The sequence below is a fragment of the Crinia signifera genome, chromosome 6 (assembly GCF_055691185.1).
Source record: "Crinia signifera chromosome 6, ASM5569118v1, whole genome shotgun sequence".
NCBI lineage: Eukaryota > Metazoa > Chordata > Amphibia > Anura > Myobatrachidae > Crinia > Crinia signifera.
The window spans coordinates 136,774,096-136,917,183 of record NC_139222.1 but is presented as its reverse complement, the minus strand read 5'-3'; the positions used below and the strand labels follow the sequence as shown (position 1 = coordinate 136,917,183).

General features: G+C 44.1%; 2 protein-coding genes across 2 annotated transcripts; one reads left to right on the top strand and one right to left on the bottom strand.

Moving 5' to 3' along the window:
- Positions 1-29,295: 29,295 nt before the first annotated feature.
- ABI3 (ABI family member 3) lies at positions 29,296-77,789 on the bottom strand. Its single transcript, XM_083147323.1, has 9 exons — positions 77,509-77,789; positions 68,607-68,774; positions 65,337-65,513; positions 49,112-49,197; positions 47,959-48,027; positions 46,018-46,151; positions 39,896-40,003; positions 32,496-32,603; positions 29,296-29,565 (listed from the first exon to the last, which is right to left on the bottom strand). The coding sequence occupies exons 1-9, from the start codon at positions 77,653-77,655 to the stop codon at positions 29,504-29,506; spliced, it is 1,059 nt and encodes a 352-aa protein (XP_083003449.1). The 5' UTR covers positions 77,656-77,789; the 3' UTR covers positions 29,296-29,503.
- Positions 77,790-84,112: 6,323 nt separating this feature from the next.
- Positions 84,113-95,799, top strand: GNGT2 (G protein subunit gamma transducin 2). The gene is made up of 2 exons (XM_083147326.1): positions 84,113-84,511; positions 93,973-95,799. The coding sequence occupies exons 1-2, from the start codon at positions 84,428-84,430 to the stop codon at positions 94,096-94,098; spliced, it is 210 nt and encodes a 69-aa protein (XP_083003452.1). The 5' UTR covers positions 84,113-84,427; the 3' UTR covers positions 94,099-95,799.
- Positions 95,800-143,088: the final 47,289 nt, after the last annotated feature.

Here is a 143,088-nt window from a genome sequence, read left to right as displayed (position 1 = left end):
AGTGGGGCAGTGAAGGCCGGAGCCAGGACGGGTTTCACGGGCGAAAGCCAGGGGAGAGGAGATTGCTGAGAGGCAGGTCTGCTGGTTCACGCAGCGCTGCCGCTGGTTACAACACGGGAGGTGGGGAAGACTTACAGAGGATGGCGGCGCTGGCGTGTCAGGTGCGGCTGCATCATGACATCATGACGCTGCGGTGTCGTATGCAAATGATGTGCGGCACACAGTGAAGCCCAGGAGGCAGCGGGCTCATCGCTACTAGTACTGCAGAAAGTTCTAAGAACTTTCTGACAATATCGGCCAACAAGGCCTTCGGCCCTTCTGGCATTTGCCAGAAGTGCCAGATGGCCAGTCCGGCGCTGCGCTTTGTCATCGCTATGGGGCATATACATGGAGCAATTTGTGCTTCCTTTCTAAGGGATCTAGACAGATCGCTTAGAAAACAGGCAAAAATTGCAATGTGTGTATGCCTCTTCAGAATGTGACTACAAACATATAAATGTGACTGAGGGGGTGGATGTCTGCATCGGGGGTGTGCTGGTGTCAGGGACATCTTCCCCTGCAGAATCAGACCTTGAGTTGTTTATTTGAAGTTGTTTTCAACCTTTGACAGACACCTCACAATCAGCTTGAATTGTTGTTGTGCAACAATATATAGAAAACAAGCTTGTTCTAAATTGGTTGTTTTTTTTTTTAATCCCTGCAGTCAACTACAATTAAAAACAGTATAATATGATTTCCTTGGCATATGAAAACTAGATATTGATCATGCAGCTACAGTAAATTATTTATGAACATGACAGGTACATGGGAGCATCTGTGCACAATGACAAGCTCTGCACAGCATTTTGGTAATAACCTTTTTTTAATGCTCATGTTGATTCGTTTATGGAGATAACTATCTGGGAAATCGGATGCAGACTTTTGGTATATAAATATAGAGTCAAGAAAAGACTGGATACTAAATGTGCAGTCAGAGGATGACTCAGGTCCAATGTGTCCATTAGGCTGACTAGTCTGAAGTCTAGGGGCCCCACAGAGACTAGGGGCCCATCATTTTTTTTAGCTGTGGAACTGTTATTTGCATCCTAGGGTTCCAAACGATAAATGCACTTTGTAAACTCATTGTCAGCAGAGGTTTGTTTATTTACAATGTTGACCTTTTGACTGTCGACCTTGCCTATGTCGTCCATAAGTTGTGTCGACCCTTCTTCTGTGTCGTCCTAGTCCCTGTCAACCATTAGTGGTCGTCCTAGACATTATCATCTATACCGTAACTATCTGAATCAGGCTCATAGTTACATTGCTACGATTATAACAAAAACACACAAACATGACCTGTAATAAAGACAGTCATGTCCCTGACTCTAGAAGTTTCATTTTAGCCATAAATTACACCTAACTCGGGACTGTGGGGTAAATTTACTAAGATTCAAGTTCTATTGAAGATGGGATGTTTCCCATAGCAACCAATCAGATTCTACTTATTCAATTAGCGCTTTGTAGAAGATAATAGATAGAATCTAAATGGTTGCTATCGGCAACATCCCATCAATATAACTCCCATCTTAGTAAATTTCCACTATGAATCAAAGAAATGAAACATTTAAATGAATAAGGGATGGGTCCGGGATTGGGTTAAAACAGAAATGTTCTGGAACGTCGGACTAAGCCAAATTCCTGGTGCAATCGTAGTCACTGTGGAGATAGAGTGATTTCCATCCTGTTCAGGGGTGTTTATGTGACTGCAGTCACTGAGGAGAGAGGGATTACAGCCTCACTGTATGGTCCGATTGTTCTTTTTTTTTTCTGGATCCTTGTGATTACAGGCTGTAATCTCTCCTCTCAGAGGGGGGGATGCTCTAACATCCGCGCCCCCTTGCCGCCCCCTATCGCCGTCTACTGCATTCATAATTATCGCATATGCACTAACATATGCGATAATTATGGCAAAGGACAGCTCTTGCGTTAAGAACTGTCCTTAACGGTGAGAGTCAGCGGGTCCCATGGGGACCCGGCGGCTCTCCCCTCCCTCCCTTACCCAGCGCTACTGCTGCTGCGCCGGGCTCTCCTCCTCTGCACCCAGAAGAGGATCATAGTGCAGGGAGGAGGAGGTCACAGGTCCGGGCAGCACTGTGCTGCCCGGACACAGGTGAGAGGGGGGGCGCATTTTTAGTTTAGAGAATCTCCCCCAGAGACTGCTGTCGGTACTTCTTTACTTTCACGGCGCCACTAGATTAGGACAGATAGGATATCGCGGTCATCGCGGGCATTGAATGCACTAAAAAATCGGGTGCGATGCGATGCCCGCGATGCCCGCGATTTCCCATAGGGACCAATGTTAAATTTCTCAATTGACACGATTTTTCTGTTCAATGCCTCAATTGACACGATTTTTCCATAGGAATCAATGTTAAATGTCCCACAGAGGCCAAATAGACACCCTGAAGTGTGAAATGGCCCCCACAATTGTTAACGCCACCCCACGATCAACGTGAACCCGAAGCGTGGCGAGCGCAGCGGTACGCGTCCTACGACCTTTTCATACCCCCACTATCCACGTCGGCGTGGAGTTGAGAATAGAATAGTGTGGCGAGCGCAGCGAGGGGACGAGGATACCTGTGAAGCATGCGAAGGGACGCGTTTACCTGTGAAGGTATCCGCGTGCGCTCGCCACGCTTCGGGCTCGGTGGCACGCTGCGCTCGCCACACTATTCTATTCTCAACTCCATGCCGACGTGGATAGTGGGGGTATGAAAAGGTCGGAGGACGCGTACCGCCGCCCCTCGCGGGCTCGCTGCGCTCGCCACGCTTCGGGTTCACGTTGATCGTGGGGTGGCGTTAACAATTGTGGGGGCCATTTCACACTTCAGGGTGGCTATTTGGCCTCTGTGGGCCATTTAACATTGTTTCCTATGGAAAAATCGTGTCAATTGAGGCATTGAACAGTAAAATCGGGTCAATTGAGAAATTTAACATTGGTCCCTATGGGAAATCACGGCATCGCGGGCATCGCGTCGCACCCGATTTTTAGTGCATTCAATGGCCGCGATTTCTAGTGGCGCCGTGAAAGTACAGAAGTACCCTGCTGTCATTAGATCTCCTTGGATGGGGCACTCTACTCAGTGGCAAACGCAGGAGTTTTAAAGGGGGGTTTCCAAATGTAATCCAAAATCTCCCACTCTGCAGCACATTGGAGTTATTATGGGAGTCTGGAGAGTGGTAACAGCCCTGAAAATTGGTCTTTCTATACACTAGATACTGTATATTTAACAGTACAGATGGTCTATAGCTGGGGTAGCCAACTCCAGTCCTCCAGAGCTACCAACAGTTAAGGTTTTCCACATCTCTTCACAGAATCACAAGTGAAGTAATTAGCTCCACCTGTGGATCTTTGAAAATGTTTCAGCTAGTAATGAGTGCACCTTTGCAGCAGCTAGGTTGTCTGGAAAATGCCCTATGGGCGCTCTTTACACTGTCGTAAGGTGCTCCGCCCCCTTAACCTGTAAATGTCTTTATTGTGCCTTTATGTTAGTTGCTTGGGGGAATTACTTGCTGGGTGCAGTGAACAGTGTTACCCCTTTTATGACCGGGGAGAGCAGTGCAACCCAGCACTTTGGAAATTGCAGTTTTGAGTAGCATGGGGGGGTGAGTTGGAGGCAGGCAATATGCAGTGGGGGATTAGCGGCTGTGACTTGGGGGCCAAGCAGCTGTGTTTTGTGTGCGGTGGGTGGCGATGGGGGGGCAGTCAGGGACCTGCGGCTATGACATGGGGGGCGGCGGTGGGCAGTGTGTGATTAGTGGCATTGATTTGGGGGGTGGGGAGATGGGCAGCAGGGGATACGGCTGTGTCATGTGTGAGGTGGGCCCGTGGTGGATAAATGGCAGTGACTTGGAGGTGAGAGCGATGTCCCGGGCCCCCTTCCTGGCCATTGTGTGAGCAGTAGACGGGGTGAAGCATATGAGGGTGCGAGTGAAACACAAATGGGACCCCCACAAGCAGGGGCCTTTTGCAGCCTCCTCTGCCGGGCCCCCTCCTCTCTGCCGGGAGCAGCACCAGGAGCAGTAGCGTCTGAGCTCTCTAGTGCTCAGACCCTACTGCAGGGCTGGCAACAGAAATTTTGGGGCCCGGAACACTGATATCTCGGGGGGCCCCCAACACCGAACGCGGATTCTTATTACATTGCATATTGAATGTGTTTTTTTTTTTATTATTAGAAGTAAATAGATAATTAATATTTACAATGCAATATAATACGGGAGGGCAGAAATGGGAGGGCACAGCATTGTGCGTTGTGTGGTTTAATGTGTTGCGTGATGTCACTAAACTCATTAGTACAGGAAGCCAGACAAGTGATTAGGCAGCCATGCTTTCAGACCCCGAGTCCCTCAAAGTCTTGGGGCCCCTCACCTGGTTGGGGTCCGGTACGAGTGTCCCCTTTGACCCACCCTGTCGCCTGCCCTGCCCTACTGTGCATGCACGAACCTCCACTGCGCTGTGGAGTCTAAACACTAGAGTGCTCAGACTCCACTTCGCATGTGCAGATCGCTGGAATAATAGCCACCGTGCCTTTTTCCCGGAATTTCTGCAGCGCCACCGCCATAGGTGCAATGTGCACGGTGTGGGCCCCCATGGCATACGCCACTGCCCACAAGTGCTATGTGTAGGAGGATTCAGTATTGAATCCTGGCGGTCGGGATCCCGGCGTTCAGAATCCCGACGCCGGAATCCCGACAGCCAAAATCCCGACAAGGGGGGGACGTGGATCGCCCCCCCTTGCGGGCTCGCTGCGTTCGCCACGCAGCGGGCCCGGTGCCTCGCTACGCTCGGCACACTAATTTATTCTCCCTCAAGGGGTGTCGTGGACACCCCAGGAGGGAGAATGTTTCGGGATTTCGGCGGTCGGGATTTCGGCGGTCGGGATTCCGGCGTCGGGATTCTGAACGCCGGGATCCCGACCGCCGGGATTTTAACTGCATCCCGTGTAGGAGAGTTTGGCACTTACATATTTGTAAATAGCTTTATAGTGTCACTCGTGCACATTGCAGTGTAAAAGTATATCATTGCTAGTTTATGATGCCACCCACAGCAATATTTTGTTTCTAATGAGAACCCATTTCTGACATCACTGTAGAATATATTGTATTTTGTATGTTGACTTTATTTCTCCTTTCACATAAAGTCTAGCTTTAATGTCAGTGCTTGTTGTGAGGAGTGCAGGACAGATGCATGATATGTTTCTTAAATCATTTCCAGATATAATCAAATTCATAATGACAGTAAAATATTTGACTTTAATTGACAATTCCTACCAGAGGGCTTTGTGCATGGAACAGATGGATACATTTAGGACAAGGCAGTAAGTCTGTGAAATGAAGTTGTCAGCGATTATCCTTAGCAATGAATACAGACTTCTCTCTCTGGGCTCTGTGTACATTGAAAATGCAAACATTGCTTCTCAGTGACGTCTTCAGGGTCCCTCCCAGCAGCGTGATGTCTGGGCGTGCAGTGCACTTGGTGAACTCTCTGTATAAAGGCACGCAACTGTATTTTTGTACGAACCTGCTGACCCTGAGCTGAAACTGAAACATTCAATTTATATGAGAATGCCATTGCCTGAATTTTCTTATAAAGAGGCCCTGTGTGAGTCAGGTTTCTAAATATACTATTTCACTGGTTTCCAAAGTTTCTTGAATTATGACACCCTAGATTATCAGCATTTTTTTCACGACACCCCTTGGAAAAGTTTTTTTAGCAATTAAAAAAAAAACTAAATTAAATAAATTGTGCTACCCGTCTTCCATAAGGTGCCCACACCCGATGCTATTTTACCTTGCGATGCAATGCGCTTTCCTGCGTACATCATACACGCATGCTGCTTTAGCATATCGCATGGATTTTGAAATAGAAGCGATGTGATCTATTCATAAATGCACAGTGTGCATCTGTGGGAATCAGGGAGTTGGTACCCTTGGGACCCCCTCTATCTAGGGCCCCCTGTGGTCGGCATGTATTTAAAAAAAATTTTTTAGCTAAAGGTTTTGTGCATGGGAGTGGGTTAGTGCTGCAGCTTCACCTATCTGCCAATGTGACAATGATTAATGGTGCTAAGCATCGGAAGCCAAGGCACACTGACAAGTGTTCAGTGCATTACAGGGGGTTGACTAAGTCCCATGAGACTTTGCTCAAGAGGTCAGAGGCTGAAAGACTTGTGCTGAGCTCTGATTGGTGGAGCTCATCACATGCTTCTCAGGCCCGTTGAGGACAGCAGCAGCCTCATCATGGGAGGGTTTTTATCAGTCATAACAACAACCAGGGCCGGCGGAATCCGCTCAGCAAGGGATGCAAAGCAGGTAGGCGCCGACCAGTAGAGGCTCTCCCTGCTATGCATCCTGCCAGCTGACGCTGCCTGTCACACGTCGGCATGTCAGACAGAATCGCTGGTAACTTGATGTACTCACCTGCGCCTCTGATGTCCTGCACGAGTGTCGGGCAGAGGAATGTGATCTGCAGAGGATGGCTCCTGAGTACTGCTTAACTGCAGTACTGCCAGGAGCCACTAGATGCCCCCATGGGATCCCACTGTGGTGAGAGAGATTGCCCGGGAGTCGGGACCCCACAGAGGAGGAGCTGTCTGCATGGCTGAGTGAGTTTGTTCTTATGTCTGTCTGTCTGTCTCTGTCTATATCTCTCGCTCTCTCATCTATATCTGCCTTTCTCTCTCTCTATAATCTATCTCTGCCTGCCTCTCTCTCTCTATTTATATATCTGCCTGCCTCTCTCTCTGCCTACATCTATCTCTGTCTATCTATCTATCTGTAATAGGATGCTGCTAAGATATGTAATCTTGAAGAGCCACCTGTGCCAGGTATGGATCATGGCACCAAGTGCAGTCAGTGTGGCTAAGGTACCATGTGCATGGGTTCTAAGCAATCATGGTAGTCATGGCACCATGTGCACTGGGGCTAATCAGTCAGTGCTGGGGACATGGGTCACTCTGGACTTAAAAAGTTGGAGTAACGTAGCGCTAGTGGGCGGTGGGGGTCAGCGGCGGGAGAAAAGCTTGAAAAAAAACATTTAAAACACTGAGTGGCCTCTGATTGGTTGAGCTCTCTCTGTCAATCAGAGGGCCGGCCAGTGTTATTTAATACAAAATTCAAATTCTGCTGTCGTGCTGACCCCTGCCGCTACTTCACAGTGCTACGCTCCCCCTTTTCCAGCAAACGGGGGAAGAGGTACCTTTTTTTGTAGCACAAGCTGTCCCTTTATGGGCTATGGAAGGGAAGGCGCAAAGTTTTAGTTTGCAGGGGGCGCCAGATACCATAGCACCGGCCCTGACAACAACAAAAGTATTCCCACCACCTAGTCACAGGCCAACATACTTGGTGTCAGTTGCTCCCCCCCCCCCCCCCCCCCATGACCAGCTATTTATGCCTGCTCCCAAGCACTGCCTAGCTGAACAATCACACACACGTCTGATCCACCTTTGAAACTGTGTTGTGTGTGATGAAAAAGTGATAGTGCAGCATAGAGGCGCATACACTACTTTTTTTTACCAATATCATACATTTTGTCCCTTGTGAACAATACTGGTCAAACTATCTTTCAATGTGTATGCTATGAAAGCCGAACGATGATGCACGTACCCACTGGTCATTCATCAAGGTTGTTCGCCGACTGTGCACGCAGGTCAATTTTGATATCTTTTTTTTTTAAAAGCCTAAATATTGTAGCTGGATCTTTGTCTTTCATCAAATTGTTCAGTGTGCATGCCTTCCTAGGTACTCCAAGCCAGGAGCCTAACACACAAGTAAGGGAAGGCGGCACACAGGAATTCAAATCAGACACAAGCAGGCACTATAGCATCAATTTTACGAAGTTTAAACACTTTGGGTGACATTCTATGGGATGAGATAAATGCACATTTTTTTATCTTGCTCCACATCGCCGCTATTCGCACTTTTTTAAACCGCATTTTTTGGTAATAATTCGCATATTTAATGGGATGCGATTTGGAGGCTGAAAAGTGCGATGTTGTGCGATTTGCGGCGAAGTGGTGCGATTTTATGACACAAAAAATTGCGATTTCTTCCGCCGGTCATGTGCGAGTTTTGGACCAACCGGAGTGCGATTTACAAGACTGTCTCCGCATGACTAAGAACCCCCTAGCCTATTAGCCCACCTATGTCCCCTCCATTATACATCACACCCCCTATATAAAGGGGCACTGGCGCCATTTCACTCTTTGATAGGAAGTAAGGAGCATGGAGAGGAGCAGTGGCAGTGTGAGCAGAGGAAGAGGTGTTGGTGGCAGAGTGAGGAGTGGCAGAGTGAGGAGTGGCAGAGGGAGCAGTGGCAGAGGGAGCAGTGGCAGAGGGAGCAGTGGCAGAGGGAGCAGTGACAGCAGCCAGCCAAGTGGGAGAGGCAGCAGAGGACTGCTGAGGGTACCACCTGAACGTTCAAAGAGTGCCGCCCACGCCGATTGACATAGACGTATCCCCGCACGTGCGGTGCCCTAATCCCATTGTGTGTGCAGTCTATAGCTCCCAGCACATGAGGGAATGCTGAGAGTCTATAGAAAGCCACCTTGTGGTCCTGCCACTCCAACTCAGAACGTGGGAATCTGATGTATGTCCGCCACAACTTTTTTAAAGCAAGTAACACTTGAGTAAAATGCTTAGAGAAAGTGGAGGTCACAGACTGAGTGGAGCCTGTGGCCAAATAGTAGAGGGTACACATTAATTTCTGCAGCCCAGACACTGCATAGTTGCCACCCCTGAAAGGGTCCAAATCATCTCTCACCTGCTCATATGGACTTATATGAGCAGGTGAGAGACAACAGGGTGACAACAGGTTATTGCGGTTCAGCCTAAACATCCCCACAACCTGTTGATCCGAGAGGGAGTCCAGGTACAGCCGAGCACGATACATACGTGGGGTACGCAGTAGTCGGGGAGGCTACCTGGATCTGGTGTGCAGCTTCCTCCCTCCTGCGCAGCTCCTCCAAATGGGCCACATCACAAATCAGCAACTCCAAACCACTCTGCAAAATCTCCATGTCTCAAACCCTCACAGGTGTCCTTAATGATGTTGGGGTATATGTAGGGGTGTTTCTGAGTGAAATTGAGTGCACCTGTGTTGAAATTAACCATTTGTGCACTTGACCAAAGTGAGTTCAGGGCCAAATCGCCCAACAGAACCTGGTCTGAAAAAAGTGCGAATATTAGACACCTTAAAAGTGCGATTTGCGAAAACGCATCCCATTAAATAAGCGATTTGTATACTTTTCTGTACGAAAACATCTAGATGCGATAAAAATGTGATTTTTTCTCGCACTTTCGGTCCGCATAAGTTATCGCACATAATATGCGATATCCGTCCCTTAGCGCATCCTACTAAATATGCGATTTCAAGGAAAAATGCAATGTCGCCATTTTTTTTACTTATTCGCCAAAAAACACACATCTCATCCCATAGAATGTCACCGTTTGGGCCTTATTCTAGTTCACTCTTAGAGACAAATTCCTTCTTAGATGGACAAAACCATGTGCACTGCAGGGGGGCAGATGTAACTTGTGCAGAGAGAATTAGATTTGGGTGAGTTATTTTGTTTCTGTGTAGGGAAATTACTGACTGCTTTATTTCTACACTGCAATATAGATCTCACTTTGAAGTAAAACCACACCCAAATCTAATTCTCTCTGCACATGTTACATCTGCCCCACCTGCAGTGCATATGGCTTTGTCCATCTAAGAAGGAATTTGCCTCTAAGAGTGAACTAGAATAAGGCCCTTTGTCATCAGTATATACTAATTCCCACAGCCTGGCCAGCAGCCACTGTATAAAGTACTGTGGAATGAAACTGCTACACATGCACAATGGCCACAGATTTTCCTATGAAGTCTACTGTGTGTGTGTGTGTGTGTGTGTGTGTGTGTGTGTGTGTGTGTGTGTGTTTCATATGCCAAGCCTGCACCTTTTCCTAAAGATATTACCTTGTTATTTGCTCAATGAATCGTCTTCTATTCTTTCTTACCAGCCTGAGAGATTTTTCCATTTGGACTTCCAATCTCAAATTCATTTCTGGGTGACATAAGGGCATGCAGTGTAGAAAATGGAGATTAAGAAAGGACAAAGCAAGCATTATACAAGAAAGACAGAAGTCATTGTGTAAATTTGAAGCCTTACAGTACTTCTACATAATCCTATAATAAAGCAAACAGAGCTATACTTGCATGTTACATGTATATGGAGGCATAAAATAGAGGGGTTGGGTGATCGTTTTGGTCTACAGTACGTTGGTCGACAAGCATAAGGTCGACACCATTAGGTCGACATGGTTCTAGGTCGACGTAGGACAAGGTCGACATGGGTCTAGGTCGACATGTGTTTAGGTTGACAAGACATTAGGTCAACACAAGCATTAGGTCGACATTGTGTAGGTTGACAGTCAAATGGTCGACATGGGGTTTTTCACTGTTTTTTTTACCGAATGTCAACACAGTCGACATAGACACAGTTTGAAGTGCCATACATCCCCAATTTATGGGATTTGTGAGATTTTACACATACCAGGTGGTTTTATGAGAACTAAACTTTTTACACCCACATGTTCCAGATGGATTGTGATGGCTAATACAATGAGGTGAAGAATAATAAGGTACAGTTGAATAGGAATGACAGCCATGATAGAGAAAGCTGTGGTAGGCGTAAGATAACAAATTCACAAAAGGAAGCCAGAGTTTGCGCATCAAGCTGTGCAGCTCAGCACTTTTACTGACAACAAGGAGATTCTGTCAGTTACACAATAGCCTAGCTCTCAGTGCCGCTGGCAGTTCACCTTAAGTGTTGTGTAAATGTCTACATTCCACATTAGCATATGGATTGTTACTTCGATTACTCAACAGATATGCAGCATTCTGTGCACACACTATGCTGAGCCCTAGAATCTCAGAATACCATTGTCTTTTACAGCAAATCTACAATGACTGAACCCATGATAATCTCACACAACTAAAGCTGTTGACCTTTAGGGAAGAAATATTGGTACTTGTGTAATAGCACAGATCCCAGCTACGCTATGTTTTCAGCGTAGGCTAAGCTACGCTGTCAGCGTAGCCCAACGGCTGCCTAGCGTACTTAGCGTAGTGACTACGCGGCAGCCCGGCTCTGTCGCCGGCATCCATGGCAAGCCTAGGGAGCGCCTCTCACACAGCGCCGGTAACCGCCAGGTCCCCTGCGCTGGCGGACGCTGGCGGGGAGGGGATCATGTGTGTGCCGGCGGAGAGGCACTCCATCTGTCTGAGACGCAGGTGCGTCTCAGATGCTCCTGGGGACGAGTAAAGCTTCCCCTGACCTGTTCATACCCCACTATCCACATCAGCGTGGGGTTGATTTTATAAAGTGTGGCGAGCGGACACGGATTACTTTACATGTATTCCATGTCACCTCGCCACGCTTATACAAGTTGGCTTTTTTGTACCCAGGGCCTGATCAACCAATAGGCTGGTTAGGCTGCAGCCTGGAGCGCTGGCGAGGGTGTGTGTGTGTGTGTGTGGGGGTGTGTGTGGTGATAGCGTCTTTAGGGGAGACAGGTTTCGGAGATTCCATGTGGATGGCATGGAATCTTCAAAAAGGCCTCCAAAAATGGCAGCCGCCTTCTAGGAGACAGACGCTAGAGGTTCTACTTCAAGCATGTAACCCCCTGACAATGAACAAGACACCCCCGAAAAAGAGCATATGTAATTCCAGGCAATGAGCATGTAACCCCTAGCAACGAGCACGTATCCCCTGGCAATGAACACATAACCCGCCGGCAACAAGCACCTAAACCCTGGCAATGAGCACATGACCCCCGGCAGCAAGCACAATTAATGTATGGGGGGCACTTCTGCCTAGGGCGAATCAAAAATATGTGATTGGGCTATCATCCGGATCCCTGGATGAAGACGGTGAAACTTCATTATGCTTTGGTTCCCTAAAGTTTGGCAGAAGGACTACACATTAGTGCTGTGTATTAAGCAAGATTTTTGTAACAGCAAAGTGGGGAAACGTGCTCAGGAAACACAGTATCACAAGATGTTTCCAAACAACAGCTTTATCTGTGCGAATATTGCTTCAGACAAAACAATTCTGTGTACAGTTATCCTCATGAGGTGAATATAGCAGAAAAAAATGGACAAACATGCGTATTAAATATTTTGAAACATGTATCAACTTTTAAAGAGGACAGCTGAAGAAGTGGCCAATAGAAGCCAATTAGATTCTAGCTATCATTTCACAGAATGCCCTAGATAAATGATAACTACAGTCTGGTTGTTAGGGGCAAGTTTGCCATGTGTCCTCCTTATGATGCATCCCTCCCACTGTGACATAGCTAAATGGTTGCTAAGTATGGATCAGATGTTTTATACAGTCTCTTGTCCCAAGGGAAGGGAAAGGGAACAGTTATGTGATATTAGTGGTAGAGCAAATATCCCAGTAATGATTACCAGTATACAGTAACATTCAGGCAAAATACCAATTACCCAAAAGGGTGGAGATACTGCACTAATAAAAAATATTCGAATACACCATGAATGATTGCACATACACAATAATAAAATGGAGACTAGGCGGCCACCTATAAAATTATTATAATAGATGAATCATGTTATTATTACACACAATACACATGTATACTGAAATAATTTTCTAAAACTGGAAAAACATATATAACTCTTTTTATCAGAAAACTGCACTTTGTCCAGCTTCCAAATAAGACCAAAGGGTTTCAAACAGGGTAGTGATAAATATAAGCACTTGCCATATAAAATAATGTTCTGTAGAAGGAGTATAATAGCCGGGCTATACCCGTAGTGATGCCTGGCCACGGCACTCACAACGGGGAGTCTTTTATGAATGAAATAGCTCACCGATGTACAGTTTGATTGTTTAAGGATAAGTAGGTAGGTGCACGGAAAGCACGTCTCTCACCTGTGCTGCCATGAGTTATTGTCCTGGGTACTGTATAATGTATAATAAGTATAATGGAGTGTCCCGCTAGTAGGAGACTGACAGGTGGACCAAGCTAATAGATGCGGTCAGCGTACCTCTCACTTACGCTGCCGATAGCTGGAGGTCAAACACTGCAACAGCGTGTCTCTCACCCATGTTTGTCGTCGCTCTATCTCCTACTGGCGTTCTCCGGAAAAGATTGAAAGCTGTGGCTGGGGCGGCTGGACGTACCAGAGCCGTATAAATGAATGTAGATGGTAGATATGGCAATTAGTGGTGGTCATCAAATGAACTTAAACTGATAAAAAGATGGTACAGATGGCTGGGTGGTAGCTCCTAACATATTTTGCCCTCCAAAAAGGCCTTTTCAAAGAAGCTTTTCTTTGAAAAATTCCTTTTGGAGGGCGAAACGCGTTAGTGCTACCACCCAGCCAAAAGTGCAGTTTTCTTATAAAAATAATTATATATGTTTTTCCAATTTTAGAACGGTAAACGGTATACATGCAAACAGCCTACGTTCTCCTCTTGGTCTCCTAGTCCTCTTTCCCTCTGCACACCTCCCCAGCGTACATGTATTACGTCACACGCATGGAGGAGTCAGAGGAGAGACTAGAGCCAGAGGAGCTGTTAGTGCTGCTGCCTGAGCCTGTAGAAAATAAAGGCTGGCACGCAAAACAATTAATAGACATTGGGCAATAATGTAATAATTGATCATAGGAAAGTGGGGAGGCCTGCTAAAAATCAGGTGGTGGTGTGGGGGGGACGGGATGGGACGGGGGGGGACATACCCTTGCTCCAGGCACCATGTCACCTAGCTACACTGCTGCACACAGGGCGATTTAGGTAAACCTACTAAGCTATTTTGACATTGTAGTCAAAATCGCCTAGAAGAATTGCCCCGTGTGTATGTGTACACCCCATTAGATTATTTCTTGGTGTTCTCTTGAATTGGCTTCTGACTAGGTTATCATGTAGATTGGTGGCTCTCTGTCAGCTAAAGGATGCTAGTGGATCTAATGGCCCCTATACATTGCACCTTCTCCCTTCTGAGAAGTCGCACGCAATGCTCCCTTGAGCTGCCTGGGACCTTCCGCATGCAATCCCTTTGGATGCAATATATGACATGCAAGCCAAGCCTGTCCAGAACCGGAAGCAATCCTGAAGATTGCTTCTCCAGCTGGGGCAATTTAGGACAGCGCATTGCATTGGACCCACTGTCATCACCTGTAATTTGGGCTCTTCCTGTGATTGCTGCAATCATAGGAAAAGAGCCCAAATTGCAGATACATCATCCATGTACGGGGGCCTTAATTAAAGACCTCACATCTGTATTTAGCATCAAGATTTGGCAATATCCATTCAATGTTTTGTAATTCCTACCATTCACAGCTGAAATCCCAGACAAAGAGGATTTACTGTACTCCTTTCACTGGATGAGATTGTCTCTGTTGATCCTCGATATTTGGCATTTGGCTTGTTTGATGAACCTATACTGTATTATATATTTACAGAGAGGCATTCCGGAGGGAGTGACCACCTACCAATGGGACTGCCTTGAGTGAATGGCAGGTGAATAGGAAGTCACTGCCAGTCACATTGAAGCCAGAGCAGTCTCACAGACTGCATCTGGCTTCACTTTAGGCAGAGACAGTGGTGGATTTTACCTGGGGGGGGGGGCTGCAGCCCAGTCCATAGGTAAAAACTGCCACTGACTACAACACCCCCCAAAACAGTACAACAAACACACAGAACACACACACACACACACACACACACACTTAAACATTGCACAGATACGGAAACACACAGAACACACATTTAAACATTGGCAGGATACACTACACACACATATATACCTAGTGCACCTCACTCACTTACACATTGGACAGATACGCACAACACATAACACACCACTCACAGTACAACACACATTCACTACAATACACACCCAAAACAGTACAACACACAGAACACACACTTAAACATTGCACAGATACACACAGCACACTACACACACACATATATACGTAGCACACCTTACGCACTTACACATTGGACAGATACACACAACACGCACACACAACATACCTCTAACAGTAAAACACGCACCCACATTCACCACACACACCCAAAAACAACAACACACACAAAACAAACACACTTAAACATTGCACAGATACACAAAGACACAACACATACACATACTGTATATATGTAGTGTACCTCACACACTTACACATTGGACAGATACACACACCCGCATACACCACAACACACTCACAAAAACAGTGCAAAACACACAGAACACATCCATATAATAAGTTGAAGAGTGTGTGTGTGTGCTTGTGTGCATGTCTGTCGCATTGCAGACACACCGTGGCACTCAGAGCCACCAAATTCAGCAACAAGGTACCTTTGGACCCGGTGGTGTGCACCTCAAAGACGTTTTTTGGAAATTTCACTTCAAAATTTAAGAAACACCAAGGTTTATTTTGCCTTGATTGATGATCTGGAAAAAAAGATTGCCGATCTGGGAAACAGATGATGAAGGAACAACTCCACACCTGATTTCATTGCTGTCATTGAGTATGAATGACACATTCTAACATTATGGTGGAGGCTTTAAACAATTAGGAATAATTGAGGATATACATATACCACACATCACAAAACACACACACACAGTACACCAAATGCGCACACATAGCACACAACACACACATATACGTAGCGCACCTCACACACTTACACATTGGACAGATACACAAAATAGAACACACACACACACATAACACACCACATGCAGTACAACACAAACCCACATACACTTCAACCAATGGCGGCTCTTACCCTTTTGGAGCAGGGCCCCCCCTCCACTGCCACTGCTGACGCTGTGCTCCCTCGTACCTGCTGGTCCCGGCCGCTGGTCCCCTTCACAGGGCCAGCGCATGTGTAGTAACTTCATACATACTGTGCATGCACTGGCCCAAGCCTCCATGGCTAGCCATTGCAGCAGCCCCCAGAGGCTTAATCAGGTTCCCGGGTCTGGCGCATGCGCAGCATCGTCCACGGTACTGCGCATGCGCAGGACCCATTTTGGGGGCTGCCCCGCATTTGCGCATGGGACTGCCTTGAGTGAATGGCAGGTCGGACTTCCAATAGGAAGTCACTGCCAGTCACATTGAAGCCAGAGCAGTCTCACAGACTGCATCTGGCTTCACTTAGGCAGAGACAGTGGCGGATTTTACCTGGGGGGCTGCAGCCCATAGGTAAAAACCGCCACTGACTCATATCTACGGACAGCGTGGCCAACTGTACTTGGAGACTGATGGCCAAATCAAATGTAACTTGGCAGGTATGAAGTAGAGGCCATATATCAGTTTAAAGTGCATCTCCACATGGTTGCAGCATTTAGACATTAAGTGAGACGACAAACAAATCGATTCCCACTGCTTTTGTGTAAGTGAAAGGTTCAAGTCCGACTCCCATTTCAACTGGGAAGTTGACTTAGTGTCCAACTCGTCGCCATGTGCTAAAGTGTACCAAAACTTAATAGATCTAGAGTTACTAGATTAGATCTTGGTCATGATGTGAGGGGGTGGGAGGAGCAGTGGCCCCGAGGAGCGAAGGGAGCTTGTCATCCAGTGGTTAATGCATTTATAAGATAATAATTCTGTGGGGGGGTAGGTTGAATTGAGATTGTATTATATTGAAAGGGGTAATTTTGTACCATACACTAAATCAGTGATGTTGGTGATACCCCGGTAAATCCAGCTGGTTAGTGTCAAGTCTGGGATTATAGTCGAGAGGGCCCAAAGAGATGGGGATCTAGTGGGAAAGGAGATGCTTTAGGTGAATTTTTGATTGCACAAGGAATGTCATGTGCTAGAGGTCTCTGCTGGGCTGGAATCCACAGCAAGTCAATTAAGGGGAGTCAGGGGTACATCTGTTTCTCTAGGTCTACCCAGGGTTTTGTATCTGATGGTATCGACCAATCGCAAGCCTGGGCCACTAAGCTCGCTAGCTGATATTTCTTCAGATCTGGCACCGCCAAGACAAGTCTCCTACACCTAGTCAATCTCGTATATGCTAGTCTAGGAGGCTTTTTCTTCCAAATATATTTGAGGATGATTGAGTGTATTTGGCTGATAACTTTCTAGGGAATTAGATATGGTATGGAACGAAAAAGTTACATCAGCTTTGGGAGAATAGACATTTTGAAAGCGGCAAGTCTACCCATCCAAACTCATTCATCTCTTTATTACTATTTACTACTATTTGAGAGATGAGTGGTTTAAAATTGATATCGACCATCGAGGAAAGGTCATTAGGGATGCGAATGCCAAGATATACAAACAGAGTCTGTCCTCCAATTGTATCTATAGAGCTGCTTGAACTGGCAGAGTTTACGGGTATCTATATTAAAAGGCAACACTTCTGTTTTAGTGGTATTGAGTTTAGAAAATGATGCTGCGCTATAGTCCTCAATAATCTTATGGATGACAGGTAGAGACATCGCTGGTTTTGTAATAAACAATAAAACATCTGCAAACAGACTCAATTTATGGGTGGAGGACCCCACTTGTTAAACCCAACGAATGGCGTATTGTGATTGCTAGGGGCTCTATAGCCAGGACTTACATAAGGGGGGACAGGGGGCATCCCTGTCTAGTACCATTCCAGATCTTAAAAGGGGAGGAATTTCTTATATATTTCATAATATAAGTAAGAAACTCTCATTTAAGAATGTTTTGATAGTTGTTGGAAGACTTTATTAGTAGCAGTTTACTTTCTATACATCTTTTTTCAAATTCCCTACTTCATCCACATAGATCTTGAGGGCCAGAAAGTTGACTGATATATGTGGCTAATCGTGTGTGAAAGTTTGAGATTAAGGTTATTAGAGCTCATTTTCTTCATTGCATTCCCTGTCAATACAATTCATTGATATAGTTCCACCGCATGACAGTTTGACAAATACCTTCTCCCACAACCCAAAGACCATATTGGCATAAGTTGGTGCACTTGCTGCTACTCTAGCTGTTTATTTGGTCTGGAGGTAAAACTTGTCATTAAAAGTAAAGTATTTTATATAGGATGCATGTTAAAAATTCCAACAAAAATTGACAGAAGTCATTCAAGCCTTCTACATCAAATAAATATCTGACAGACAGTACTCTTTCATTATACCCAATGCTCATGTACAAGTCTTTTGCATCAAGGTAGACCAGAAGCTGAATATCGTGTTTTTAGTGCAGGATATCAGATGTTCTGGATATAGGATGTAGACTAAGCACATGATGTTGCATATTTCTGTCAAGCAAAATACTCCCCTGTTTAAATAAGCTACTGATGGCTGACACAATTGGTCTACCTGATGGTCATGAGAGGTTTTTAAGGACCTTTGGCAACACAAGAGGCAGGTGTTTTGACATGTCCTAACTGCAAAAAGTGTATTTTTTTTGAATAGTCCCCTCTTTTGTGTGCTTCATTCAGAATCCTAATATCTGTCTCTCACTGGAGAACACTGGCCCTGACAGATTGCTCATCTGTGTGCTGAGTGATTTACAGTGCTCAGATCGCTCAGCAACATCTGTATTGTTGTCCTTATCCAATCGCTTAGTAAAAATCTCCAGTGCATCTAGTCAAAAATCTCCAGTGCATCTAGTCAAAAATCTCCAGTGCATCTAGTCAAAAATCTCTTGTGCATCTAGTCAAAAATGCTGAGTCAAAATTGCCCATTAGCCAATATCTTACCATATGTACAGCCCTTAAGATTACCTCACCTCATTATTTTAGTTCCCTCAGGGCAGTTCTTTCCTCCTGGTTGAGTTTATTGTCAATAAAGTGGTGTTTACTGTTGTCACTAAGCAATGAGTCCATGTCCTTGGCTACCATGTCCATAATTATGTAACCTCTCAGAATATTGTCTCATGGGGTATGAATGTGATTTTTTACTTGCATAATTGTCTCCTGTGTATTGTTACACAATATTTCAGTTGGGTTGCCTGTCAATTCCTCAAGAATATGCAGAGCTTCTAGTAACTCATGCTTCTCGAAAATAGCTTCTGATTCCTCACATTGTACAGTCTAGATAGCTGTAGTATTCTGGACAAAATGGTATGGTTGAGAAATGGCTGAGGTGACTGTATACAAAGTTCTTGCCATTATTTAAAATATTTAGCAATTATTAGCCTACACATGATAACAAAAGAAAAAAACACCCCATATTTATAAACTCAACCCATATAATTGTCTTGTTGGCTGTAATTTTTTGTTATGTTTTGTAGTAGGCTGCTGGTGCCTCCTTCCACATATTTCACAGACCAGTTTATGGTGTCTATAGGTCGATTTGTTGCAAAACAAATAAATATTTATAAATAAGTACATAAATACAGTACCAATGTAGCATTCACATCCAGACTGTGCAAAATAATAACCATATTAACAATGCTGAAATTGTCTCAGAGGAACCCATTGCAAATGACAATTAACAGTTTGTCATCCCCTTTGAAATTGATGGGTGCACTGTGATTGGTCAGAAAAGAATAACAGCCACCAGAGTATGCCCATTCATTGGTAAAGGAATGAGCCTGTTTATCAGCTGTCTAGCTGGGAACTTGTTTTTTTTGTTATGGAGTGGAGCGCTTCAATTGTGGATGAAAGTCCAGGGATATGCAATGTGCAGTAATACTTTCGCTATCATGCCCTACCTGGGGAGGCAGAAAAGCCTCTGTTTGACCGGAAAATTGTGCGGTGGTCTTCGGGGCCGTCACCCGCCAGTGACTTGTGGTTGCCTTGGTTGCTGAGTCTTGATTATCCAATGTCCTCTTCTGGGGCTCTCAACATACATATACTTTTTTGTGCATCTTTGTAATTCAGTGCTTTTTCTTCTAATTTCCTCCTGATAATTTGTATTTGCTCCTCTGTTCTTCCCTCGCCCACTGACCAACAAGCGCTTGGTTCAGGTTGCTTGTTTGTTTAACCGTACCGATACCAAACTGAGCATCTCCAACTAGCACAATCCTATTTTAGGATTGATTTCATAATTTTCACCAACATTGGCTCTGTTATGCAGACATTACCACAGCTACATGTGACACTAGGAAGAAGGCAGTTCAAAGGGTGCCAGCAAGACAATGTCACCATGTACAGGGTTAGCTGGCGCACCCCCCTGCAGGTATTGGGAGTGGCCAAGGGCAAAAGAAGCACATAGAGCTAATTCCTCTTACCTCTTAAACTGTACAACATGTATTTGCCTTCATAGACCTCCTTTTATCACTTTGAAATTTGTGAAGCCAATATTAACTAGGCAATGGGCTCTTTCCTGAAGAAGATACCACTCTCTTTGTCAGGGGACACAGTAAAAGAGGAGCTTAGAAGTAATTATCCATGGAGTGAAAAACTACTGGTTCCATCCCTGTTAAGACACACCTTTTAATTAGTCATAGGTAAGCCCCATACACATTAGAGGACTAGGGGCACTGTTGATATAATTAACTATATCGCTACTCCAGAGATATTGAATGTACACACTCAATGATATCAGTAAACTATATTGTTCAGTGAAGTCACAAGACCCTCTGAGCATGCGGGTTATTGGCTATTTATCCAAAATTTACCTGGATGTTAAGTAGATGGAGGGTGTAGGTAATGGATTTAATGGATTTAAGTCAAGCGCTCCCAGGTTGCTGCTCTCTTATGTCACAAAAAATCTCACCCGTGAGATTTTGGAATTGCTACAATGTGGGTATGGATGTGTGACAAAAAAGGGGCGCTACCTTTGTAACAGACACCTTTTTTGTTGAAAAGGATAAACTACACAGATCATATATGACAGCAACACGCCTGGTTAAATTTAAGGGGCGAGCATCGGCAGCATGCCCAAAATGTAGTATCAATATTGGCACGTTTTTTCATCTACTATGGCAATGCCAATGTGTTGCCGATTTTTTTGGGGGAAATGATCCAAATATTAGTGGACTCTGGCATTCCTAGAGAAATTCTTAATGCAAGAGGTTGTCTTCTGAATATTGTAGAAACCAGGAAGTTAAAAACCGGAGATCGGCAATTCATTAATAACCTGTGCTCCTTAGCAAAAGTTATCATTGCGAGAAGTTGGATGGCAAAGAACGGTCCTAGTTTAGCATGCTGGAAAGGGTTGGTAAACTACACATATAAGCACAAGAAATATATATGTCACTAGAAATGCCCTATCCAAACACCAAAAAATTTGGCACCGTTGGACAGAGCAACACCCTAATTTAGAAAATTAAAATGTATCTATGTAAGATAACACTGGTCGCAATCACGATTTGTTTGTATACACCAAATTCGTTGGAATATTAAGTAACAAATCCTAATTTAGAGAGGAATTAGTTGTAAAATAAGGTAAATAAATAAATACTTACCTGCACCTGCACTTTGCACTTTCTTGCACATAAGAAAATGACAGCTCTTTATGCCTAACAATAATTTAAGTACTTTACTTTATAAGATAATTTAGCATAAGAAAGAGCACTTTATAAATAGATAGCCACCCTACAGTATCCAATAAGACGTAAATAGCCTATAAAATCTAAAATAAACAATAAAGACCTGAAGTTTGCCATAAAACCATAAAACCATGAAAAGGATAAAAAAAATGGCGAAGAAGGAAAATAAAAAAAAATCGTAACAACATTAAAAGATGGAGGGTGGTTAACAATGTGCAGAAGCGCACATCGCTAATGATATTGAGTGCACACACTAGACTCTAAAAAAAAAAGATATATATTTAAATTTCTCATCTATTCATCAAAGCATACCCTTCGGCTGCATAACTTAGTCCTGAGGCTTGTCTTCCAAACCCTGTCACACACCTTGACCGTCTCTGACTGCTTACATCCTGCTATCAAGCCACCTCCCACTTGCTTGCACTTCATGTAATCTGCCTGTCTCCCCTTCCTACTAGTTTGTACAGAGCAGGGCCCTTTTCCTTCCCATTCTCAAAGCTCTTCTCTTCACATTTCACTCAAAGCTCTCCCTTAAGCTGTGTACACACGCAGCAATATATTACTCAGTGTCTCCTGTTCATCTGGTCGCTGATGAACAGGAGACTCTGCCGGGGGAAAAGGCAAGGACCAGCGACCATCAGGGGCTGCACACGAGAGCACGCATCTGGCGATTTATCGCAGACAGCACAAACAAATCTCTGGCAATATGGTCGCTCAGTGACCATATTGCCAGCGATATGTGCTGAAATCGCCCCCGTGTGTACACAGCTATACTCTAACACTCAGTGACCATCTCTGTCTACATACTCCTCTCCATCTTTGGCTACCAGCCCCTAGTAGCCCATTGATCAAGTCCTCACATTTAAGCTGTAAAGTGTTTTGAATTGTGGCATTTTTTTTACCTGTACTCTATTTTTGTTATTTATTTAGTGTAATGTTAAGTTTTGTCTCCCTGTACTGTTCCTTTGCACGGCGCTGCAAAACACTTGTGGCACCTTATAAATAAAATAATAATAATAATCTAGTGTGTGTGAGGCTTAATGCCTCCCTGCTGCCCCAGACTTAATATAAGGTGACAGCACTCACAGGATAGACAATCTTTCTCCTAATTGGTACTTCCCATTACCTCAGGAATGCTGAGGGTGTTCCCCAAAATCTGAACCAGTTCACTCATGTAAGACTTGATGATCATAGCAGTCTTAGAATACACAGGCTGGTGCAATAAGGTTTACCTTCCTAATAGGATCATTGATACACACCCCAATTATCACTCAAAAATGAGTCATAAACTAGGTGTGTTACTTATTCCACTTAATGTTTTATGAACTCTGTGAAGTATAAACACAAAACGGGAAATGTAAAATTCTAATAAATTCTACTCCAACAATGGAGACACAAGTGTCATCAGGGAAAAAGATATCTGCCCCGAAACCAAACATCCCTCATTTCTTATAATTGCAGCAATCTGGGGATACATTTTATTGTTATACACTACTATTCAAAGTTTGGGGTCACCCAGACAATTTTGTGTTTTACATGAAAACTGACTTTTATTTATCAAATGAGTTGCAAAATTAATAGAATGTATAATCAAGGTTAGAAATAATGATTTTTATATGAAATAATAATTTTGTCCTTCAAACTTTGTTTTTGTCATATAATGCTCCTTTTGCAGCAATTACAGCATTGCAGGCCTTTGGCATTTTAGCTGTTAATTTGTTGAGGTAATCTGAACAAATTTCACCCCACGCTTCCTGAAGCACCTCCCACAAGTTGGATTGGCTTGATGGGCACTTCTTGCGTACCATACGGTCAAGCTGCTCCCACAACTGCTCAATGGGGTTGAGATCTGGCGATTGCGCTGGCCACTCCATTACAGATAGAACACCAGCAGCCTACTTTTTCCCTAAATTGTTCTTGCATAATTTGGAGGTGTGCTTTGGGTCATTGTTCTGTTGGAGGAAGAAATTGGCTCCAATCAAGCACTTCTCACAGGGTATGGCATGGCATGGCAAAATGGAGGGATAGCCCTCCTTATTCAAAATCCCTTTTAACTTGTACAAATCTCACACTGTACCAGCACCAAAGCAGCCCCAGACCATCACATTACCTCCACCATGATTGACAGCATCTTTTTGTTTGTTCTGCATCTTACAAATGTTCTTCTGTGGGATCCAAACACCTCAAACTTTGATTTGTCTGTGCATAACACTTTTTTCCAATCTTTATCTTTCCATTGTGTTCTTTTGCCCATATTAATATTTCCCTTTTTATAGGCCAGTCTAAGATATGGCTTTCTTTGCCACTTTGCCTAGAAGTCCAGCATCCCAGAGTCAACTCTTCACTGTAGACATTGACACTGGTGTTTTGCGGGTACCATTTAATGAAGCTGCCAGTTGAAGATCTGTGAGGTGTTTATTTCTCAAACTAGAGACTCTAATGTACTTGTCTTCTTGCTCAGTTGCGCACCGGGGCCTCCCACTTCTCTTTCTATTCTGGTTAGAGCCTGTTTGTGCTGTGCTCTAAAGGGAGTAGTACTTACCATTGTAGAAAATGTTAAATTTTTTGCCACTTTCTCGCAAGGAATAGCCTTAATTTTGAAGAACAAGAATAGACTGTAGAGTTTCACATGAAAGTTCTCTTTTTATGGCCATTTTGAGAGTATAATCAAACCCACAAATGTAATTTCCAGATACTCAACTAGCTGAAAGGAATGCCAGTTTTACAGCTTGTCTAACGAGCAAACCCATTTTAAGCTGTTCTAACATAAGGGTTTTCAAGGGTTTTCTAATCATCCATTAGTCTTCTAACACGTTTAGCAAACACAATGTACAGTACCATTAGAACACTGGAGTGATGGTTGCTGGAAATGGGCCTCTACACACCTATGTAGATACAGTATTCCTTTACTAACCATAAATTTGCAGCTAGTATAGTCAATTATCACATTAACAATGTATAGTATAGTGTATTTCTAATTTGTCCCTGAATATTGGTATTTCATAGTGTGCTTTGTATGCCCTGTACTACCAGCTTCATAAAATATTACCAGTGGATTGACATGTGACTGGGCATTTATGGTGAAAGTTCTAGATTACCACAGAACTGCTATACAGTGAGTCAGGGAACTGGAGGTGGTTGCAGGCTTGTGGAAGAGGAGGTAGTTTAGGCGGTGTGCACTTATCATTAAGGTCGTGGACGGGGAGTAATGGGACTGAGTGGAGCTGCAGGGCTGAGATCATGCTACTTTTGGTTGTTTGTTTTCCAGTGTACATTAGTAGCTGTTGGGTGGTGCGCACAGTGGTTCATTTCCCACCTTTATCCGATTCCAATGGGTTGGGTTGAGAAATCGGATAAAAAATGACAAATCGTATGTGTTTTGTCTTCAATTCCAATCCAATGCATGGTCATGTGCGCATTGGCTCATAGTTGGATATCGGACATGCTGCACATAAGATCTTTTGGACAAATGGCCTTTGGCAGTGGTGAATGTGATCTCATATGATATATCGTATGCAAAAGGAATGCATACGATATATCATATGTGATCCACCTGCCAGGTCACTTGCTAGCATGAGATATCTCAGCCTAGTGTATGGGGGCATTACCCCAGAGAGGTCTGTAGTAAAAACACACTGCACATACCTAAACCATCATTTACTCTTTAGCAGCACTGACAAATCCCTAGCTCACAGGATTTAAGCTACACAGTGCTATGCTGGAATTCCTTTTCCTGCCTTCCCAGGCATGGCAAGGAAAACATCTACTCAAATACAGCTGCAGCCTCACTCATTTGCTGTATGGAAAATTATAGGAATGGGCAGGGCCGGATTTCCCACTAGGCCCGTGAGGCACAAGCCTATGGGTGGCACCTGCTGGGGGTGGCAAGCAGTGGCCTGATTTTGGAAAGATTGGCGGATTAATGTCTACAGTGAAGAGGTGACTCTCTTGGATGCCGTCTCCATCTTTGCCAGCGAAGTGCCATTCACCCATTGTGGACCATTCAAGACGGACTGTACATTGGCCAGACCAGGGCAGCCAACATCCCAAGGTGGGTAATATTCCGAAACTATTTTCTTTTCCGATTCCAAGTTCTAAGATGAACCCTATACACCAATAGAGATTGGAGATCCTAAAAGCCTCATTGGAGACCAGATCCCCAGTTGAGTAATTCTCCTCCCCCTCACAAGCATGCAGGATTGATTTGTTGCAACATTGACCAGATTTACCATCTATTTTAACGACCTTGTTCATTTTATCTTCCTTTTTTTAACATGTTTGTCATTTGTGTACACATTAAATTGTTCAATTAATTTGGTATTAGTGATTCTTTCAGTGAAGCCCAGCGCTACTGAAAAACTCCCCTTCTTTCCATTTTTTTTATATTCTCAGAGGGCTCCCACAATTCCCTCTTGAGCAGCAACTAAAGACAGCGCCTGTAGATACGTATTGTATCCTTTTTCGAGTGGCCTGATTTTGTTTTTCTTTTAAAAATATAATTACCTTGTGGGAAGTGCCCCCTCCAGCTGTACCTGTCGTATCTCTGAACTGGCGCCAGGGATCGAATGCTGAACAGAAATGAGGTCACCGTGAAGCTGGTTGGTGAGCAAATATTTCTTGGCCAAAGAATATACCAAGAACCTCTATTATTGATTTATTTGATTAATAATATGGAGTGTGCATCTGCACCACATGTTTTTCTTTGCAGAACTACAAGTCCCAGCATGATAGCACCTCATGTAAATCGGGTGTGCATTCTAAGATCCCCCCCCCCCCCACAATAAGCTAATATTGTGTACACCTGCACACCTGAAGGTTGGGACTCTTTCAACTTAGAGTAGTACCTCTCCCACCTGATTTGAACATTAGTTTGGTCCCTGGTAGCTACAGACTGCAAACTGAGGGCCCAATGAAGGTAAGACCTAAAAATTCACACTAATTGCTAGTCTTGGAGATGGATTTGGGGCGCGGCTCCCCTTGGGTTGGTGTAACCGAGTTGCTTTCGGGGTGGCACACCCTAACATTTATTTAGCACTATTGATTTTCACTAATATTATACTTGCTAGCACTACACTTTTTAACCTCTAGCTCCTGCTTCTTTCTTATTAACACACTTTTATAGCTTAGTTTTTCACTTGTGTGCTGCCCTGGGGTGACTGGCTTATGCTGGCCTTTTTGGGGTTCCACGCCCCAGATTCGAACTTAGTATTAGGGACCCACCCACCAGAAATGAGGTCACCGTGAAGCTGGTTGGTGGGCAAATATTTCTTGGCCAATGAATATACCAAGAACCTCTATTATTGATTTATTTGAGAAAAGTGTTGCCTAGGGGCAATCTGACACTTAAATACGGCCCTGGGAATGGGTTAATTATTAGAGTAGCTGGAAGCATAAACTGGAGTGAAAGGGCTAGTACCAGGAAACAATCCTTAAATGCATATTTACAAAAAAATATATAGTTTGGATAGTTTAAGCAGATACAAGAGAAGAGTAACAAAGTGTCATTGAAAAGTCTGTTCAACTGAGTCTAAAGACTAGAGACAGAGAATATGGATCTGGAGCTTTAATTATCCCTGAAACTCAGTAATTAGTCAACAGGGAAGAGCTGTTAGGCTTACTAGAGCAGACTAGTTTCAGAAGGAGCAAGGTGCAGCACTAATTTAAGGGCTACATTGTATTGCCGAGGGATGCCATTGAGGAACAGGTCGTTTCTTTCTATCTATTTAACCCGTGCAATGAAAAGTAAGAGATCTCTCATAAATTTTTAAGCAAATGTGCAACGGATTCTAAAGGACTCATGGAATTAATTACTTATGTGACTTGCATATCATTAAAGAGGTATAAAGGGGGAAGTCACCTCCATTGGTAAATATTTTTACAGTTAACTGCTTGTTTAATATTGTATTTATTATTGCTTTAAGTTTAAGCTTGAATGCCCATTTAAACATCCTGGCAGATCGGATGCTGGCAGTCACAATAGCGACACCGGCATCCCAACTGATGCCAGGAGACCAGCACCAGAATTTCAGCTTTCCTGAATGTAAGGATGGGAGGAGCTGTAGCGTTAGGCGGGGGTTGGAGGATTACGTTTAAGCAGTAGAGGGGGACTCAGGGTTACGTGCAGCACATACTTTTTATACTAGATCTCATCTCATCGCAAAACCGATATGTGATGAGATGCGATATTGTATACAATATTGTATACAATAATTGTAACGTGTATGGGCACCTTTAGCGTTTGGGAAGGGAGGGTTGGGCACTTAGAAGGAGGGGCTAGGGTAACCCTCCAGGGCAGGGGGATATGTTTAGGTGGTGAGGTATGAGGGTTAGAGCTAGGCACTAGTGGGAATTGTTAGGGTTTGGTTGCAGGGGGGAGGTTTAGGTTTAGGCTGTAGGGAGGGAGGGTTAGGGGCACAGGGGGAGGTAAGTATACTTACGTGGCCCCTGTAGGGATTCTCTCCATTGTGATACTGGCATCGGTATTCTGACCGCCAGTATCCCCACCACTAGTTAGTTACGGTAATATTGGGGAAAAAAAATCTTGGATAAATTTGCATAGTTAGGAAAGTTTGCAACAAAAATGAACTCTTTTGTCAGAACTTGATAGAGACCGGGAGACAACAGCCTTCAGTTTCCAGAACAATAAATAAACATCCTCTGTTTAGTGTATTGATTGTCTATTGATTGCTGCTACTGTAGATTATATTTGATCTTTTTCTTCTTAGGACATTCAGGGGCAGATTTATTAAGCTCGGTGAAGTGATAAAGTGTCTGGTTTTAATCACCGGCCAATCAGCTCCCAACTGTGAAGTTAAGGCTTGATTTGAAAAATGACAGGTAGGAGCTGATTGTCCGGTGATAAAAACCAGATACTTTATCACTTCACCAAGCTTAATAAATCTACCCCTCAAAGAGTTATAACATTATTTTCCACCAATAGCGACCTCGTCCAAACCCTTGTGTGAGTTCTGTGAACTTGATCTCCTCTACCTATCTTTCCAATCTTCACAGAAGAATTTGAGTTGCAGTAGAGAAATTAACAGTAGAGATACGATGCAGTAGAGAAATTAATCAGTCATCGTAAGAAAAAAGGTAGCTCATTACATTTCTGGGTTGCATAGAAGATGAACATGTATGGGGATAATCCACAATGATTTTGATAGATTCCATACTGTGGCATTATTAAGGTACCCATACATAGGTCCGATATGGTCTGTTTTCATCTAATTCTGATGGATCGACACAATATATCGGATGAAAAATGGCCAAAGCGTAGCTGTTCGACATCAGGTAGGAACCAATTAGCATTCCCGTGCGCATCGGTTTGGAGCCTGGAGATCGTATGTGCAGCACAAAACATAAGTAGGAATCGGATTATCGGCAGAAGATTAATTGGTCCATCAGCAGCCTTGCACAGGTGCTCTCCACGCTCTGCATCCTCTGCTACAAATGTTACTGCCTGTCAGTCTGGCAGGCAGCAGCGTCTGCAGCGCTATGCACCTCTGAGACCCTTTCTACTTCACCTCGTTAATAAGGTGAAGCAGGATTTGTTATAGCAGCACAATCAGCGCCGCTATAATACATCTGTGCCCTCTGGCACATCGAGTGCCAAATCACATATAACCCTCTCGGGAAGCTGCCAGGAAAGTTGAAGGGAGATCAGCTCCGACTTGTTCCTCCGACAAGTCCAACCTGTGTATGAGCACCTTAAGTGTTGCTCTAAGATGATTATTAAAAATGTCAGGAATGGTTATTAAAACCATCAAAATATTTTATCCAAAGAGTATTTTGCGACGATGCTCATGCCAGTGCCAGACAATATTTATATACTAGAATGCAATTGAACAATATGGGTGTAAATCAGCTGGATATTCAGCATTTTACTATAATTATTTATCTGTCAGAAAAATATTTTCCAAAATCCCTTTACACTAAATATCGAATGTGTATAAAAAGAGAACAAAGATTTCTGCTGCTCCGCTGTCACACTGGACTTCATCCATATCACTTTGTCTAACAGTCCGGAGGAGGTGGAAGGTCATCCATGGAAGTGGGGCCCACAAATAAATCAGCAACTATGGGAGCAAATAAAAATAGAAACAGCCTCGTTAATTAATCAAATCAGCGGTAGAGCTTATTGGCTGATCTGTCAGATAGGTATAATGTAATATTTATAAAAAACAACAACATATTTGTTCCTGTATTAATTATTATATATTGTTTCTGTAGACACATGGATATATTTTCTTATTCTTTATAGTATTATATTTAATAATATAATTGGATCTGCTGTTTTGCCTGCATGTGACATACAATTAAATAAAATTATGTGATCAAATATATTTTAAAACTCTTGACATTGTAATTGTTTAATTTAATTTTCATCTATGCTGATGACTGAAGTGGGGCAGCTATATCATAGATCAGAACGTTAGATACATATTTATATATATATATATATATATATATATATATATATATATATATACAGTGGTCGAAGTGGAAATTTTGAAGTGGGGGTATGGAAATTTTGAAGTGGGGGTATGGAAAAGTAAAGAGTGAATATAGTGCGCACCTTCGGACACCCCCCTGTCCATCAACGTCCCCTGCCAGACTGCCCCGTTGTACAGGGGTATTACAAAAGCACAATATGCGCTGCTGAGTGATCAGAGAGCATCCTGAGGGGGAAAAAAAAGTTTTTTTTGTTATCTTCAGATTAAAGTGGCGGTAAACCCCCGTATACCGCCCCACTTCCGACCACTGTATATATATATATATATATATATATATATATATATATAATGAAACACCTTTTGTTTAAAGTTTACTAGTTTTATAGAAAGGATACAAAAATGTATGCTGAGTACCAGGCTTGCCTACCCTCCTGGAATTGCCGGGATGCTCCCAAAAATCAGCCCCCCCCTTCCGGTCCCCCGGGAAGGTGGGTAATCCTCCCGCATTAGCCACGCAGCCCCCCGCACCCCCTTTCCGTGCTGCACTAAATATAGTTATTTGCTGGTCTGCGGAAATGGCCAAATGGTCTAAATTATGCGAATCGCTGCATTTTGCATCATTTTAGCCCATCCCTCAATCCGCGGACCAGTGAATTTCTTTGTTTGACTGCAATGGAGGCGGAGCTTGAAGACATCCGCCTCGCCTGCCCCGCCTCCCTGACAAACTACTATCAGGTCTCCTCTCCGGGCTCCTCCCAGAGAGGAGAAAAGAAAAGTCAGCAAGTATGCTGAATACCATTTTAATAGACTGAGAGCTTAATTGACCTCTTTTCAATTTACTGAAACTTCTAAATATGAAAAGAGGTGAAGTTGCCCATAGCAACAAAGCAGGTGCCCGCTATCATTTCTATTGCATCCTAGAAAAAAGTAAACAGAATCTGATTGGTTACTATGGACAACATCACACATTTGAATTGTTAGAAGTTATAGTAAATTTACCCATAAGGCCAGTATCAATATCCTGAGGCGAGTGCGTTTCTGAGGACTATCCAGTTAGCACTGTAATCTCTCGCCTAACAGGGATTCTTCTTTGTGTGGTTCATGCAGGCAAAGCAGAATGCCCAATAAGCAGCACCTGGAGACCCATTTTCTTCTGATAATACATGACTCTGGGATCCCAGATCCCATGTGTTATCACCTGATAATGAATGGAATATGATTCTATAACCCATTAGTATCATCGGTCTAAAAAGACCATTTTTACCATGCAGCAAATTACCACATGTAATTGGATGTGCCCCATAGTACTATCATATGACTTAGGACCCATAATTCCCATTAGTCACATAGTACAGGAAATCAGTAAATAATGGTTACCCATAAGGAAACAGGATCTTATGAAACTGTTCTTCAAACATCACCCACCATTACTGAGGAGGCCACACATTGCACAGTGCAATGCTGCTATATTCTGTGTTTAACTTTAACGTTTGGTCAGGAAAAGTCAACAATAAAAAATAAATAAAAATGAATTGTTTGAACAATTCTACCAGCATTACAAAGGTATGGGCAAAGACAGGACTGCCATCAGAATTGGTGGGTCCCAGGACAGACAAAATAGGCAGGGCCCTTGCATGTGCGCCCGCACACACTATTAAAGAGCTGTTTCAGCTCCACCCTCACAACTAGTGCTGTGCCAGCCACCCCTTATGTTTACAGTGTCCCCCCCCCCCCAAACCTTTTGCTATCTTGGACATTATCTATGCCACTGCACTTGCTGAAACAGAGCACCTTGGCACTTTTATTGGATGCACTTTATTTGGACGTACTTGCACTTTGATCCTGGGATTAGAGCAGTACAAGCCTACTGCAGTGGTTCTGCAGACTTGCTCCATTAAGTATAGGCCACCGCAGTACTTACATATGGTGAGATACTTTATCACATGTAAACTGATTGTATGCACCCAAAATAAGAAGAATGGTATCATATAAGTATTGCACCATTTCTTCTGTTTTCACTTTTTTTTTATGTAAAAATAAATCTTGTCAATTACAATTGTTGTTGTTGTGAACATCATTTAGGAAGGGTGCTCCACACCAAACATTGGGGGTTATTCTGGTTCACTCCTTCTGGCAAATTCCTTCTTAAATGGACAAAACCATGTGCACTGCAGGGGGCAGATGTAAAATGTGTAGATAGAATTAGATTTGGGTGAGATATTTTGTTTCTGTGCAGGGAAAATACTGACTGATTTATTTTTGCACTGCAATATTGATCTCACTTTGAAGTAAAACCCCACCCAAATCTAACTCTCTCTGCACAAGTTACATCTACCCCACCTGCAGTGCACATGGTTTTGTCCATTTGAGAAGGAATTTGCCAGAAGGAGTGAACCAGAATAAATCCCATTATTTGTTGTTCTTAACTTCGGCAACCCAAGTGCCAGGATTCCGATACCATCCCATATACTTATATATATATATATATATATATATATATATATATATATATATATACACATGCAGGACACAAATTCAGTAATTTGACGTACCACTTTCTGTTGCCCACAATGTATCTGTTAGGTCATAGTCAGGGACAGGGGGCGGAGGGAGAAAATCATCGATATGTTGTGCATATGTACACATGGGGAACTGAGAACCTGCACAAGAAAGGAGATGCAATTACAAATGAATTAATAACCACAACTAATGTCACAATGATATATTTTGCCAAATATATTTTAAATATATAGATTCTTATTAAGACTTCTAAAATGCAAGCTGGAAAATTGGCATATAGAATGTATTATTGGTCAGCATACCATTATTGTTAAGGTGCATGAGATTACACACTAAACATTTCATGATGCAATGGCAGACACAGGATGCAATTCATCATTATTAACGTGATGAATACAATTTTAGTGAAAAAACCCTACATAGTCAGACTCAGCAGTTTGAAACCATTGAGAGCTATCACAGTAAATAAGATGGCAAAAATGTAAGTCAAAAGCAGAGGTCTAGGACAGGAAGAGTTCATACAAAGTCATTGGTCAGGAAGTATCGCTACACAGATATTTGGAGGAGCCCTTTTTATACGAATGCCGGATGACACGGGCTATTTTCCCTCGTTGGGGTCCACAACCCTGCATAGAGGGAAAAAAGAATAGGTCGCAAGCTTAGCAATGGGATTGAATGCGCTCACCCCCATGTCTGTATTCCGATATCTGAGAAGTTCCAACTTTGTGGGTTATACTATACCCGTTTTTACAACATGTGGTGCAGGTTGCAGTAGTATAATAGTGTCGTGTGGCTGTAGACTGGCCATTGTGTCTCACTATTTCCCCCCTTCCACTTGACGTGTCTGTCTGCAAGAAAAATGGAGGAGTTCCACAAAGCTAGGCCACCCATACTTTTGGCACACCCCCATTAAGCAGTGGCCCAGCCCTCTGTGACTTGCCCTCACTCTTTGGCCAAAATCGGCTACGGTACATTTTTGGCTGTGGGCAGTTAATTTATTTATCCTCACTATTATAATGAATAACTGGACCGAAGTTTTCTTTTTTGCCTGACTAAGGGTAAACAGCTCTCCAGCTCTATAACCAGTCAAGCATGGGAATGTGACTGGGCAGACCAGACCAGTATTTTCCTATTGGTCCACAGAGTCACACCCTCTCAGGCTGCTCTAGTAACTGTCTTTTTGGACTGTGGTGAGGCTGGGGTCAAACAGCCTAGAGTGGTGCAACAGGAAGAAGCCATGATGGGATATCGTCCATGAATGATATGGTTTATGATTTTCCCTTGAAATGCATGGAACTCCTTGGCAAATGTTACAGTGCATACACATCCAGGAGCATGCTGTCTTGACAAGATAGTCAGGATTTGACTGCAGGTACAAAACACAGAGGGAGGCGATAATGACCCGCTGTAGTGTGCATTATTAAGGATATAGGGCCTAATTCAGCTTGGATCACATATAATAAACTGATTGCGGGGGTGACACGTCCTCAGTTTGAAGAATCTCGGCTCGCCCTTCCCTGCGAAGGCCTCTGCATGTCACTCAGGCAGAGGCGTTCGCTGATCTGCACTGTGATCACAGGACCCATCCTGCTCATTTGAGTATAGGCAGAACACCACCATCGGGCATAATACAGAATTGAATTGCTTCTGCAATCCAGCCTAAATTAGCACCACATACCTCCCAACTGTCCCGTTTTTCACGGGACTGTCCCGGTTTTTTGGGACGGTCCCGCCCACGGTCGGCAGTGGCACCATAGGGAGTAAATGCAAAACAATATGCACAAAAATATTGCTAATGATATCATTATCAGGCATATCATTTTGAAAAATGACCTAATGTGTACCCAGCTTTATTGGCTGCATATTGGACTACAACATACATAAATACATTACCATATAGACATATTATCCTACTGGATTTGACAAAATGATGGCAAGTTTTAAGAACTTGTCTGACACAAGAGTTTTAAAAAAGAATGATCTGATTTAGAGATGGGTCGTTCGCGAACGAAGCGGGTCTTTTGAACGGATCCCATAAAAGACTGAGGGAGCCGCCGATCCCAAAAAGGTGAAGCGTCGTTCTTTTACTTTCAGTTTCGTTTTTTATTACAATGCATTTGCCTGATCTCAGACTGAGTTGAGTGCTGCTACTGCAAGTAAAAGAAAGAATAACAAGGCTGCTGCTGCTAGGGATGGCCATTGGTGCAGACGCCATCGATGGCGTTCTGCACCCAGCCATCGATCAGAGTTTTACTCAGTCATGTATGTTCTTATTTGTTCAGGTCACTGTTTTAAAAAATAAATAAATAAAAAAAAATGGCAATAAATGATTGTAAAACAAATTATGCTTCGCTATTCTCAAATTACCCCTTCTTTCAAAGTGAACCATAGAGCCGCCTAAAAGATACAGATCTTTTCACTGACTGATCTGCATGATCCCAGCTCTCGTTAGTGACCCCTTTTTCCCATCTCTAATCTGATTGCATAGGTGCAGAACATACATACTCAACATTTCAATGCACAGTGTGCCTTTACAACATTTATATCACACAAATTGATTATTACTGTAAATACAAATGTGTCTATCAAAAACTTTTTGCATATTGAGTTACAAGGAATTATTTATGTTTTTAAGGTTTAATAATGCACTTGCAGCCCTGTAATTATTTAGTTTTTTTTTTTGCAATATATTGTTTTGAATTCTGAGCCCTTGTGGTTCTGTTTGTGACTGTAAATTTGTAACTGTAACATTACACTGCCATCTTGTGTCTTTATAGCATATAGCAAGAGATTGTGTTAAAAGGATTTATTTGTTTATTTACAAAATGAATCAGGGTGTGGAGGGAAAGAATCATGAAACTAAATGTTAATGAATAACAGCAGAAGCTTCTGATTGCTATCCTTTTTAGTGACTAATTTACTTATAGCCATGTTTAATTCATTTTCGATGGTGGCTCAATAAATAAGCTAACACAACCCTACATTGCATAAATGTATTTGTCTCTTACATACACCTATAATCAGTAGTATGGCATTGATACATATATTTTTTCCATAGTCCCCATACTTGTCTAAGTATTTATTCCAACAGTACACCTAGGCAGTGGCGTAACAAGGGCGGTGTGGTCCAAAGCTGGTCCAAGTGGACTTGGGACTGACCAGGGACTGACAAAATAGGCATGGCCTCCAATCCCATTCTCAAACACCTGGCTTGCCTTGTAGGAACTCTGGTGTCCACAACACTGGCCACGCCACTGTACTACTACATTGCTTCAGGGAAATGTGAACTTGGATTATGACAAATTATACTTGATAAACTCCAGTCCTGGGCCCCCATTCTGTCTGGGCCAAGGACTGGAGTCCCAGCAGTCCCCCCGATGGCGGCCCTGCACCTGGGTGTCAAGCTCAGAGGGGGTAACACCAAAAATGATGGCTCATCTGCAGTAAGAGGGGCCAGTGTGATATTCTTCTGCAGCAAATGGCTCCTATCACATAAAAAGAGCTGGCATAACAGGCAGCTTATGCTGGCCACACATCAGACCAACTTTCCTCTAACCATCCAACTAGTTGCTTGGATGAAATAAAAAATAGGATACTGTATGGGAGCAAAAGACAATCAGAAATGTGCTCACAAACCCAGGAAAATGGACAAAACTTTCAGTCAAATTGTTTAGATCAAACAGGTTCAACTACAGTACCATGTCTGAGCGACAGTTTTTTTCCTTTTCCAGATTTTGGGAGCAAGTGATGCCCAATACTGAGCACTGCCGCCCCCCCCCCTGCTCTGTGTTCCATTCCCCACCACAATGCGGCTAGAGACTTCAACTCCCGGCATTTGAGCCTTTGATTGACTGGATTGCAGCATGCCTATGGACTGTGCGTGTGAGAGAGGAAGCTAAGCATTTATTGCGTGGGGGAGTGTTGGGTGCAAAGGGGCTATGGGTGGGGGAAGGTGGCTAGGGGTTCGTGTGGGTGGGGTAGCAGATGTGGGGATACTGTTGGTGGTGTAGGTGGGGTATGAAGCACTATTATGTATTGTACGCAACTGTGCTCTGCTTCCCCTCCAAGCACTTATGGCCGAGCGGGGAGCGGCGTCGCCTGTCACTTGCTTCTGGCCACTCATGATAGGTGCCGGCTCTAGGCCCTCTCACGGACGGATAGCTGTTGATAGATGGAGCCGAGAGATGGCGGGGGATGGTCCTGGGGGGAGCGCGGTGGAAAGTGGGGATACAGATGGGGGATCAAGGGGGGGAGCTGGGGATACACCCTCTCTCGCTCATCAAAGCTACTTGATAGTCTACCCAATCTGTCTCTATGACTCAGTAGTGCTAGAATATATATTTATATAAATCAGTAGTGCTAATGTGTATATATCAGTAGTGCTAGGGTACATTACAGGCAGCAGAAGAGGAGGCACAGAGCAGGGGAGGCTGCAGTACTCCATATTAGGCATCACTTGGGATAATGCTCACCCCTCTTCATAGCTGCTGCTGCAAATCAGGGAACAGTGCTGCTGCTGAGTTTCCTCTCTCACATGCACAGTCCATAGGCAAGCTGCAATCCGGCCAATCAGAGGCCGCCCTTTACCGCAGAGCATGCCGGGAGTTGTAGTCTCTAGCAGCATGGTTGTGGGGAATGGAACACAGAGCAGGGGAAGGCTGCAGTGCTCAGGATTGGGCATTACTAGTGATAATGCTCACCCCTCTTCATAGCTGCTGCATAGCAGGGGACAGTGCTGCTGCTGAGCTTCCTCTCTCACCTGCACAGTCCATAGGCAAGCTGCATCCGGCCAATCAGAGGCCGCCCTTTACCACACAGCATGCCGGGAGTTGTAGTCACTAGCAGCATGGTGGTGGGGAATGGAATGATTTGTACGTAACTACACACTGATCCCAGCATCCGGCTGTCCCTCACCTGTAAAAGAGCTCACACAAGGTGGGTGTAGCAGCGCTTAAATCAATGAAGAATACCAGTAGTAAAAAGGTATAACAATTTTACTGATAATATTAAAATTGCATCAATAAAACAATGACATCAATAATAAATAACAATAATGGTATAAGGTGGTACGGGGGGGAATAAAAGTAAACTGGAATGAATGTCAAAATGTAAATAATAAAAATAGGCCCCGCCTCAAGGACAGTCACAGTGAGCTGTGTCAACACTGATATGGATAAAAACAGGTAAGTGCACTTTACCAATGATGAATAATGGATCCTTGTGGGTATGGGATGTGCTGGGAGTCCTCACGATGTTTGCGGCTAGATAGGGTTGCCGCTGGAGGTGGTAAATATCGCTTGATGTGAATCAGACCATATATAGGAGCGAGACTGATGAATAAAGACTCGAGACACCAGAATTTGTCTGTAGCGATCCCAGATGATAGGTCCCAACAATGGAATGGAGATGTGGCTTCCGTGCCTGATAGCAATCCACACTGGTATGGATGGTGATGACCAGTAGTGGTATGCACGGTGTCCGCCAAAAGAACCAAATGTCCAATTTGGAAATTGAATGGAGATGGTATCCAAATTAAACTGTGTGAAATAAGGTCACCATTATTATATGGTGGTTTTAGGTTGTTTTTCTAGGGATAAACGCCCACCTCTACATCTCTTGCCTTACCCCGATCACGTGACCTATCCCAGTCACGTGACCGGAGCTAATGGAAATAACAGAGTTTAAGGTAATTAATATACTTCTGATGTGTGTATTTGTTCCAAATTCATTGCCTACACTCTACACTATGATATATGTCTGCCTCCTTACCCGTATTCTATTGTTTTATATGGTATGCGAATTAGAATTACTAAATTGAACCCACAGGTGTATTGATCCCCTCATTAGGAAATGGTATATATACCTGATCTAGGCTCACAGTCCCCCACACCTTTGATAAAGCTGCAGGACGCAGTGAAACGCGTTAGGTGACTGCCCCTCACCTCTGGACACAGCTGTGACACTTCCAGTTTCATTTGGATACCATCTCCATTCAATTTCCAAATTGGACATTTGGTTCTTTTGGCGGACCTATCATCTGGGATCGCTACAGACAAATTCTGGTTTCTCGAGTCTTTATTCATCAGTCTCCTATATATGGTCTGATTCACATCAAGCGATATTTACCACCTACAGCGGCAACCCAATCTAGCCGCAAACATCGTGAGGACTCCCAGCACATCCCATACCCACAAGGATCCATTATTCATCATTGGTAAAGTGCACTTACCTGTTTTTCTCCATATCAGTGTCGACACAGCTCACTGTGACTGTCCTTGAGGCGGGGCCTATTTTTATTATTTACATTTTGACATTCATTCCAGTTTACTTTTATTCCCCCCCCGTACCACCTTATACCATTATTGTTATTTATTATTGATGTCATTGTTTTATTGATGCAATTTTAATATTATCAGTAAAATTGTTATACCTTTTTACTACTGGTATTCTTCATTGATTTAAGCGCTGCTACACCCACCTTGTGTGAGTTCTTTTTCTGTGTTTTGTTTCCAGTGGGGAGTGACTACCCCCACAGCCAAGCAGCTGCTTTCACTAGAGATCCAGCTCATTGCAAGGCGCCTGATTATTCCCAGTGAATATTTTTTGTCCCTCACCTGTGTCAGCTCCTCTCCTCCAGCATGTTCCCTGTCATCTATTCTCTGTTTGATTATCACATTGGCAGTGACATGTAGCATGTATGTAGTTACTGTAGATACAGCAGTGTGTGTGTTATCATCACATGAGTAACTCCTTCTTCTCTTGCTATTTGTTAGGCTATTCGATCTGTCACTCTATAACTCCACCCATGTCTCCACCCAGCGTTATACACACAGTCACAGAGTAACAGATCTGGGCAAATATATAAGATATAGCCTATATAAGATATAGCCAAATTCAGCAGTACGTAAATGAGCCGGCCACCATAGAACTCATTGCCATATACGGCCAAGTTCTACCATTGGTGTACTCATTCGTACACCAAATTCTGATGAATTTGCCATTTGGCTGATCCTGGCTGTAGTTAAGATCGATTGAGCCCAAATGGGTGCATTCGGTCTTAGTAAATTTATCCTACTCTCTCCCGAGTGCCTGCCTCTCTCATTGGTGCCAAGTGCCTGTTGCTCCCAAAGTTTCCCATAGCCATCTGCTGTGCTTTGCAAGGCGCAGATAGTTCTGATGAGCCACAAACACAGCTCAGATCCTGGCTGCAGCAATCATGATCTCTGTACATCGAAGGGCTGCTCTGTACATCGAAGGGCTGCTCTACTGCCTTTATCCACACAAAAAAAGAGAGAAAATCTCAGCCCACCAGGGAGTGTTTCTGGGTTCTCTGAACCACCCCCCACCCCATTTATGCGCCAATAACAAGTAAAATGAAGGTGTAACAAAATAGCTGAATTGTGCCATACGCAGCAGGAATGACATACAGTACCGTTTTCTGTGAGCTGCGGCATATTCATCATATTACAGTCCTGTACAGGAGGCGGTGCTGGGAAATCATTAATATTTTGATGAGATTTGCAGATGAGGAATTGAGAATCTAAAATGGAATGGAGAATGTTTTTAATAAGTGCTAGACCTCAGACAGAGAAATGTCCATGCAAAATGTTTCTCTGGAGTTTAGGCTTGTAATTTACAGCCCTTTTGAAAGACATTGTCCCCTGTGTCTCGACATAAGATAAGTTTGTTTACAGTATGTGCTGTGCACTGGGCTGGTGTAAGGCTTCACAGCACCCTAGGCAAAACTTTATTACTGCACCCCCCCCCCCCCCCTCTAACCCATACTGCCACCAATACCCACTTTCCAACCCCTTAAGTCATACTTGCCAAACATTCTGGAAAGGCTTTTTAGGCTCCCAATAAATTGGGTGGTCCTCCCAGCCCCACCTTGGGAAGGTGGGCAAGTTTCCTGCTTTCCCTGGAGGCAACCCTTTGCCACCCACAACAGAGTACAAAGGGGAGGGGGCAGCAAAGGCGGGAAAGTATGCCTCATGCGAAAGTATGGAGGTGAGGTCTTAGAAGTTTTGCAGCAGTCACCTGAATTAAGTACAACAAGAATCCTCATAGACATCCTTAATTTTTGATAGGCAGACTTGGTGGCGCCCCCCCCCCCCCCCCCCCCCCAGAGCCTGGCGCCCTAGGCAGCTGCCTAAAGCTGCCTAATGATAGAGCCGGCCCTGGCTGTGCATAAAAAAATAAATGACCTACATGCGCTGTGGGCTCAGACACATTCACAATTACATTTGCGGATTTAACTCTCCATCACCCAGAGCCTGATTAACCAATAGGCTGATTAGTCTGCAGCCTAGGGCGTCAGGACTGAGGGGGCACCTTGGTGACAGCCGAGTAACAAAATTAAGACCTAATTTATTCCATGCTTGTTAGCTATCACCTGTCCCGATGTACTGTGGGGGTAAAGTTACCATGGTGATTGCCAGATGGCTGTGCCAATGTAATTAATTGATGGAACCATGACTTTATGTACATTGCGCTACAAAGCCTCCTGCACACGCTACAAACATTAGATCACAGATGACAGTTGTATTTCCTTCATTACCTGCACATGAGCAGTATGACTGGCGAGTCCCTGAGTGCCCATACAGTGTGTTAGCAGCATTACAAGGGGAGCTACATGTGTATTAGCCTAGGGCCCGGGAACCTTTAATCAGGCCCTGCCATCACCCCTTCTAAATGGGAACAGTTCTGCAATTACTGTAGTAGGACAGGCCATATGCATTTAAATAAATCATGGCACATGCTATACATTTAATCTTTGCCAGGGGTGGATCTACTGGGAAACTAATAAAGCTAAAGCTGTAGGGCTCGTAGGGGCTCTGAAGCAACTTTTGAGAACCTTTGTAACACAAAAATATCTGATTTTCACTTCTTGTTTTTATGTACTGTATGGTTGTAGGGGTTACGGTCATTGGGTCTACAGCAAGTTGGCCGACAAGCATTGGGTCGACACCATTAGGTTGACATGGGTCAAGATCGACATGGGTCTAGGTCGACAAGTGTTTAGGTTGACAGGTCATTAGGTCGACACAAGCATTAGGTTGACAGGGTCTAGGTTGACAGTCAAAAGGTGACATAGGGTTTTTCACTGTTTTTTGAGCCCACATGTGCCGGCAGATGGTATTTCATGCCCTACCCTCCACTAGGGCGTGGTGGGAGAATAAAATAGGGTGCCTAGCACAGCGAGGCATCGTGCCTGCGTACAGTGCATTGTAAACTGTGTCCGTATCGACATTTGGTTAAAAAAAAGGAGAAAAACCCTTTTGACTGTCGACCTAGACCTAGACCCTGTCGACCTATTGCTTGTGTTGACCTATTGACCTGTCGACCTAAACCCATATCAACCTAGACCCATGTCGACCATGACCCATGTAGACCTAGAACCATGTAGACCTTTCCCCATGTTGGCCTAACGCTTGTCGACCAACTTGTTGTAGACCAATCGATCCCAACCCAGTTGTAGCTAGTAACTAATAACATCATGGCTGTTAAGGTTTTTTGTGTGAACCCAGCAGCTGTGACCACTGTTTTGGACGGCCACAGCGAGTCCTACACTATCTCTTTTGAACCACCCCAAAGAATGACCAGTGCCTGTGGATGCTATGGCTTCATCTATAATCACCACATTTAGAGGGGTGAATTAAGTCCACCCAACTCCGGTTCAACCAGGTCTTACTGTGGACAAGGTACTTGCGATACTTCAGGGGAGATCAAAAGGTAAAACTGGCTAACGGGGCCTCACTGGGGATGACACTAGCTAAGGGCTTCTGAGTCAATTCTGGGAGAAACAAGAACAAGTAGGCAACCTCATTGCAAACCAAACGCAACCTCATTGCAGGCAAAAGAAAAATAGACACTACACCGTACTTACGGTTTACCAGAACCAACACAGGAGGGCAGCAGGAGTCCCTGGAGCATATGAACAGAAACAGCCAGGAACAGCAAAAAGGAGAAGGGAAGATGGCAGGTGACCTGCAGGAAGCAAAAACTATCACCGACCTCAGGGTCTGGATTTGCAGAGAATATAACAGGGACAAGCACCAGCCTCCTGAAGCATAAATTACCTCCATGTGAGCTAAATCATGTTACATGCATCTAAAAAACATATCCAAAATACGACCCTATCTCACACAACACACTACCAAATCTCTTATCCATGCACTCATTATATCCTGCATTGATTAGTGCAATAGTCTCCTAACTGGTCTTCCCAAGAACAGACTCTCACCAGTGCAATCCATTTTAAATGCTGCTGCTAGGCTGATTTTTCTTGCAAGACGTTTGCTGATCCGCTCTGCCAGTCCCACCATTGGTTGCCTGTATCTTACCATATTAAATATAAAACACTTCTACTCACATATAAAGCTATTAACCATACTGCACCAGCATATATCTCTTAACTATCACAAAATATCTACTATCTCGACCACTCCGCTCTGCACAAGATCTGCATCTGTCTTCTGCACGGATCACTAGCTCCCATTCACTATTACAGGACTTTCATTGGGCTGCTCCCATCCTATGGAATGCCCTTCCACACACAATAAGCCTCTATCCTCCAAACTTTCAAGTGTTACTTGAAAACTCATCTCTTCAGGAAAGCCTATCATATTTAGGTTCTACACTCATAATCCTTTGAGGCACTTATGTTTTTTATAGCTTCCCTTCTGGACTTGGTGGGACTGCTATTCTATTACTGGTGCCTGTCCTTGTGTTTCCCTCCTATATCCCTATAGATTGTAAGCTTGCAGCAGGGCCCTCCTACCTCCAAGTCTGTCTGTTGTTACCCAGTTTGTTTTATCTCTGTCTACAATTGTAAAGTGCAACGGAATCTGCTGCACTATATAAGAAACTGTAAATAAAATATAAATAAATCAGGTATCAGCCTTGTAAGCAGAACAATCACAAGAATTTAGCTGCAATAGCACAGACTAACCACAGGAGGCCACTAGAGAGTCCATTACCAGAAGATGAGAATCTAGGAAAACAGAAAAAGACTGACACAGAAATATCAAGGATGGTCAATGAATTGAAGTTTAGTTAAATATTTCCCCCAAAGCAAAACCAGTTGCTGTGAGCAAGGCTGGCATATTTTAGCCGATACATTGTCCACATCTCTTACAGCAATGCTGGCATTCAAAGGGCTCATTTAGGGAGAGAGAGGCAGTAAGGGAAAGGGGGGGGGGGGTGTCAAACTGCAGTAAATTGTCATGGCTAATTGAGCCCTAAGTGTTGATTCAATTGATCCTGCAGCCATGTTTTATTTTTAAGCAAAAAGAAGCTAGCCCCTGTGAGAAAAAAATGGCCCACAATTGAATTTCTCAATACCACCATTGGCCAAAACATTGTTGTGTTGTAAAGTCCTGTTTTTTTGTGTAGAAGACTTTAGCACTAGTAATTCAATCTCCCCTTAGGCTGGATAACCATTTGCAAAAGGATAATATAAGTGGAAGTTTTTTCTTTTTTTAAACAAATGTGTATTGTTTATTTAAAGAAAGCCCTAATAGGCAATGCATTATAGGCAATCAAAATGTGCAAGGTTGGGGGTGAAGACATAATTAAGTAATTAAAGGAGAGAGTCAATTGAAAGGAGCAGGGGAGATAATCATAAAAATATTAAAAGGGAAACTATTCGATTTAGACCAATTAATTAGGAGTTACGAGAACACTTCAAAGTCCTTACACATAAGACACTCCAACAAGCTGAACATTAGCCAGAGACACAACAATGTAATCTGCACATGAAGCTATTGTGCCCACAGGCCCTGGATATAAGAATTTGTATGGATCAGACTGAGACTTGCCAAAGCTCAATGGTTAAAGCAAACAGTGCAGGATTGGGCAGCAGCCCTGTCAAATGCCACAACTTAGCTTTACATACCCTCCAACATCTGAAGGGCAGAAACCGGTACACATTTTAAAAGGGGCATGGTCACATGCAAACGGGGCGTGGTCACACCCCCTTTCTGAATGTGTACTGGGCAATGGACTCTGACATATTGACAAGTTCATTTTTTCCCATATTTCCAGTTATGTTATATAGATGTGGGATCAAGCACCTGGGGCAACATAATTACATAGCTTATTGTGACCCTAGGTAAGAGACTGTGGACAATCATTAATTTTAAATGTTTAAATAACTTAAGTGTACCCCAGTTTGAGCTTAGTTGAGTGTGACACTTTGTCTTCATTCTAGCACCGTGCTCCTTGCAGTTCCTCCGTGTGCTGTGGGCGGCCGCTCTGAATCCCAGCACTGCATTGCACAGCCTCTAGCCGTGTCTGGATATATCAACAGCACATGCGCCGGGTGTCCTTTACCGTGTCGTGGACAGTGGAAGCCCTGCGGGAGCAGGTCTGCGGCAGAGGCCGCGTGCTGATGTTATGACGCAGCTGCCGTGACCAAGGCACCACTGGGAACGGGTGCTGCACTGTTGAAGCGGCTGCCACCTGCACCCTGAACTCGTCAGGAATCGGTACAAACGGTACATTTATTTTTAGCCGGTACAGACCGTTAAAAAAAATGAGCTCACTATCTGAAGAAGCCGCCAAATCCCTACGGAGGCGGGGAAACGCGTCATCGCCAAATCTGTATATTGAGCAACCCTCATCTCCGGAGTACTGGAGGAACCATTGCCCTAATACCTGCATAAAGTTAATTTGGTTTGAAAATTCAGCCGCTTCTAATTCAACAAGGAGCCCGGGCTTCCAGGAATTCACTAGCACTGGACTATCGCTGAAATACAGCTACAAACACAAGCTCCTGTATTTAAACTGGAGGTACAGGGAGGTCTCTCCCTTCTCCCCCTCCCTATTTTTCTTTTAAAAAAAGGGGGTGTAAGAAATATATATTTTTTCCTGTGTCTGGCCAGACAAGTTTCAGAGAGCATTTAACTCTAGACCCCACCCAGGTGGTTATTAACCCTCCTGCCCTTAAATGGGACAATTAAGTACTCAAATCCACCCTACGTGGATTTTATTGTATTAGGAATTGTCTGTTTATATTGATTTCATATTTTAATATATTGTGTATTGTGTTATTTATCGCTGGCCAGTGAATTTTAGTTTAATAAATAATTGTATATATATATATATATATATATATATATATATATATATATATATATATATATATATATTGTTTCCAGTGTTTTTTTGTTTTTTTTTCTGTGTTTTTTGCATCCTTGGGAAATAGGCATTTTCCTATATTGACGCTGCTAGAACCTTCTGTGAGTACTACATAATTTTTTTTATAAGTATTCAGAGGCAGCAGTATATATGGTCTACACCTAAACATACTCAATGTTAGACACTGTGCTTTTTGGGTATAGCACCAATATTTTCTTTATTCTAGATAGTTGTTAAGACTTTGAAACAACAATTTAGACATGCATAAATCTGTTACTTTAAGCTATAATATATGTTATAATGTTGCAAATGTTATATGTTGTTAATGTATTTATGCATGATTTAAGCATTCTGTGCCTTATTATAGACAACGTGCATGAAAACACATCTCAGCAGTCACACCTGGTCACTTACCTCTTTCTAATAATAATTGTGTTTCCTGTGCAAGAGGGCCACAGTATTCAGCTAATGCTGGGGGTGGGGGCAAGGCATGGTCACCATTTACATCAGGCTTAGCCGAGAGATTGGGAGAAGATCCTTGAAACATCCTCAAATAAAAGCCGAAAATTCAGATATCAGTTTACATGTAGGGCTGTTATAGTGGGAGGCATATATATATATATATATATATATATATATATATATATATATATATATATATATATATATCGAGAAAGAAGGGGGGGGGGGATTGGGGTGCGCTACCTAATACAAATAATGTACCTCCCAATATATCATAATAAAATCACAAAAACATTTCTGAAATTCGTTTCCTTGTATTTGATGATGTTCACAATGATTAAGCACAGTCCATTTCAGGATTAATAGTCCTTTTATTATTGATGGAAAAATCCGACGCGTTTCGTCAATAAGACTTCATCAGGGGTGTAAATACCAATAGGAGTATTAAATTTGTGCAGCTGGTCCTAGTGGGAATTTCTGCTGATCATTGTAGTTTTTATTCAATATCAGAATAGGAATCCTATTCCTATTCTGAATGCAGAGCAAGGAGGTTACCACTGAAAGAGTGACCTGAAATTCTCTCTTGCACGGATCTACATAATTTTCAAAGAAGTCCACTTTCAATATAATCCAGGATTACCCCAAATAGGATCATATCGAAAATTACATTTTGATGTTTTTTTAATATTGAATAAAAACTACAAAACTACAGGTTCTTCTGGCATCTTGATAAAGTGGCGACACAAGCCACGAAATGTTGATGATCCACGCCTGACTGTGTATTCTTTTCTGCGAGTGCTGCCATCCCCTCTACACGCTGCATTAACCTCACTCCCCCTGTGGAGTGTGAGTTTGGAGGGCAACGCATGGAATTTAACCCCTCTTCTCCCATCCCGGGATTGTTGCATTTAGGAGTGCCGCACCAACTACATTATATATATATATATATATATATATTTATTAACGTTGCTACTGAGAAACAGCTAGTTATACCCCTGAGAGTGAGATTAAATGGAGTATTGGTAGGAGATACAAGGAGAGGTTATATGGAGTATAGATGTTATATTGAGTAATAGGCAGTGGCTGTTCCACAGGTGGGGCTGCACTGCAGTCCAAAATTCAAATACGGGATACACACCAACTGCCAGTGAGTCCTGGCCTTTTTATATTTGGCAGTATTTGGGGTGTAAGTTGGTGTGTAACCCTTATTGGAATTTTGGACTATACTGCAGCCCTACTTCTGGAGCCTCCACTGATAATATTATTATTATTATCTTTTATTTATATGGCGCCACAAGGGTTCCACAGCGCCCAGTTACAGAGTACACATAATCAATCAGGAAAAACAAACAAACAAAAAAACCCCCAGTAACTTACAGTTGAAGACAATAAGAGGAGATATAGTAAGACGTTTTGTGAAGTAATGGGAGAAGTTATGGGAGAGGTTATATGAAATAATAGGAAGTTATATGAAGAGATTAAGGGGTAGTCTTATTAAGCTTAGAGAAGTGATAAAGTGTCTGGTTTGTATCACCGGCCAATCAGCACCTACCTGTTATTTTTCAAACCAAGCCTATAACTTCACAGTTAGGAGCTGATTGGCCGGTGATAAAAACCAGACACTTTATCACTTCACCGAACTTAATAAATCTACCCCTAAAGGAGTAATGGGAGGAGTTATAGGGATAGGTATGGAAAATAATAGGAGTTATAGGGAGAGGTTATATTAAATAATGGGAGGAGTTATCAGGGGGGCTTGTAATAGAATGAGTTATTGGGGTGTTGTGTGTGTGTGTGTGTGTGTGTGTGTGTGGGGGGGGGGGTATATGTCAACGCAAACTGCTATTACAAAATGTATTTACTTTTAATTATAATAATTTTTTGGGAACTCACAATGAATTTGGAAAGTTTTGTTCAGGTATCACAGGAGGAGAAACAGGTTCTTTTACCCGAAAGCTTCTTCTGCACAATAACATAGAGTAAATAGTCAGTTTTATTTCATTTATTAACTATTACTTATATGCAAATAGAATGTATACTATGACACTTGGCTGCATCTAGTAATAATAAATAATAATAAAAAAAATACTTTGGTTATTTATAGGTTTATTTTTTCATAACTGACCATTAAACTTCTAAAACTATTTAGCCAATTCTAGTCATCTATTTTTATACTGAATGATTATGAACCATCTATATATTTTCTGCTGTCAAAGTATAGTTGGAGGGAGAGGGAGTGCTAGAAAGGTTTGGCTTGGTCACATATTAGATGGATTGGTCAATTCTTGGAGAATTGCGGCACTGTGCCCTCGGTTCCACTCACTTATTTTAGGTGTGGAACCAAAGTCGCACACACACTACAGGAATCCCCCACATACAGTACTACAGGGTAGTAGGCAAGTATTTGTCAGATACAAGATATAGGGCCTTATTCTAGTTCACTCTTAGAGGCAAATTCCTTCTCAAATGGACAAAACCATGTGCACTGCAGGTGGGGCAGATATAACATGTGCAGATAGAATTAGAGTTGGGTGGGGTTTTTCTTCTTTGAAGTAATACCCCACCCAAATCTAATTCTCTCTGCACAAGTTACATCTGACCCACCTGCAGTGCACATGGTTTTGTCCATTTGAGAAGGAATTTGCCTTCATGAGTGAACCAGAATAAAGGCCTAAATCTATTATATTTAGGGTTACCACCTCATCCTTTTAATTCCGGACACGTATTATTTACACATGTTCTGTGGCAGTTTAAAACCAGGTGAAATGGAGTTTTGAAGTCAGCCAGCCACAGAACCTGTGTAATTAATATGTGTCCGGAATTAAAGGGATGAGGTGGTAACCCTAATTATATTCTAGAAGGTGCTAAATAAATAAGTACACTCTGATTGGTTGCTATGGGCAACACCCCATCTTCAATGGATCTCCCATCTTAGTAATTAAGGTGTTGGCATTATAAATGTCAAAACAGTGACTGAGACCTTCCCTCCTGGATACCCATTATAATACTGCTAGTGTTATATTGTATAATTGTATTCCACACTTACCTGAAAGAACTGTTTGTCTGGCTCATGGATTTCATGCTTATCTTGCGAGACATAGTTCCAGTTTTAGATAACTGCGTGTCAGTGTCCTATGATATAAAAAAATATATTTAATGCAGTGGCGGATTTAGGGGGGGGGGGCACCCGGGCACGTGCCCCCCCTGTCATTTCATTTTGTAGCTGAGGACCAGGGCTTTCCAACGAGCCCAGCCCCGTGTCTCTAGCCCCCCCGGGAACCGGAGATATCGCCTGGTAAAGCTGTTTTTTCCCCATAGGATAATATGGGACCCATCAATTCCGACCCCCACCAGGTTCCGCCGGCTGCCAGTTCCCCCCTGGCATTACAGAAGCTTGTGGTTGAGCTTATTCAATTCAAAATCGCTGGGCCTTCAATATGATACCTGGCTGATCCATATCGGTCAATCGGTTCCAGAGATATTGTGTGTAAACTGATTTTTTTATTTTTGAAATGTAATGTAATGGCTGTTCATGTTCTTTGAGGGCAGATTACTCTGGACCCAAACGTTCCAGTTTCACTGGACAAAAATCATTCAAAGCCCACTCAAAAGTTCTTCAATATGATACCTGTCTCATGTAAACGGGTCAGTTGGTTCCGAAGATATAACCGGTTAAATGAGATAACTGGTTAAATGGGGGAGGGGTGGTTTTCTCTCCCACTTACACCAGAAAATGCAGGGACTAGGCTGGTGTAAAAGGGGCCAACCTGGGAATGCATTTTCTGGTGTGAAAGGGGTATTATTTCAAATAGCCGGGACCTGCAGTGCTCTGAATACAGCCAGGCTCTGCCACTGTCAGTGGCTATCACTTCTGCCTGGCGGCGGCTGTCCCCCATTTACCGCGAGCATGTATTCCCCCTTGGCAATGAGCATGTAATCCCACATTGCAACGAGCATGTAACCTCTGGCAATGAGCATGGAACCCTTGGCAATGAGCATGTAGATAAGAAGCACTTATGTAGCATAATTTTTAATAGGCATTATGGTGTTTGGCATAATACATAATGGACATATTGGCGTGTGACTTAACGTGTAATGGACATTATGGTGTAAATGTTTAATGCGCGCCTTTGGTGGACAATGTCCCTGTTTATGAAGCGTATTGTGAATTTTGGCTTAATCTGTGTGGCATTATGTGAATTCTGGCTCAATCCGTGTGGCATTATGTGAATTTTGGCTCAATTCATGTGGCATTATGTGAATTTTGTCTCAATCCGTGTGGCATTATGTGAATTTTGGCTCAATCCATTTGGCATTATGTGAATTTTGGCTCAATCCATGTGTTATTATGTCAATTTTGGCTCAATCCGTGTGGCATTATGTGAATTTTGACACAATCCATGTGGCATTATGTGAATTTTGACACAATCCATGTGGCATTATGTGAATTTTGGCTCAATCCATTTGGCATTATGTGAATTTTGGCTCAATCCATGTGTTATTATGTCAATTTTGGCTCAATCCGTGTGGCATTATATGAATTTTGACACAATCCATGTGGCATTATGTGAATTTTGGCTCATTCCATTTGGCATCATGTGTAAGGGTCTAGTATTTTGTTGCATAATGTGTAGAAGTTGTATATGGTGTTGTACACTACACTCAAGGACACGCCCCCTGTTGAGTGGCCACACACCCTTTTCCAGAGTGCGCCAAAAGTGAGGCTAGATGGATCCTCCAATTGGGGACTGTATCCCCCAACGGTTTGAATGACCACTCGGTCATCAGTGTACTGTCCCTTTAAATTTGGTTGGCTAGTATATGGTTTTTCCATTCTTCTTTTATTTTTTTCTTCTTTTTTATTGCTCCAATGTTTCAGCATTTAACAGGTGGATCTTGCTCGGGGTTATACTGCTTCATGATGTTTAATGTTGCATTGACCATTAGAGGTCGCATCTAATATACCAGTTTAACCATTTGGGCGTATCTTTATTTACCTTAATTATGTAAATCACATTATGAGGTGCCGATACCCCCGTTTGATGTTGGGGCGGCTTGCTGATGACCTTGCTATGTGTTGCCGTGTATTAAGCTTTAAGTGTTTTTAAATGTTGTTTTCTTTTTTTCTTTTTTGTTTACAGGGTTGCTAGGTGACGACCTCCGCCGATGCTAGGAGAGGCGTCAGCAGAATGACGTCATTCCTCCTGTGCCGCCGCTCGGGTGCGTGGTCCCGGTCGCAGCAAAGCGGAGTTCTTAGATGCATATAAGGTAGGACATTGTCTATATTATTTGTTAGCCTTGATGAAAATGCCCTAGTCGGCATTGAAACATTGGTGATTTTGCTACATTAAACATATTAATTATCTTCAAGTCTTGGAGTGCCACTTTGCTTTCCTTGTATATATATAGATATATCTATATCTATCCTGGAACAGGTTGGCACTCACTTGTACATAAACTAATGCCTGGGGTAGCCTTCTAATGGTCCCACGACGGAGCCATACAATACATCCATAGAAAAAATATAGCACTCACCAGGGCTTGTCAGCTCAAATTCAATTTGCTGTTTTAATTCATCATCAAGATACACATAATCTTGGGCCTGGTACGACGTTTCAGCCATGGAACGTGGCCTTACTCATGACCACATCAAAGACAGACAAACAGATCCCTACCCATAAGGCCACCTCTTAACCCCGATACCGGCAACACCCACAAAGGACTAGCAAATTGGCAATCGTTCATGCGGGCTAACAGCCAATAGCAAACAGCAGTCTAATGTACCAGTAAAATACAAAACCAAACTCACATATACAAGTGTCCAAAACGGCAGGTAACACCACCATCTGGTCCTGCGTGCGGTGCACAGCCGCCGGAAGTGCATCACTGTGCGTTCCAATACAGTCACTTCCACTTCGTCGGCCTCTGCGTTCCACCCCGCGACTATCGTGGAACGCACGGCCATATTGGGGACATGATCATAGCTACCGGACGCGCATCATTGTGCAATCCATACAATGCTAAGTCAACTCATCTAGCACGTGTGTTCCACCCCACGGCTCACGTGGAACGCACGCCCATATTGAGGGACACATTTTTATTAATACAAAAAATCCTAGCAAGTGGGTGCTGCCGGACGGGGACAACAGGGGTACCTATAAGTTTAAAAACACACATACAAAATATCAAAATAAAGATAAATACAAATAACCACAACATATATCATGATGTGCGTGCCCCCACCGATAGCGACGGTACAGGCACAACCATCATGCAATGACACAATATAGAAAATTACAATACACAAATATAATAATAATAATAATGATGTGCCTCCGATATTTTAGGTGTATCTACCAAAATCCAAAAATCTTATACACATAAAGAACCTCTCATATAAATGTGTATAGGGTGTTATTGTCACTCAAAATTGATCACAAAAATATACTCAGATGGTTGTATTCATTAAGCCCTTTAGGGGCCACAGTATCAAGGGTGTCAACCCAGCTGGATTCTTTTTTTAGTAACTGTAGATCCCTATCGCCTCCTCTTCGCAGTGGAGGGACCCAATCTATAATCATGTATTTAAGCAAGGCAACCTGGTGACTGTTAGCCACAAAATGTGCCGCCACGGGTTTGTCAGTGGAGCCTCTCTCATAGGCCAGTCATATATCAGAACGGTGCTGGGCACTTCTTTCATGAAACAATCTCTTTATCTTCCCCACATATATTAAACTGCGGGGACACTGTAAGATGTATATCACAAAGTCCAACTGACAATGCCATTTAAACTGTACTTGTATCCTCTTGCCTGTTTGTGGATGCGGAAACGAACTTCCCACCATCATCGACCTACAGGTGGTACAGCCGAGACACCTGTAACACATGGGCAGTACGGATGGTGTAATGGTTAGCATTACTGCCTCAGAGCACTGAGGTCATGGGTTCAATACCCACCATGGCCCTAACTGTGTGGAATTTGTATATTCTCCCCGTACTTGCGTGGGTTTCCTCCGGGTACTCTGGTTTCCTCCCACAATCCAAAAATATACTGGTAAGTTAAGTGGCTCCCAAAAAATTAACCCTAGAATGTCTGTGTGTGCATGTACATTTGGTAGGGAATATAGATTGTAAGCTCCACTGGGGCAGGGACTGATGTGAATGGTCAAATATTCTCTGTAAAGCGCTGTGGAATCTGTGTGTGCTAATAAATAAATAACACCCGTTTTTACGGGTTAGCCACTCTCTTGGTGTGTTCCTTAGCGTCATCCGAGTTGGCATTGGTGCGATAAAGGAGGTCCTTAAGATTGGAACCCCTCCTGATACCAAGGAGCGGTGGACCTTTCTTAGCCCTGGTAAGCTCAGGTTTGGTCTTTAAAATGTCCCGTTTTCTCTTAATCGACCTCTGCAACGTGCAGTCTCGTATCGCACTTAACTATAAAGAGCATCCTCTCAGGATCAACTTCTTTTATTCTCTTAGTTTCACAATGGAAGAGAGTTTGCACCCTGGTGAGGCATTTCTCAATGGTACGCTCATCATAACCTCTGTCACAGAACCTCAACTTGACTTCATCGATTTGAATTGCCGCAAGTTCAGTCTCTGAGTTATTCCTTAGGACTCTCATGAATTGCGACACCGGCAAACAGTTTTTAAGGGCTTCAGGATAATGGCTCGTGGCCGACAGCAACGTGTTTCTATCAGTCGGCTTCCGATAGAGTGTATGTGCCAACCTGTTGTCTTATTTGAAAATCAGTACATCCAAAAAGTTTGTTTCATGAAAATCAATGGACGCCGTGAATCTCACTGCAGTCTCGAGACTATTTAAAGCCTCAACCATCGACAGAAATTACTCTTTGCTGTTTTGCCAAATGATAAAAACGTCATCGATGAATCTTCGATAGTACGAATGTTGGTCCCATAGACGGGCAAAATATGGTTCTGCTAGTAATCGTCCATAAAAATATTGGCATAGCCAGGTGCCAAATTAGAGCCCATGGCCGTGCCTGAGCGTTGAAAGAAGAATTCTTTATCATAAAGAAAGTGATTACGTTCTAGTACGATCCTCAGTAAAGAAAATACAAATTCAATTGGCGTCCCTGAATAGGGGCCTTTACAAAGACATTTATTTTACCGCCTCTACACCGCCATCATGAGGGATGATGGTCTAGAGGGAACTAACATCCATAGTAGCCAGGAAACAATTATCTGGAATTTCACCAAGGCTCTTTAGGCCCTCCAGGAAGTGATCAGTATCACGCAAGTAACTTTCAATGCTGCTGACACACTCTTGCAGGTAAAAGTCGACCAGTAGCGTAAGCGGCTGTAAAACCGACCCTTGCGCCGAAATGATTGGCCTCCCGGGCGGCTCCACAAGGCTCTTATGGGCCTTTGGGCAATGTATATAAGATCGGACAGGCAGCTCAATGGTCAGAAAACCAGCCAACACCCTGTCTATCCAACCTGCAGCCAAGGCCATCGATAACAAAATATCCACCTTTTTTTTAACTCCCAACATTGGGTTAGAAGGCATTCTCTCGTAGGTGGTGATATCGCTTAGCTGTCTCCTAATTTCTTGGTCAAACTTAGTCACATCCTGGAGGACCCACCTTTATCTGCTTTTCTAACAACTATCGTATAGTCAGATCTTAATGACTTCAAAGCAGCTCTTTCGTCTTTAGTTAAGTTATCATATGGCACCACGTCAGTACAACTTGAGGTTACCTCTTCATCAACTAATCTCAGGAAGGTCTTAATACATGCATTATTCAAGATGGGGTCAAAGGTGCTCAGAGTTCTGAACTGCCATTGCCCCACCTCAGTTGACAGACTCTCTTTTTTAGAAAAGTATTCATTTAGCCTAAGTTTCCTGCCCATCTTGTAGTGGTCAATAGCCCAATTGAACTTATTGAACCCACAAGTGGGCACAAAGCTCAGCCCTTTAGAAAGTAAGGACGACTCAGCTGGGGTTAATTGATGACTTGACAAGTTAAAAATTAACTCTTGTTCCCCCATCTCCGGCCTCTTTGAGTGGCCCTTTTTGCCGCCCCTCTTTGGGTGCTGCCTGTTTTTTCTGGGTCTGGCTCTGGTCTCTACCCCTAAAAAAACCCTCAGCTTCATCATGTCTCAGAGACAACTGTACATTTTCAGCGTCACTGAGCAATGTATTGCTGAGGAACCCTTGGTTGACTGACATGGCACCACCGACAACAGGGAAAAAATCAAAATGACAGACAACAACAGCCAACAAGTAGATCACTTATTAATCAATATATTCCCAACAGGGAAACAAAGTCCCAGCAAGGAAATATAATGGAACCGGAGGCCCAGTACACAAAAAACACTATTAAAAATGCTCTAATATCTATCTATCTATCTATCTATCTATCTATCTATCTATCTATATATATATATATATATATATATATATATATATATATATATATATATATATATATATATACATACATACACAGACAGGTGAATGGGGCCTAGCACACAGAGCATAAAAAACCAGCAATAGTGGGCAATGGTTTTATATATATACATATATATAGCAGGGTGTGGATGGCGGCACTCACGGCGAATGAAATAATTCAAGCAACACCGAATAGGGAGCTTAACGTTTCAATTCTCAACAGGAATTTTCATCAGAATATATATATATACACACACACAGACAGGTGAATGGACCAGCACACAGTGCATAAAAAGCAGCAATGTTGGGCAATGGTTATATATATATATATATATATATATATATATATATACACACACACACACACAGGTGAATGGGGCCCACCCTAGCACACAGTGACATGGTCAGGTGCCCGGGTGATGGAACAAACTAGTGCTCTAATAACTGACTATTTACATTGGTGGCATCAGTGGGCATGCATAGGAGAGCATTGGGAGAGCAAACATACCAGATTGTTGTTCAGGGAGATGATCCAAGAAGGAGAGTCCAACTGCTGCACCAGCGCTGTTTGCAATGTGGAAAAACATGGCGCCGGGGGGAGTGTTTAGAAAATAGGCTGAGTTGCACGATGGACGGCAGGGAAAAACACTCACGACCGGCACGTGATGGACGGTCGGTCGGCATGGTATTGACAGATCCTACCTGCAGCACGTAGGACCCCCGACGCGACCAAATGAGCAGCGGGTACACACATCGGATCGGAATCGGATCAAAGAAATGACAAAAAAGCCCAAAAGTACATACAATGTACTTACAATCGGTCGGTATTATATCAGGATTGACGGGATTGAGGGAAAATCGTCCTGGTGTGTACCCAGCATAAGGCACACAGCCATCTATGTCGAAATTGCAGTGTCAAAATAAAAAAATTCTACAATATGTGGGCTACATGCAAAATTAACCAGTATTTACCCTGCTCAGAAAAAATATATATTTGTTCCCGTTGCATTGCACAATGGTTTATTCCAGATACAAAATTACTTTTTAATATTAATGTTTTAGGATTTCTGCTGACCTGAGGGCTAACCACTGTTGTCTAGGCAACACCATTTCTGTAGGTTTATTTTTGTGTAGTTGATTTTGGCCGATTAGCCTAACCCAGTGGTGGCTCCAGAGGTGGGGCTGCAGCACAGTCCAAACTACAGATAGGGGAGCAACACCAATTGCCAGTGAGTGAGGTTGGAATGGCAGTTCTTGGCAGTTGCTGTTCCTCTACTATTTTAATTTTGAACTGTGCTGCAGCCCTACTCCCCTGGCCTCACCTGTTTTATAGCTATTTAAGGCCTTTTGTTGAGACAGAAAGTTGCTCCTGTACAGGATCATGTTTCAACTACTATGAAAAGTTCTGAGGTCCTACTTCTGGATCATCTGCTTAGCATTGGGTCTACAGTGTTCTGATATGGTAAATCTGTATCTTCCTTTGTATTTGCAGTTGCTGTTTTGTGAATTCTGTAGTAATAGTTCATTTATTACTGGATTTTGCTGCCAACTCTACATTTTGCAAAAACTTTCTTTGTGCATTTTTGCATTAAGGTACTCACCAACATGCAAGACCCATATTCACATATGTCGATCTGTATATTGTGAATAGTCTCCAAGATATACCTCCCGACTTTGAGAATCTGCTAGTCGGGAAAGCCCTGCATGGCCAAAATTTGGGTGTGGGGCTTTGTGGTCAGGGGGCGTGGTCTATAAATTGCTTTATTCCCATGAGGCCACACCCTCATTTTTGCCACTGTGGGGGCATGGCCAGTGCACTGTTGTCACAAGTTTACATCGTACATATGACAGTATTTTGAAATGTGCTTTAAATAAAGGAGGATTTGACTGAAAGACCTGGGTGTGACTGTGTGTGACTGTGTGAGAAATGTGTGATTTAAAATAAAGGAACTAAATTACAAATTACAGTAACTGCATAAATTATGGTATAAGAGAATTGGTATCCAAATCCATTTTCTCTGAAGTGTTTTGTAAGTATAGGTGTTCTATAAATATATTTATATTTTAAAATATATATTATATGGGAAGGTACATCATAGGCTTGCCTAATGTCCACGTTGGAATGTTAGGGGGCAGGCACTAATGCTTTCTTTGGCCTTGGACACCAAAATGTCTAGTTACAGCTCTGCTTTTTTGTCATGCAAATTGTATATAACAATAAATGGGAGTATTTTAGTTTCTGATCTATGATGGAGGGAAGTAGGAGGTGATGGATTACCCTGTTACTCCTGCATTGCAAACACAAACGATTGGGTAAAAAGTACACCTGATCTAGAACAAGATTCAGGAAGGACATTGAGATCAATTTATCTATATTAATACAATGGGGGAAATTTACTAAAGGAAATTTGTAAAAAATAGTTGTATTTATATCCAGAAATACACTTATTTTTGACATTTACTATCCCGAAAATACGGCAATTCGTATTGATAGCACATCATTACGAATACGAATTGCCGTATTTTCGGGATAGTAAATGTCAAAAATAAGTGTATTTCTGGATACAAATACACCTATTTTTTTTTACAAATTTCCTTTAGTAAATTTCCCCCAAATTGTTTCCAATCAAAGGTTAAAAAGTTGTATTAAATCCTGACAACTGTATGTCGACCTAATTCTTGTGTCGACCTTCCGACCATGTGGACCTTAGGCATGTCAACCTATTTTAGGAGTCGACCTAAGCCATGTCGATCTTCAGTGGTTAACCCAATGATGTATCCCGACTTATTATTGGTTGACCCAATGACCTATACCCATAGAATTACCCCAAAAAACCTATTTGGCGAAACATCAGGAACAGTGGGATGAATTGCAGTTTTTCTCACCCTATGAGCTTTTGCTGATAATTAGATACCTGCTATAACTGGTGCTGATGGAGAGTGATGTTGAACATACAGATGGAGCCGGGCTCCCTCTTGCTGGCAAATCGCCAGAACGTCACCGCTGGCAATCCGCCAGCATCCCGGCGTCCATTTGACAGAGACGCGCGTGCGTCTCATGCGCACGCGCGTCTCAGTTTCCGGGCGGCGGGGCGATGGGAACCCTGTCCATCTCCGCTTCAGGGAGACGGACAGGGTTAGGGGGGGTGCGGGGAGGCGGTGGGGACCCCGGGTGACCGGCGACAAGCCGGCTGGGACCCGGGGGAAGCCGTCGGAAGGGGACGCGCGCGCATCTCATGCGCGCGCATCCCCTTCCGCAGATACAGATGGCGGGGGATGGCGGCTGGCGTCGCCATCCCCTGCAAAGAAGAGACCCGCTCCATCTGTAGGAGGTAATTCAGACCTGATCACACGGCCAGCAATGTAGAGCGGCCAGCAATCAGGTAGACGCTGTCCTGCTATCGTGAAATCCCGCCTAGCTAATTAATGTGTACAACGTCCGGATGGATGTGTTTGGCTTGCAAAGACTTCGCATCTGTGCAAAAATGTCTAAATCCATTTGTAAGACACTCGCATATAATGATTTTTTTTCAATGGTCACCACTCTTCACAGGCTTAGAGTAGCCAGAGACTTATTTGGCGGCTGCAATAAAAAAAATTAGCCTGATCATGGCTGGAGCTGATGTCATACACCCCCTCCCCCATAACAAGCTTATGCACGCCTGCATTGTCGCTGACACTCCCAGCATTTTTTCCATCACTGAGCAGTTTCCCTGGCATTCGCACTAAACTGACGATTAGCGAGCTAAGAAAAAAGTAACAGGCGTTCATTGCAGCACATTGGCGCACACACGCATTGCTGCCCATACGCATGTGCAGTGTATCGATAATTGTCTGCTGTGCAGAATCGCAGCTGTGCGATCAGCTCCGAATCGCCTGATAAACCAGATATTTATCTGATAAGATTAGATATGATTAATAACCCAAACCAAATATATTTAAAGGTAATAAAGTAAATATATTTGGTTTGGGTTATTAATCATGAGCTGATAGAAAGAACAATAAGGTAAACTGATTGTTGGTTATATTGTCATCTACGGTATCACTCTGGTAATGTTGGGTTAATGGCTACTTATATTTGCAGTCAAATCAAACAACACTTCATTTTCTATGTAGGATTTACACAAGTGAATCTTATAAAGTTACTGACTCTCCCTAGGTTTAAAATTGGTAATAGTAACCAAGGGACCGATTTTGAGTTCTGAACAAGACAAATTACAGGTTTTTGTCGCTAACACTATATATATTTTTTTTATTATAGTTTCACCAATTTTCATCATAGTTTCCCAATGTTGCTTTAACCTATAGTTTTTCATAGCGCCTGTAAGTCTTGCATATTAGCCATAATGCTGGGAATTTAGTTTTGTGTTTCTCTTGTCTGATTCTATTTCTGTTTTTTTTAAGCATACTTCTCTTTTCGTTATGTCTCAATCTGATTGTGGTTTATATTTGACGCCTTTCTCTATAGCTGACACTCACATAATATCTGTAAAACTAGCAGTGTAAGTCTTGTTCACAGAACTAATACAGGTTGAGTATACCTTATCCAAAAAGCTCGGGACCAGAAGAATTTTGGATAACTGATTATTCTGTATTTCAGAATATTTTTATATTTTTATATTTCAATGATGTATCTTGCATTTATGTTGAATAAACCTATCAAACACATGAAATACATACACATATATTATATTTGTGCATAAAACAAGGTTTCAAAACATGAAACAAAGTTTGTGTACAATCTCAGATACTGAATTTGAATGCCAGGCAATCATTGTCTTGCATATATTAGTGCCAGGTATACATGCCATGTCCCCAGTAGTGCTGTTACAGATATCCCAAGTAGGTTTTTAGTAAAAAAAATTCACTTTCTGGAATATATGGTTTTAGGAATAATTTGGATAACTGATATTTGGATAAGGGATAGTCAACCTGTATTATACTATTTGTTACTGCTTTTTTGTGGGATAGTGGAGAGTGCCGGGAGTGCATGGTGACATGCTCTGGAGGTTGTATTAAGGTCATCCTCGGCACCCGCAAGCTGTTTTTCAGTCAGCTGGAGTACCTGATCGCAAAGGAGATTGTGTATATATATATATATATATATATATATATATATATATAGTACACCAGGCGGCACTTGGGCAACTTAGAAGAAATGGAGACCACATACAGGTTCTTCAAGAATGAATCAGGAATGATGATGAGGTTAAATCTCGAAAGATCTTGAAGAACCTGTGTGTGGTCTCCATTTCTTCTAAGTCGCCCAAGTGCCGCCTGGTGTACTCTACATATGTGCCAGCCTGGTTAACAGTCTGCAGCAGAGGAAGGCACGGGATGCAAATATCGTTTACAAGCAGGAGAGTGCCGGCTTTTTTCCTTATATATATATGGTAATTGTTTCCTAGCACGGCACCCAGATTTCCTACGTACGGCACTGTAGGGAAATCGCAAAAATAGGTTTAATGCACCCCCCCACTATCCACGCCACCCCAAAGCGTGGCGAGCATAGCGAGCCCTGCTCGGGGCGGTGGAATGCACCCTCCGACTTTTTCATTACCCCACTATCCACGTCGGCGTGGAGTTGATTATATATAGAGTGGCGAGCGCAGCAAGATACCGAGCCCGAAGAGTGGCGAGCGGACGCGGATTACTTTACATGTATTCCGCGGCCGCTCGCCACGCTTCGGCTCGGTGGCTTGCTGCACTCGCCACACTATATAAAATCAACTGCATACCGATGTGGATATTGGGGTAATGAATACATAGGGGGTGGCGTGGATAGTGGGGGGGGGGGTGCATTGCGCTCGCCACGCTTCGGGGTGGCGTGGATAGTGTGGGGGGGTGCATTAAACCTATTTTTGGGACATACAATCATATTATTGTATACCTAATGTCATGGCATCGCACACCCTATAAAATCGCATGCGATTTTGCGGCAGAAGCGATGCGATTCGATGCGTTGGCCCGGGGCTGAGAGAGCAGTGAATAAATTACATAGGAAAATCGCATTGCACATCGCATGGCCCTAAAATGGCCCATGCGATGTGATGCGATTTCCCTACGCAGAATAGCCCACTAAGCAAATTGCTTAGTGGGCGCAATTCTAGGAAACAAGCACCGTATATATAAATACATATATACACAGACATATGTATATATATATATATGGATACAGATATTTATATATAACATTTGCTAGCTGTTTAAAGTTACCTAAGGCCTGGCAGGCTTACAGAGAGGCTGGCTGGGCAGCTGGCAGCGGCAGCAGGAGAACTGTACTAGAGCTGGTGGGACAGTCACAGGAGGATGCAGGCTCATGATGATGCAGGCAACACCAGCAGTGGCGGATGGGCGGACGGTGACACCAGCGGTGAGTGGGGGGCGGATGGTGGGCGGCGGTCCTGCAGACAGGCTTGCTTGATAATTACATCATCATCTCGCTCGCATCTGTCTCTACGCGGCAGGGGCGGCAGTGGCACTGCCGCACTGGGGGGAGAGAGGGTTTATGGAGGGTTGGACTGGAGACTTTTTCAGACACCCAAATTCCGTGAGAATCCTGGAATCCGGGAAACTGAAAAAGCCTCATTGAGGGTTGCCACCAAAAACATGAGAATCTCGGAAATTCGGGAGAGGTGGCAACCCTGTCTACAGGTAGGACAGATCCTACCTCTATGTCGGTTTGTTTCTACCCAGTTTGTTTAATCACTGTTGTTTCCAGTTGTAAAGCGCAACGGAATATGCTGTGCTATATAAGAAACTGTAAATAAATAAATACAGTACAATGATATATAATGATCAAGATGAACAGAGCTATGGCCAGTCAAGCACAACCACCACAGATGACAATTTGTACCAGTGATTTGTGAAGATCTGATCAGGAGGACAGTTATGTAGTGATCTGCACATCATCATTAGCCACTGGAGTACAGGCCTGATTTGTCCTATGCTAGGAGTAATGCCTCAGTGTACCGTTGGGACAAATATGTGGAAAAATAATCTCTACCAGGCCCATACTATTGTATATACGTACAATGTTGAAAACATTTTGGTACTTGTGTTTTATCACGGCGCCCATCGCATTGCATCCATGCCACTAATTAAGGTATGCGATGGCATGCGATGTCATGCAATCTCATGCGATGGGACCCGATTTGAGCTTTTCTCCGGGCGTGAGTATCCAATTTTAATATCGCGAGCCCAAAGCGTTGCGAGCGCAGTGAGCCCCGCGAGGGGCAGAGGAATATATGTGAAGTCATACGCGCCCCCACGTGGGGCTTGCTGCGCTCACCATGCTTCGGGCTCGGTGGCCCACACTATATAAAATCAACTCCTCGCCGACGTGGATAGTGGGGGTATGAAAAGGTTGGAGGACGCAAACCGCCGCCGCTCGCCACACTTCGGGTTGGCGTTGATAGTGGGGTATCGTTAACAATGGGGGGGCATTTAACATTGTCATTACCCATCAGGGTGGGTGTACAATCAAAAATCGGGTCTGGGGGGGCATGTAACATAGGAATAAGGCATCTGGGTGCCTGTACGATTAAAAATCGGGTCCAAACGCGTTGCATTGCATCGCATGCGATGACATCACATGCATGCGATGCGACGCGATTTTTTGGTTGTACAATGCCCTGCGATGGAAAATGTGGGCGCCATGATAATACACAAGTACCAACATTTTCACAGTGAGAGGTCTTGTTACCTTTTTTTTTTTTTACTAAACCTCTTGTATAATAAACATTATATCCCATGATCTTATTCTGTAATTATGAATACTAAAACCATACTTTTTTGTTGTCTCCTCTCCAGACAGGAGATGTTGCTGCACACTTCAGGGTAAAGGGCCAGGCTACCATGTCATTAGACCCTGCTCTTAGCATCGGTAAATGCAGTGTTTCGCTTGGTCTGTGGGGAGGGGCTAAAATTATGCAATTTGTGTAATTTATCTCCACTTCCCATATGGTACCACGATTCCCTTGACAATCTCCCCATCCTGCCCAGTTCACTAGGTTGTGATAAGGATGCGGCGATCAATCTGCTGTCAGTTGACTACCCAGAAAATCATGATTCTCCCATATGTTTCAGGAGAGTATGTAAAAAAACATACATGTGTAGTGCGACTTGCGAGGCACATTTCTTGGTAATATGACTACCATGTACAGTATTTAAGAGTTAATTATTCTATGGTCAGTGATGTGTGCAAACAATTAGATTTTTGCTTGCCATATTGCTGTGCCTAATGTTAAATAAACATTTAACACTTATAGTATATGTTGAGCAAGACTCCATTTAGGGTTACGTGGGAAAATAAATGTTTCTCACAATATTTAAACAACTACAAAGTGCTTGTGTTCTGGATACGGGTGTGGATCAGATGGTCACCAGCAAGTTGTTAGACAGTCATTAGGTCGACATGTGTCTATGTCGACATGGGTTAGGTCGACAGGGTCATAAGGTCAACAGGGTCATTAGGCCGACATGGGTTAGGTCGACAGTCGGGGTTTTTCACAGTTTTTTTACCCGAATGTCGACACAGTCGGCATGGACACAGGTTAAAATGCACCGCGTCCCCTCGCATGGCTCGCTGTGCTCACCATGCTTTGGGCTCGGTGCCTCGCTGCACTCGGCACACTATTTTATTCTCCAACCACACCCTAGTGGAAGTTAGGGCATGAAATACCGCCTGTCGGCATATGTCGGCTAAAAAAACTGTGACAAAACCCCATGTCGACCTTTTGACTGTTGACCTAACCCATGTCGACCTAATGACCCTGTCAGCCTAACCCATGTTGACCTAGACTCATCTTGACCTTCCTGCATGTCTACCTAGACACATGTCGACCTAAATGCATGTCGACCTAATGACTATCTAACAACTTGCTGGTGACCCAATGACCGTGTCCCCTGGATACCAGGTGGGATGTGGTAAGCAGGAATGTTTGAAGTAAAACTACAAACTGCATCATATTCTGCAACCTGAAATGCACACTGCTCAGGACATAATGTTTTGTATTCCTTCATACATCAGAAACTACCCAACTATAGCATTTTGAACATTACTTTATTATTTACATTTAACTGCATGCAAAACTAAATGAGTCCAGTCTAAATCTCATCTAGTGCCAATTTTATATCGGCACTGCCGCAGGGCCCAGCAGGGTGCTGGCATTTGCTGATTTGCTGGCAGGGAGGGACGGTGCTGGGGAGGGGGGGGGGGGGGGGGTGGAGGGGAGCAGGGGCTATGCTGCATTGAGCAGCATTGCCATCATTCCAAAATAGTAGAAACAAACTGTGCAGCACAGTCTATTTCTACATTCAATTCCGATGCTGTGGGGCGCTGCATTGGGATCGAATCGGGATGGGGTGCTGCATAGCAAGGCACGATTTGCACTATGTGCGATGCGATTATGACTATATAGCCAAAATCGACAGTGCAAATCGCACCGTGTGGACATAGCATAATTGTGCTAGAAAATGCAGTTGATTGATGATTAATTACTCATTATGAAAAGTATCAAGCAAGTAGTAAGCAATGAAAAATGGCACAAGAATAAATATACTTATTAAACATGACTAAGGATTACCACTGTAAATGAGTAAATGATTAAGATTTTCCATTATAACTTGGTAATTTAATATTAAACTTTTCATAAAGCTTATGTTGTCAGTAAGCAGGGCATTGTAAAGAAAAAAAGAATTATTGATAAAAAATATTAATAATAATTGAACTATTGATCAAACGTTTGTTTGTAGATCTAAGGTATTTGAGGGCAGGCAATCCAAATCTTTTTAGGTAGATCCTTGTGGGATTTATTACCCACCCAAATGGTTGAAGAATGGCAGACTTCTCACCTTGATTCCATGACCAGTATCATCGAGGGAAGTGAAATTGATGGGAACTCTGGTATATGATTTCAAAGGTCCCTTTGTCTCACAATACAGGATTTTCTCAGTGTGTTGAAACTTTTTTGCTGTTGTCATCCCTCCAATTTTTTGACGTGAAACCTTTTCCCCATGGATATCTAGTAACTAAAGAGACAACATACCAGTGATCACTCTTATTTGTGGTGCTATTATTATTGGATTCCAATAGAATATATTTGTCACAGTCCTGCTTTTATTTACTCTGTTTATAGGCTTCTATCGCTAGTGACTGCTTTGGAGTTCTACATGGGAGCTGCATTCTGTATTTCTACCACTAGAGGGTACTTTTGAGTAGAGACTTTCTTACTCTGCTGCAACTCATGGATTTAAATCTCAATTTAAATTAGTCCTGGGCATCTGTGGGTTATCTATCAGTGATTACATCAATGGAGTAAAACCATCAATGTGAACCATCAAATGCTTTCATCAACAGAGGGAAATCTAGCTGTAGAGAATCGCAGGTGGCACATAAATCACTGAAAATGTGCATGGCCAAGCACAGAGGTTCCCCAAATGTGGTCCGTGAAACACCCCAATGGGCCAGGCTTTATATATGTATATATATATATATATATATATATATATATATATATACATTCTTGGCCATTGGAGACTTAATACATCAGTCAATTTGATTTAATCATCTGTGCTGAGCAATGTTTATATGTATCCATTTGGGTGCCTTGAGGTCCAGGTTTGGAAACTGCTGGCTTAGCAGCATGCCTGGGACAAGGCTAAATTCTGTGCTACTCTGCCAAGGCAAAAATGTAACCACCTACCAGCAATCAATGGTTGAGAACCATCAGATCTCCATGGCACATCATTGTTGGTTGGTCACTCTGATTCTGAGTATCATCTACTTCCAGAAAGTAGGGGCCTAATTCAGACCTGATTGCAGGGCAAGTTTGTCCTCAAAATGGGCAATACCATGGGCCGGTTTCAGACCTGCTCTCTAGGCAGCATATATTCGCTGCCTAGTGAGCAGGTAAACATGCATGTCCCCCGCTGAGCCAATTCCTGCACTAGCACGTGACTGGATGTGTGCGCTTACACATCCGCTTACATGCAGCCACAAGGAGGAGAAATCATCAGATGGTCGCTCACCATCAATTGATTTCTCTAGCCTTCGCTCTGAAATGTAAGTCTATACTTACTTTTCAGATGCTCACTATCTGGAAAATTGGGGGGTGGGTGCTGACGTCATGTGATGTCAGCGGCCCACCCCAAGCAGGTATGGACACGTCTGCCTTGGCAGGGATATGCCCAACATTTCTATGGGCAAACCCATAAAATGCTTCTGTCCACTGCTTCTGCCCCCTGCCCCTGTCAGGCCATCTTGAACTGAGCAATCTGGGGAGTGTGAAACTCACCAAAGGGCTTCACTCTGGGGTTTGCACATACACATATTTATATCCCAACTATAGGCCTGGATAGCAGGAATCGCTCCCCCCCCCCCTTCCCATGTGCACTGCAGGTGGGGCAGATGTAACATGTGCAGAGTGTTAGATTTGGGCGGGGTGTGTTCAAACTGAAATCTAAATTGCAATGTAAGAATAAAGCAGCCAGTATTTACCCTGCACAGAGAGGCAATTCCCCTTTTTTAAATCCTTTTCGGGGTGTGCCCAGTGCTCCCCTAGCGACTGGGCAGCCCCTGACTCCCTCCCTTTCCTCCCTCCCTTCTCCCTGCACTGAAAAGATGGCATGCATAGGCGCATGCCATCGCTTTAGCGAACACCACTGCCCCCTTGCCCGCTGGACATTGCCAGCCATAGGAAAGACAGCAAGACAGTCTTCAAATAGCAGGACTGTCCTTCTGTAATTGAGACAGTTGGGAGGTATGCTTTCTATTATTGTTCAGTGGCGCACCCAGGGGGGTTTCAGAGTACCAAGAAGCCCCCCCAGGAGTCTAAGGACCAAAAGCGGAAAGCTGAGGGTCCCCTCTTTCCATGGGTACAAGAATTTAAAAAATCGACCCTTGGGAACCGGAGATATCTGACTTAAAAGCAGCGGTCCCCATCCAAGCCTGTTAATTGCCCTTCCCAGTCAGATATTTCAGGTTTTCTCTGACTTAGAGTTTTTCTGAGGGTATATTCCAACAATGGACTGACGAAGTCTCTATGACAAAACACGTTTGGGGCATGTCTGCGTGATGCTGTCCTTCCACCCGGTGTTTGGCGTGTCTGGAGCCCGTAGAGGAGAAGGTGCCCGGCGTGCAGCTCTGTCCGTGGAGGATTGGATGCGCGGCGTGGTGTGCTGGTATCCCACTGGAGTGACAACCGCTGATACCGTGGAGTGGTAGATATAAATACGTGTGGTAGTTGTAGCGCACACCTAAGGAATACTTTGGTACCATCCTCTTGCTTTTAACTGTGAAACTTGTGTGTTTTTTAGAATGAAAAAGTACTACACTCTGAGGCGCCCCCTCTGTCCTTCCTTTTTCCTATATATATATATATAGAGATCCAAGTGTGCCGGCACTCCAGTATTTTCAAGCAGCGGGCCCCTGTAAAGCAATACACCAGATCCAAATAATGGCACTCAGGAGGCAGAGTAATAAGACAAAAAAGGATGTGTATTACATGCCAAGCTTTCGGGGTGTAACCCCCTTCGTCAGGACTCAATCCTACAGCCTGGCTGTAGGATTGTGTCCTGACGAAGGGGGTTAAACCCCGAAAGCTTGGCATGTAATACACATCCTTTTTTGTCTTATTACTCTGCCTCCTGAGTGCCATTATTTGGATCTGGTGTATATATAAGACAGTTGTCTGTTTCATTCCTTTCTATCTGAGTGACATCCACCGCTGGATATATATATATATATATATATATATATATATATATATATATATATATATATAGATTATGGAGAAGGCCTGGCACTCCCGCAACTGGGTCCGAATACCCCGGTGCCTTCCAGGACAGGTAGATAGAAGTATGGAGGAGGCGACATATATATATATATAAAATGTATTATTATTATATATATAAATTTGGTCTATCTATAATACTTTAACTGAAACGACATATACTGGGTCACCTAAGTGTCCATCTCCGTGCTTTGCTCCGCCCCTCTGGAAACCCCCTTCTGAAAATCCTGAATTTGCCCCTGTTGCAAGTCCTGTCATGCTCCCCATTAGGATATTAAAAATGAAGATTATATTAATGTTAGCCGGCATAGATAGTGATTTGGTGACTAACCTGATAGATTAATTGGACTCTTGCCTCCTCCTGCTGCAGTCTCTGGCTCTGTTTCTCCAACATGTCCGATAAATGCTGGGCGGCAGCTCCCACTTGAGAGGCCACACAGGCCAGGGTCTGAGTGACTAAAGACATGGTATTCTCTAGTGCTTTATGTTGATCAGGAGACTAAGAAGACAACAATTAGACATTTGTAAAGCAAAATATAAAAGGCTAGTGGCGTGCAGCCATACAAAGCTAGTTAAACGTATATAACCGGAGGGCGAGATGTACTAACTACTAAGCCTTGAAAAGTGATAAAATGGAGAGTGATAAACCACCAACCAATCAGCTCCTACCTGTCATATTTCAAACCCAGCCTGTGACATGACAGTGAGGAGCTGATTGGTTGGTGGTTTATCACTCTCCGTTTTATCACTTTTCAAGCTTAGCACATCTGGCCCAAACTATTTTGTCAGTTTAGTATTATAAAACTGTTCCATCCTAACACTAATGTGGCTTCAAGCCAATACATCAAATCTGGGGGTAAATGTATGAAGCAGTGATAAGAGTATGCCATTGATGTGTGCTATGGTAACCAATGGTTACTAATACCCCTTTCAGACATACGGCAAAATCCCGGGATTTTTCACGTGCACGCGCACAATCCCGGGACTAGGGTATGTCTGAAAGGCTCTACCTGGGATTTTAGTCCTCTAAAATTCTGGGTCCTGCGCATCTGCAATGGACCCAGGATTTTTAAAAACCCGGGTTTGAACCGGGTCTAAAATCCCGGGTAGTATGTCTGAAAGGGGTATTAATTACATTTACTGATGGAGCAACTGACCAACCTCGAAGAGTAGCTAAGAGCTGAGCAGAAAATTTAATTCAGTCACTCATTCAGCCAATATGTATGAATTACTTTTTAAACCTTTTGAGTGCCAAGTGAATTTGTCAAAATAGGTGTGAAAATGTCCAAGAAAACTTTTTTATTCAATCATAATGACCTTTAATGTTTACATTATATAGGAAATATACATTTTTTTATATAACATTTTTTTATTTGAATTTATATATCAAATGTGAGCGAAGCTGGCCTTTTTAGCAGATATTTTGCACATTTCTCACAGAATGTCGGCACTTAAAGGGTTGAGAAGTGCTGTACCTTTATTGAGAAATCGTTTGTGACTTATGATCAGGAATGTTGCTGCTAGCAAGATATCCTAACATAATTATTTGTGTGGATTCACAGCAGCTACTTACAGCTCTATTATCTGTTAGGGGTGGAGTAACCTCGCCTGCCCTACCTCCGTTGTACTCAGATGGAGTTGACGTGTGTGTGCGGGGTGCTAGGCTTCACCAATAATAGCCGCGTTCGTGGGAGCCCGTTAGTCAGGCTCCCACCTCGATGCCACCTGGTCTTATGTTAAGGACAACACACACGCCAAGGCCAGTGATGAACAAGGGGAAACTCTAACTGACACCTACTGGCGAGGATACTAACAGAGCTCCCGTAACAGTGACCCCGGGGGGCCTGGTGTGAAACCGTGTACTGATGAGACCACACCACAGGTGTAACAATACACAAAAGATGACTCACTAAGCAAGCATGTAACAATACGCAAAAGATGACTCAATAAGCTGGAATGTAACAATACATAAAAGATGATTCAATAAGCAGGACTGTAACAATACACCAAGATGACTCAATAAGCAGGACTGTAATAAAACACAAAAGATAACCCACACAAGGTTGATACAAAAGATAGGGATATCAAACTTAGCTGGGGCTGAGCTGCTGCGGGCAAGGCAGGGAACCAGCCGAAGGGAAGCACCACGCTGGAGAAGAAATCCCACAAAAGACCAACAGGAGCTCCAGAGACCGGGAACACTCAGGACGCTGGGTCTGAACTATAACCGGCGTCTGAGTGTCCCGGCGCCAGACTTTAAATAGTAAATCCTCCATGGGAGGATGAGGCTGCGTTGCGGGCCTCCTCTTCCGCCCGGCCGCCTGGCGTCCCCCGTCGCCTAGGCAACCAGGGCGGGCGCTGAGGAAGTGGCCGGGCGTGAGACTCCCGGCCGCCCGTGACGTCGGACGGAGGGCGTGCGTCACTGACGCGACCACGCCCCCTGACGCGGCGACGTCCCCTGACGCGGCGACGTCCCGACTGCGTAGTAACAGCCGGGATACACCGCAGAGAACCCCCTGCGTCAGCGCTGGAGCTGACTGCAGGGGTTATAACAGTACCCCCCCCTTGAGGAGGGGTCACGAACCCTTACCCCCAGGTTTAAACGGACATTTTTTAAAGAATTCTGCCCTAAGTCTGGGAGCATGTAGGAGTCTATCCGGAACCCAGGATCTCTCTTCATCCCCGAATCCTTGCCAATGAACAAGAAATTTAAGTTGACCCCGGACGAATTTGGAATCAAGAATCTGTTCTACCAAGAATTCCTTGTGGCCTCTGATAATCACAGGTCTCCTGGACTGTTTCTGATGAAAGAGAGTGGGAACCGGCTTAAAAAGTGAACAATGGAAAACATTATTGATCTTCAATGATCGAGGTAATTGCAACTGAAAGGCTACCGGGTTAACCTGTTTGGTAATGAGAAAAGGTCCAATAAATCTGGGACCCAATTTATGACTTTTCTGGCGTAATTTAATAAATCGGGTTGAGAGAAAGACTTTCTGGCCAACCCTGAATGAACAGGGTCTCCTGTGCCTATCATAAAACATCTTAGAACGGGCAGAGGAAAGATTCAAGGCAAGACGCACCTTCTTCCAGGAGTCCCTAAGGACAGAAACTGCCGAGGAGATTGAGTGCGTGGACTTAACGGGAACGTCAAAGGAATTGCATTTAGGATGAAAGCCAACGTTACAGAAAAACGGTGAAGTCTTGGTTGACACGTGATAGGCATTATTATAAGAAAATTCGGCTAGTGGAACCAAGTCTGCCCAATCGGTCTGACATTTCGCAACAAAGCAGCGTAAATATTGTTCCAAGACCTGATTAACCCTTTCGGTTTGTCCATTCGATTGAGGGTGGTATCCGGAGGACAAGCTGAGCTGAATTCCCAAGTTGGAGCACAACGCCCTCCAAAAGCTAGCGACAAATTGAGGTCCCCTGTCCGAGACAATATCTCTGGGAAGACCATGAAGTCTGAAAATATGAGTAATGAAAAGTTGAGCTAATTCTCGGGCCGAGGGAAGTTTGCGCAATGGTATAAAATGAGCCATCTTACTAAATCGATCGACCGTAACCCAAATGGTGGAAAAATGGGAGGACAAAGGAAGGTCGACAATAAAATCCATCGAAATGTGGGACCAGGGTCTTTCTGGAATGGATAAAGGTAGAAGTTGGCCCATAGGTGCTACTCTGGGTGATTTCTGTCGAGCGCATACAGGACAGACAGAGACAAAATGGGTGACGTCCTGTTTCATGGTGGGCCACCAGACCACTGTGGACAGACTTTCGAGAGTCTTGGTGATGCCCAGCCAGCTTAGTGGAATGGAAATCCTTGAGGACTAAACCTCGCAGAGTTTTGGGGACAAAAAGTCGATCCTGAGGAGTCGACCGAGGTGCAGAGGACTGGGAAGCAAGGACACGGGTAGCCAAATCTTGGGTTAACCCAGCCAAGATAATAGCAGACGGGATAATGGGTTCATCCACCAATTCCGAGTCCTGAGAAGACTGGAAACTCCGGGAAAGCGCATCGGCCTTGGTGTTCTTAGGACCGGGTCTAAAGGTGATATTAAATCGAAATCTGGTAAAGAAAAGAGCCCATCTTGCTTGACGTGGGTTGAGTCGTTTGGCCGACTGGATATAAGCCAAATTTTTGTGATCCGTAATAACGGTGATCACGTGCTCTGCTCCTTCAAGCCATTGGCGCCATTCTTCAAAGGCCCATTTTATGGCAAGGAGCTCTCTATTACCTACATCATAATTCTTTTCAGCGGGGGAAAATTTACGTGAAAAATAGGCACAGGGATGCAGTTTATTATCCAGACTGTGAGTCTGGGAAAGCACGGCTCCAGCCCCGACATCGGAGGCGTCAACTTCCACTAAGAATGGCGTCCTGGGGTCCGGATGATGAAGAATGGGGGCAGAACAGAAAGCTTTCTTCAGCCGTTCAAAGGATTCGATGGCCTGTGGAGACCAGTCTTGTGGATCTGCTCCCTTGCGAGTGAGTTCCACAATAGGAGCCACGATATCTGAAAATGAACGAATAAATTTGCGATAGTAGTTAGAGAAACCAAGGAACCTCTGAACAGCCTTGAGGTTAGTGGGGCGAGCCCATGACAGGATGGCTTGAACCTTTTTAGGCTCCATGGAAAAACCTCTGGGAGTAATGATATAGCCAAGGAAAGAAACTTGGGAAACTTCAAACTCACATTTCTCTAACTTGGCGTAAAGATGGTTTTCGCGTAATTTTTGGAGGACCATGCAGACATGTTGCCTATGTTCGGTCAGGGTTTTGGAAAAAATCAAGATATCGTCCAGATAGACAACAGCGAAAACTCCTAAAAACGGCCGGAGTACCTCATTAATGAAATCTTGGAAGACGGCAGGAGCATTGGCCAGTCCGAAAGGCATCACCAGATATTCGTAGTGGCCAGTGTGTGTGTTGAAGGCCGTCTTCCACTCGTCCCCCTGCCTGATTCTTATGAGGTTGTATGCTCCTCTTAAATCAATCTTTGAAAAAACAACGGCTTCCCGAATCTGATCGAATAACACAGAAATGAGGGGTAAAGGATAAGAATTCTTTATGGTGATCTGATTCAAGGCACGATAATCGATGCAGGGGCGTAAGGACCCATCTTTTTTTTCAACAAAAAAAAACCCTGCCCCCACAGGGGATTTAGACGGACGGATGAAGCCTTTTTCTAGGCTCTCTTGGATATAATTCTCCATGGCAAGGGACTCAGGAGCGGAGAGAGCATACAAACGCCCTTTGGGTAATCTGGCATTGGGGACGAGATCAATAGTACAATCAAACGGCCGATGAGGAGGCAGTGTTTCTGCTTCTTTCTTAGAAAAAACGTCAACAAAACTGTGATACGGTGAGGGTAAAGAAGACAAAACAGGAGACACCGCCCGAAGAGGGAGAGAGAGACAACTGTCAGAACATGCTGATCCCCATCGGGTGATTTCTCCCGTGACCCAATTAACATTAGGATTGTGCTTCTTTAGCCAAGGTAGGCCCAAGACAAGAGGTGCAAACGGACAATGAAAAACTAAAAAAGAGATCTCCTCGGAATACAAGGCCCCTATAGACAACCTGAGGGAAGGAGTGCAGAAGGAGATGCTGCCATTGGATAGTGGTAGGCCATCTAAACCACATACAGACAAGGACCCCTCTAGGGGAATAGGTTTGAACCCTAAGGATTCGACCAATGTGGCGTCCATAAAATTGCCGGCTGCGCCACAATCAAAAAAGGCAGACACCTCCCGGAACTGCTTCCCAAAGGAAATGGTAGTCTTTATATAGATGGACTCAATGGGGGAAAAACAGGTAAGGCCTAAGTCATGGGTCTTCAACCTGTGGCCCTCCAGATGTTGTGAAACTACATGTTCCAACATGCATTGCCACATTTTTTCCTATAAGAGCATGCCGAAAAACCTCAGGGCATTCTGGGATATGTAGTTCCGCAACATCTGGAGGGCCACAGGTTGAAGACCTGTGGCCTAAGTGAACCCCCCCGAGGTTACCTAGGCCCTGTCTTTTCCCGCCTTAAGAGGACAGACCAATGCGCGGTGACCGGACCCACCACAATAAAGACACAATCCCTTAAGTCTTCTCCGATTCTTTTCGGAAGCGGAAAGGCGAGTGGCCCCTAGCTGCATGGGTTCCTCCCCTGAGTGGTCAGAAGAATCACCCGGAGGGGATGAGGGAAAGACCCCAGATTCTCTTTCTCTCTGACGTTCCCCAAAAATGCCGATCCACCTTGATGGCTAGTTGCATTATCTCATCTAAGGATGTGGGAGATGGGTAGTGTACCAGGGCGTCTTTGAGACCATCGGACAAGCCAATTCTAAATTGACTGCGTAGGGCTGCTTCATTCCACCCAGAATCGTTGGCCCACCTCCTAAACTGTGTACAATATCCCTCTGCCGTGCCTTGCCCCTGACGAAGGGCTCGGAGATTAGCCTCTGCTGAGGCAGACCTATCGGGATCATCGTATAACAAACCCATGGCCGAAAAAAAAGAATTGACAGAGGAGAGGGCTTCATCCCCTGCAGGGAGTCCGAATGCCCAGGTCTGGGGATCCCCCTGTAGGAGAGAAATAATTATCCCTACCCGCTGAACCTCTGAACCTGAGGACATGGGGCGCAGTTTGAAATACAGTTTACAGGATTCTCGAAAATTATAGAAAAGGGAACGGTCTCCAGAAAAACGATCTGGGAGATCGAGTTTAGGCTCTGGGCGTCTAGACGCAGATAGGACTCCATGTACCTGTTCCTCCTGAGTATTGACCCGGAGGGTGAGCTTTTGGAGCTCCTGCGTGAGGGTGTGAATCTGGCCCGCCAGAGCATGTCCCGTGGCCTGCTGAGAAGGATCCATGACAGACTACGACCAGATGCTATGTACTTGTATGGCCGGGACTAATGTTAGGGGTGGAGTAACCTCGCCTGCCCTACCTCCGTTGTACTCAGATGGAGTTGACGTGTGTGTGCGGGGTGCTAGGCTTCACCAATAATAGCCGCGTTCGTGGGAGCCCGTTAGTCAGGCTCCCACCTCGATGCCACCTGGTCTTATGTTAAGGACAACACACACGCCAAAGCCAGTGATGAACAAGGGGAAACTCTAACTGACACCTACTGGCGAGGATACTAACAGAGCTCCCGTAACAGTGACCCCGGGGGGCCTGGTGTGAAACCGTGTACTGATGAGACCACACCACAGGTGTAACAATACACAAAAGATGACTCACTAAGCAAGCATGTAACAATACGCAAAAGATGACTCAATAAGCTGGAATGTAACAATACATAAAAGATGATTCAATAAGCAGGACTGTAACAATACACCAAGATGACTCAATAAGCAGGACTGTAATAAAACACAAAAGATAACCCACACAAGGTTGATACAAAAGATAGGGATATCGCCTAGGCAACCGGGGCGGGCGCTGAGGAAGTGGCCGGGCGTGAGACTCCCGGCCGCCTGTGACGTCGGACGGAGAGCGTGCGTCACTGACGCGACCACGCCCCCTGACGCGGCGACGTCCCGGCTGCGTAGTAACAGCCGGGACACACCGCAGAGAACCCCCTGCGTCAGCGCTGGAGCTGACTGCAGGGGTTATAACATTATCTTTCTTAAGTAAATTATTACAATCGAATGAGCGTCTGATTATTGAGTTTTTTCAAATAATTTTTTTGCCAACAGGGGTCAGTGACGTCAGACGTGGAGCTTCTGATAACATTGCTTGTAAAATATTAACCGTATATCTGTATTTTGCAAACAACTGTACCCATCCCACTTTAAGAAAAGAACATTTCACTGCACCACAAAAAAAGTCATCCCCACAATAACTAATGCCACTCCTACTACTTATCATTAAACAGGCACTAGAGCACAGAAATAACTTCAGTATCAGAAAATGACATTTACACTGTGGGAAGTTAAATACGCATATACTGCACCTTATACTGCACCTTACACACGACCTTTAAAGTGATTGTGTATTGACACCAGTAAAATGTTTCAATGTAATAGTGGCTATCTTAATGTAAACAATGCCTTTGTAATATTTTATTAGTCAATAAATAAACCTTCTAATATTGGCACACTGTGAAGTCAGATAAGATTTCAGTAGTAAAATTTTGTTCACAAATAGTTTTATAGTTTTAAATGTAACCTCAATGGTGAGCTACAGTACATTAACTGCCTATACATCTGAGTAATGTACTAAATCGGCTCCAATTACACTCTCCATCACCCATAGTCTAACAATAATGAAAACCAGTTACACCTGAAATTTACTTGGGCAAAAAATCCATCTTGTTCTTCTCTGCCCGCTCACCTGCAGGTCACCCAGGAGGTGTGCCGGGAGAGTTCTACAACTGTCACAATGGTGATGCATTGGAAATGGCAGGTGGACGTTTTTAAATATAACTTAAAAACGAGGCAACCAATTACAATGCCAATGTTTTTAGGCAAATCTAAGGACCAAGGGGTCTATTTATGAAGCTTTGTTTGAAAAGTAATCATTAGGAGCTGGTTGGATTTGATGTGCCCTGCTAAGACAACAGCATTACATACATATGTTACTCATAAAAGTTGTCCTTCTGCTGTCAATATATAGATTATAATAAGGTTCTTTACTTCAACGTATGTTGTCAATTTCACCTATTGTAAAACCATTTACCTTATTACAGTTACGTAAGGTGGGGCTGTTTTTGCATCCCAATGTACTCTCCAAGATACATTTTACAGGTAAATTGAGCGTTGTGGAAAGTTACTGTTACAGTCAGTTTTGTATGTGCCAAGTGCAGTGTCTGTATCTGGTTTCACAAGTTAAACCTACACTATACTTAATGTTTCACCACCACTGCCAATTGGTAAGATTATGCTCCCATTGTTTTTATAACAGGCATTGTAACACATTTTCTTCCCTAGACAATTAGCCATTGCTTATCTTAGTATGTCATGTATGTATGTATGTATGTATGTATGTATGTATGTATGTATGTATTACATTGTTTGCAGATATAACACTTATGACTGTGAGGAAGCTATGGTTAGTCGGCTTACCGTAGTACCAGCCCCTGGACCGTCCTCGACAGTTGTTGGAGCTCTACATTTCCCGTTATATCATCTCTTTTAGAAAAAGCTTTTAATTCATCAATTCTTGTTACACATTCAGCCCAATAATGTTCAGACAACTAGTTTTGAAGCATTTCCCTCTAGCTTTTTCTCTTACCTCCATGTAGTTCTTCTCACAGTAATCAGCAACATTATGCAGGTTTTGGTAGCTGTCTCTAAGAGCTTGTCTTGCTGTAGAAATCTCCCTGCAGCTGTCCGGCATTGCCTGTGTTGTTATTGAAACATCTGGAGTATTATTTAGCATGTTAGCCTCTATGCATCTGTGCTTGCGGAAAGTGACATACAGTTTGTATGTGAGCAAGAGACTGTGGTTCTTAGATACTTCCTCAGACGAAACCACAATGTACTGAGTACAGACATACTGTAGGCTCAGAGAATACACAGTCTCTCTCTTTCTCTCTCTCTCTCTCTCTCTCTCACTGCAGCCTGAAGGACTGGGTCCTGGGGAAGCGAAGCGTTGGCACAATAGATTGGGCTGGGAGTACTTCCTGGTGCCGCCAGAGTTGGGGTGAGCAAGGTCTCTGTGGGAGCAGTGGTGCCTGGTGGCATTGCTGGCTTCATCTAGTTAGGAATGCTGGGAAGAGGAGATTATGTCAGAGCCAGTGGCATCGGGGGGGGGGGTAATTTTTACCTGGGCCCGGGTCTGCAATATGAATGGAGCTGAAGCCCAAGAACATACCTCCCAACTCTTTAAAATTGGGACCTACCAGCTCGAGAAGGGGGTAGAGCAACACACCAGTTGGGCATGACCTTGGACAGAGGAGGTGTGGCCTAGCTCTCCCTTAGCAGCTGGGCAACCACTAACTCCCTCCGTGCACTGAAGAGATGTGCACTTTTGTATTGAGCCTAGGGCAGCTGGAAGGCTTTATCAGGCCCTGCATGCACAAGTGTATTTAGTATTAAGGCCACTATACACATTGTTAAGGAATATGCTCTAAATTTGTATGTAAACATCCCACATGCTTCTGCTCTCTTATTTGCACTAATATACAATTGTAGTGACAAGACTAACATGCACTTTACTCAGGGCAGGTGACCGGGGGGGTCAAAGGGGACACTCATACCAGGCCACAGCCTTGTGAGGAGCCCCAGGACTTTGATGAGTCAGGAGCTGTAGCCCTGTCAATTGTTCTAACGGCACCAGCTGCCTGCATGCACACCTGGATTCCTGGAAGGGAGCTTACTTGGAACCCAATCCAGTTACCCCCCTCGGTCTGGTCACCTGTATGGCTACTCATACTTATGAGTTGAATGACATCTTGCAACACATTGAGCTGCACAACAAAAAATGCTGCGCCCTCCCCAATTACATTGCATAGTGAATATTAATAATTAGATAAAATACATTCAATATGCAATGTAACAAAAATCAGTGTGCGTGGTTGGGGGCACAAGAGATATCAGTCTACCGGGTCCCAAGATTTTTGTTGCCAGCCCTGTCTTTACCTGTAGAAGCCATTGCGAGGCCATGCCCACCTGACACGCAAGCACTGTTTTAGAGAACTCTTGCACTAAGCTCCTGTACAAGGGAAGGTTGTCGTTTCAGTCCCCCGTATGCACACGTATGCATAGTATACACACTGAAGGCAGGAAACAACATTGCAGCACACCAGCACCCAATTGGCAGGATAATTATTCCTACAGACACATATGCTGTTCAAGTCTTTCAGGCCCTAAACTTTGAGATACTGCTCCATTATAGAATCTCTTTAGGATCATTGCCAACATTATTGCGTATCTACAGTATGATTGAGTGGAGGAGTACAATGTAACCAAATGGACAGTGTATTAAAAATTTCTGCAGAACTAATTTGCATGCAATTCTACTAATCATTTCAACTTGAGAAGTCTTGACCTGTCCTTTTACTATAAAAAAAAAGAGCTGCTGCAAAATCGGGTTTTTATTAATGTGCCTAAAATAGCCACAGATGCCTCATGATATTAAGTTTGGGTCACCCATTATACAGAGGGCAACCTGGGTTTAACTCGTTTTATAATCAGGGTTAAATTGCCAGGTTGCCAGGGCTTTCAGGCTACATCTTAAACATGTAGATAGTATGGAGTTCAAGGCTTCCGAACCTCCAGCTCAGCTCATCTGGTATCACCCTTTGGTGTCATAAAAAACTTTTTTTCCTTTGTTACTAGAGGTCCACACTGTCACAGGCCGACATGTATCAAACAGTAAGCTCTTCCTCATGGCAGTATGCTGATACAAATGTGTAATTTCTGAAAGATATAAACATTTAAAGATTTACTTAAGAGAATAATTATTCATTAATAAAAATCCAGACTGCTACAAACAATATAACTATGTGACTGTCCTATAAGAAGGCTTAGGGAGGGTTGTTTCGGTAAAGCTCAAGCTCCAGGAGCTGAGGGGAAAAGAGGGAGCACCGCCACCCCCTCTAATCCCTCCTCCAATGCACCAGGAGATAGAGACTTGAGCGAGGGAAGCAGCACTACAGGGGTGTGGAGTCTCCGTCCACATGCAGACAGAGACCCTATGCTCCTCCAGAAATGCCCACCACCTTAAAAGAGACAGGTGCTAGAGGTCTTTCTCCACCTCTAGCATTTGTGCAGGAATCCACATAGAAGTGTAGATTCTGGGAACACTGATGCACAACAAGCATGTAACACCCTGGCAACAAGAATTTACCCTCCTGGCAATGAGAATGTTATTTCCCCTGGCAATGAGCATGTAACTTCGCCTGACAAGGAGCATGTTCCTTCCCCTGGCAAAAAGCATGTAACCCCCCTGCATACCAATTATCTGTCCTCAAACATGAGCCATGTTTGGGAGAATAACACAAGCAGGTCATAGAAAAGAGGTGGGAAGGTCTCTAAATATTAAGAAAATTAAATACATTTGCATTGGACCTAATATAGACTTCAGATTCCTGTTTTGAGTTGCCTTAGAAAATCTGTCCGTTAGATTGTCTGTGGTAGTAGTAATTGATGACGATGATGATAAAATAATCATTGTTCTGTATTAATTAATGTAGAACAATAATTGGTTAGGTCTGCTGTATTTGCATTGCATACATTTCTATCGCCCTTATGTTTTTAACTGGCAAACTGAAAAAATATTTCTCATTGACAAGTATGGTATTAACATTCCCCCAAGGGTAACCTGAATTTAGCGATAGACCCTAAAAATATAGGTCTTTTAACGGGCCAGTAATTTCTCCGGATATTAGTATATATTTATTTTTTGCAGCATTATCAGGTCTTAGAGGCTTTTTTAAAAAAAATAAATGTAAGCCAAAAGCTAATCCAGCTGTGAGCACTTTAGTCAAATGTGGCCGCTTTTTAAATTTGTATACACTCAGGACAATAAAGGATCAACTGATCCTGCTTTGCACCATCTTATTATATAGACTATGCTGTGATAATATTGGCTGTTGTACATAGAGGACCTTAGTATATAACTCTGCTGATAACTAAATAGTTTACTTCCTTAAACTGCATATAATATTTTAAAATGTGTTACATTTAGGAAAGGAAATAGACTTAATGCTTTGAAATTATTTTTTATTTTAGCTGAAAAGGACTGAATTAATTCTGATTTGATGATTAAAGCAAAAAAATAAAAGGCAAGCAACTTATCTGAAACAAAACATGTTGCGATGTAAGGTGTAGCAAATACAGTTATATTTATACTGAACACAGTAGATACTGGATGTTTTTGCATGTAGCTCAAAAATGTGAAACAGCTTTCTTTTTACACTGGAATTTAGATCTGCCCTACCTACAGTATGCCGTTACTTTTTTGTTTTATTGCATTACTTCCAAATTGGAATCAGCAGCTCAATGATTTTAGTCAAACCAATAACAATCTAAATATGAGACAATTAAGCTACTGTAGCACAACTAGGCTCCAATGAAAGTCAGGGGTACTGTATTTAACATGTGACCTAGAGGCAGAACTCTGGGAGACAACAGAGTCATTTGCCGCCGGGCTCCTGCTGCCAAGGGGGCACCTCTCCTCACCTGCAAGTTTGAATCAGTTAATTGAAAGCCATGGACATCACTTCTGTGGCTGACTCCCGCTTTTCCCAGGAACATTTACGGTACTTGTTTCCTAGCACGGCCACAATCGCGGGCATCGGGTGTCATTTTTAGTGGTCTGCGACGCGACCGACGCGATGCCCCCGATTTTCGCGTGGCGAGTGCAGCGAGCCCGCGAGGGGCGGCGGTACGCGTCCTCCGACCTTTTCATACCCCCACTATCCACATCGGCGTGGAGTTGAGAATAGAATAGTGTGGCGAGCGCAGCGAGCCACTGAGCCCGAAGCGTGGCGAGCGCAGCGAGCCCCGCGAGGGGACGCGGATACCTTCACAGGTAAACGCGTCCCTTCGCGGGCTTCACAGGTATCCGCGTACCCTCGCGGGGCTCGCTGCGCTCGCCACGCTTCGGGCTCGGTGGCTCGCTGCGCTTGCCACACTATTCTATTCTCAACTCCACGCCGATGTGGATAGTGGGGGTATGAAAAGGTCGGAGGACGCGTACCGCCGCCCCTCGCGGGCTCGCTGCACTCGCCACGCTTCTGGTTCGCGTTGATCGTGGGGTGGCGTCAACTACTTTTGGGGGGACATTTCACTGTTCAGCGGTGTTTTTTGGGTTTTCTGGCCCATTTACCATTGTCCCCTATGATGATTTGGGTAAATTGAGCCATTTAACATTAATTCCTATGGGAAATCGGGGGCATCGCGGGTAAATTGAGGCATTTAACATTGTTCCCTATGGGGAAATCGCGGGCATCGCGTCGGTACCATCGCACCCGATTTTTTAGTGCATGCGATGGCCGCGATGCCCCCGATTTTTCCTCACGATGCCCACGATCATGAACGTTGTGGCCGTGCTAGGAAACAAGTACTACATTTACATTACACACATGAATAGATATATTCTAAAAGGTGGTGTGTGCGTGTCGGGGGGGGGGGACGACGACAAATATTTATCTTGTCTCCAGGCAACTGGGATGAATTTACGCCACTGATGTGATCCTTTAGTTGTTGTTGAAGTATGTGTCTCAGCATGCCCTTACCAAGTGTTACCGAGCCTTGATAGAAGGAAAAAGGAGGGATGGAGGGAAAAATTTTGAATACCTCTGTGTAACTATTGCACAAAGTAAAGGCCCCCATACATTAGTCCGACTTGTCCTAAGGACAAGTCGGACCTGATTTCCCCCTGCAGCTCCCCGGGAGGGACACACACGATTAGGCACTGATGTGCCAAGTTTTGCAAATGATACATCGCATGCAATGTATCATTTGCAACTCCCGGGGAGCTACAAGGTGGAGGGAGCAGGGGGGCAAGGGACATCCTGGTGGCGGGTGGAGGACGCTGCGAGGTGGCTGGGGGCGCTGCTAGTAGCCCAGAGGCAGCGGATGCTGCGGGGGACACAGGCGGCAGTAACGTAGAGGCAGGCAGGGGGAGCCGGGAGCTGTCAGTGCTGGAGAAAAAAAAAGCCCATACAATGAATGGGCGGCCTGTGATTGGCTGAGCGCTCTCTCAGCCAATTGCTGACTGGCTGAGAGAGCGCTCAGCCAATCACAGTCTGCCCATTCATTGTATGGGCTTTTTTTTTTCTCCAGCGCTGACAGCTCCCGGCTCCCCCTGCCTGCCTCTTCGTTACTGCCGCCTGTGTCCCCCGCAGCGTCCGCTGCCTCTGTGCTACTAGAAGCGTCCCCCGCCCCCCCTGCTCCCTCCACCGGACGGAGCATTGACAGCTCCCTGCTCCGGCTCCCCCTGCCCATCTCCCTCGCCAGCATCCGCCGCCTGTGTCCCCTGCCCGGCTGCACATAAGATTTAGCAAATCTTATGTGCAGCCGGTCCGACCTCCCGACTCTGACCCAATGCGCACGGGACTGCGCATTGGGTCCGACCGGGTGTCTATACCTGCGATTTGGCCCAATTTCACTGCCCGATCCATCTGAATCGGGTGAAATCGGGACCAAATCGCATAGTGTATGGGGGCCTTAAGAATCATTTGCATTAAACAAGTTGAAAGGTTTTATCTTCAATCCATATAGCTTTTCATTTAACATCATATGTCATAAAGTAATTTGAATGTTCTGATTGGCTACATGTTGCCTAGCTCCACCTACTTAGTATCCTGCTCCTCTATGATTATTATTTTGGAGAATAAAGGGAATTAAGACTCAGTCCTTCTACATATACATGTCACACTGGCAGTAATTTTTAAGTCATTAAGCAATTTGAGGATACATTTAAAGACATACATTTTTGCTGACAGTATGCTACTATGAGATTTCCCAGCTAACCATATTACTTAATCAGGAATGAATCCTGAATTCCTCACAAAGCATTTATGGCATGACCTAGTAATAATATTTTAATACAATGTTGTTCATCTAGTCAATGATCTGCTCATAGAACAAAATGTTTTTAATGCTGTTTTTTGCTAAAAGCAAAGAAACGGTAAAAAAAAAAAAAAACATATACCTAAAAAATAATTCTTTAATTTGTTTATCACATACATTACAATGCAAATGTGTGTATTAAACACCTTTCTCTTTGTGTTAGAAACTCATTTTCATTCTCTAGAACACATGTATAGTCTGCACAGAGCTATAAACAGGTTACACACTAAGCCCTTTATCAGATTAGGATTAAAGGGAAATCTTCCATCTGTGGTCTTCTAAAATGCAGGATCAGACATGAGAGGAGATGAGAAAGGGCCAGATCAGCATCCCCCATTCTTTCACACACATAAAGGCACAACTGAAACATGTTATGTGATCCAGAGCAAGGTGAACAGTAACATCCTTCAGTCCATATTCTTCTGGTCAAATTTCCTGAGTTCTCCGTGGACTCATGTTCTCCTGAAGACCATAATACGGCTGTAAAGATTCTGTGCTGTTGTGAACTTTGCTGCACATACATCTATTACAGTGCCGAGCTACAAAGATCTTTTTTTCAACATCACTCCTTACCTCTGACCTATCAGACGCTCTTTTTCGGTGTGGCATACAATATATAGAACTGTGAAATGGCTCAGGACATGACAGAGAAAGACCTTCTAAAGATGGAGGTGGAGCAGTTAAGGAAAGAGATCAAGACAGAGCGGATAATGGTAACGTGAATCAATATATAATTTATCGCTCCCACTGAATTATAACTCTGATCAGATTGATATGGCCAAATGTGATTCGGTGAGCTATTTTGAAACTGCCAAGATCTTGGTGAGTTAGTAGTCAAACAGTTGAAATGTTTAGGAAAGCAAACCAGGGTTGGTTTCGCTTAATAGATGTTGCCGCTTTAAATGTGACTTCTCCAAATCCTGCTCCTTAGTACATTTGACCCATACACTGTACTTATCAAAATTTTCACATAGAAAAAACATTTTTCTAGAAGCCCTTAGAATGTCTTAGCATGATTTATGGGGTGTTCACATGGTGTGATTTTGCTTGCGATTCGATTCGATTCGAATGGAATCGAATTGGGATTGAATCGAACGGCAAGCAAAACACATTACATTTGGACTGTATAGTACAGATTTGTATTATATAGTCTTGCCTGTACAGTCTATTTTTCTGTTCGATTTCAGCATCGAATGCAGCTGAAAACTACTCGATGTCCAGTCGATCTTGCTTATATAAGCAAAATCTAATAGAAAATACACCAAATCGAACCATGTGCACGGAACATTAGAATTTAGCATTGTGTGCCAGCAGTAAAACAATTGCATATGCTATGTCCATCAATGTGCATATAAGGAGAAAGCTGATCAAATATAAACTGTAATGTTCCTTGGTTACTGCTATTCAAAGCTTTTATTAAATCATCATTATAGAGTTATATTGTCCAGGCAGAGAATTTGTTTTCCTTTCATTTAAACCCGTCCTTGTAGATGAAACATTGAGCTGAGCTAATCTGTTGACAAAGCCAAAAGCAACAAAAATAATCAATTTTGCATGGACAATCACATAATTCAAGGATCTATCTTTTCTAGCCTATAAACAACAGGAAATGTACTTTATTTGATCAAAGACTACATTTATATTTACAAAACAAATTTGGCATTTTTTTTAACTTGGTATCTGTGAAATATTGGGCATTTGACAGCTGAAATACGTAGTTCTGAACACTGTTATACATTGAGAAATTGGGCTTACAGGACAAGTTATGCTTTGAATGTTGCTAGTATATATTTTTTCTTCGACAAGGAGGGGATATAATAAAAGTACAGTTATGGAACATTCTATTGGAAAACCCAAAAATTTTTTGTTATAAAAGATTATCCCTTAATTTCTACAAAAGCAGGTGAAACTTAACATACTTTTGTGTATATTGCTATTCATTATTGACGTAATAGATCCCTCTACGCTTTCCTTTAGCTCATTCTGCTGGAAGTCGTACAAGTGTGTACCCAATTCACGCATGCGCACTAGCAGTATCGAGTCAGCTAATAAAGTAGAAGTGATGGTGATTGTAATAAACATGCACTGGAGCACTTTTAATTGCTCCAGTAATTTTTTTATTCACTTTTGCTACTCGCAGTAAGTTGGATATTTAAAAAATGACCGGGGACCACCTCACCCCTGATAATGACTAGACCCAAATTGGCAGATGAATTAAGCCTGGTAAAGTGATAAAGCGGTGATAAAGTGGAAGGTGATAACCAGTGGAGACTCCAGAGTTGGGGTTGCAGTGCAGTCCAAAATTCAAATAGGGGAGTCACACCAACTGGTACTCCATATGCTGTCAAACATTGTTGGCTGGACATACTGGCATTTGCTTTGGTTCCCCATTTGGAATTTGGACTGGGCTGCTGCCCCACCTCTGGAGTCACCACTGGTGAACACCCACCAGCCAATCAACTCCTAGCATTTTTAAAACATAGCTGATTGGTTGGTGTGTTATTAACCTTCTACTTTATCACCATTATCACCTTACCAGGATTAGAACATCTGCCCCAATGTTTTATTTCAACAGTAAATATTGAAACTAGACAAATTTACTAAGAAGGCAAATTACAGCCGATCCCGTGTAAGAACAGGTAAGACCGGGATTGGCCGTAATCATCTGAAAATACAAATGGAGAATACAGCAAATTTACAAAGCTGCTTTATTCTTCAGATGTGTATTTTCCGATAGTGAGTACATTCGTATTTGGCTGCTGAGTTTACCGTCATCCAAATACGGACAAGGCTGAAACATCACACAGAACAGTCAGGTCCATGCAATGCTTCTCTGTGTAAAAAAATAAATAAATAGAAAAATAAATGAATAAGTACAAAAATAGTGCAGGGCTCCCCCACCAGGCTAAAACCAGCCCAGGGCTCTTAGAGCTCTTAGCCTGGTCCTGGCCCCCCCCCAAAAAAAAGGTGTAGAGGTCCCCCATATTTCAGAAACCAGCACTGGGCTCAAACAGCCAGTGGTGTCATGCCAATGCTAGGAGACACTTTTTACATAAGGTCCCCTGACCAAAGCATGGTCACCCTTACTGATCAACCCAGGCCGGGTCCCTGGGGGAATGGGAACCCCCACAATAAATGAGTTCCCAATCCAGGGGAAGCCCGGGGCTGTCCCCGCTGATGGAGTGAAAAGTGTAAAAAATAGAATAAAGTATTAGGTTCTGTTGTGGAACAAGAAGTCCCAGCTAGCCTCCCCCGCATGCAGGGACTTGAAAAATGACAAGTCCCTGCATGTGGGGCATTAATGTGCCCACTGGTTCTTGTAGTTCCACAACCGAACCAATACTTAAATAAAACACACATGCACTGTAACAAAGTATATACAGCTCAAACATACATACTCACCTATAGGGATCTCTTTAGGCCTGCCCTCTTCTCCCGTAAAATAATCCATAGAGTAACTGTAAAAAAAATTATACTCACCATCATTCCGGCATAGATTGTGTCTGCTTTGTTCCAGTAGCATTCATGACTGTGACATAGAAAAAAATAAACCAAATGCACAACTCCAAGGGACAGAGGAGCTGCTAGTGTTTTCACACTGGCAGCCCCTCCCAGAGAATGAGGGAATACCCTCTGACATCAGTCACTGGCTCTTCCCTCAGCTAATCAGGAGTGGGGCCCGGTAGAGCTCCACGCTTCATTGGCCTATGTTATGAATTTAACATGGGCTTCAATGTAGCAATCAGAGCTCCCCAGAGCCTGCTCCTGATTGGCTGATGGAAGAGCCGGTGACTGACATCACTGGGGATTTTCTCATTCTCGGGGTAGGGCTGCAAATGTCAACACAGTTGGTGCTCCTCAGTCCACTGGAGGGCGGCAGTTCGCCCCCCGCCCCCCGCATGGAGGTGAGCGTAGGTGCTGGAGCGGGCAGGGGTTTCCGTGCCACGGGGGTACCTGCGGCGCTGTGTATAAAGCTGACGGCGGGGTCCTTGCAGTGAATAGGAAATAACTTGCGCTATGCGGTGACGCGGGAAGCACTGCTGGGTTTGAAAACACTGGCCACACGCTGATTGGCTGAGATTCAGCCAATCAGCGTGTGGCCAGTGTTTTCAAAATCAGAAGCGCATCCCGCGCCTCCGCATAGCACGGCAGATAGCGCTAGTTAATTCTTAATCACTGCAGGGACGCCGCCGCCAGCTTTATACAAAGTGCCGCAGGTACCCCCGTGGCACGGACGGACACCCCTGCACGCTGCTGTCAGATGCCGGCATGGACCCCCCTGCCCGCTCCACAGCAGGTACCCCCCTGGGCACCGGGGCACCCGCACCCCGACTCGCCTGCGGCGCTCCGGTGCCTTGCACCGGCCCTGCCCAGAGCCAGACATGTTTGCAGCAAGATTTAATTCTAGCTGGTGAGCTATATATAGCCAACAATTTCACCTGATTTCTCTGCCCAATACTCCAGAATCAGGTGAAATCGGGCCCAAATCATGTAGTGTATGGGGGCCTTAAGTTATATATGTAATTTAAAGTGAAGGTTAAGGAATGAATGTTGCGTGCATGTGTGGGTTGTAGGAGTAAATAAAACATAATGTATATGCATGAATGTTAGTTGTTGGTGCAGTAAAACATCACACATATCATTATGGTAGCAAGTCATGTAAATAAATAGGAACATATTAAGTATTCACATTATTTACAGCATGCAAATAAACAACAAAAAGATTACTAAAATACACATTGGGGGACACATAGATAGTGATAAAATTTCCACATTACTACACATTAAATAGACATGTAATGTGGGTTCAATTGTAGACAAATTAAGGGAGACAAATTAGGTAATCATAAGCAAAACAAACATCACACTTAGGATAATTGGGAAATTGTTAGAAGGCAAATTCAAAGGGAATTCCCTTTGAAGTTGCCTTCTAGCAATTTCCCAATTATCCAAATAATTGCTGGTCCATACAAGTGACGCGTACGCTACCGTGCTTGGCCATACGCTACCGATTATGATCGGAGCAGCGCGCTGTCTCTGATTGCTAAGGTTAAGAACCGTCCGTGCACAGCTGTGTACGCTCATATGAGCGCCACTCCCCATTGTTGCTTTCTGTGACCGTCCGTGTGCGGATGTTCTGTGGGCGGACTCACGCTCACCGAAAGAATGCGGGATCTGGTCGGACGGTCCGTACGTACGCCCGTCCGACCGCACACACCAGAATAAGGCCCTAAATCCAGCACCCTACTGACTTCCTCATAGAAGCTAATTAAATTATTCTGACATGATCTAGTTTTGACGAACCCATGCTGAGCCTTACTTATCAACTTCTCCCTTGTTACTGTCCCCGAGTTTATTGATTCATCGAATATCAGATATAATGGTTGTGCTATGACAGAACTCAATTATTTTAGTATCCTAGGGTGTATTTCGTCTGGGCCAGGAGATTTGTTACTATTCAGGTTCTGTAATCTATTTTTGACTATTTCCTCACTCAAACATACAGTTTGGGAGCAATCAAGACCCGAGCATTTAATCTGAGGGAAATCTTCTGAAGACCTTGTAAATACAGAAGAAAAAAAATCCCTTGAATAATTCCGCTTTCACTTTTCCTTCTATTACCAGGGTACCCTGATTATTTTTTAGTGGGCCAATATTTTCCTTCCTTATCCGTTTCCCGTTTAAATAACTGTGGATTTTTTTGGAGATTAGATTTGCTATCTGTGGCTATTTTACATTCAGGGTAATATTTAATAGGATGAGAGATTCAGAAAGTGAGAGATTTGGTAAGAAATCTCCAGGTTTTTTTTAAAGCGGCAATCATTTACACTGCAAAACCAGTTTGATTTTGAAGTGTAAATGATTACCGCTTTTAAAAAAACTGGAGATCTCTTACCAAATCTCTCACTTTCTGAATCTCTCATCCTATTACAATTCACCCACAGTCTCTTCCACCAAAACCTTTATCATCAATCTCCTCATTTATGATTGGAAGTAGTCCTTCTACATCCAATTTACAAAGGCTAGCTAACTCCTCCCCTATCAAGGATTCTCAATCATTGCACTCTAGGGCTGCTGCTGCTGAGAGCATATATTCATCCTAGAAAAGGACCAAGAAGACTAGTAGTTTCCAACACTTGGCTGTTAAACAATCATTTGCAAGAGGAAACAAGTAAGAAAGCTTCCATCAATTGCCCAGCAGATCACTGACGCCATGACAACTATGCTAATATTAGATCTGCATCCAATATTTGCCACCAATACATCTAAATATAAATAGTTAATTGAGGTCTAGTGTCCCCGCTATCAAATTCTATCTATATTCCATTTTAACAGAACAAAAATTCCTCACCTTTATCGCAAGGTTAAACAAATTAATTCCTGGCCTGTGAAATACTATTGTTACAGTATTTTGCCAAATATTTGTGGACAATGATCTAACTAAATATTACATTACTGTGAAAGTTCATTGATTGGGAGTATAACCTTCAGCAGCAGTATATAACACACAACACCAGCTATTTCACAGGCAAGCTTCTCTCTGTATCACCATCTCCTCTAAGAGCTGTGTCATCCTTAGCCGTGAATGGGGGGCTTAGTAATATTTTGCCTACTCTCTTCTGTCAGGGGTGGGTTTGAGTACTACACTGCACTACTGCATCCTCCAGTGTCTACTTGAAAAGAGTGTTAAGCACATCCAGAAACCTTGTCAGTGATTGGCATAGGATGCTATTGTCTAAAAATGGGAAAAATTGATGTTCAATGAAAATGAACAACAAATTCTATTAGCAAGATCTGTGCCGCCGATTATGACAAAACACAGAATCTTTTTTATGATTGATTTCAGTGGAGATAAGCTAATAGTGTGTAATGATATTAACAATGATAAGAGTGAAGATAAAAATGTTTTTTTTTTTTTTTTTCAACTGTAGGGAAAGAATAACAATACTGTAAGCTGCCTTAGTCCCATTGGTAGCTTGTGTCCTGGGGGCCCATACAAACCAAACCCTTCAGTCACAAAAGTGTCAGTCCCTGTTGTTGAATAGCTGGTTTGTTAAACTGCATGTTCTAAATTTTTTAATAAGGGTGTCTGGGAGGAAGATTCCAGCTTGTACCACTTTTCATCATGGGCTGTATTTTGGGGGGCATTGGTGATGTTCTTTTTTGAATAGACAAACATTTTTATTGTTTATTATTGTAATCCATTTCTAATTTGCATCACATTTTTAAACAGAATTAACTGCTGTGTTGGTGGTCTTGGTAAAGCTAAATACAGGCATCTGTGCACGTATCTAGTGGTAGTGTCATATGCCAGTCAGAGCCGGCCTTATCCAATTTGAAGCCCTAGGCAAGATTTTTGTTGGCGCCCCCTAGCAGATGATTCCACCACCAAAGTTAGTGTTCAGACAACAAAAATAACAAGCTGGTTTATGACAATTTTTTATTGTTAAAGAAACAGGTGCTAAACGCACAATATATATATATATATATATATATATATATATATATATATATCTTGCTTGTTTTCTGTGATCCTCGTGGTTTAACCCCCTCGCCAGCCGCATTGAATACGGCCCTATCTGCTAGCTTCTCTAGACACTCCATGACCACTAACCATTCTAAAGCTCAGTAATATACAATTATAGTTAGAAATAGCCAAGCAGGAGATAATTGGGTAAATTCAATGGGACATTTTTAATGCGGCCGGCAAGGGGGTTAAACGGCGAAGGTTATGTGCCCATGCCACACACCGTAATGCCCATTCCACATAATGCCACACACCGTAATGCCCACTCCGCATAATGCCACATACCGTAATGCCCATTCCACATAATGCCACACACCGTAATGCCCTTTAAACATGCCACCCACCGTAATACCCATTACACATCATGCCATCCACCGTAATGTCCAGTACTAATTATACCACACAACGTAATGCCTACTACACTACACACTACCCATTATTCTGCCCCTCTCTCAATCTGATTATTTTTTGCTCCATCCACTGAAAGAGTTAACTTACTTGTCTTGGAGCTGCAGTTGGTGGCTCCTTCAGTCCTCCTGCAGTCATTCTCACTTCAGCCAGCACCGATTCTCACAGGCAACACCAGGCAAACATCACGTTGTCTTACATGATATCCCCACAGAGGCAAAACTAGGGTTGATGGCACCAGGGGGGAATCCATGGCCACACAATAGTACCCCTAATTCAAATTATGCCACACAGTAGTGCAACTTTATTCACATTATATCATGCAATGGTGTCCCTTATTCACTTTACATCACACAGTAGTACCACTTTACTTTATATACATTGCTCCTCACATTATTCACATTATACCCTTAGAAAAAAATCCTGAAAAAATATTTTATTTTAAGCACCTCCATGGCCACACTGTAACCCAGCACAAATCAGTGTGTGCTGGGCAGAGGAGAAGAGCTGCAGCTGCTGCTGTCACTTAAGGGGAGGGGGCCTGGGGCCCCTACTGACCCCTTTCATCACACTTTGGCCTAAGTAATTTGTACCCCCTACCTCTTTCTCTTGACACCCCTGATAATACCACACAGTAATGCCCCTTACACATGACACACATTATTAATTTCCTAATAAACATAATGCCCCTTACACATTATGCCAACCTTTATTAATGCCCTTCATACACATAATGACACACATAATGCCCCTTACACATATGTTGCACATTATTAAAACCCTTATACACATGACACACATAATGCCCATTACACATACTGTATGTTGCACATTATTAATGCATTTATACATGACACACATAATGCCCCTTACACATATGCCGAACACTATTGCACAACCAACCCACCTGCAGACAGCACTCGCACAGCCACTAACACTGTGACCGCGGCCTCGGCTTGCATACAGATGTTTCCTTTTGCCTCAATAGGCCATGCAGCGCCTGGCCAGTTCTGCTAACATTTGGTGCCTTTTTTTTCTGAAAATTCATCTTATTTGCATTGTTATGTGACCAGGACACACAAGGAGCTTCCATGATTAAAATGATATGCGGCATGGCTATATTCTGTGTGCGACTGTGGCTGTACCTGCATACGGAATGCTATGTTACAGTGATTTCCATGAATACACTATTTCATATGCAGATACAGCCTCACTCACACACAGAATATAGGCATGCTGCATATCATTTTAATCAGCAGAAGCTCCTGGTGCCCCTAGGCATTCCAAACGCCATAGGCATTTGCCTAGTTTGCCTATGCCTAGGGCCGGCTCTGATGACATTGTTTATTGTGAGAATGCTCTAGCACAAAAGACAGCAGTCTTCAAGAACTGTAACATACTGTGTCCAACATTGTATCTACAGGGATAGGTATATATTTGCAATGCGAATAGCACCTATTCTTCACACTGACTTATCACTAGGGTTAATCTGTCAAGTAGATACAGGGACACTGGTTTCTTTATTTCTGAATTGGTGGGTATGTGTAATGTACTAAAATAGAATCTGTATTTTCACTTAATTACTTAGATGGAATCTAAACTTGATAGATTGAATTTGCTTTTTTTAAGGGATTTTACTCATAGTGTATAATAAATATTTGACTCAGATTAACTGCTTGCAAAGGGTTAAATGTACACTCTATGATACTGAATGCAAACATGTCTCAGAAGATCAATATGAAATATGAAAATATTGACCAGATTTTAATATTGGCTACGCCTATAATAAATAAATGTAAAAAAATCAAAATTTTTCAAAACTTTACCTTGAAGCATACTTCAGTTCCTGCTAGATACCTCACTATGAACTCAACATACAGTATAAAAAATAGTTGGTTGACACTGGTACTGTACATGTAAAAAAAAGGTACTTTTGGAACAAATGCCAATTAAAATTCATGCAGGTGGTTTATATGTAATTTAAAGTTAGAACATGTCAAGTCAAAATGATAGGGCCACTTTACACAGTAGAAGCAGCCAGTTTATGGTTTAATGTAATATTAATGAGAATGGAGCCCATCAGCTCACTTGAGGTCATTGACGCCGCTTATGATAATTATTAGAACCAAATAATATTCATGAGACAATGGCTGCACACTTGTAATAGAGCTATGTTTCTCCCAGATGTTCATATTACTTGATATTTTGATATATATTTATATATATATTTCTTTCTAGGTTTCTAAATCTGTCCAAGAAATGAAGAACTATGTTGAGTCTTTAGCGACAGAAGATCCCTTGCTGAAAGGAGTACCAGAAGATAAAAACCCATTCAAAGAGAAGGGTGGCTGTTCTGTGTCCTGACATATGCTACACCTTATTCTATGGAGCCATGCATGAATTAGAATGTATTATTTCACTCACTGTAACAAGTTAGAATATGTGGGTACACTCCTTGTGTATTGTTAGATTTTAAGCAATTACAATAAATTGTATCTATGATTACAAATTTTAGAATCCACTGTACAGTCAATATAATGCATTTGTTGTTGGAGATTTAAATAAGACAGAACTCAGGAAAGCGTGCTTAAATTCTTTGGCCCTTATTCAGATCTGATCGCAGTACAAATTTGTTCTTAAAATGGGCAAAACCATATGCACTGCAGGTGGGGCAGATGTAACATGTGCAGAGAGAGTTACATTTAGGTGGGGTGTGTTGAAACTGAAATCTAAATTGCAGTGGAAAAATAATGCAGCCAGTATTTACCCTGCAGAGAAACAAAAGAACTCACATAAATCTCACTATCTCTATACATGTTACATCTGCCCCACCTGCAGTGCCCGTTTATTATTTATTTATTTATTTATTAATTAACAGTTTCTTATATAGCGCATACATATTACGCAATGCTTTACAGAGAATATTTGAACATTCACATCAGACCCTGCCCCAGTCGAGCTTACAATCTATATTCCCTACCACATGTACACGCACACACAGACATTCTAGGGTTAATTTGTTGGGAGCCAATTAACCTACCAGTATATTTTTGGAATGTGGGAGGAAACCGGAGGAAACCGGAGGAAACCCACGCAAGTACGGGGAGAATATACAAACTACGCACAGTTAGAGCCATGGTAGGAATCTAACCCATGACCCCAGTGCTGTGAGGCAGTAATGCTAACCATTACACATCCGTATTGCTCATAGTTTTGCCCATCTTGAAAACCAATTTGTACTGTGATCAGATCTGAATAAGGGCCTTTATGTAGCATCAAAGTCAATCTAACCCAGTTCAAGTGAACTTAAATGCACACATAACTCATGATTATATTAAAAAAAATAGAATAAATCTGTTAGGTTAGGAATGGGAGAAAGGGCGCGGCTATGGTGCACCAGGAGACCGTGTTGAATTTGAAATTAATTTAATATCACAGTTGCTTATATCTGGGGCAGCACAGTCCTAAGTGCTGTGAGGCAGTACGGTTAAGCATTACTCCAATGGTTAGCATTACTGCCTCACTGCACTGAGGTCATCCGTTCGATTACAACCATTGCCCTAATGGTGTGGAGTTTGTATATTCTCCCTATGCTTGTGTGGTTTTCCTCCAGTTACTCTGGATTCTTTTCACAATCCAAAAATATACAGGTGGGTTAATTGGCTTTCAGCAACAAGTAACCGTAGTCTGAATGCTGTATGTGTGCATATGGTAGGGAATAAAGATTGTAAGCAGGGACTGATTTGAATGGCCACATAGTCTCTGTTAAGGGTTAGGAATATATGTATGCTATATAAATAACTGGCAATAAATAAGTAATATCTGTGTGTGAAAGTCTATATATGAAGCTCAATGTAACTTCACATGGAAAAAGTAATGGCCATAGAGCTATGTATTCAGATTCAGAAATTCAGTTGGAAACAGATACTGTATATACTGTACCAAATGAATTAGCACAGTGCTCTTGCTCAACTCCATACACACTGTAACCCCAATATTTAGCTTATTCCTTGACTTTTGCCTTGATAAATGGACACAGACTAATACAATGGAAAACCCTGATAAATGACAGTGGCTGTTCCAGGCGTGTGCTCACCGGGGACTGATGTTTTAGCACTTTGCAGGGCCGGACTGGCAAATGCCAGAAGGGCCGATGGCCTTGTGGGACGGTTTTGTGCCTACTAATCACAGCGCGGTAATTACAGATTGACATAATGACGCCACAGCGTCATGTTCCAACAGTGTCTGAGCCGCGCCAGTGGGGGTAGCTGAGGGGCCGGCCGTGGGTGTGAGAAAATGAAAGGTCCCACGGAGGAGACAGAGAGAGCCGACGCTCCCCGCTCTGCATCCTCTCTCATTTCTGATGTCCTGCTGGTCTGAGCTGCACTACCTGTCACAGTGGGTATGACAGGCTGCAGCACCGGAAGCCTTACACACTTACAGAGCTGATCTGTACCTCCCAAGATGTCCTCACAGGCTTGCAGTAATAACTGCATGGTCTGCCTGCTGCTTGATGAATTTCTCTTCCTGCTACTAGGCACGGAAGTTTTCACCCTGCACTCCGATTGCAAGCCCCCTATAGTGCACTATATATGCATGAAATGGACCTGATGAAAAGACCTCACCGTCTTGAAACGTTGCCCGATGTTTTATCCTTTTGCATATATATATAGTGTTGTGTGTGGCAGCACTCTTTGGCTTTATGAAGATGGAATAAAACACCTGACACAGGTCTGTTCTATACACCTGGGACCATGCCCCATTTCCGGGGGAGGGACTCCGCTTGCTATCACGTTGTTTTGGCGTTCATATAAGGTCAGTGGGTGATCCTGTTTTGATGTTCTTGATAAAAATCATCGGTACTGGAGCAACAGCAGCAACAGGTCATAGGTTTTTATACTGCTGGAGCACACAGGGAACTGAACAGTTGTTCAATTTGGAATGCTGGGAGCCTTGCTTATATCCACCTTGCTCAGATGTGATTGGCAGCGATGATTCAGTGTGGAATCGGCGTGGGATGCCAATCGGGGACCAGAGGGACACAGAGAACATTGCGCCATGGATTGCAGCTGAAGGAAACACAAAGTGCGGACAGGAAGCACCCACGCAAGCAATGGTAAGGGCCGCGGCCACAGATGGCGATTCCTGACACAGTGCAAATTTATTAATTTATTTATTTACAGTTTCTTATATAGCGCAGCAGATTCTGTTGCGCTTTACAATAGTAGACAGTGATAAAACAAAGTGGTTAACAACAGAGAGACTTGGAGGTAAGAGGGCCCTGCTGCAAGCTTACAATCTATAGGGATAATATAAGGGAAACACAAGGACAGGCACCAGTAATAGCATAGCAGTCACACCAAGTTACAAGTCCAGAAGAAAAGCTATATAATACATAAGTGCCTCGGAGGGTTATGCATGTAGAACTTAAATATGACAGGCTTGCCTGAAGAGGTGAGTTTTCAGGGAACACTTGAAAGTTTGGAGACTAGCAGATAGTCTTATTGTGCGTGGAAGGGCATTCCATAGGATGGGAGCAGCCTGATGAAAGTCCTGTAATAGTGAATGGGAGCTAGTGATCCGTGCAGAAGAGAGACGCAGATCTTGTGCAGAGCGGAGTGGTCAAGATGGGAGATATTTTGTGATAAGTAAGGAGATATATGCTGGTGCAGTATGGTTAATAGCTTTATATGTGAGTAGAAGTGTTTTATGTTGAATAATGTAAGATACAGGCAACCAATGGAGGGACTGGCAGATCGGAACAGAAGACGATGAGCGTCTTGCAAGGAAGATCAGCCTATTGAGAAGAGAAAAGGTGAATCAGTTAGACTGGGATGCACTCCTGTTCCACCATACATTTAATAACGTGGTACCTAAATAAAGGTGTATATTTTATTTTATTCTCGTTTATTATTATTTTAAAATATTTTGAAGTTTATTATATATGAACTTTAATACACTAGCAGGTCATTATTCTGTGTTAGTATTGTATAGTGCAAAAAACAGTAATGTAAGACCTTGTAGGTAAGTAGCGAAAATATTAAAACAAGATATAGATATAAAGAGAAAAAGAAATATTAAAGATTAAAAATAACTCTGTGAATTTGTAGCTGGATGTGATACTTCAGTTACTGCTTCTGCTCCGCAGTTATGCTAGTAACTCTGTTTAAGTGCCTGGAATGTTACTTTTATTTGTAATAGTGATGTTCTAGCTGTCTGTTACAAATGTTGCTGAAAATGTTGCCTTCTGCCTTGTTGTGATCTACTTATGAATTGTGTCTTAATTCCGTGTCTTAGTGTCACAACTGCATGGTGTCTAGTCGTTTGATTCCATTTTATTTTATTTTAAACACGACAGTCGATGAAAAGGATCCCTTGGATCTCTCAGATAAATAACCGTATTCTGGGCGTGGGCTGCCGCTCCAAATACAGTGGGGCACGCAGCGTGGATGGTATAAAGATAGATGTGTGGAGATGGAGTAATTCTTCCCAACAAGGCAGAAGGCAACATTTTCAGCAACATTTGTAACAGACAGCTAGAACATCACTATTACAAATAAAAGTAACATTCCAGGCACTTAAACAGAGTTACTAGCATAACTGCGGAGCAGAAGCAGTAACTGAAGTATCACATCCAGCTACAAATTCACAGAGTTATTTTTAATCTTTAATATTTCTTTTTCTCTTTATATCTATATCTTGTTTTAATATTTTCGCTACTTACCTACAAGGTCTTACATTACTGTTTTTTGCACTATACAATACTAACACAGAATAATGACCTGCTAGTGTATTAAAGTTCATATATAATAAACTTCAAAATATTTTAAAATAATAATAAACGAGAATAAAATAAAATATACACCTTTATTTAGGTACCACGTTATTAAATGTATGGTGGAACAGGAGTGCATCCCAGTCTAACTGATTCACCTTTTCTCTTCTCAATTTACTGTACTAATTTTTGAATCAGGGGATCAGCACCCTAACTTGCTGGGAAAGGTATTTGTATAAAATTCCCAGCTAGTAAAAACATATTGTTTCCACCCAAAGAATATATCAGTCACAAGCATCCTATGGTGCGGGTCTTTCCACCCTCTCTCCTCTCGCAAGGAAGATCAGCCTAGCAGCAGCATTTAAAATGGATTGCAGTGGTGAGAGTCTGTTCTTGGGAAGACCAGTTAGAAGACTATTGCAATAATCAATGCAGGATATAATGAGTGCATGGATAAGAAGATTTAGTGGTGTCTTGTGTGAGATACGGTCGTATTTTGGATATGTTTTTTAGATGCATGTAACATGATTTGGAGACAGATTGAATGTGCAGAAGAAAAGACAGTTCAGAGTTGAGGATGACCCCTAAGCAACAAGCTTGTGGGGTAGGGTAGATTGTTGAGTTGTCAACAGCGAAGGAGATATCAGGATGGTAACTGTTCTTAGTTGGCGGGAATATAAGTAATTCCATTTTGGAAATATTGAGTTTGAGTTGGTGAGAAGACATCCAAGATGAGATGGCAGAGAGACATTCAGGTGGTGACAACTCTGGGGTTTATAGATAGATTTGAGTATCATAGGCATACAAGTGATACTGAAATCCGAAAGAGCAGATTAGTTTGCCAAGAGAGGAAGTATAGATTGAGAAAAGCAGAGGACCTAAGACTGAGCCTTGCGGAACTCCGACTGACAGAGGTAACGAAGAGGAAGTAGAGTCAGAGAAGCGAACACTGAAAGAGCGATCAGATAGGTAAGATGTGAACCAGGAAAGGGCTGTATCATTAAGACCTAGGGAGTGTAGTGTTTGTAGGAGAAGAGTGTGATCCACAGTGTCAAACGCAGCAGAAAGATCTAGAAGAATAAGTAGGGAGTAATGGCCTTTAGACTTAGCAGTTACCAGATCATTCACCACTTTAGTCAGTGCTGTCTCAGTGGAGTGTTGGGAGCGAAAGCCTGATTGAAGCGGGTCTAAAAGGGTGTGAGAGTTAAGAAAGTTTGTAAGGCGAGAGTAGACATGTCTCTCCAGTAGCTTGGAGAGGCATGGGAGCTGAGAGATAGGACGATAGATAGAGAGAGAGTTAGGGTCAGAATTGTGTTTTTTTTAAGAATGGGAGTAATCACTGCATGTTTGAGCAGAGAAGGAAATGTACCAGTAGCAAGAGAGAGATTGCAGATTTTAGATAAGGTTGGAATAAGCACAGGAGATAGATTTTTAATGACTTGTGCAGGTATTGGATCAAGAGGAGAGGTAGTAGAGTAGGAGGATAAGAAGAGTGTGGATACTTCCTTTTCATTTGTGAGCTCAAATAAAGAGATAGTGCCAGAGGGTTCAGGTGGGGAACAAAGAGGGTTAGAGGTTGTGGAAGAGCATACCATTTCATCTTGGATGTTATCAATCTTGTCCTTAAAGTAGGAGGCAAGTTCTTGTGCACTGATGGTAGCCGGTGGGGGAGGAGGGGGAGGGTACAGAAGAGATTTAAATGTGTTAAAAAGTTGCTTAGGCATGAAAAGAGATGAGAGATTGGTAGTATGTTTGTATGGCAGTGTCCAAAGCATTGCTGTAGGAGTGGTAGCTAGTCTTATGTGTTAGGAAATCAGTCATATTACGAGATTCGCGCCATTGGCGTTCTACTTTACGTGACTGATTTCGTAGTTGTCTTGTTGTTTTGGAGTGCCACAGTTAGCATCTAAGCCTACGTGGGGTGTAATGGCTAGCTGGAGCCACTTCATCAAGGGCTATTTCAAGAGTCTGGTAGAGGTGGGAAACAGCAGAGTCAGAAGAGGTAAATGTAGAAATTAGTGAGGGCTGTTGTTGCAGGGAGGTGGAAAGTTGTGGAAAATAAATAGCATTAGTATTTCTGCGGGTTAGAGTAGGCTTGCATGATTTCAGTGTCAGTGAGCTTGGAGTAATGAAGGAGAGATAGAGGGTGATGAGATTATGATCAGAGAGAGGGAAGGGAATGTTAGTAAAATCAGAGACTTGGCACAGCCTGGTGAAAACAAGGTCAAGGCAGTGGCCTTCCTCATGAGTAAAACCTGACCATCTCTCATCCTAACCTGTTTATGCTCCCTTCTATCCCTTCTGTGTCACCCCAGTCTGTCTAACCCTCTCCTTTAGAATGTAAGCTCTCATGAGCAGGGCCCTCTATCCTCATGTGCCTTTCTTAGAATATATAAACCCTTGCCACCCTGATGATTGCTGCAGTGTCCTGTCCCCTGATGCAACTATCCATATTAACCATGTACTTGTCCTAAACTGTCTTGTACTGTAATTTGGTATGTGTTTTTGCTCATAACTATGCTCTGTAAAGCGCTGCGTAATATGTATGCGCTATATAAGAAGCTGTTAATAAATATATAAAATGAGTAGAGGCGTCAGACCACTGGGAGAGGCTGAGGCCCTTATTCTGGTTGGTGCGTATATTTCCGCTTTATTTCGGAGAGGTCCGCACGCCACGCTGTGCGGACATTGTACGAAAAAACGCCCACCGGTCCTCCGCATTCGGACGGACTAGCTCTTTAAGAAGAGGGCGTGTTTACGGACGACATCCAAACCATGTGTGTGCGGTGGACACACACATATTCTGCACGGTCTTACAGCGTATGCACGGTCTTACCGCGTCAGAACGGACGGGAACCTGCCCGTACGCACCGATGCGGTGTATTTACGCACAAATCCCCACTCTTATCTGAACTCCGAAATCGATCACATGAGACACTTATGCAATTAGGCAACCTCATTAAAAAGGGATTGTTTTTACTGGTCATCTATTATTTATCTAATTGATAATTAAACACTTTAATACCACTTTAGATTAACCCTTACATCATGCTAAGTTCACCACATTCTTTCTCGCCCCTTTAAGCCCATGTGCTATGTATGCATATTACATCATCTATTATTCTTCACATTCAAACACACACATACACATCAACACACTTATGTACATCTTTACATTACCCTTCACTTTCAACCACTTCTATGCAATAAAACCATCTATATACTGTATATACCTTTTGCACCTTACATAAATAAACATCACTATTTATACTTATTTCCTTATATTTATACTTATACTGTAAAATAATAAAATAACACACAGACGACTTCTAACTTTCAGCCAAAAATTTATTTACATAACAAAAAAACAAAAAACTTGTCACAGCAGGAGGTCGCAGAGGTCCTGCACATCTGCAGCCATGATGAGAAGGTGCTGCCGCAGCTTTAGGAGGGCCCCTCTGACACCCTCGCCTTCTTCCCTCTGGTCATCTGTGGGCATGTTAAAGGGGGTTCAACATTAATTATGCTATTCAGGTAGACCTTGTACAGTCAATCCTAAGTACCTACAGCATGATAAATCATACATACAAACAATTACATAGGCAATAGTGTTTCTAATGGAAAAAAAAATATGATGCTGCCACACACACACACAGTGGCTTACACTACAGAATATGTGACTGATAAAATTGCCAATGTATGTATCAAAATCACAACAACACTTGAGCCTCACTCACACTTCTCCTGCCTTAACACTCACCAATCTACTAGAAAGCTACATCCAATAGAACATGCCACATTTTGCCATACATATATACCTGCATGTCACTGCTTAATAGCTAAACTGCATGATAGATAGATAGAATAGATAGATAGATATATAGAATATATATATATATAGATAGATATATAGAATATATATATATATATAGATGGATGGATGGATAGATAGATAGATAGATACCACATTAAAAGGCTAGGCTAGTCCCTCTACCCCTTACTTCATGATTCCTTGTCACATTGCCAGATAGGTGAAAGTGCAGCACTAATCCGCTTCCATACACCAAACAATTTCTAAGGTCAATCCATCCTACATAATAGCTTTCAAAAATACATTGCAACAACACAGGACCACTGGCTAGAGGGGGGCCCAGGGGAACTGCCCACTTGTGACTCCATTATAAATCAGGCCTGGCCATACTCCGTTTATGTTTTATTGGTGCTTGTATACAAAGACCCTCCATAAATAAACACTCATCACCTACATGAGCCTCCAGATTCCACGTTTGCAGCATGGCCCTATAAGCCCAAAGTGTGTCTGTTGTTATCCATTTGTTTGGACTAGTCTTTACTATATTATAGCAAAATGTAATCAGCTGTGCGACATAACAAACTGTACCTAAGTCAGCAATGAGGCATTACGTCTACTTACCACTGGCAGGCAGCTCCACAATCTCAGCTTCCTCCACTTTGGGAGGTGGTGAAAAGTTTGGGAGGGGTAGGGAGAGCTCCTCCTGCTCTTGGTACACAGGGGGGGGGGGGGGAGGAAGGTAGAATGAGGAGGTTGGTGAGTGGCTAGAGGGAGGGGTGTGTTTAGGGGGAGTGGAGGTGAGGTATTCCACCTCATGGCGGCCCTCATCCTCCTCCTCCTCCATCTCCACCTGTCCTGCCTCCTCCTCCTCCACCTGGCCCTTCACTTCTACCTCCACCTCCTGGGCCACCTCCGAGGCCACCTCCTGGGCCTCCTCTTGGGCCTCCTCCTGGGCCTCCTCATGGCCCTCCTCACGGGCCTCCTCCTGGGCCGCCTCACAGGCCTGTCTGTCTCTCTCCCGCGCTGTGGGTTAAGCAAACAAAATGGTTGAGTGTCATTTGTCATTCTAATTACTATAACAAGTACATATCATATACACATTAATGCATGTGATAGAGGAAGTATCACACATATAGTATATGCCATTTGTCATTCATCAACACCCACTGTACCTCATGTTAATAAATGTGTTACTAATGGTAAAAAGAAAGGATTTAATGTTAATGATGAATGAATTGCGAAAAAACTTACAGCGTTCTATTCTGCGCCTCAGCTGCTGTAGCAGCTCCGGCTGCCGCCTCCTTAGGTCGGACCATCGCCGCTCTAACTGGGCGACGGTCCTCCGCACATTGGTGCGGGCGAGTATCCTGCGCCGGGCAGCAAGGTACGCCCGGCGCTTGTCTTTATTGGTAATGAAGGGGTCTGCACGCCCCAGCCTCCTCTCCATGACAGCCACAAGTGCCAGCAGCTCCGGGGTGCTGAAAGGTTGGGCTCTTTGGTAAGATGCCATTTTCGGAATGGCGCATGAAAAATTATCATGTCCTGTGATTGGTTGGTAAGTTCACTATTTGGTATTAACTTTATTATCCATATTGACATGAACATTGTGTATGTGCCCAACAATCGGCGAAAACATCGCACCGCCAAGCAACGCGTGCTATAGCTTGGCATCGGATAGCTGTACTTCGCATTACTTACTGTATGCATTTATGTGTATGCGTACATTTATGAGAAAAAACACATACACATACTAGCACTTCTCCTGACTACACCATTATATTGGACACCTGCCTGCCTGCCTAGCTCCTACTGCAAATATATTTAAAAATAAACACCCAACAAAATATATATCTATATGTGATAATAAATATTACATCTACAAATAAAATAATCACCCCCACATCCCACACATACATGGTGAAAAAAGTATGAAATTCAATCTACTCACCAGACATGGATGATAAGCTCAGCTACAATAATGGAAACATAAAATACATTTTCAAATCTATGTACAAGGTATAAGTGTGACCTGCAATATTGGTCTTAAACCAATACACCTCAAACATAATACGTAGTGCTATTGATATTGGCATTAAGAGGCCATGCTGGCTAATGTTAAATTTGGAGGACACTAAATTAACATAATTTTCCACCTTGATGGGTGTAATTGATCTGAAATTGGGTTCGTCTGTACAAAAATGTATCTGAAGAATCTTTGGGCAACAGAGTCCCGCAGCTGGTATCCACGACGGCTTTCAGGGGAGCGGGATGGGCGCAGGGGCGGATCTTGCGGCACAGATGGAACCTCCCACTCATCAAAGGGTATCTCACGCCGCACAGCTATGTTGTGAAAGAATACACACAAGCCCACAATCCTCGACACCATTTCAGGCGCATACTGTAAGTCACCACCAGTCCGGTGGAGCACTCTAAATCGACCCTTTAACAGGCCAATTGAGCGCTCCACCACTTGCCTGGTGGCAACATGCGCCCTATTGAATGCCTCCTATGGGCCTGGTGCTGGGGAGCTGTACTGCGTAAGTAGCATGGGTAACCGGAGTCACCCAACAAAATATATATCTATACGGCGTAAGTAGCATGGGTAACCGGAGTCACCCAGAACCCACGCATCAAGCTCTTGGAGTCTCTGCCAAATCCCGGTTTGTCGGATAACATGAGAGTCATGGGCACTTCCGAGAAACTTCGAGTTGAAGGCGAGAATTTCCATGGATGGGCCACATACCACCATCACGTTGAGTGAGTGGAACACTTTTCGGTTCCTATAGATCTTCTCACTTCATGATGGAGGCACAAATGGTACATGGGTGCCATCCACAGCCCCTATCACATTAGGGAAGCCAGCAATTTGATGGAATGCCTGCTGGCTTCTGTAAAGGGTCTCTTGGGTAAAAGACATGGCCATGAAGTGCCCCTTGCGCCTAAACATGGCTGACGTCACACGCCTCAGGATTCTGCTGCAAGCAGGCTGAGATATTCCAGCAAGTACTGCCACTACTTGTTGGAATGATCCTGAGGCGCAGAAATGCAAGACCGCCAGCAGCTGAGTGTGAGGCGGAATTGCCGTCGTGAGCCCATGAAGAGGTTCTAGATCACTCTCAATTAAAGAGAGTATATCTAGAATGACATGTGGGGGTAACCGGTACCTAGTAAGTACCTCATCATCGGGCATCCCAAAGAGTGTCACCCGTGTGTGAAAGATTCTTGCACGTCCTGGCCTCCTTGGGCGACGAGTGGGTTGAGCCGCAAGTGCCCTTAGGCTATTAGCCATGAAGTCCATCATTGCTTAAGCAACCTACATTGAAATGATCATAAAAAATGAAGCACCTATGCAAAGAATGGTCATCCCAAAAAATTTGTCTCATAAGATGAATCCATACGTACAATAGACGGGCGCCCAGTGAAGTCCCGAATATCCATAAAAATCTACAATGATGTAACAATAATATTACCTCACCACACAACTTTGTAAACACAAATATCTCGATTACATTTAACACCTAAACACTAATTAAGTATTATATGTAAGAACAATTGATCATGAAATCATGTAGTCAGACACATGTATGTCAAATTGAAAGAATATGTTGGTTGAAAATGCATGGCACAGCAAAGTGTGTGCCTTCTGATGGTGTGAAAGGGAATGTTGTGACATGAATAACCTCCATTGTGAATTGTAACAGTATTTCACATTGAAGTATGACACATTTCAACTATTGCTGGGACATGTAGTTCAACAATATATGGTGGCACACAAGTTTAACACCTGTGAGTTAAATGGCGGCCAGGTAACATGATTCATTAATGCTAACAAGCCTTTGCTGACCAAAAAATCTGTAATCAGAGAACCAATGGTGCATACATTATTACCCTTACATTGTTAATGTATATCATCTCTACAATGACCATGGGAGAGCTTACCTTAGACCCGGCCACAATACAAATCTGGAGACAAATGAATCTAGCAGCAAACCACTATTTATAGGCCTATCACATGTGTTGTGCATGACATCAGTGATGACTTTTGCATGACTTGTGGGCTGGATTTCCAAATGGATTGGGTTACTTACATTTTTAGGACATTCACAACAATAGCACAGTACTAATGAACATTCACATATAGCATTTAGGATTTCATAACGTTGGAGGTGGCCATTATAGTAAATCTTACAACAGTTCACCTAAATTAGACTTTGAAGGTACGCCAGGTTTTGTAACATCGAATTGCCGCTACTATGGGCGTGGCCTATGCGCCGCACAAACAGCACGGCATTCGCTGCCATACGTAACGCTGCCGCACGGAACGCAGGGTGTCGCTGATGTACGCCAATTACACAAATAGCATATAAAGGTGTGCTAGAAAGCCAAAAAGTTGTTGCAAACATGGCTGGATCTCAATCTGAGGGAGACCAGGAGTGCCAGGAACTCTTTGCCCGCCTGGACTCCAGCACCTCCTATGTGCCCCTCACCACAGACCAGCCAGTGGGAGAAGAGCAGGCAGCTGGCCCAGCAACATCAGGCCAATGTTTAGATGCCCAATCTGCAGCTGGGCCATCTTCTGCCTCAGCAGAATCATTGGGAACACAGCAGGTGGCTTCCCAACAGAGTAGCCTGGCCAGCACTTCAAGTACAGAGACAGGTGGCCGTGGGCGTGGCCGAAAGAGGCCAAAAGAGGAACCAAGCAGCAGGAACATGGCATTCGAAGCGCAGGAGCTTGCCATACTGGTACCCCGCGCACGGGATTGGATAGAGTGTCCACAGGACAGGTTGACACACACAAGGAGATGGAAGATTTGGGAGGACATAACTGCGGAGATTAATGCGGTAGCTCCACAAGTTCGTGAGGCGGAGCACGTTAAGAAGAGGCAAGTTCATGTGTGTTACATTTCAGCAGTACAAGACCAGTAATGTTTACATTAGATGTTAGATGGAGTTGGTAAATGGTCGGTCACGTTGCTTGGAGCCACAGACATGATTGCCATGTCATTTAGTCAATAGTTATTGTAGGGTGAGTGTGAGTGTATCTTCAAGGGGTTGGTTTTATAGTTTTATATAATGTAAGTTTGTTGTAATGAAGCACATGTTGTAATCTGATGCAGATTGCAATGGGTGCTACAGCAAACATCAGGAGTGACATGTAGTAATATGTAAACTTTGATTGCAGGTGGCACGACTTCAAAACCAACCTCAAGAAGAAACTGACCAAACGGTGGGAACACAGCCACACCTCTGGGGCTGGCCCCATGCCAGGCCGCCTGAAGCTCACCCCCCTGGAGGAGATGGCCGAGTGCTGCATTGCAGTAGAGGAGGTCCGGGGGGTGAGCAACATGGATAGCGAGGCCCCAGCGGAAGTCTTTGCTGCTTTTGTTGAAGGTAATTATTTGCCATTTCATAAGTAGTTGGTGCTAATTTTCTTGGAATGTGTTGTAATTGTAATTTTGCCTTTCACCAGCATCCCCACCGCTTGGTCAAGAATCTCTTGAGGAGGTTGAGGAGTCTGTGCCACCTGCCACCAGTGGCAGGCATGTGCAGCAGCAGCAGCAGCCACCGGCCGAACCGGAGTACCACAGGTGGGTGCAGGTGCTTGGGCAGATTCACCAGCAGGGAGACTTAGCATCAGAGCGGATGCGTAGGACCGAGGAGGTCATGCAGGGTTTGGTCAGCACCCAGCAGACAATAGCTGGGAGCCTGCAGGCTATTGCTGAGGCCCAGCAGGCCATGGCTGGCACCCACCAGTCAATAGCTGCAAGCCTACAGGTGCTGGCAGATCAAGCCCTGCGCCAAAATGACCTCCTCCTCCACCATAATGAGCTTATGGTGGAGCTAGTTTCCAGCAATAGGGCCACTATTGTCATCCGTTTCTGGTGCATTTCTACCACCAGCACTCCCTGCTGGCAGAGGGGGAACACCATCCCCCCCTTCACCAGCATCTGCTCCACCTGGGCCACCATCCCAACGTGGCCGTGGCCGAAGAGCTGCTGCACGTGGCAAGGAGCCTACCAGGGCCAAACGTGCCCGCAAATGAACTTGTGTCCGCATTAATCTCCACCCTTATGTCTTCCCAAATCTTTCATTTAGCTGTGTGTGTCAGCTTCCTGTGTCCAATCCCGTGCAGAGGGTACCCACATTTGCCCTTGGTTCGAATGTCTTGTTTGGTTCCCCTGTTGCCCTCTTTCGGCTAGCATTACTGTGTGCTGTACTTGAAGTGTTGGTGCTATACTTTTGTTGTGAAGCCACCTGATGTGTTCCTAATGATTCTGCTGTGGCTATGTATGTCAAGAATACATGTTTTTATTTTGTTTTATTTGTGTACATTCCTGGCATGGTACCTTTTAATTTGTTACATGTGTCGAAAAACATGCTTTTCCCATTTTCTGTTTTAAGATATTGTAATAAATGTATATTTTGATCCCCAAATGTGTGGTTTAATTGTTAAATGTAGAAGTGACATGTATATTTATATTAGTGATAGTAAGTTCTGTCCATTGGTTGCAGTGTAAATGTGTGTCCAAACTGCAGCATATATGTGTGTGTTTAGTAATGGTCCATTTAAGCTGCAATGGTTCCAATTGAAGCACTGTCAAGCGTGTAATTAATGAGTAATGAGTAAAGGAGTGGATTGTATTGTGTTTAGCTGACATTGGTTGAGGTGCGCCCGTAGTGATTAGGCGTTCCGATTGCCTAGCGCATGACCGAGTGGTGTCCGCAAAGAAATACTTGCTTATGAACACCGCATATTTCTAGCCCTTTTGGTTCGCGTGCATTCGGTGTGCTGTCCGAATGCACGCCTACCAGAACGAGTGCACTCCCTCGTGTACGCCCATGTTTACGCCCAGTTTAGCCCACTTTGAAACTACGCCCCTGTGTAGTTCCGAATAACGCCCATAATACGCCCATATTTCCCGAGTGATTGCGGTGCACATTTCTGTACGGTATTAGTGAGAACAAGTACGGAGACCATGCGTGGCACATGCGCATAGCGTTGCCCACGCATGCGCAGACGGCTAAAACATGCCATCCGTAAGAATTCGGGAAAGTACGCACAGACCAGAATAAGGCCCTGAGAGAGGAGGTTAGAGAGAGGAGTTTGGAGGCATGCAAAGATGGTGGACTGTCAATAGCAATATTAAAGTCACCCAGGATGACAGTGGAGATGGCGATGTGCGCATGTGCAGTGGAGTCTGAGTTCTGTAGTGCTTAGACTCCACAAAGTAACGATACAAAAATCGCTGGAAAATTGTTTGCCATTCCATTTTACTGGAGATTCGCACATGTGCAGTAGGGTAGTAAGTAAGTAAGTAATTTTTATTTATATAGGGCACTTTCTCCAACAGGACTCAAGGCGCTTTGCAGACATTAAAAATAACAATGCACATACTGTAATACAAAGGTTTATCAGTACAAGGAACAGGCAACAATGGCAGTACAGATATACATCACACATATACATCACATGTACAGATATGCACTAGATGCATTCTAAAAAGGGACACAGACATGTGGAACATATTTACCAAGCTGTGCAGTACCAAGGCAGCCATTCAGCGGCGCCACATGGTGATTGCACAGCCAGATAGGTAGCCAGTAATAGTACTGATATATATATATATAAATATCCATATATGCCGGCACTCCAATAGTTCATTGCAGCGTGATCGGTGCACTCCACTCAAATAATTAAAGCTCCAATAAACAGAGGCACACTATTCAATCAATGTTCACAGCAAGTGTATTGGGCAAACGCACATCAAATGCACATCTAGCGCTTTCAGGGGTCACAGCCCCCGTCCTCAGGATGATAGCCCACAGACAAAACGTATGATCAACTGCATAACTTCCACCAAACAAATATATAGACACATTAATTACTCACCTGTCCCTTGGAGCGGCGTCCAGAGCTGCCCATCCTCCTGCAGGAAGCGCTTTCACTCACTTCCTGTGGTGCACCTGGAACTGTGTCTGGAGCGCATTTCCTGCGTTCCAAAGCCCTCACTTCCACGTTCCACAGGCTTAGAGGCGCGTCATCCTGCTGTAGACGGAGCCCTCTCCTGTACTGCCGCTCGTTAGGCAGGGAGTACTATAAAGAAAACATACAGAATCATGCTTAGAATAGACAAGTACAGTGGCGGTATTTACACAGATGTGGCCACCATTACAGAGGCCAAAAGCTGTACATATACAGTCAGACATAATGAAAAACAAAAAAATGAAAAATAGAAAATCAAGTATTTACATATTGCACTGTGAGCTGTAATATAAAGTGCCTGGTCAAAAAATAGATAAACTCTACGCTGTTATATATATCTCTATAGCGGAGGAATTCATGTGCTCACAGATCTAATCCCTATATGACAATTACCACACTGAAATAGTATTCATGTTAGACTATTCCAGTTGATTTTGTCATTGAGGCCACCCGGTTTGGTGGTCCCCAACCTCAGAATCCACTGAGTCTCCTTAATGAGCAATCTCTTTGCCCTATCCCCTCAAAAACACAGACGGGTGGCACTCCAGAAATAAGTACAGTAGTCAAACGTTCAGGTGATCCAACGTTTCAAATGTTATTACAACATTTTTCATCAGGGTGTGTTGTAATAACATTTGAAACGTTGGATCACCTGATCGTTTGACTACTGTACTTATTTCTGGAGTGCCACCCGTCTGTGTTGTTGTATATTGGAGCGGGTCTCATCCCCCTCTCCTGGGAGGGCACCCGATTTGTCTTTTTTCTGCTGCATGGAGTGCCAGCCACCCTCTGGAATTACTGAGCTGTGCAGCACCCCCAGGCAGCCATTCAGCGGCGCCACATGGTGATTGCACAGCCAGCTAGGTAGCCAGTAACAGTACTGATATATATATATATATATATATATATATATATATATATATATATATATATATATAAGTACAGCAGGTCCGGCACTCACTCCTGAAATGTTACTGCACCCGGTGCCCTCACTGAAAGGGGAATTGGTAGTATGCGCAATGTGTGGCACTCGTAGCCAAATAATCAAACGGAGTCAGAATCGTAATATATATATATATATATACTAGATGTACTCTAATGAGGGACACGGACATGGGGAGCATAGAATTACTGAGCTGTGCAGCACCTAGACATAACACAATTAAAGCACAAGTCTTAAGTCAAGAACACATCTTTGCAGGGGACTAATGAAAGGGAAATATTGAGAAATTATTTTCATAGATCTAGGATCTGAGCACTCTAGTGCACATGGGCCTCTTCCTTTATTAACCACTTCAGTGGTATGCCCTGAAACTTTCTGGCCTCAGCTACGCTGCCGCAGCAGGCTGTCAAAAAATTCACAGCTTTGCGAGTCAACATGAATGACCTCCCAAGTGCCCATGCATAAAACGTGTTGGGTGGGGAAGTAGTGTGTAACTGGAAGTTGGCATGATAGAAACATAGAAACATAGAATTTGACGGCAGATAAGAACCACTTGGCCCATCTAGTCTGCCCCTTTTTTAAACATGTTACCTCAAACCATATTTGATCCTTATTTTTTTGTAAGGATATCAATATGCCTATCCCAAGCATGTTTAAATTGTACTACAGGTCGAGTATCCCGTATCCGAATATCCGTTATCCGAATTATTCCGAAATACGGACATTCCAGAAAGTGAAAATTTTTTTTTTTTTTTGCTAAAAACTCACTGGGGACATATGTAACAGCATCACTGGGGACATGATATGTAACTGGCACTATATATGTGCAAGACAATGATTGCTTGGCATTCAAATTCAGTGCTGAGATAGTACACACATTTTGTTTCACGTTTTGAAACCTTGTTTTTTGAACAATTAAAATATGTTTGTGTGTATTTTATGTGGTAATAAAATATATTTGTGTGTATATTATGTGTTTATACAGCATAAATGCAAGATACTTCAAAATACATCATTGAAATATTAAAATATTCCGAAATACGGAATAATCCGTTATCCAAAATTCTCCTGGTCCCGAGCATTTTGGATACGGGATACTCAACCTGTACTGTATTTGCCTCTACCACCTCTGATGGGAGGCTATTCCACTTATCTACTACTCTTTCTGTGAAGTAATTCTTCCTCAAATTTCCCCTGAATCTTCCTCCCTCTAGTTTCAGTGCATGTCCTCGTGTTCTGCTGCTCCTCTTCCTGTGAAGAATTTCTCCCACCTGTACCTTGTTAAAACCCTTGATATATTTGAAAGTTTCTATCATGTCCCCCCTTTCCCTTCTCTGCTCTAAAGTATACATATTAAGATATTTTAGTCTTTCCTGGTATGTTTTGTGATGTAGGCCATGCACCATTTTAGTTGCCCTTCTTTGTACAGTACATGATGATGTCAGCACTAAGACAGCATGTCCAGGTGCAAGAAGAACAGCTGGAGAAAGGGCCTTAGCTATCTGTACCACTTACACAGCATCAACTGCTGGAAAACAAGCAACAGCCATAAACGCTGGCTCCCACAGATAGATTATAGGGTGAAATAGCATAAGCGGCCCACATAGCACATGTTTGGAATGCTATATTTCAAGAAAACCAGTGAAGCTACACATTTGCACAAAAAAAGCTCTTAAACATTTATTTTCATTGCTTATGGTATTGCAATAATATTCACATATGCCATTTAAACAGAAAGCTTTGTTTTTCCACTTCTTTAATACTCCCATTGCACAGGTAAACCTATTGCTTGAATGCAGATGGATAACACTGCAGTTCTATAACCATTTGACAGAATGTATATTGATTCTGCCTTTTTATCACAATTATGAATGATATATAAAATTTAAGGGATTATATGATCTTTCCTTTTCTCCCGATTCTTCAGAGGATTGTAGAGTCCCTCCTGCTAATCACTTTGTTAAGACGGACTTCTGAGGCTAAATCCTGATACCCAGATATTAAACTACAAGCTCTGAGTAATCTTATACGGGCTTCTTAGCTGGCATGTCACAGACTTCAAGATTTATGTCAATCACAGCAGATGGCCCAGTAATGTAGGGCAAAGTGACCTAGAGAAAATGATAATACTAGAGTATTTGTTAACCGCATCCACAAATAGGCAAATGTACTTAACTTAAACCAAGTGGTTCAATCTTGGGCCAAATGTAAAAGGGGATGAGAATCAGAAAGTGAGAGATTTTGGGAGAGTTTTCCCATTTTTTTTAAAGCGGCAATCAATTACATGGCAAAATCAACCTGGTTTTTCAGTGTAAATGATTGGCGCTTTAAAAATCTCCCACTTTCTGATTCTTACACCCTATTACATTGGGTCCTTCATTTTTTCCCAGTAATACATAGGCCTTTATTCAGATCTGCTCGCAGTACAAATTTATTTGGAAAATGGGCTAAACCATGTGCACAGCAGGTGGGGCAGATGTGACATGTGCAGAGAGAGTTAAGGCCCATACACACTGGGCGACTTTGAGCTGAAAGCCGCTCAAAGCAGCCTTTTTGAGTGGCTTTCAGCTCAAAACCGCCCAGTGTGTATGCCCCAGCGATGAGCGGTGAGCGCTGCTGCTCGCTCCCGCATCATCGCCGGGAAAGCCATTCATCTGCTGGTTATACCACATTAAAGAAACATTTAAGAAAAAAATAAATGTAAATTCTTGGAGGAGAAATGTAAGCTTTCCAATCAGGGCCGGCGCCACCACTAGGCAGCTCTAGGCATTTGCCTAGGGCGCCGGCCACTGGAGAGCGGTACTGAGTCGCAAGGTACCATAGAAAGTGTAACCCTGCAGAAGCTGAAAGTGCCAGAACTCATCCCAGCAGGGTCAGGGAGCAGGTGAGTTAAGTGATGCAAGGCCCCCTCCCCCCCCAGCAATCTCCGGGTGGCACCCACCTGCAATCCCACAGCATGCCTGGAGCGAGGTAGTCCGCGGGTAGTGCCGCGCTGAACACCCCCCATGGGGTGGAGCGGAGAGGTTGGATTTGCCTGGGGCGCAGACGGTGCTTGCATCGGCCCTGTTTCTAATGTGCCATTTATCACACAGAGTGGCAAGGAATGGCTAAGGGCATATGTTCTTGACCAGTGGTCAAACAACGATCACAGCCCTCCTTCTAATCCTCCTCTCCCCCCCACTAGAAATGTAAAGAGAGTTAAGCTGTCAACATTAAGACAACAAACAAGGAGAGACCAAGGGTGTTGGTGGTTGCGAAGCCTGACCTTTCCATCACTGTATGGGAAGAGGTGGCTCTTTCCACCATTTGCAGCACGCCCTCTGCATATGCTTGAAGGATCACCCACAGTCCAGTTCCTAATTTTGAAGTTGTCAATGTTGTACACCAGGAGGAGGAAATTGATGTAGCTGGTGCTGAAGAGGAATTTGATGAGGAGGAGGATGCTGCTGATGGTGATGTGGTCTTTTTAAATGAGGCACCGGGCAAGACAGTTGTTGTCCGTGGGATGCAAAAGACCATCACCATGCCTGGGGGGAAGACCAAAAAATACACCTCTTTGGTCTGGAATTATTTTTATCCAGATCCGGACAACATCTGTCTCGCCATATGTAGCTTATGTAAAGCTGGAATAAGCAAAAGTAGGGACGTTGGTCACCGAGGGACATCCTCGCTTAGGCGTCACTTGAAGTTAGTTCTTAAGTCACTGTTTAGTTCACAAACTGTGGATAGGACTGTAAGCAGTCCAAGGACACCTAAATCCCTTGATCCAATTGTATTCAAGTGCCTGAAAACCACTCCAGCAAGTCACTCCTCATCAATTTCCTCCTCTATCCAGATCAGAGGTAGTCCTGCAGGCCATGTCACTGTCATGACTGACTCCTCTTCCATCTGGGATTGCTCCAGAGAATCCTGCAGTGGTACGCCTTCTACTGCTGCTGGGAGTTGGTCATTGTTTCACTAAGCAATTGACCGTCCAAAAGTCATTTGCCATGAGGATGTAGTACGACAGCAGTCATCTGATGGAAAAGCAGATAAATGCGGCCTTGACAGCTATGTTGGTGTTAGATGTGCTTCCGGTGTCCGCCATCAGTGGAGTGGGATTTAGATGGTTGATGGAGGTATTGTGTCACCGGTACCAAATTCTATCTACTGTAGATTCCGCTCCACTAGGCAGGCGATACCGAGGATGTACAGAGACAAATGAAAAAGTGTCCTCCGTGCCCTGAAAAATGCAGTTGTACCCACTGTCCACTTAACCACGGACATGTGGACAAGTGGTTCAGGGCAAACTAAGCACTATATGACTGTGACAGCCAACTGGGTAGATGCATCACCTTCCACAGCAACAGCAGCCTGTTCATGCCAGCTCCTTCCAAGGCAGGCTACGCTGTGTATCACCGGTTTCAGTAAGAAGCACAGTGCCGGCAACCTCTTAGAGAAACTGAGGGAAATCATCTTGCAGTGGCTTACCCCACTTAGACTCTCCCAGGGATTTTGGTGTCGGATAACGCCAGTAACATTGTACGGGAATTACATATGGGCAATTTCAAGCACATGCCATGTTTTGCCCACACTATAAATTTGGTGGTGCAGCATTTCCTAAAAAGTGACAGGAGCGTGCAAGAGATACTTGCGGTAGCACGCAAAATTGCTGGACACTTTTGGCATTCTGCCACTGCCTGCCAAAGGCAGGAGCGGCAGTAAAAACTCCTCTACCTGCCCTGCCATCACCTCAAACAACAGTTGGTGACGCACTGGAACTCCACCCTCTATATACTGCAGAAGATGGAGGAGCAGCAAAAAGCCATCCAAGCCTACTCGGTCACCTAGGCAGAGGAGCAGGGATGCACCTGACTCAAGCGCAGTGGAGGCTGATTTCCGTGTTGTGAAAATTCTCCAGCCATTTGAACTTGCCACATGTGAAGTCAGCTCCGATACTGCCAGCTTGAGTCAGGCGATTCCCTTGATCAGGCTGTTGCAGAAGCAGCTGGAGAAATTGAAGGAGGAGCTAAAGCGTTGCGATTCCACAAAGCATGTAGCTCTTGTGGATGAAGTACTCCATAAAGCTCCTGGACACATACAGTAATAAATAAAATATTTATTGAAGTGTATGCAAAAATGAAAAAGTGCATTATGCTGTATTTTAAATAAAAACATGACATGTGTATGATTTAGCTCTAGCATCCCAAATTATAGTCCTCCAAATATATTTACATCTATTAATCCTGAGTGGCATATTTGTGGCATCATTAGGGAGCAGCGTCTGCAAGGGGGGGGGGGGGGGCATGGGTTCTTCCTGTGGACTGTGCAGCCCAGGCCAGGACACACACAGAGGAGGGGCTGATACAGGGAATGTGCAGGTGGGGGTAATACATAGTATGTGGGGGGGGGGGTGGCACTGGGAGCAGCAGGGCAGTTACATGGTAAGGGGGATTGTTACATGGTTGTTTATTTTTAGCAGGGAAAATAGTGTAGGGAGGGCAGTTACAAGCAGAGAGCAAGGGTTTAAGTTGTAGGGAGGGCATTTAAATTGAGCAGAGGTGGCAGTTATAGGGTCCAGGCATGTTAGATACAGAGTGAAGAGTGTAAGGTGCAGGTGGCAGGGGTGGCCAGTTACAGGGTGCTGGGAATGGGTAGTCAATAGGAGATTAAGGAACAAATGGACACCTGCATTTTTATACACATACACACAGATATATGGCAACCTTCTCCCTCTCTCTTACCTTACAGGGTAGGGTAAGAACTCTCGAAGAACAGTTCCTCATTCCCCATGCTGCTGGGCTGGCTTGGATGGCTGCTGAGTAGCCGTGCCCCCTGCTTCTATTCTTTCACTGGCTTTTCACTCAGTTGAAAGCCTCCCAGTGGGTGGAGCCATAGACGGAGTCAGGCAGCATCATAGAGTTGCTGGCTCTGTCATGTCTGCTTGTGCCACGCTTCGGCTTTAGCATTAGAGGGTCCCTGAAAACGGAACCCACTTCAGCAGCGTGACAGGGTACAGGGGAAGCAGCGGGCCCTAGGGACAGCTCGGGCCCCATAGCAGGTGCACCCCAAGCACCCTCGGTAGTTACGCCACTGGCAACTGGCATATGCTGCATTTTCAGCAGCCATTCCCACGCACCTGAAGTTGCCTGCTGCTCCTGACAGACACTTCCTGGCATCAGCTGCACAGTGTAATGCCGGTGGGCAGTAGAGAGCCAGCATGGCATGGCCATTACATCTGTGTGCTGTGCTGCACCGGTCCAACTGAAGAAAGCAGACCCAGCGGTTGCTGTGTGACATCCCAGGGGTATACATGTGCAGGAAGGTGGAGCCTATTGCAGCTCAGACCCCATAGTGAGCCCATGTGCGATGGAGTGTGTGCATGTTTGTGTGCTGTCAGTGTTTGTGTGCTGTCAGTGTTTGTTTGTATGCTGTCAGTGTTTATGTTTGCTTGCCGTCAGTGTTTATGTTTGCGTGCCGTCAGTTTGCATGTTTTTGCGTTCTGTCAGTGTGCATGTTTGCGTGCCGTCAGTGTGTATGTTTGGGTGCCGTCAGTGTGTACGTTTGCGTGCCGTCAGTGTGCATGTTTGCGTGCCCTCAGTGTTTATGTATGTGTGCTGTCAGTGTGCATGTTTGCGGACTGTCAGTGTGCATGTTTGCGGACTGTCAGTGTGCATGTTTGCGGACTGTCAGTGTGCATGTTTGCGTGCTGTCAGTGTGCATGTATGCGTGCTGTCAGTGTGTATGTTTGCGTGCTGTCAGTCTGTATGTTTGCATGCTGTCAGTGTGCATGTTTGCGTGCTGTCAGTGTGTATGTTTGCGTGCTGTCAGTCTGTATGTTTGCGTGCTGTCAGTGTGTATGTTTGCGTGCTGTCAGTGTGTATGTTTGTGTGCTGTCAGTGTACATATTTGCGTGCTGTCAGTGCAGTGGAGGTCTGTCAAACCTATTCCTCCCCTCCTGCAGCTAAACTCTCCTCTCCTGCAGCCTAACCATAACCTACCCTCTCACAGCCTAACATTACCATCGCCTCCCGTAGCCTAATCCTAACCATCACCTCCGGCAGCCTTTCCCTAACCCTCCCATGTTGTAGCTTAACCCCAGCATCCCTTCCCTCAGCCTAACCCTAACCTACACTTAAACCTAATCTACCCTCCCACAGCCTAAACCCTAAATCAGTGATGTAGTGGTGGGTACAGAGGGGTCAGTAATGTAGTGGTGGGTACGGAAGGGTCAGTAATGTAGTGGTGGGTATGGAGGGGCAGGGGCAAATGCAGGATTTTCAGTAGGGGGTTTCAAGAGAGGGGCGGAGTTAAGCACGGAGATGGACACTTAGGTGACCAAGTATATGCCGGGTCAGTTAAAGTATTATTGATAGACCAAATGTATATAAATAATAATAATAATAATAATAATAATAACAATATATATATATATATATATATATATATATACTGTATATATTTAACAGCAGTGTAGACCCCTGGGCATAGCAATGTATTGGGGCCCCTACCGATCCTCCAGCGGTAGGGGTGGGGGAAGCTTTGATGTCCCGCAGGTGGTAGGGGGTATTATATCAACCGCTCAGCATGAAGGGCCTGGATCAATAATTTCCACTAATTACCCCTTTACTGCACAGGTGGTGGGAGATGGGGTGGGAGAAGGGGGCATTGGGCTGAATGAAGGGGTCCTGATACATAACTTCCAGGGTGGTAGAGGATGTTTAATATGCAGAGGAGGGGTGTATAGTGGAGTGAGCTTATTATTCAGAAATATCTGGTGGGATGACAGCTTGCTTGACTACAGATATCTCCAGTTCTCGGAAATAGATTTCTTAGCTTTTAATGGAATTAATTAAACTAGAGAATCCCACCTTTCAAATCGTACTGGGTACTAGGGAATCAGAGTTCAGGAGGCAGAGCAATCTGCCAACAAATATATAAAACTACATACCAGGTGTGTGGAGCTGGAGCAATAACCAGCTGCTGGAAGGCTGATATCTCTGGTTCTGGGAACAATAGAGACAAGCTACTAGTGTCCATCAAAGGGGGAGAGTCCCAGCTTTTGGAATATATCCTCAGAAAAACTCTAAGTCAGACAAAACCTGAAATATCTGACTGGGAAAAGCAATTAACAGACTAGATTCCTGGGGGAGTTTCTGGGTACTCAGAAACCCCCCCTGCGTGCGCTTCTGAGGGGTCAGTAATGTGGTGGTGGGTACAGAGGGGTCAGTAATGTAGTGGTTGGTAAAGGAATCTGTCACAGGCACAAAGTAATTCAGATGCAACTTCAGCAAAGATGCAAGGAAGGTTGCAATTGTGATCAATTCAAAAACAGGCCTTATGAGGAGTAATTCGAGCCCCCTCAACAGATCCCACCTGCTAGAAAGATCCCGCACCATTAAGGCTGCTACCATACTTTTCCCTGGCTGATTTTTAATCCCAATCCACCCCTGCATCTGGAGATATGGCCTCCAGAACTGAACACAGTACTCTAGATGAGGTCGTACCAATGACCTATACAGTGGCATTATTACTTCTGGTACTTGTGTATTTTGGCGGCGCCCATCGCATTGCATACCATTACGCATGCGATGGTATGCGATGCGACGCGATTTCGTTGGTTAGTGTACGATGGCATACAATTTTCAAATTGTATGCCATTGTACATGGCATACAATGCCATACGATGCGACCTTTTCATACCCCCACTATCCACGTCGGCGTGGAGTTGAGAATAGATTAGTGTGGCGAGCGCAGCGAGCCACCGCGCCCGAAGAGTGGCGAGCGCAGCGAGCCCCGCGAGGGGACGCGGATACCTGTGAAGCCCGCGAAGGGACGCGTTTACCTGCCACACCTGCTGCGCTCGCCACACTAATCTATTCTCAACTCCACGCCGACGTGGATAGTGGGGGTATGAAAAGGTCGTAGGACGCGTACCGCCGCCCCTCGCGGGCTCGCTGCGCTCGCCATGCTTCGGGTTAGCGTAAATAGTGGGGGGTGGCGTGGGGGTGCATTTAACATTGTAAGCACCCATTAGGGTGCTCAAAAGCACCCTTTAGGGTGCTTATACGATTTTTCATCGTATAGGGGGTCAAAATCGCGTCGCATCACATCGCATGCCATTGGGTACATGGCATGCTATGCGATGCGATACTTTCATCGAACGATGTTGAAATCGGGCGCCGCCAAAATACACAAGTACCTTACTTCTTTCTTTCTACTGCTGATACCTCTCCCTATGCAAAATTTCCCACACAACCCGCTGACGGGGATGCAGGGCAGGCAGGAGGGAGTTTGGAGTTGGACATGTCTACTGTCGCTGCATTGGATGCTGTCACCATTGAAAAAATGGTGGAGGATTCTTTTGGTGACAGCATCCAAGTAGACATGTCAGACAGTCCATACCTGTACTGGCAGGAAGAAAAGGCAGTTTGGAGGCCCCTGTACAAACTGGCTCTATTTTACCTGAGTTGTCCCCCCTCCGGTGTGTACTTTGAAAGAGTATTTAATGCAGCGGGAAACCTGGTCAGTGATCGGCATAGGAGGTTGCTTCCGCAAAATGTGGAGAAGATGAAGAATTATAAATTCTTTAATGAAGACCAGCAATTGCCTAAGAGGGACCTGTGATTGGATTGTGGAGTCCAGCGGGGATAAATTGATAATCTGTGAGGATGAAGAAGTGCACATTGAAGGGGGTGAGGAATCAGAGGAGGAGGACGGCTATACTTATTTGATGGTTCCTTGGCTATACTAATTTAAATACCCATCAACCAATAATTTAAAATCAGCTAACATGTGCATGTCCTATTTCCACACCATAAGGGCAGGTGGGAGGGCTCAAGGACAATTCCATCTTGCATCACCATTCATTAATCCCACTGATCCCACTGAGTCACTGATATGTAAGATAATTGGACTCGTCTTTAATTGCATACAACTGTTTGCTCTCCACTTCTTGCTTCGGCAATGTACTGCGAGACGGTTGGTAATAATCACAGAGCTGAGCAATCCAGCTGCTGAGAGTCAATGATATGTAAGATAAGTGGACTCGTCTTTAATTGCAAACAACTGTTTGCACTCCACTTCTTGCTCCGGCAATGTATTGCGAGATGGTTGGTAATAATCACAGAGCTGAGCAATCCAACTGCTGAAAGTCAATGATATGTAAGATAAGTGGTCTCGTCTTTAATTGCAAACAACTGTTTGCACTCCACTTCTTGCTTCGGCAATGTATTGCGTAAGTGGTAATAATCAAAGAGCTGAGCAACCAATTTATCATATGGATCGCTTTATGTTATATGATGCACTATTTTGATCATTGCTTCTTTTATTGTGGGTGGGCCCAGGGACAATTCCATCTTGCACCTCTTTTTTTCCAGTATGTGCTTTTTGGGGCCTAGTTTTTCAAACAGCCATCCTGTCTGCCACTGCAGTGCCACTCCTAGATGAGCCACATGTTTGTGCCGCCCACTTAGCATAGTTATCCAGTTACCTCGGTGCAACCTTTTGCCCTAAAAACAATATTGTGAGGTGTGAGGTGTTCAGAATAGACTGGAAATGAGTGGAAAATTAATGATATTGAGGTCAATAATAGCGTAGGAGCAAAAAAAAAAAAAATAAATTCTGCGATTTTAGCAGTTTTTATGCTTTTTTAAAAAAAAAATCAGAACCCAAAACACAAATCACGAAACACGAAAATGGTGGTGTTTTGAAACAGATACAGATCCAAAACACTTCCCGAGATACAGACTCAAAACGCATTTCACGAAACATGAAAAGTGCCCGGTGCACATCCCTACACAAGACATCGATAAACTCTCATCATCAGTGAACTCCTGTGTCTTAGTTAGTGGGACTTACCTGAGCTTCATACTCACCTGCAGTGTTCTTCATCATATCCAACATACCAATGTTCATCATCAGAGACTCCTAAATCTGAATCCCTGTATTCTTTGTTAATAGCATTCCTTTGGTTCCTGCTGGTTACAGTTTGTCTGTTAGTCCCAGCCAACTCCTGCCGTACCCGGTCCCAGTCTGGTCCATTGACTTTTATTCCCATTGCTATAGACTCTTACTGTTACACCCAAGCACTACTCACCTTACTAATACTCCAGTTCTTCTATCCATGCCTTCCGGTCCTAGACTCTATCTCATTACATGAGGTCCACCCATTGATGAGGGTTAGACATATTAGGAATCACAATTTCCTTTACAAAATAGCTCCTGGAGTTGATTCACAAACAACTCAAGTTCAACCCTCAGCCGTGAAATGTTGCAGGCTGGTAATGAAGTGCACTAGGTAAGCTACAGGGGAGACTGCAGGCAAGTAATGATGTGTACCTAGTCGCCTGTAACAGAGACTTCAAAGAAATAGGAGATTCACTCTGGTGTAGCAAAAAAACTCTGAGCACAGTACTGGTGCCTAGTACTGCCGCATCTACCTGTCTGGTGCCTAGTACTGCCATATCTACCTGTCTGGTGCCTAGTACTGCCGTATCTATCTGTCTGGTGCCTAGTACTGCCGTATCTACCGTCTGGTGCCTAGTACTGCCGTATCTACCTGTCTGGTGCCTAGTACTGCCGTATCTACCATCTGGTGCCTAGTACTGCCATATCTACAGGTCTGGTGCCTAGTACTGCTGTATCTACCTGTCTGGTGCCTAGTACTGCTGTATCTACCTGTCTGGTGCCTAGTACTGCCATATCTACCTGTCTGGTGCCTAGTACTGCCGTATCTACCTGTCTGGTGCCTAGTACTGACATATCTACCTGTCTGGTGCCTAGTACTGCCGTATCTACCTGACTGGTGCCTAGTAATGCCGTATCTACCTCTGTGGTGACTAGAACTGCTGTATCTACCTGTCTGGTGCCTAGTACTGCCGTATCTACCTGTCTGGTGCCTAGTACTGCCGTATCTACCGTCTGGTGCCTAGTACTGCCATATCTCATTCTCTATATATACTACCTGTCTGCTGGTGCCTAGTACTGCCATATCTACCGTCTAGTGCCTAGTACTGCTGTATCTACCTGTCTGGTGCCTAGTACTGCCGTATCTCATTCTCTATATATACTACCTGTCTGCTGGTGCCTAGTAGTGCCGTATCAGTCCAGGGGTGCTGCCATCTGTGCCGTATAATTCCATGTGTGCTGTATCAGGTCAGGGATGCCCGCACGTGTGCTGTATGATTCCAGGGGTGAGCCAAGTCTGCCGTATAATTCATGGGGCGCTGCCAAGTGTGCTGTATTAGTCCAGGGGTGATGCTAAGAGTTCCGTATCAGTCCAGGGGTGATCCTAAGTGTTCATTATCAGTCCAGGGGTGTTTGTGCTGCACACTTGTGTGGCTTAGCATAGTTACCCAGCTACCACGGTGCAACCTTTTGGCCTAAAAATAATATTTTGAGGTGTTCAGAATAGACTGGAAATTAGTAAAAATGAATGTTATTGAGGTTAATAATAGCGTAGAAGCAAAAAACAAAACAAATTATGCGATTTTAGCAGTTTTTATGCTTTTTTTAAAAAAAAATCAGAACCCAAAACGTACCCAAAACCTGAAGGTAATCAGAACCCAAAACGCGAAAAGTGGCCGGTGCACATCCCTACTCTATTCCCCCAGAACAATAATGTTCCATTACCCTTTTAATGACCAAGGTTTTGTACTTGAAGACTATGAATTCCCAGGACAACTGATTAGATTAAAAACAATTGTATGTGCTTAAAGCAAATAAAGGTACTAATGGATAGAAAAATAGAAATGTAACATCCTAGAGAGTTATTGCTGATTTTTAGTGCAGACATTCTGCCCATTATAGATTCACTTTATTTTTTTCCCCCAATGCCACAACATTTATTTAATAAATAAATTAATGTCTATATTATTTAGTTGGAATACTTCTACAATTCCAGATGTATTCATGCCTATAGACAACAAGAACCCAACATATTCTACACCTATTTTACACAATTAGGCATATATTTACCACCATAGCAGCATACATCAACAGTTATCTCCAATTTACATAATAATCAATATAATGGTGTTAAAAAATGTGATTGAAATCTAAGTTAAAGCTCAGTTAAAATTAAGGATCAGCAAGTTCGCATTGGGGGAATCTGGACCCCGCCAGGCACCCTCAATCCAAACTTAGGGCCTTATTCTAGTTCACTCTTTCTGACAAAATCCTGCTTAGATGGACAAAACTATGTGCACTGCAGGTGGGGCAGATGTTACTTGTGAAGAGAAAATTTGATTTGGGTGGGGTTTTACTACAAAGTGAGATCTATATTGCAGTGTAAAAATAAAGCAGTCAGTATTTTCCCTGCACAGAAACAAAATAACTCACCCAAATCTAATTCTCTCTGCACGTTACATCTGCAGTGCACATGTTTTTGTCCATCTAAGAAGGATTTTGTCAGAAAGAGTGAACTAGAATAAGGCCTTAGTCTCTGAGCCTGTTCAGGATTTTCCACCCAGGCTCGGAGCGAGGGTCTCGGGACCTCGCGAGATCCAGCTGTCAGATTCGGACCCTACATATATTCTGCGAGGGGACGCAGAATACATGTAAAGTAATCCGCGTCCCCTCGCAGGGCTCGCTGCGCTCGCCACGCTTCAGGCTCGGTGGCTCGCTGTGCTCGCCACACTATATTAAATCAACTCCATGCGTAGTTGGATAGTGGGGGTATGAAATCACCCATGGGTGACTATACAATTAAAAATCGTGTCTATACAATGAAAAATCGTGGCATGCAATGAAAAAATCGGGCGCCCAGATAATACATAAGTACCATTCATGCTATATATAATTCAAGTCCAGTGGTACTACCATTAAAGTCCAGTCCAGTGATACTGTTGCATAAGTCCAGTCCATTGGTACTGTCATTATAGTCCAGTGATACTGCCATTAATATCCCTTGGTACTGTCATTAAAGTCCAGTGGTACTGCCGATAAAGTCCACTTATACTGCTGCAAAAGTCCAATTCAGGGAAACTGCCATTAAAGTCCAGAGGTAATGCCTTTAAAGTCCAGGGGTACTGCAGTTAAAGTCCAGTGATACTGCTGCATAATTCCAGTCCAGTGATACTGCTGCATAATTCCAGTCCAGTGATACTGCTGCATAATTAGGTTTAGTGGTACTGCAGCTAAAGTACAGTCCAGTGATACCACCTTTAAAGTCCAGTGGTACTGACATTAAAGTCCAGTTCGGGTATACTGCTATATAAGTCCAGTCCAGTGGTACTGCTGTTAAAGTCCAGTGATATTGACATTCCAGTGATATTGCCATTAAAGTCCAGTGACACAGCTGTATAATTCCAGTCCATTGATACTGCTACATAATTCCAGTCCAGTGATACTGCTGCATAAATTCAGTCCAGTGGTACTGCTGATAAAGTCCATTGGTACTGCCGTTAAAGTCCAGTGATACTGCCGTTAAACTCCATTAGTACTGCAGTAATATCAAGTATATTTATCAGGAGGGCATCAAGGCAAGAATACAAGTATACATCAGGAGATTGCCTGTATGCAAGGGCAAACGCATGATTTCCAAAGCGGGGTTTCAAGATATGTGGTGTGTGTATATAAACATTGTTGTGCTTGCCAGCCTGGTCCTTGAGGGGGGTTTCTGGGTACTCAGAAACCTCCCCTGTGGGCACCACTGTGTACAGGATTTTATATATCTCAATACCCCTTCAACATTGTTTGGACTGCTGTACCTTGCTGTATTATTGCCACTGCCAAATAAAGGTCCACACTAGGACCAAAACGTCGGCAGGCTATTCTCGATTGGATTAAACTCTGGACTTTCTTATTAATGAGAAGACTGGTGAGTGCTCTTTTTCCCTTTTTGGGGATTTCTGGGTATGTAATTGGGAGTGCTGACTCATTACAGTAGTCTCTAAATGGTATCCCAGCGGACGCCTGGGTTAAAGGTGAGAGTGCAGGGCTTTTGGTTTCATATATATATATATATATATATATATATACTAGGTGATTCAACGCGCCCTACGGGCGCTCTTCACACCGTCGTAAGGGGCTGCGCCCCCTTAATTTGTGAACGTTTGTATATAAGAAATATGGTTAGAATTGTATGAAAGATGCCCTGTATTGCAACTTGTGTGTCCGCGAATTGCGGGAGGGGGGGTCGCGGGGGGTGCCGCAAATTGCGGGAGGGGGGTTGCGGGGGGTGGTTGCTGTGAATTGCGGGAGGGGAGGGGTTGCAGAGAATCTCTGGAGGGGGGTGGCGGGGGGGGGGGGGGGTTGCCGCAAATCGCGTGAGGGGGGGTTGCGGGGGCAGGGGTTGCGGCGAATCGTGGGAAGGGGGGTTGTGGGGGGTGTGCCGCGAATCACGGGAGGGGGGGTCACGGGGTGGGGTGCCGAGAATTGCGGGAGTGGGGGGCGCAGGGGGGGAGGGGGGTGTGTACCGTGAATCGCGGGAGTGGGGGTTGCGGGGGGGGTGTGTGATGCGAATCGCCACAAGAAAAAATCAACACAGAAAGGTCAACACATGTAAATGTTGACATAAGTGTGGCACTTCATTGGTATCCATGTCGCCACATGAGAATGAATATGAAAACATTAAAAAAATGAAAAATAAATCTTCAAAAACTCATGTCAACCTTTTTCATTGTCGACCATAGCCATGTCAGTGTTTTGCATGTGCCATTTAATCCTGGGGCTGCAGCGAATCGCGGGGGGGTGTCGCGAATTGTGGGAGGGGGGGTCACGGGGGGTGGGTGCCGCGAATCGCGGGACGGTGGGGTTCACGAGGGTTCCGGTGGGGGGTTGCCGCGAATTGCGGGAGGGGGGGTCGCGGGGGGGTGCCGGGGGGTGCTGCGAAACGCGGGAGGGGGGGGTTGCAGGGGGGGGGAATGTGATGCGAATCGCCACATGAAAAAATCAACACAGAAAGGTCAACACATGTAAATGTTGACATAAGTGTGGCACTTCATTGGTGTCCATGTCGACACATGACAATGAATATGAAAACATTTAAAAAATCAAAAATAAATCTTCAAAAACTCATGTCAACCTTTTTCATTGTCGACCATAGCCATGTCAGTGTTTTGCATGTGCCATTTAATCCTGGGGCTGCTGCGAATTCTGGGGGGGGGGGGGGGGGGGTGTGCCGCGAATTGCGGTAAGGGGAGTCGCGGGGGGTGCCACGAATTGCGGGAGTGGGGGTCGCAGGGTGGAGGGGGGTGTGTGCCGTGAATCGCGGGAGTGGGGGTTGCGGGGGGGGGGGGGGGGGGATTTGTGTGTGATGCGAATCGCCACAAGAAAAAATCAACACAGAAAGGGCAACACATGTAAATGTTGACATAAGTGTGGCACTTCATTGGTATCCATGTCGACATATGAGAATGAATATGAAAACATAAAAAAAATGAAAAATAAATCTTCAAAAACTCATGTCAACCTTTTTCATTGTCGACTATAGCCATGTCAGTGTTTTGCATGTGCCATTTAATCCTGGGGCTGCTGCGAATTCCGGGGGGTGCTGCGAATTGCGGGAGGGGGGTCGCGTGGGGGGGTGCTGCGAATCGTGCAAGGGGGGGTCACGGGGGGGGTGTTTTTGCCGCGAATCGCGGGAGGGGGGGTCGCGGGGTAGGGGGTGTCGCAGGGGGGTTTGCCGCGAATCGCGGGAGTCACCGGGGGGGGGGGTATGCGGTGGGGGGCGCTCACCTGGTGGCTGTGGAGTAGCAGTGCTGGGCAACATGGGGAGGCAGAGGGTGTCTGGCACTGTCTGTGGGCTCACTGGGCTGGTTGTCATATGAGTCACTCATGTGAGTCAGAGGCTCCACCCAGCGTTAGAGCTTCAGACACATGTATCCAAATATATAAGAGATACAGTAGGCTTTGTGGAAATAGCGGCACTCCTCAGACTTGGAAGATGATTAAAAATCCTTTATTAGCGCCCAACAGTGTTTCGGGGTATATCCCCCCGTCTTCAGGGAATTCAGGAACAAGTGATACATTGCAAACAGACATTTAAATAGCATGTGTGACAATCAAATAATAAAAAAATTGGGTGTTCTCACCTGTCCGGCGTCGCCGCCCGCTCCGGGTGCTCCACGCTGTATTCCCCCGTCGCATCCAATACACGTGGGATGGCGGCGCCGCACAGTGACATCACTCCAGCCGGGACTCACTGTTGCTAGGCAGCGCAAGCTAATGTAAACGTGAAGTGGCCATTATTATGTGCAACTCGCATCCCTGCAATAAATAAAAACAATAAATAAAAACAGTAAAGAAATACCTTTAAAAAGAGTTATATAAAAACATAAACATATTAGATCTTGGACAGCAGATCTGCTGTCCAAGATCTAATATGTTTATGTTTTTTTTTATATAACTCTTTTTAAAGGTATTTCTTTACTGTTTTTATTTATTGCAGGGATCGCGGGTTGCACATAATAATGGCCGCTTCATGTTTACATAATTATTTGATTGTCACACATGCTATTTAAATGTCTGTTTGCAATGTATCACTTGTTCCTGAAGTCCCTGAAGACGTGGGGGATATACCCCGAAACGCAGTTGGGCGCTAATAAAGGATTTTTAATCATCAAGTCTGAGGAGTGCCGTTATTTCCACAAAGCCTGTTTTGGACCTGCAAAGGCCACATGAGGGCACCACCAGCAAAAAAAAACGTTTGTATATATATATATATATATATATATATATATATATATATATATATATATATATATATATATAGCTATCCAGGTTGCAGTGGAGTAAGCATCCACATTCCCCTACTGCGGATTTTACTACTATTTTTTACTGAGTGTGAGAAAGGAAATCCCCACCTCCAAGTCTGTAGGTTATATCCACATTTTTGGATCTCATCCCCTGGGCTATATACACCTTCTTGTCCACCTTTGAAGGAATTGTCTCTGGATACCTAACCTTGGATTTTTATCCTTGGCTTTATTCTTTATCCCTACCCACTCTGATTTTAACTGACTGTACGTGTAAAGGAAAATTGTCCATTACTGCCATTGTTTTCTGGATTTCTGGCCCATATTAGGCCATGCCATGCCCCTGATGAAGTCGTGTAGACGAAACGTGTTGGGCTTCCAATAAAGAATTGCTTTTTATATTCGAGGTCTTTGGTTTCATTTCTGAAGTTTACGAATACTCCGTCTGATTAAAAGTGACTCCAGGATCACATCTATTTGGGACTTTTTAGTTTGTGGCTAAGTGGTATCACTTGAGCGCACTCTGGACACCCCCCATCCGTATATATATATATATATATATATATATATATATATATATATATACAGCACTTACCCAACCTCAAAAGGAAAGGACCAGACCAGCACTCAGTTTGTAGTGAAAAAAACGTATGTATTCAAGGAAAGTACAACATAGTCATGTGTAGACAGCAGGGCTGACCCGACAGCCGTTTCAACCGGAACCCTGTCCGGTTTTCTTCAGGGGTGACACAGAGTGAACAAAGCAAGTTTAAATAGCAGATAACAGGCGCCAAAACCCGCCTTGAGCCTCGGCTCCGGGAGCTGTCAATCAGGACCACGGGCGGTGTGCAGAGGCTTGAGTGCGGTAACCTAGTTACCAAGGGGGTGTGTGGGCGCGTCATCAGGGAACCCCTGTGACGTATCTCGCAGTTGTTCCTGTGCCCCGATGTCTGGGTTCTGTGCGCAACAATAGCATACTGAAGTGAAGCGCTGATAAGTGACAAGCGCGCTATGTTCCCGGTATACGTGAACAGTGGCTATGAGGAGAGGTGCGGTGCTAAGAGAAAGTGAAAAGATCGTGGACCAGGGTGATGAAACAGGGTATACAGTGCAATATACAGGCTGGTGAATAAGTGGATGGTACAAGCATCTGATGAGCTAATCGACACACGGCGGTGTCGGCTCATACTGTTAAGCACTCGGCGGTGCCTCATAATAGTTGCATGGCATGCATGATAATTGTACAGGGCGGCAAGCACTCAGCGGCGCTGCCACCACTGACCACATTAATCCAGACCATAAAACATCCAAAATAAACTACTGCAAAAAGTATGTGTCTGTTTTGCATTTAAAAGGATGTGTTTGCAGGTGGGGTCCCCACGTGTGGAGCCTACACCTGATCACAACTGTAGAGAATGTGCTATGTATGTTGGTTGATGTGTAACTTGCTTCTGTGTGATAGCAAGAATTTTAACCCACGTGTGGACGGATGATGGTCCCTGGTCAATGTACAAGAGTCAATTAGTAGAGAATAAAGTGCACTCAGGCACTGTTCGTGATGGGACTACAGAAAGCATCCCATTTTCCAGTCCTCATTAAGTCATAGAGGGACCAGTGTCTTCAGTCGAAAGATCCACTGAAGTTCACGTTGTAGGAGTCGCTTATCACGGTCTCCACCACGTCTCAGTGGAGGTATGTGATCAATCAAATGGCATTTCAGTTGCCCAACGTTGTGTTTGTACTCCAAAAAGTGTCTCGCCACTGGTAAATGTTTAAGATCTAATTGTTCCTTGCTGGGGATGAAGCATTTTTTGATTAAAGATCTATGTTGACTGACTCTTTCTTTAATCATTCGGGTGGTTTTGCCCACATAGACAAGGTTGCAAGGACAAGTCAATGCATAAATAACGTATCGGCTATTGCAATCTAGCCTATGGCGCATGGTATACTCAGCACCATCAGTAGGGTTTTTGAATTTGTTGCCAGTCACCAAGAATTGGCAGTTGCTGCAACCAGGACATCTGTAAACTCCATTTTTTCGTGTCAGCCAGTTTTTTTGGGGCACAATGTTATTGCTAATGTCGGTCACTACTAGCATATCCTGTATGCAAATCTGGGTGGCACCTTGAGGACTGGTTCGAGTGTGGGGTCCGTTGCTATCAGGTGCCAATGTTCGAGGACCTTGGATTTGATATGTCTTGACGCCACCGTATAGGTGCTACAGAAGTTGAGTCTCCCCTCATCCTGCTTAACGTCACTTGTTTTTTGAGCGAGTAATGTCTCTCTTTGCAGTTTGAGAACCCTTTGTAGGGCATTGTTTACTTCAGTCTTCCTGTAGCCTCTATCTAGGAAGCGTTGGCCCATACTGGCCAATGCCTGTGTTAGATTTTCTGGGTCAGAGTTGATGCGGCACACTCTCATCATCTGTGAGAATGGTAAGCCATTTTTCAGTGCTTCAGGGTGAAAGCTACCAGCATGTAGGAGAGTGTTTTTATCCGTGCTCTTGGTGAAGACCGCTGTAGTAATCTGTCCATTCGTAAGGGAAACGCTCACATCTAGATAGCTGATGTTGAATCTGCTGAAGTTTATGGTGAATCTTATTTTGCCTGGGAGGGAATTCAAATGGTCAACAAATTTTAGTAGTATGCTCTCACCACCAGTCCACAGTATAAATAGGTCGTCTATATACCTTACATATAATCCAATATGTTGCCAGAATTCTTGATTGCCATAAATATGTAGTTCTTCATAGGCCGCCATAAAGAGGTTGGCATACGATGGGGCCATATTGGACCCCATCGCAGTGCCCTGGCGCTGCAGAAAGAAACTGTTGAGAAAAAGGAAATAATTTTTGTTCAATATGACTTCCATAAGCAGGCTCCTGCTCTGGGGCTGGTTCCCAAAATACGGGGGACAAAATGACTAGGGATCCCCCGTATTTTAAGAACCAGCCCCAGGCAAAACCAGCCAGCAGGGTAATGCCACAGCCGGGGGGAGACTTTTTATGCAAGTCCCCCCGGCCAAAGCATTAACCCTACCGACCAGTCAGCCTGGCCAGGGGCCCTGGGGGAGTGGGGACCCCCCCAATAAAGGGGTCCCCCCCCTCCAGGACTTACCTGACCAGGCTGAAGCCTGGTGCTGTCCTCGATGCCCCTGGGCGGTGGGCATCGAGCTGATTATGGTGTAAAAAAAAGATGAAACTATTGTTTTTTACTGTGGCACTACAAGTGCCAGCAAGCCTCCCCAGCAAGCTGGGACTTGGAGAACCACAAGTCCCAGCCTGCTGGGCATTAAAGGGCCCGCTGGGTCTTGTAGTGCCACAGTAAAAAAAATAGTTAAATAAAACACACTGACACCCATTTTAAATAAAAGTTTAATACACACATTACATACATACTGATACTTACCTTTCTTGATCCCGTAGGTAGCCCTGGTCCTGATGTCCTGTGTCGTCCTCCAGGTCCATGTCGGCTGTCTGCGTCGTCCTCCAGGTCCATGTCGACGGTCCGTGTCGTCCTCCAGGTCCATGGCGGTGTCCGGGTCCGAAGAAATCCATGTTGGAGCTGTGGAAGGAAATCCTACTCACCTGGTCCTGCGCTGAAGAAGTCTTCTCTTGATCTGACGTAATCCAGGTAATGTTGAAGCTGTCGCCGGTCCCCGCTGTCTCCGCTGTCTCTGCATCGCGCTGAGGAGAGATGCTGAGATGTTTCATATTCGGCGCCTCTCCTCAGACTGAATTCTATTGGCCGCCTAGCAGGCCAATCAGGAGCCGACTTTCTCGGCTGGTTCTTAAAATACGGGGGACCCCTAGTCATTTTGTCCCCCGTATTTTGGGAACCAGCCCCAGAGCAGGAGCCTGGGGCTGGTTGTTAAAAATCGGGGGAACCCCTATTTGTCGGGTTCCCTGATTTTTAATTACCGGCTCCAGGCTCCGTCAGCCTGGTGCTGGTTATGGCTGTGGGGGAGACCCCACGCCGTTTTTTTTTTATATTTAATTTTTTTTCTATTTTTTTTACACTGAAGCCTGCACGGATCTGACTGATCCGTGCAGGCTTAAAGCAAATACGACAGGAAAATGGTTTTCTATTTTCCTGTCGTATTTGCGTGGGTGTTTTACACCACTAAGCAGCCGTATTATCCATACGGCTGCTTAGTAAATCAGAAACCACCATTCTTTTGAATGGTGATTTCTGTCGTATCCTATCGATGGTGTAGACATTCGTATTTGTAAATACAAATACGAATGTTCCATCTTTAGGACTACGAATTGTTGTATTTTTGGGATTGTAAATCCCGAAAATACAAATTCGTAAAAAAAAGGTGTGTTTCTGCCTACGAATACACCTTTTTTCTACTAATCCATTTTGGTAAATGTCCCCCAATAGGTCAGACACTTCTGCAGAACTACAATGAAGCTATTTCAAACTACAGTAAAACTGATGAGACACAATACAGCGCTGCCACACTGACTCCATCTGCAGTAAGAGCACTTGCTTGACACTTTTCTTACAGTGTAGAAGCAGCTGCGAGCACACTCGTCCAGCAGCTGCCAACACAGAGGTAAAAGATAAACCTGTCAGAGGAGCAGCAGGTGCTAGGTGCCAGCGGTATTGTGTGCGGGTGGGACAGCCCCAGCAGCGCCCCCGCATCCTCACCTGTCATCCTGCTCCCTTCTCCGCCCTCCCTCCCGCGCTCCACGTGCTTCTCCCTCTGCCGCAGGAAGCCTCCAAGTACCGGGCAAGCGGGAGTATCACGGGAGGTGCTGTGCACTTTCGCGCATGCGCATCAGCCCTCCCGTGGCCATCTTGGATGTGGGCAAAGTGCCCAAACAGTCGGGCCGGCCTGTTTTTACAGCATTTAGGGCCGGCCCACCGGGAAATGGCCCGGTTTCCCGGTGGGCCAATCCGCCTATGTATCACATTAATGTTTGATTCCAGGCATGCTATCTGGTCTAAAGCTCACAGCAGACTTTGCTTTTATAGGTGCGCAGTTACCAACACACCTGTCACTAATCATCTAGGGAAATAGTTAACATAAGCTATGAAATATAGGTTAAAACAGGCTGCAAGAGAGAATGTGACCACAATAAGACTAATTAAAAAATTAATCTAATAAACAATATACAGCATGCCTCGAATCAAACATTAATGTGATAGCTATGTGTATTGTAGCCATTTTGAGCAATAGTGTTAGGACCTGCAGAAAAGTGGGGTCCCGTGAAGGGGGCTGCAGGCTTAAATGCATCGATCAATTCATGAACTAAATCTCCACTATTTATTAATATCAGTTAATTTAGTGAGTGCAGAGCCCCTACAATTTCTGTTTTAACAATGTGGTCACAAGCCATAGTGCACCCCAAAACTAGGAAAGGTGAGTGCCGATGTTTAGTAAGTGTACGACAGTCAGCGGATCACCCATACACACAGCATGATGCACCAATACTGTATATCTTTAGATATATCGGCCATCCGCTGTGCTGCCCTGTCAATGCAATATGTCTGTGAAAAATGTTATTCACAGACATGTTGATGGATATATTGGCTGTTCAATTGAATGGCCGATATTTCTCCTTGGGTGAAATATAATAGGGTGCGATTTTTAGTAAGGTTCCGAATTCGCACTAAATCGCATGTTTAAATTGTGTTCTAAACCGCCAATGTAATAGGGTGCAATTTTTAGGTCAAAGTTGGAATTTCGCATGTAAATTATGGTGACTTTCGGTCATGGAAATGTGTGAATTTTGGCAACGGAAATGTGAGATTTGTTACACATGTGCAATTTTTTACATATGGTAATGTGTGATATTTTGTAATAACTAAAGTTTAATTGTTAACTTTAGAACATTTTTTTTGGACAGAACCATGCACAAATCACACTGGCCCTTATTCTGATTGACGCGTACTTTTCCGCATACTTTCGGATCGCGTCTTTACGGCGTCTGCGCATGCGTGGAGAACGCAACGCGCATGTGCCACGCCTTGACTCCGTACCTGTTCGGGCAAATCCCGTACAAAACTGTTCACCGCAATCAGTCGGGAAATATGGGCGTATTATGGGCGTCATGCGGAATGACACATGGGCGTAGTTTCAAAGTGGGCAAAACGGGGCGGAAACATGGGCGGACACGGGGGAGTACACTTATGTTGGGGGGCGTGCATTCGGATACCACTCCGAATGCACGCGAACAAAAAGTGAAGAAATGTGCGGTGTCCAAAAGGCTACTATTGCTTTGCGGACACCACTCGTTCCTGCGGTAGGCGAACGGACCGCCTAATGACTACAAGCATTAACACCTGAACCCAATAGAATCGACTCCTTTACTCATTACTCACTAATAGGACGCTTGTCAGTGCTTTAATTGAAAACATTGCTGCTTCAAGGAAACCTTACTAATCACCCACATATGCTGTACTTGTCACACACTTTCAACCTGCTAACAATGGACATGACTGAATATTAATACTAGCAATACACATGTGTATTCGACATGTACTAATGAAACCACACAATTTTTGTAAAGTAAATAAATTTATTTATATACATTTCACAGTCAATGCCACTGTGATGCAATGACAAAAAAATAAAATAACCCAAAAAAAAAAACCATGGCAGGAATGTACCAAAATAAATTATAATACAAAACAAATATAATTGCACACAGATGGACTCCAGCACCTCCTATGTGCCACTGCACATGCAGCCAGTGGGAAATGAGGAGGCTGCTGGCCCTTCTACAGCAGGGCAACCTGCACCTGACCATTCTACAGCAGGCCAACCTGCACCTGGCCCTTCTGCAGCAGGGCAACCTGCAGCTGCCTCATATGCACCATCAGCAGAATCATTTGGAACACAACCGGGGACTTAGCAACATCACTTCAAGTACAGCTGACAGTAATGGCAGGCAAAAGAGGGCAACAGGGGAACTAAAAAGGACATTTGAAGCAAGGGCTCATCTGGTTACCCTCAGCACGTGATTGGACACAAGAAGCTGACACACACAGCACAATGGAAGAGTTGGGATGACATAACGGTGGAGATTAATGCAGCCACAAGTTCATTTGCGACCACGTTTGGCCTTGGTAGGCTCCTTGGCCTGTGCAGCAGCTCTTCGGCCACGGACAGATGCTGGGGCAGGTGGAGCAGATGCTGGTGAGGGGTTGGCTGGTCTACCCCTCCTGCCAGCAGGGAGTGTTGCTGGTGGTAATGCACCAGAAACGGATGACATTAGGACCCTGTTGCTGTTAACTAGCTCCACCATAAGCTCATTATGGTGGAGGAGGAGATCATTTTGGCGGGTGGCTTGCTCGGCCAGCACCTGAGCACTTGCAGCCATGGCCTGATGCGCCTCAGCCATGGCCTGCATGCTCCCAGCGATGGCCTGCTGGGTGCTGACCAAGCTCGCTATGATCTCCTCGGTCCTACGCATCCGTTCTGATGCCAACTCTCCCTGCTGGTTTATGTCCCCAAGCATCTGGGCCAAGGTGGCAAAATCGGCTTGGGCCGATGGCTGCTGCTGCACAGGCCTACCACTGGGGCCAGGTGGCACGGACTCCTCCACCTCCTGAGCAGAGTCGTCACCAAGCAGTGGGGTGTCTGTGGAAAATGATAAACACAATTAGGACACATTCTACGATAATTACTTGCACAAGCTTATGGCATGACAAATATTTACCTTCAATAAAAGACGCAAACACTTCAGCTGGGGCCTCGCTATCCATCGTGCTCACCCCCCTGACCTCCTCAACTGATACACAGCTCTCGGCCATCAACTCCAGGGGGGTGAACTCTAGCCCTGATGGCATGGGCCCGGCCCCAGATCTCTGGCTGTGTTCCCACCGCTTGGTCATCTTCCTCTTCAGGTTGGTTTTGAAGTCCTGCCACCTGCAATGTAAGTTGACATATTAATACATGTCACTCCAGATGTTTGCTGTTGCAGCCATTGCTCTGTGCTCCATATTACGACATGTGCTTAATGTCAAAAAGATAACATTACATGCAACTATGATATCAACCGTTACAATACACATTCACAATCACCCTACTCTAACTCACAACTAAATAACATGTCAATAATGTCTGTGTATCGTAACAACCTCACCGGCCATTTGCAAAATCCATCTAAGCATGAATTCAATCATTACTTGTCTATTACTGGGCACATGTATCACAAAACAACTTGCCTCTTCTTGACATGGTCCGCCTCACGAACTTGTGGCGCAACTTCATTAATCTCTGCCGTTATGTCTTCCCAAATCTTCCATCTGCGTGTGTGTGTCAGCCTCTCCGATGGACACTCTATCCAATCACGTGCTCGGGGAACCAGGATGGCAAGCTCCTGTGCTTCATATGCCTTATTTCTTGTACTTGGTTCCTCTGTTGCCCTCGTTCTCCCCTTGCCACGCCCACGCCTACTGGCACGTGTCGCTGTACTTGAAGTGCTGGCCATGGTACTATCTTGTGAAGTCCCCGGTTGTGTTCCAAATGATTCTGCTGATGGTGCATATGAGCCAGCTGCAGGTTGCCCTGCTGCAGAAGGGCCAGGTGCAGGTTGCCCTGCTGTAGAATGGTCAGGTGCAGGTTGCCCTGCTGTAGAAGGGCCAGCAGCCTCCTCATTTCCCACTGGCCGCATGTGCAGTGGCACATAGGAGGTGCTGGAGTCCATGTGGTCAAATAGTTGCTGCAGCTCCTGGTCCACCTCTGATTGTGATCCAGACATGTTAGCAACAACATTGTCACATTCTAATACACCTTTATATACTGTTTGTGTATCCTGTTTGGCGGACATCAGCGGCAGCTGCGTTCCGTGCGCGAGCGTACGTCGCTGTTTTTTCGCGCCGCATACGTGGCGGAAATTCCATTGTGTAAAACCTGGCGAAACTTCGACATGAAATACTGGTCACCAATTCTAACATTGCATAGAATCTTCTGATACACCTGTGACTATCGCACAATACACATGCTATTTGCTAGCATGACATGACATTTGGTTCATGACTACTGTGGTATTGTGGAGTTTGATTGCAAGCTAAAAGTAGCCCAATCCCTTAGAAAATCCAGGCCACAAGTCATGCAATACTCATCACTACTGTTATAGACCACACATGTGAGAGGCCTATAAATAGTGAGTTGCTGCTAGAATCATTTGTCTCCAGATCTGGACTTGTCAGGGTCTAAGGTAAGCTCTTCCATGGTCCTTGTAGATATGATATCCATTAACAATGTAAGTGTATGAATGTATGCACCATTGCCTCACTGACTACAGATTGTTGGGCCAGCAAAGTCTTTGTAGCATTATTGCAACATGTCACATGTTCACTATTTCACTCACAGGTCTTAAACCTGTGTGTGTTCATCTATTGCAGGACAACATGTCCCAGCAATAGCTGAAATGTCTCATAGTACATGATGTCGGCAACAAATGCAGACACCTTTGATACTCAAGTAGTGTTTAGTAGTTCGATGTTGTAAGCATCTGTGTGTTTAGGACGGTGTGTATTGAGTTCATATTATTGTTACATCATTATAGAGTCAAATGGATCTTCGCGATTTGACGGGGCGGCCATCTATTGTACGTATTGAAGGCTACAAATCTATTTGTAGTCGGATATGGCCATTATGTGCATAGGTGCATCAGTATTTATGTTCATTTCTTTATAGGTTGCTGAAGCAATGATGGCGTACATGGAAAGGAGGCTAAGGGCACTTGCGGCTCTCCCCACTCGTCGCCCAAGGAGGCCAGGACGTGCTAGAATCTATCGCACACGGGTGACTCTGTTTGCTATGCCCGATGATGAGGTACTTACTAGGTACCGGTTACCGCCACATGTAATTCTGGATCTGCTCTCGTTAATTGAGAGTGATCTGGAACCTCTACACGGGATCACGACAGCAATTCCGCCTCACACACAGCTGCTGGCGGTGTTGCATTTCTGCGCCTCAGGATCATTCCAACAAGTAGTGGCAGTACTTGCTGGAATATCTCAGCCGGCCTTCTGCCGAATCCTGAGGCGTGTGACGTCGGCCATGTTCAGGCGCAAGGGGCACTTCATGGCCATGACATTTGCCACCGAGACCCTGCGCAGAAGCCAGCAGGCCTTCCATCAAATTGCTGGCTTCCCTAATGTGATAGGGGCTGTGGATGGCACCCATGTACCATTTGTGCCTCCATCTCGAAGTGAGAAGATATATAGGAACCGCAAATTGTTCCACTCACTGAACGTGATGGTGGTATGTGGCCCATCCATGGAAATTCTCGCCTTCAACTCGAAGTTTCCCGGAAGTGCCCATGACTCTCATGTCATCCGACAAACCGGGATATGGCAAAGACTACAAGAGCTGGAAGGCCGTGATGCGTGGGTTCTGGGTGACTCCGGTTACCCATGTACGCCCTGGCTACTTACGCCGTACAGCTACCCAGAACCGGGCCCACAGGAGGCATTCAATCGGGCGCATGTTGCCACCAGGCAAGTGGTGGAGCGCTCAATTGGCCTTTTAAAGGGTCGATTTAGAGTGCTCCACCGCACTGGTGGTGACTTACAGTATGCGCCTCAAATGGTGTCGAGGATCGTGGGCCTGTGTATATTTTTCCATAACATTGCTGTGCGGCGTGAGATACCCTTTGATGAGTGGGAGGTTCCATCTGAGCCGCAAGATCCGCCCATGCGCCCATCCCGCGCCCCTGAATGCCGGAGGGGATACCAGCTGCGGGACTCTGTGGCGCTAAGATTCTTCAGGTACATTTTATCTAGTTGACCAGAACACACCAATTGTGGTAAAAATCACCCCTTCAAATAAGTACAGTGTGGTAGTTGTCAGTGTTACAAAACGACAATTAGCCAGCCTGCCCTCCTAATGGCAAAGAAATAGTAGATATTTATCATATGTGCTTAGTTTTGGGGGAAGTACAATATAGGTGCTCATTATTATACTTTGTACAAGGGATCTTATTTGTTTGTTATATCTTCATTATTGTAGTTGATACTATCCCTGATGTCTGGTGAGTACATTGATTTATTCTCTAATGTGGTGGGGACTTTTTTCTGTGTTGATGTATGATTTGTTTGCAGATATATAGATATATATATATATATATATATATATATATATATATATGATATTGGGATTTATTAACATGTTTAAACATTTCAAGGAGCAGGCAGGCAGGCAGCCAGGCAGGCAGGCAGGCAGGCAGCCAGGCAGGCAGGCAGGCAGGCAGGCAGGCAGCCAGGCAGGCAGGCAGGCAGGCAGGCAGGCAGGCAGCCAGGCAGCCAGGCAGCGCTGGTGTATAATGCTGGACTCAGGATACCTGCAAGTATGTGTATGTGTCCTTTAAACATAAATGTACGCATACACATAGATGCATAGAGTAAGTAATGCTAAGTACAGCTATGCGTTGCTAAGCTATAGCACGCGTTGGTTGGCGGAGCGAGGCGTTATTGGATTTGCTAAGTGCATACACACTGTGTTTTATATATATCAGATTTGTTCATTGCCATACATCAGCACTACTGTTTTGAAGGCATGCGAATTTGTCACCATTTGTGTTGGCGCAGAGACGCTGTTCATGTAAAGATGAACAATAAAGTTATTAACACAAATAACTGTGATAAACCAATGCCACCACATGATTGGTTGATTGATGCCATTGTTAACATGGCGGAGACACGCAGGGCAGAGCCGTTTTCGCCTGCGGAACTGAGGGCTCTGGTCTCCGTCATGGAGACAAGGCTGGGCCGTGCGGGGCCCTTTATCACTAATGGCCAGAAGCGCCGGGCCTATGCTGCGGCAGGGCGCCGGATTTTCGCCCGCACTCGGGTGCGGAGGACCATCGGCCAGCTAGAGAGGCGGTGGTCGGACCTCCGCAGGCGCCAGCCCCAGCTTCTACAGCAGATTAGGAGCGAGATAGCTGATTGTGAGTATTTTAGCTATGAAATTTCGCACTTACATCATAGCATATATAAACAATAAAATGTGTCTCATGATAAGTGGGTGTCCATGGGTTTAAAAGTCCATAGACTGTTATGTGTGCTTCTTCCTGGTTAACATGCAGTCATGTGGCTTTTATATGTAATTACATAGCATTCATGATTCTGATGCATACAATGTGCCAGATCTAATATGTGTTAAACATTGATAAATGCCAGGGTTGTAATGATTGAACAAATTACTAACAATCACATCATAACTTAAATGTCACATTTTGGAGTCCATTAACAGTAAGGAGCTACTTTCAAGCATCGTTTGCCAACATTATCACCCTTCCATGTATGTCTTGTTATGGATTAATACATGTGCCCCAATGACCCTACATTGACCATGATTTTGTTTTCTACCACACAGCACGAGCCCGAGCACAACAGGCACGGGAACAGGCCAAGGCAGCCCAGGCCGAGGAGGAGGTCCAAGAGCCTGATGAGGAGGTGCCGGCGAGGGTGGAGGAGGAGCAAGTGGAGGAGGAGGAGGAAATGGTGGAGGAGATGGTGGAGGAGGTGGAGGAGATGGTGGAGGAGGAGTATGTGGTGGAGGAGGTGGTGGAGGAGGAGGAGGTGCCTGAGGAGGTGGTGGTGGAGGAGGTGGAAGAGGAGTTGGTGGCGGAGGAGGAGGTGTTGGTGGCGGAGGAGGTGGAGGAGGTGGTGGTGGTGGAGGAGGTGGTGGTGGCGGATGAGGAGGTGGAGGAGGTAATGGTGGCGGAGGAGGTGGCGGAGGAGCTGGCAGAGGAGGTGGCTGAGGAGGCCACGGTTGCCCCGGAGTTGTCTGAATCCGAGGGGGAGGAGGCGTGTCAGGCGCCGGAGGCCCAACAGATCGGTATGTATACATAATGCATCATTCATGAAGTAGTTGTACTGGTATTTGTTATGTAGCACTGGTGATGATAAATTTTGTTACAATACTATTAATACAGAACCCAAAGTGGGTAGCTACAGATACAGGTACGGGTTAGATGGGGTGTCCAAGGCATCCCTTTCATCCAGGACACCTCTGAATTACACAGGTTTGTGGGATGGCTTGGAGCACCAGTTTGACTGCCACATAACCGTTGTAGTTAAACAGGATCCTGGAGTAAAGGGATGAGTGGATCATTTGTGGATTAAATTCACCTGCTGCAAGCCTCGATTCTGACCCATCATATAGTGGAATCTATCTTTTTGTTGAATGTTATTTTTAAACTATGATGTATGCTATAAATGGAGTATGGGCCGGCCTACCTTGGAATGGAGTCACAAGTTGCCAGTGTCCCTGGAGCCTCCTCTACCTAAACACCCCCTGTAGTTCAGATTGTTTTTTGGCCCTCACAGAATTGTAGGTTGGTTTAGACTGAATTATGATTTTGAGGATGTGTACTGTGCATTCCTGACATTTGCAGAACTCCCATGCCACGAACCATCACTGAACTTAGACTGAGGAGATTGTGACAAGTTCTTATTGACGGAGGCCATGACATGCTTGTCATTGGTTAGTCATGGGTGGGTTGTGAATGAGAAGAAACACTATGACTGTTATGTCTTCTGCAGAGTAAAGGGTAGAGGGAAAAAAACACAGTATGTAGTAAAGAAGTTTGCATGTATGTATATATGTATGTGTCATATCTATTTATCTATGTGTGTCTCTATCTCTCTACATATATATATATATATATATATATATATATATATATATATATATACACATGTCACCTAGCATTTCTGAAATTTATGTAGCAGTATGTGAAATGTATGCATGAATATCATGACTAATTTTTGCCCCTTTGACATGCCCACAGATGCCACAACACCGGCAGATGAGGGGGTTCGTGGGGCCCTCCTGCGGATGGGCCACCATTTGCGCCTATTAATAGCCGATCTCCAGGACCTGCGAGATTTACTAATGTAATTTATTATTTTAAAGTTTTATATTTAAATGTTAATTTTTCCTGCAAATAAATGGTTTATGCAAGTTCACAGTTGTTGGTTTTATTTGCACATTAAACAGTATATGTGTAGATTGTTTATAATATTTTACACAGGGTCTAATACAAACCATTGCACTTCAATTGCTGTAAGGGTTAATGTGTGCAATGCATGTGTTAGGCATGCTTGTAAGGATATATTGGCATCTAATTGATTCCAATTCCAAATAAGCATTTTTGTATGAGGTGAGGTAATTGAATAAGTGGGTCATGTGATG

Bases quoted from the DNA above. Each gene is read 5' to 3' on its own strand.
- ABI3 (XM_083147323.1), bottom strand. From the start codon at position 77,655: ATGCTAAATAATACTCCAGATGTTTCAATAACAACACAGGCAATGCCG. The intron at 68,775-77,508 runs GTAAGAGAAAAA...TTGTCTTCTTAG, and splicing joins GTGAGAAGAACTACATGGAG to TCTCCTGATCAACATAAAGC. The intron at 29,566-32,495 runs GTACGTCAAATT...TTGCTCCCATAG, and splicing joins ATTGTGGGCAACAGAAAGTG to TTGCTGATTTATTTGTGGGC.
- GNGT2 (XM_083147326.1), top strand. From the start codon at position 84,428: ATGGCTCAGGACATGACAGAGAAAGACCTTCTAAAGATGGAGGTGGAG. The intron at 84,512-93,972 runs GTAACGTGAATC...ATTTCTTTCTAG, and splicing joins TCAAGACAGAGCGGATAATG to GTTTCTAAATCTGTCCAAGA.